Source organism: Macaca mulatta, chromosome 11 (assembly GCF_049350105.2).
Source record: "Macaca mulatta isolate MMU2019108-1 chromosome 11, T2T-MMU8v2.0, whole genome shotgun sequence".
NCBI lineage: Eukaryota > Metazoa > Chordata > Mammalia > Primates > Cercopithecidae > Macaca > Macaca mulatta.
The window spans coordinates 25205451-25349629 of record NC_133416.1 but is presented as its reverse complement, the minus strand read 5'-3'; positions in this window follow the sequence as shown (position 1 = coordinate 25349629).

Here is a 144179-nt window from a genome sequence, read left to right as displayed (position 1 = left end):
TTCTTCAGCTCCCATGACTCAGAAGGTGCCCTTACCCCAGAGGATCAAAGTATGGCCTACTGGCCAAATAAGAATGTCAATAGAAGAATATGAGTGAATCAGCACAACAATGTTTATTCCCACATTTTACCTTAAATCAATATATGATTTTAATTCTTTTTATGAGCTCATAACTAAAAGGAGAAAAACACCTTTAAAGCACATGTCCTCTAACAATGATAAATCCTACATTAAATGCAAAGGCAACAAACATATCCTACAGGGATTTGGTGTAACTTGGCATGGACTTTGGTGTTTATTCAACGTAAGACTGTAGCTACATGACTTTGGTTGTGTTACAGTCTCCCAAAGCTTAAGTAGAAAATCTAATACCTCCTAGTGTTTTTAAAGAATTATTCAATAAGTAGTAATTACAGGTATAGGTATAGATTTAAATTCTATTTTAAAAAGGAATACATTGGAGATGCTCTCAACACAAGGCTTCATGTCTGTCTTGTTGCTCCATTGAGTTAATTCTCCATATAAACAAACAGCAAGGTGATTCTTGCCTAAGATTTCATTTTGTCTATTAATGTTTGGAAGAGCATTTTTGTTATGCACCACTTCAAAGACATAAAATATCAAATACAGGATATTACAACAGGTACATATCTTCCCGATAATGACTCACTTCAAGTCAGTCATTTGCTGTTTGGGATAACTGCCTACATAGGGTCATTTTTGAACCTTAATCAAAAAACTTCTCCCACGTAATTTTACTAGGATGACTAAAGATTCCAGAATTATAACCATTCATCAACTACACAAAAGATTTCTTAAGCAACTAAAATGTTCTAGGGAATGCAGATTTGATAATAAATGACATGGTTTGTTCCTGCCTTCAAGGACTATACAATCTAGCGATAGAGACAGACATATAAATTGCTATGCATTGTACAAGGCAGAATAAACATGGTTTATTATAGAAGAATAAGCTAAATGCTATTGAGTCACAGACAGTAGAGGGATGAATGATAAAAGAAAGTTCAGGAAAGGTTTCACAGAAGAGGCAAAATGTGGACTTCAATAGTGAGTAGAACTTTAAAAGTCAAAGAAAGGGATTTCTACAATGAGCAAAGATCTGGGGCATCAGTCACAGACAGCAATTTGGTATGGTGACAACAAAACCTGAATGGATAGATGCCAGGGTCAATGAGGCAGGTCATTAAGTTAATAAGAAAGGGTGCTGGGCCCCATGCTAAGGAGCCAAGAATCGAAGGAGTAAATGTAATCAAAAGTTTTAGAGAGGAGTCATAGAGACAAATCTACATTTTGCAAAAGAAAACCCTTCAGCACAGAGCTGGATCGGAGAGGAAAGAGCCTGGAAGAATAGGGAATGTTAGGAGTGAATACCTAGAAAAAGAGACAAGCCAGTGAAGCTAGGAAATATGGTATGCATTGGGAGGTAGAAATTAAGAACTCTTAGCAATTTGTTTGGCTGTGGGCTGGAGAAGCTGAGGTGTGGAGTGACAGGGATTCCAGCCTGAATGTGGCCATTACCCAGGGAAACCGCAAAGGAAGAGCAGGTTTGGGAAAAGGGAAATCACCAAGGTTGGCTTTAGACATTGAGGACAAAAGGATAGAAGAAAAAGAAAGAGGAAGAAAAGGAAAGAGGAGGAGGACAGAAAGAAAAGGAAAATAGCAAAACAAAGATAAATTAGACAGAGAAGGAGATTCATGTCCCAAAACAGAGTCAGTGTTTCAAAAAGCCAAATTCTTTGATATCACAAAGAGAGGAAAACCAGGTGATTTAATTTATCAATTGTATTTAAATGGTCAATTATAGGATTTATCACTATCTTTCTTGCAGTTTTATTCATCCATCACTAAACTACTTAAATTTCAGATTACTCATTCAAAACCATAATGTAATGGGTCAACTATAAATGCATTCATTCATTTATTTATCTAACAAATATTAATTGAGTGTCTACTATACACCAGGCACTGTTGTAGTAAATCAAAAATCCTTGCTTTCACAGATTCTATCATTCTATCAAATGGGATTTTTGAATCCTTTGAAAAGCAAGTTGCTGGAAAATAAGAGTTGTCAAATTAAGGCCTTATTTCTCATTTTCACATGAAAGGAAATTAGAAGCACTCATTAATATTTACAATGTAAGTTCAGGGACATGAGATTTTATGGCTGCAGGAACCTTCAGTCCTTTTAAGGAATGTTGTCTTTTGTCAGTCATGGCTCTGTGCCTCGCCTTCACAGTCTCTGTACTCACTCACGAAAATGAGATCATTTAGATTAAAATGAGTGGTTTGCAACTGGCTGCTCATTAGGATTAGGGCGAGTCTGAAACAAACAGGCACCGGACCCCACCCCAGACCAATTAAAGCAGAAATCTTTGGGGGTGGGGAGTTGTCATTTTAAACCTCTCCCAGGTGATTCTAATGGTCATTGCCACGGTTGAGAACCACCAGTTGGACGAGGAATTCTTAGTTTCACAGAAAGGAAAAGAGAGACCCACACCCCTACCTACCACACTCTATAATTCCACTGCTCTACATGACTAATTTTCAGCCTGTTAGGTTTGGACACACTCTTTCTTTGAAGGTGCACTTCATTTTACATTAGTGAGCTGTTCATTCCTAGAAGGCAATGTGGGTAACACAAGCTAAAGTGGGGAGCTGGCAATTCTCCAGGAATTTCGGATAATTGTACAGCCAAACTGGTATAAATCAGAATAAAAGTGCATCACACATCTACTGACAATATATACATATTTTGTTAACCCTTTAAAGAAGAGGAAATACAGATTTTTAATCCTTAAATATTTGAAGAAGCCATTTACATAAATATTTGTTTGGCAGGAGAACATCTTCAAATAAATATTATTGATGACCTAGGGCAAGTATAATATTTCCTAAATGTCTACATATGCAGTTGACTATTGCATTTTCTTAATAATTTATTTGCTTTTACTTCAGTTAATACTGGATGGATCTTTCCAGAAAGAACTGCCCTCTTTAAGTTTTTAACTGAAACCCCATTCAGAAGCCAAAGGTCATATTACCTCACCACTAAAAACTATTTTTTTTTTTTTTTTTTTTGAGACGGAGTCTTGCTCTGTCGCCCAGGCTGGAGTGCAGTGGCCGGATCTCAGCTCACTGCAAGCTCCGCCTCCCGGGTTTTACGCCATTCTCCTGCCTCAGCCTCCCGAGTAGCTGGGACTACAGGCGCCCGCCACCTCGCCCAGCTAGTTTTTTGTATTTTTTAGTAGAGACAGGGTTTCACCGTGTTAGCCAGGATGGTCTCGATCTCCTGACCTCGTGATCCGCCCGTCTCGGCCTCCCAAAGTGCTGGGATTACAGGCGTGAGCCACCACGCCCGGCCCTAAAAACTATTTTTTAGGGAAGATATAATAGACAAAGTGACCACGGCCTTAATAAATGTGGAATTCTGTAGAATCCAAAGTAAAACTAAGTTTCCCTGATCACAACGCCAAGTTGATTATGTTACTTTGCAATTCATATAAAACGTCTTCTTTTATTCTTCTTTCAAATTGCCCTCACCGTCATAGGGCCCTAAGAACTCAGTGCCTCAAATGGTTTGATTAAAATTGATTGTTAAAAGTTGAGATCAGAGATTCCTCTTCATGCATTCACTCCCGGCTTCAGTGGCTTCTTGGCTTTACAGGAGGCTCATTAATAGACCAGCTTGCCCAGTTTGTCATCTATTTCATTATGCAAAATATATACTTTTCAATTACTTTTCCTGTGTGGAAATCTCTTAACTCTAACCTGATATAATGATTTCTTTGGGTTTCTTCTCAACCTTTGAATGGCACAGCTTTCCTAAAATCTCAACTGGGGGTAGAATACTTGGAAACCCTGATGAGAATTAATTTTAATGTAATGATCTTTATGTGCCCATTAAAATAGGAGTGAAATAGCTTGCAAAGCTGACCACTGGGCAAACCTAGTATTGACCTCAAAGGAAGAAAAAAAATGTTTAAAGCTTTCTGATCATTTTGTTTAATCTATTTAACATGGAATGTAAAGAAACTATTCCTAAAATAAAGCTTTGGTTTGCATCACTAATTTTATTTCAGTTCTGTGAATAAAGTGGAAAAAGTTAGAATGGGGATCTTCTTATCTTCTGATGGTCTTATCTAAAGTTAAATATTTTACAACAGTAGCAATCACACACACACACACACACACACACACACACGGAGCCAGAACAGTTACTATAACAGGTATTTGGTGGAAAACTTTGCACTCACATTCAAAATATAGTTCTTTTATTTACCATATTTTCCTTTTCCTATACAAGAATCTAGATGCCCCAAAAGTTGCCCAAACATAGGTCTTTCTGGCTGTCTTCTAGGTAGACCCTGATGCGCTTACATGCCCACAATGCTTCTTACCAGGCCCCCATAATACATGGGTATATCAACCTGGATATCTTGGTTCACCTGACTCAAAAATATTTTACTTCTCAAGAACTTAGTGCATGATACACTTTTTTTTTTTTTTTTTTTTTTTTTTGAGACAGTGTCTCGCCCTGTCGCCAGGCTGGAGTGCAGTGGCCCAATCTCAGCTCACTGCAACCTCTGCCACCCGGGTTCAAGCAATTCTTCTGCCCCAGCCTCCCGAGTAGCTGGGACTACAGTCACACGCCACCACGTTCAGCTAATTTTTGTACTTTTAGTAGAGATGGGGTTTCACCATGTTGGCTAGGATGGTCTTGATCTCTTGATTTCATGATCCACCCACCTCAGCCTCCCACATAATACATATTTTAAAAAGTACTAATACCTACCAAAATTATCTAGGTATTAAGAGGAGGCATGGAAAATGAGTCTTAAGATATTCTTTGATTGCCATGATTCTTCAAAACATGCAGGCAGTGCTGGCCCAAATGATACCTTTGTGAGATTTAAAGAAAACTGCAGCTTCCTCAAGACTGTTTACTGCTATCTGCCTCAAAATTGTTGCCAATCAATACATAAAACCTATCATACTATAAATGTGAATAATGTCCCCCTAGAGGTAATACACAACTTGCACAACTGTACATAGCTGCCCTGGAGATGGAATTCTAAAAAGAAAAAACTGCTTCTAATTTTGCTTCTCTGGGGGTTTATCCTAATTCAGTCAGGTACCAGAAAGGAGCAACTTTCATTACACAAATTGATTATATACATATAGCGTGTGTGTGTATATATGTATACATATTCATCAGGAAGAAATCATACTTCTGAATTTTTTGATTTGGCACTTATAAAAAGGACTAGGGTAAATTTAAGGTGGTTCTTTTCAAGCCAGTAATAACCCAGAAAAATCCACCCTTATACTCCACATTGTCTGAACTGAAACTTGTTTGACAGCAGAATTGACCAAACCATGGAGGGTTTGAAGGGCAGAAAATAAATGTGCAGGGGAAGGAAAATTAAGCTTGGAAGACTCCAGGAGCAAAAAATCTGAAAATCTCAAGCTTGGCAAGTATGATCAAGGGATTGCAATGGGAAGGCCAGGCAGGCTATGAGTATCACAGTAAATGCAGAAAGGATCATCTCAGAGACTTCTGGAATTAGGCAGAAGGCAGAGAGGCAGAAGGTAAAGAGCTTTGACACTATACATACATCATTCAAATCCTGTATCTGCCTCTTCCTCCCTGAGTTACTTAGAGAAAATAACTTAATTTCTCTGATTTCAGATTCTCTTCTAAAAAAATAGAAATAAAAGTAACCTTCAGGATACTCAAACTAGGCAAGCAGCAAGTTCCCTTTACCTTTCTGCTTTGCTATGTGAAGTATAACAAGTAATTAAACAGATCTCATGTGTGTGTTTATATATCTGATATTCATAATTTAGAAAGAAAGTGACATTATTTAAAATAAGTGCTTGTCACTAAACCAACTTCATACTTCTGGTGCCTATTCTTGCTTCTTATAAAAAATTCACTTGACACTAGCTATTTTTTAAGTACATGGATTACAGTATTTGACAAAAGGTAAGGATATCCACAATAGAAATATTTCCCAGTAATTTATTAATTATATTTAAAACTGAATTACATCCATTTAGTGCTTTTCCTGTCACAGCAGACCAGTGTGCACCGACAAATTTACTGACATAAAGTCACTGTGATCTTACATAAAGAAACAAGGATGTCAAAAATATCCTACAGTTGCAAATGATAAAATAGGCAATGTCTGGAAATGAGAATGCTATTACCAAAAGTGCCTCATCAGTTACCAGAGGAAGCTGGCAGTATGCAGAATGCAATGACTTCACTGTGATTGACTATGACACATAAAAGCTGTCAGAATCAGCACCCACCCAGGAATTAACCCTTTACTTTCCCAGCAAATTACTGATGGCACCTCTAAGCAGAATGAAGCTTTGCCTTACATCGATTTGGCTGGATAATCCAGAAGATCTTAGCTGGGACAAGTCTGGAGGAAGAGTAGAAACTAAGTGTTTTATCAAACCCATTTCACATTGTCCCAGGGTAATTGGCACAGAAAATGTGCAAAATGGTTTGCCAAATCTGGCTGAGATCGACAGACTTTACCCAAATGACAGACAGACTCCTATTACTCTGAGCTAAACAATAATGTTCCTAAATGTACAGATGTTTACAAGGATATAAGTAAAAATGTGCTAAAAAATTTTCAAACCCCAGTACATTAGAGACATTTTGCTGGGATTTGTATAGGATTTAAAGAAACATATTTAGTGCCCTGCCTTCAGAAAGAAATTTTATATGAGCAAACCAACACTTAAATGTATAATCAAAGAAAGAGAATCATCAGTCAGTTTAGGGTAAGCTATGCTGCCTACACTCTTCAGCTGATCTTTTATAAAAGGTCCTAAAGAAAGTGCTTTCCATACCAGCTAGAGAGAGAAGAGGGTGCATCCGTCAGCTCTCGCTTTACAATACAATAAATCCAAGTGTCTTAAAACAACGAGCATTCATTACTTCTCATAAGTCTATGTGTTGACCAGTTGCCTGGATCATTTATCTTATTTTTGTCTTTGCTTATAAGTCTGAATTTGAGGCAGGATATTTCTCTGAACTCTTTGAGTGACTCCTGACAGGGGTGCCTCATTTACCCAGCCGCCGTTTTCAACTCCTGCAGGGAGGGAGAGTGTGAGCAAATGAGGCTGGAACTCGAGTGCGTGAATACCGGAACCAGCTGGCTGTTTCCGGGCTGGCAGGAGCGAACACTCCGCTCACTCAAACCCGCTAGGCTCCACCCCTCGTGGGAGGGAGCGTGCAGGTGAGCGGGTGCAGCAGCTGGGGCCAGTGCTTTTGGGCACAGGCAGGAGCAAACTCTGTGTGGGCCCAGTGGCAGCATCTGGGGGGTGTCCACAACCCCTGAAACCCCAGAGGGTGTGTTACAGTGCCTTTTTAGTGTAACGTATTTTAAGTGTTAACAGCTCAGTGGGCCCTTTTGTGTCCTCATTTGTAGCTCCCGAGCTCTTGTCTGGCGTCTAGGAAAACTGAGGTCACACGAAAAATTGAAGGATGGTAAATGTGGGAGATTTTCTTGCCGATGAAAGTGGCTCTCAGGGGGAAAGGGAGCTGAAAAAGGGATGGAGCGGGAAGGTAATCTTCCCCTGAAGTCTGGTCATCTCCAGCCAGATTATTCTTCTCCAAAGTTATGCCACCAAGCTGTCCCTCCAAAGTCAAGTCACTTCTCTTCAACGTCCAGCTGCTTCTCTCTGCTGGCTTAGTCTGGGGTCTTTATAGGCACAGGATGGGGGCAGAGTGGGCCATGGGTGGTTTAGAAAAAGGCAACATTTGAGCCGGTAAACAGGGATGTAAGTTCTTACTTTGGGCTGTGGTCTCAGGCTTTTTGGCTTGAGGGCGGGGCTTTGCCAGGGACCCACCCCTGTGTGCCTAGAATTTCTCTGCCTCCTGACACAAGTGAGCTAAGGACTGATTGGTCTAGGCTAGCTCAGCGAATTGGCTGCAATGGCTCAATTCTGTCTCAGGTGGCCTTTCCTCACTCAGCAGGCTATCCCACAGAGAAGGGGTACCATACAGAAAGATGTGTGCAAGGCCTCTTGAAACTTGGGCTTGATACTGGCATAAGGATACATCCACTGCATTCTATTACTAAAGCAAGTCACAAGGTCAGTCCAGATTTAAAGGGTGAGGAAGAGGCTCTGCCTCTTGATGGCAGCAGCTGCAAAGTCACACTGTAAAATATGTGGAAACAGGGAAGGGGGAAGAACTGGAGTTCTTTTCACAATCTATCACAGTCTGCTCTCTGGCCACAGTTATTCGTATTCTTCCCATATGTTAAATCTACTTACTCCCTCGTATCAATGAAACACCTGCTCACTGAATTGTCTATTAACTTACACCAAGATCACTTTTTAAGCTTACATTCCAAGAAGCATAATAACATCTGGCACCACAAATAAGTTGGTTTAGGAAGAACTCTGCATGCATATGGAGCTAACTATTCATAGCCCCTAAGTTTGATCTGTCAGTGAATAATATTTGCCAAGGAAAAAATAAAGGAGGAAAAAGCAACACAACCATGGCCAGCAGTCATAGTCCTGTTATTTTTTTTAATATAAGTTTTGGAAGATGATAGAGGATATATATATATACACATTCCCAGTCCATCCAGCCCATGGTATAATCAAGAAGCTTCCAGGTAACCTGTTGGGAGTGGCTAGGGAACTAAACTATAAATGATCTCTGCCGATCTGTCCTTTCATGTCACTGAAACACTTGGCAAATAATAAAACTATTTTACAATAGTAATTTAACACAAATTGAAAGATTGTGTTTCAATCAGAGAAGTGTAAATGTGGCCAGCTTAAGCAAGTTTAATTTTCTGCCCTAGCATTTGACCACCCAGAGACATGTAATGAAAAGCAATTGAACTTGCTTCTGTAAAACTATTTACTCCCTTCAGTTGCAGGGTTTATGGACCCATTGTTCAATAGTTCTCTCTTGGATTTCAACACATGCTTGAGTGGTTGCTAAGTAAAAATATAAAGAATGCCAAAAAGTATACTAGATATTTGGACAGATTAGGTGATAAAGTACCATAATTATGTAATCAACAATTAAAAGGCCAACTTGAACATCTAAAAGGCCAGGAGCCCAAGCTTTTGTTTGTGCTTATCATTCCAGTATATGCTTGGAAAAATGTACACCAACAAATGTTGGCAGCCAATTTAAATCTTTCAAACAGTGCCACCACTGTATTTTTCCTGTCTAGAATGCACTAAAATGTAATGCATTCTAATGCAATTTAATAAAATATATATCATAGAGGAGAGCTACTACTAATTCCAGGTTTATATGCAAATTTATGGCTGGTGAAAATGAACTTTCAGAAACATTACTGAGAAGGTAGTGAGAGGTGCTACTACATAAGACATAATTTGTTGCACTCAAATTTTAGCTATATTAATTCCAAGTCCTAGGAAGTCTCTGGGAAGTAGAAGCAACAATCAACAAAACTTTTGTCACACAATATAACAGCTGTGGAAGATTGGCATAGTAATGATCCTTAATGAATGATACCTCTTTCATCTAGACCCTTGTATCATTCCCTCCCACACTGATTCTGAGCTTGGCCATGGGTCTTGCTTTGGCCAATGGAACATTAGCCAAATGACATAACCAAAGACTTGAAAAGTGCCTGTGCACTAGGGCTTGTTCCCTGGTAATGCAGGCATCACGTGAAAATGCCTGAGTTAGCCTGCGAAACACGCTCGGATGAGAAAACAGGCAGCAACAATTGCTAGGCATGTAGTGAGGCCATTTAGACCATCCAGCTCCAGTTGAGCCATCAGATGACTGTAGTCACATGAGTGACCCCAGCCAGAGTTGCAAAAGAACTGCCCAGCTGTACTCAGCCAATGTGATTAACGTATAGAATTGTGAGCAAATATAATAGTTGTTGTTTATGTGACTATATTTGGTGTGTTTTGTAACACAGGAGAGAGCTGATACAGCAGCAAAGTCTCACGTCCTCCCTCTGTTCTCTTGAGGTCTGATCATGCCTTTGCTCATATCCTGCCAGTTTCTTCAGCTTCCTAGACTGGCCCGTCCATCCTGTCATGTCTGTCCTTAGTCTCTAAGCTGGTATCAATTCAATTCAATCCAATTCAACAAGACTTTATTGAGCACCCATTCTTTCTTCAGCCTTCTAATAAATTACTAAAAATAATATCAGTTTCACATTCACTAAATGAGCTTCTATTCTGGGATAGCCTCTTTGTGCAAATATGTGTTGGATAAAACAAGTATTACAGAGTTAGGTTATTTGAAAAACAGTTGATTTTTACAAGAGTTTTAGCGTGTCAAGGGAGCTTAATATGAAAGTGAGTGTTGGAGAACAGGATACGCAGTGAGTGCATGAATGCGTAACTGTGGGTGGTGGGACTGAGAGAAGGATGGTTGGAAGGAAAATGAAGAATCTGCCAGAGAGCCATGGGAATCAATCAATAGCAACAAATGACATGCCTTTGCTTTATGTGTCCAGAAGTCCTCCTTCCTGACCTCTCTTCTTTATACCTCCTTTTTCTTCAAAGCACACTCTAAATATCATGCAGCTTTGGCATAAATGGAAAAGTTTGTAAAATTTATTATTTTTTTAAATGCTCACAGGAAAAAGCACAGTAGTCCACTGGCATCTCCCCTACCATAGTGTTTATATCATCATTAGCCACAAAATCTGGTTGAAAGTGCAACAAAAATAAAGTGGTGGGTGAGGATGAGACACATGGCTGGACATGCTTTCAACAGCAGGCATCTGGCCAGCCATGTCAACAAATGTGGTCCACATGGCACAGAGTAGTGTGGTAAGAATGGGCCATGTAGTAAAGAGAGGAGAAAGAGCCAGTCCCTTCCCAATGTACAGGCTGCCCCCAAACACACACCCTTCTATTTAGTCAGCACCACCACATTACTCAATTCCAGGCAGACTCATCTGGAACTTTGCCATGTGACAGCTCTATTCTGCCTTAGGAATGAAAATTTAAACATGTTTCTTATATTTTATGCCTATTTATTTGCTTGACTGGCCATGTTGAGGTAGAACCTAACTTACATTGGGTCTTGGACGGCAGCACAATAATTCAGGATGAAGGAGGGCATTGCCATTTTGGAGATGGGGCAACAGAAACATGCCACCAAATTTTATTGGGCTTCTATATATCTAAGCAAGGAGAGCCACAATAACCAAAATCAATGCCGGACATGGTTAGATTGTCTCAGCACAGCAAATGAAGGACATTTTGTTTAGAAATTCTCAAGTGAAATGAAAAAAAAAGTTACAATTTAAAACACAGTATCTTAATCACTTTTTTTTTTTTTTTTTTTTAGACAGGGTATCCCTTTGTTGCCCAGGCTGGAGCACACTGGTGGGCTCACTGCAGCCTCAACCTCCCAGGCTCAAGTGGTCCTCCCACCTCAGCCTGTTGAGTAGCTTTTGGTAGAAAAGTATGAAAATATTCCCAAGTAGTTCTTCCTTTATGCAAGAATAAACAAGAAGTAATCTTATTCAAGAAAATTTATTGAATTGAATGATAAATCTAAATCTATAATGAACTCTACACTATGCTTTGTCTAAAAGAAAACTAAACCCACATGTGTTTATGAACTGAAATTATGTCAAAAATCACTTTAATTTAAAAATGGTTTACCTTCTCTAATTTTATTTTTTATTTGCTATTCTTTCCTTCACTTTTCTCTTTAGCTCCTTTGTTACAGTTAAGATTTTCTAGTAACACTTTGCTTACATTTTGCCCGTTATAGTTAGGCAAACAATTTCTGAAGTAATTTCTTATTTAATAAACACGGACCTTTAGGACCTGTTAGATATTCAATGCATTGTTCAAAGGAGGAAACTAAGATTTGGTCCATTTCATTGATTTGGCCAGACCCATGGGGAAAACGGTGGGCATGGTGGGCCCCTATCCAGGCTAGATTCCTGCTCTTCCTTCTGCACCATGCCTCTGCCCTGGAAAATCACCAGGTTTTTCCCCAGCCTGGTTATAGGGCTGCTTCATGTAACAGAAGCAGACAATGTTTGCCCACAGGTATTGTCTTCAGAGGATATCTTTTTATTTGCTGAAGTTCTATTTTTGTTGTTTCTACTTATTTGTATTTACTGTAATCTGTTTCTCCAATTATAAATAAGTTGTATTTGAAATGCTCAGGTATGGGGACCTTTGTAAGAGAAAGACTTTTGTGGCTTATGTCAAATTTGACATGTAAACCATTGTGGACTATCTTTTCACTTTAGTATTTTATGATTTTCCTGGAAATTGAATAAATCAGCAATTCCAGTGTCTAAAAGAAAATGTGAAGAGAATGTGCTTTTTATCATTATAACTGTACCCAAAATTCCCAGAATGGAAACTTGAAAAATACCTTAAAACATAATTTGGGATTACATATTTGAATTACTTTTTTAAAATGTCCTATTTTAAAAGAAAGTAACATATTTAAAAGAAAAAATTCCTATAAAGTTCTCTTTATATTTAAAAACACATTTTTTCCATAAAACTAGTGGCTTTATAGGTCATCACATTATTAAATAAAAATAGTTGGGCAATAGTAAAAGTCTAAATTATCAAGGAATTTGGATTAAAAGATCAAAACAACCTTTCTACACTTAAAAATTATTTTCCTTTAAGAACATTTTTGCTTACCTATTCATAATATGGAATTAAAGTATATATTTCTTATCTAACATACAATTATATGTGTTAGAATGATTAAGTATGTTATATCTAATATAACTATTAAGTATTCTCCTTGTACTCTTTGTTATCCTTTAGAGATTTTAAATCCATAGTAATATTTAAATCAAAAAATCAAGCTAAAGATATTAGGATTTGCTTGTCAAATTTTTCCTTGAGAGTATACTACTTAAAACCTACACATTTTTCAAGACTCTAAATGGTAACACGAAGATATTTTCATATACAAACTTGAATTGGATTATATCATTTAAGCCCTATTTAATACTAATATGTGACATTCTCATAGTACTTTATCACTTACAAAGTAGTAACTTTTTTAAAAAGCTTGTTTTTAATTTCAAATCAAAACAAATATTTAATTCCAAATTATTATTTTTTCTTCTTAGTGAAAAAACCTACACAGAAACATTTGAACTGTTTTCAGCAGAGGTGACAGCTAAATGAAGACAGCGGAGAAAATAAATGAAAATGAAAACAGAGATCATAGAAGAAAGAAAGAATACTTTTAAAAGATGGAGAAATAAGGAAAGAGGTTTAATGTAAATGTGATACAGTCATGTTGATTTAACTCATACATAAGTGCACCAGGCAAAAAAAAAAAAAAAAATGGCAACATAAATGTGCTGGGTAAACTTTAAGGATCCAGAAAGGAGCCATTTATTGCTCTGTAACCTCAGCGGCAAGCTAAAATTATTTCCTAAATAACAGATTTCCAGTCTTGCTGAATTATTGTGTAACTGAGGGGCAATAACTTTCACGTAATCTCTCCCCTGGCTACCTGTAAAATGAACAACATGAACTAGATCCAGGTAATCTTAGATGCCATTTTCAGAAAATTCAATCTTGGAAACTTTTCTATGGAAAACCGAGTCACCCAACAATTCAGGTTTTGGGAGTTTTAATTAACAAAGTGGTTAACATCTAAAGAACAAGAGAAAATAGTATGTTAATTTTGAAGTTTAAATAGCATATGTTATTTTCTTTTTCAGGCCCCATTATCAAGAAGAAGTAAGTTAAGTTTGGCCAGATATTTTTGAGAACTTCAATTGCTAGAAAAGTTTAACTCAGATGTCACATAAAAGTTTCTCTTGTGAGCCGGGCGCGGTGGCTCACGCCTGTAATCCCAGCACTTTGGGAGGCCGAGGCGGGCGGATCACAAGGTCAGGAGATCGAGACCACGGTGAAACCCCGTCTCTACTAAAAATACAAAAAAATTAGCCGGGCGCGGTTGTGGGCGCCTGTAGTCCCAGCTACTCGGGAGGCTGAGGCAGGAGAATGGCGTGAACCCGGGAGGCGGAGCTTGCAGTGAGCCGAGATCGCGCCACTGCACTCCAGCCTGGGCGACAGAGCGAGACTCCGTCTCAAAAAAAAAAAAAAAAAAAAAGTTTCTCTTGTGATACTGAGATTTCCAAATAATGCTTACATTTTCTAACAAAGTCATAAGTCAATTTTAAAATTTGCTTGTCTCTTAACTGGAACAAGGAGTGGAAAATGACAAATTCATATTGCTTCTTATATGCATTCATTCATACATGTACTTAATAGGTATTTTACCTAACTCAGATAGGTAGATTTGGCCAATGGAGCTTTTTTCTTTTAGTATTTATCCAGTTTCAAATTTAATACAACCTACCATTATGATTTCACCAGTTGATGATAATTTTGTCAAGCATTACAATTCTTACATGAGAATTCTTATGAAAAAAACTAGATATAGATTTAAATAAGTTCAGGTTATGCTTATTGATGTATAGGGCTTGAAAAATCTAATCAATATTTTTTCTCTGTAAAGATTTCAACTTGTTTTACAGATCCATATTGATGCATTGTAGTTTTTAAATAATGTTTCACAAAGCTGCAGAAAATGAAAAAAGATTGTTTTGATCCTATATCTTGTAAATATGAGATTAAAAAATTAGAGTTCTTCAACCTGGTAACAATTTTGTAATTTAGGTGACTAAGTTGAGCCATCCTTTAAAGAACTGGGTAAGTGTTAAAATTTTCAACCCTTAAGTCTAGTTCTAGTTCAAGAAGGTAAATTGGGCACACACTGTGGTCAACTATATTCCCTGAGAATATATTGTCATATAACCTAGACTTTAAAAAAAAAAAAAAAAAAATGAAACAATGGAGAAACACTATACCCAAGACTGTTCTATCTTCAAATCTGTGGAGAAGGTGGATGCTGAGCTGTTGAAATAATAGACAGACTTCTATTATAATAGTTCAGAATTGCAAAAATTCTATGGAGGGAAGGAGTTATAAACGAGGTGAAACATTGAGAATTAATTGAAGGCATCTTTATTGCATCAAGCAGTTGGCATTTACTCCCAGGCCGAAAAACAAAAAAGGTTATCGGCGGGTGGGGAGGGCAGGGTGGGAAAGGGCTCCTGTAAATAAGTGGCAGAAAATGCCAGTAGAAAGCTGAGGAGTCAAGTGAAGATATTGGTTCTTGGAGCAGCTGTAGTTCTAGAATTTGGAGAGTTCTTAACTTGTCAATAAGAGTTTTTACCCACTCATTCTAAAGTGAAGTTTTCTAAAGGACACGACTCACCCTATTCCACTTTACTTCACATAGAATCACCAGTTACTAGAGGGACTTAATGGGAAAACTGTCTTACATATAGAACAGTAGAGGAAACTCACACCATTCTATATATAGTATTTCCTCTTAAAATATAAGTGGGCAAAACAAGATATTTGAGAAGAATCAGTAGCATGGAAGAAAAAGACTAAGATGAACAGAGCTAATTCAGGGAATGGAAGAAAACATATAACACCTAGCAAATATTCAAGGAGACCAAAGAGATGTTACATCCATGAAACAAGAATGGTTTGCAATAAAAAAGTCTTCATCAGAGACCAAGGCAGAACTCTCAGAAATGAAAACTAACTGGAGAAATTTAAAATTTTAATTAGAAAATTAATACAGTTAAGAAAATATTACAGAATGTAGAACAAAGAAACAAACAGAAAACAAATTAGTGAAAAATATTACACACACATACACACATACCTCTCTCTATATATATTTAGTTCAGTACTTGCAATATAGGCATCCTAGAGATAAATAGTGGGCAAAGTAGAAGTAAAAATGATCAAGGAACTAATAAAGGAGATTTTCCCAGACTAAATGCAGTCATAAGTCTGCAGTTGGAGTTTGCTTAAGTGTCCAGCACATTAAATTATAAAAGGCTCACCACCTAAACAGATTTTTGAGACATTTGAACATCCAAATGAAAAAACAGAAAATCCTAAAAGCTTTCAGAGACAATAAATAACTACAAAGGAAGAAAAATATGATAAGCAATAGACTTTCAGCAGCAACATGGAGGCTAGAAGGCAATGAAGCGATGCCTTTAAAATTCCAAAGGAAAATTATTTCCAACCTAGAATTCCATACCCAACTAAAGTACCAACCAAGTATGAGGGGAAGTTATAGACATATACATATATGCATGGGCTTACAAAATTTAAACCCTTTCATTTTTCTCAGAAAGTTAGCTGAACATATACTTCTGTATATTAAAGAGGTAAGCTATAGATTCATCCCAGAATAGTAGACAAATCCTGAGGAATGGCAATACAGCATGTCGTAGAGAGAAACCCTGCCAAAGGAGAGTAGGAGGAGAAAGGATAAGCTTCATAAAATGAAAAGAGTAGCTCTCAGATAAAAATAATTAATAAGAGCATACATAAGCCTCAGGATTCAAAGTAAATTACGTAGAAACGGTAAGTCAAAACTTTATGAAATGTCAGAACATTTTTATCAGAAAGTCTCAGACTAAATATAATGCAAACAAAAATGTGGTTAATGCAGGGGTCCCAGGCCCCCTGCCCGCACAGTGGTGGGCAAGCATTACTGACTGATCCCCACCTCCTGTAAATCAGCAGTGGCATTACATTCTTATAGGAGAAGGAACCCTGTTGTGGACTGTGCATGTGAGGGATCTAGGTTGCATGCTTCTTGTGAGAATCTAATGCCTGACGATCTGAGATGGAATAGTTTCATCCCCAAATCACCCTCCTCCACCACCCCACCGCCACCCTCATCTGTGGAAAAATTATCTTTCGTGAAACTGGTCCCTGATGCCAAAAGGTTGGAGATGGCTGGTCTAATTGATTACAAGAAAAGAAAATTCACTTGATCTTCATGCTAGCAATAGTCTCCTTCTACTGGCTTGGGACATTGGACCTGACCTGGCCCAAGAGGGAATAACATTTACAAACTCACAGATAATATATATAAAAAGATATTATATTAATATATGAATATATATTAATATAGAAATATATATTTATATATAATTATTTTATGCATGTATATGTTTAACTATTCATTTTTAAATTTTTAGGTGAACATAGAAAAGCTTGGAATAAGAATTCTCAGCTGTGATTGCAGGATAAACTGTAAACATTACCAACCCCAAGAATATAAAAGCAAAAGTGCAGCTGACAGAATATGGGATGTGGCAGATCGGGGCAAAATTACTCCCATCATTAAGTTTGCAGAGTGAGGAAATATTGTCAAAATTTAGTGAAACAAGAAATAGAAGTTTAAGTGTATTTTTAAAGTTATAAATATAACAAACTAAAGAATATAAGTATATAATGATATATAATGAAAATCTAATTAACAAATATTGAGAACAGGATTGAGAGAGGTCAACATGCAGTGAGCGACATATGCACCTTTCACAGAAGGTGTTCAATAATGTGGCATAAGGTTGTTGAATCTAGAAATTTTAAAAAGTAAAAAAAAAAATTATCTAGAGATATGAAGATAGTCAATAGGGAACTTAAAAATGAAAATGGTTGACTTTTTCTCTGTGCAAGCAGCCTGGGGAAAGCTGTGACTATTGCTCTGAATTGTATGTCCTCCGACAAATACTATGTGTTATTTGTCAAATGAACATTTGTTACTTTGATACAACTATTCCTTTCAAAAATAAATGAATAATTTTAAATCATCAAGATCTTGCTTGGACATGAAAAAGAACAGTCTAGACAACATAATTCTGTACTGGTTTATCTACTGGAGAAAATGATCATAGTTGCCATTTCCTGAGCACCTATTTTATATGAGGCAGGATGCTGAGTACTTTCTATACTGAAGATCACAACAAGGTAGAAATTATAATGCTTATCTCAAAGATGTGGAAACTGAGCTTCAGGGAATTTAAATAACTGGTCTGAAGTAATAAAGCAGTTGAGTAGTAGATCCAAACCTATTCCAAAGTCTAAAAATATTTAAAAACCAAATGATAGAGGTCACATTAAATGGTCCCTCAAAGCGTATTTCAAGTCTGACATTCTCTGATTCCAAAGCAAAATAAGATAACATTCTACTCAATTTTTCACGTTAGCCTAAAAATCAATACAGAAACCCAATATAATGTGGGTAACTAGACAGTTTCATTTTCAGGGGTTGCGTGTAAGGGCCAAAGGGTTTATTATCTAGCACAAGTGCCGGAATGTTCACTTGCAGGCCCTTCGTACATCTGGTGTGCCTGCGTCACACTTACACATACTTTATTTGATTAATGTTTTCTTGAGCCTACAACATTTCTGCATGCAAAAATATTACACTGTTATAGGAAAACAGTAAATCAAACAAAAAGGGGTCCCTTTATCAAAGCCTAGTTTATGTTTATTTTAAGAGTGTTCAAAAATCCACTCCATGCGGTTACGTTTTACGGCTCATGAAAACAAGCTCCAAATGTACAGATATTTCATAACATTCCTATCAGCATATAAGAGCTTCTTTCACAGCTGGCACAGAGTGTCCTTTCTTCTGTCTCTTCTAAATCGGTAGGAAGCTCCTTAGATCTCCTTTTGCGAACATTTTCTCTCCTGGCAGTGGGGAATCACAAAGGGGACGCTATTGATCTGGCGCTGAAGGGAAAATTTCCACACGATGAGATAGCTAACATAAGTACAAGTTCAGGCAGGAAACCAATGATTTTATTAATTATTGCTGGTCATGTCATTATAAAAAATACTCAGGCTAGAAGGAAAAATACAGAATGCTAGTATGAGTGTGTGTGTGTGTATGAGAGAGAGGAGAGAGAGGAGAAAGAAGGGACGGGAGATGGGAATGAATGCCATCCTGTAGACACCCCACCAGCACTCACCAGAGGAAATCAAGTTGCCGCCAGTTTGGCTGGGGTTCAGCGCCATCTGCATAGTATTTAAAAGTGAGAGCCAAACTCTGAGCTATTTTATTGGAGTTAGTAAGGAAGCTCTCCAATCTATATCTGAAACTCAACCGTTCCAGCTTCTGAGCATCACTAAAAAGAGCTTATGGAGGTCAAGGAACTTAAAAACAGCACGAGGAGCCGCTTTGCAGTCCATATAAAACTAGGAATCAGGAGCCTGGGCATTTGCAGAGACCACTTGGTCTCTAATGAATGGTGGGAAAATCCTGAGATGGCTCTTGGGAAGAAGATTGTGAGATAGAGGACAATAATAATACAGTATTAATAGGTAAACTAGACACAGAGTACTTACTCTGGGCCAGGCAGGGTTTTGAGGGTTTTAGATTCATTAATTCATTCAATATCCACGGTAGCTTCATGGAGTATTATTATTATTGTCTGTATTTTGCTGAAGAATATTCCAGGATGAGTTCCTACATTATGAATTCTCTTCCTAATGTGATTTTTAATGTTTGTTCCCTCAGAATCCAAGACTGTACTTGTTTTTTGTTTCCAAGTGACTCAGAAGTATGCAAATGTGATTCTCAGTTTCTTTCAATATCCATGAAGCCTTTAAGAAAAACACAGATTTGAATGGATTAATAAGATTTATTGACAGATATAGTTAATAGTGATAACAGCTATTTATTGAATGCTTTCTAGTGCCAGACTCTCCTTTTCATGTAATAAATTAAATTAATCCTTATAACAAACCTATAAGGCAAATGCTGTTATGACACCCATCTATCAATGAGGAAACTAAGTCACCAAGTATCAGGTAGTGTACCCAAGAACATAAAGCTAGTAAGAGGAGGAATTAACCCAAGGCCACAGACTCTAGAGTCTATTCTATTGTTCTCATATCTATTGTTACCACCCCAAAACTTAGTGGCTAAATCCAATACTTTATGATTATTTCTTTCTCAGTTCTGCAGAATAACTTGGCTCAATGAGTGGTCTCACTGGGATCTCTCAAGAAATTATAATCACATGGCAGCAAGGGCTGGAATCAAATGAAGACAAAACTGGACTGGATGTCTAAAATGCCTTTTCACTTACAAGCCTGAACCTTATCAACGATGGCTGGAACTGTTGGGAGTCAGCTAGCCTCTGCCTCTCTCCCCATGTGGCCTCTCAGTGTAGGTAGCTTGGACTTCCTCACAGTGTCGTGGTCTCAGGTCTGTCAGATATCTCATATAGCCTGTGGTTTTGCCCAAGTGAGCAATCCAAAAGACCCAAGACACTGTAGCAAAGTTTCTGTTCACTTAGCTTTGGAGGGATGCAGCATCACTTCCACTGCATTCTATTAGTTGAAAACAAGTCACAGAATCAGCCCAGATTCAAGAAGAGGGGATTTCACAACAACAGTGTAGACACTTGGAAGCATGATTCACTAGGGGATTATGTTTGGAGACCAGTACCATAGCTCTTAGCTACATTTATTTGCTGCTTATTCTGCAAACTGGAGAGCTGGAGTTTTGGTTTTAGTTTGAATGAGGCAAAACAATGCTACTGAAAATAAGTATGTAGGAAATCCTTTCCAAAATAATAATCTTTTTCTACTAGAAAAATCTGCAGAGGTGGCATTGAGTCGGCCTCAAGATGATAACAGCAAGAGGAATTACAAAAATGTCTGGAAAGACTCTAAGCCTCATTAGGTAAGATAAAAATTAGCATTTTTTCTAACTCCTTCATTCTTTGGAGCAAAGTTTAAAGTCTCCCTAGAATGCAGGCATTTTCCTATTGAGTTCTTGTCCTGGCTCTGCTGCTAATTAGCCTTGACCAAGTCACTTAACTTCCCAGCAACAGTTTTCTCTTCCTTTAAAAGCCAATTATAAATATTTTCCATCATGGAATTGATGGGAGGATCAAATGAGATTACGTACATAAAAGTGATTTGAAAACTGAAAAGCAAAGAACTTCTTACTATTGGATCTTGCTATTGGCAGACTATTAGTTTGAAGGATGTATCCTCTCTTAGGCAGTAAGCTCTGGGATATCAGGGACTCTCTTGTGCAATGTTCTCATTGCCTAGAACAGAGAAGAGCCCATAGTTAAGGGGAGCATATTCTTTAACATCCAAGTAGGAATACTTTTAAGGGTGAAGAGGACATTTTTAATAATTGTGCTACACAAGAGAAGGTATAAAACAGATGTATGGAATCCTATCCTAGTAGACACTCAATAAACATTTGTTGAATATAAATATTATTTGTATTATTTATTTTTATTTTTGTACTTCCTCATTGTAAATTTCTTGTCATTCTCTCTTATCTCATCCTTCCTTCACTCTCATCCAAGTTAATCTTTATTTCCAAAGCCAAAAGTCAAAGTTGATCCCATATCTAATAGCAAGGTGGCTCTTTCATTAATAGATTTTCACTACTCTGAATGTCAACCTACCTCCCAGAAATTAGAGTGACATTTTATTAATGCCGTATGTAATTTTTTAGTACCTATGACATAGCAAGCTCTGTCATAGCTGGTCAGGGGGAAGCAATGGCTAAGACAAGAAAGATCCCTGCCTTCAGAGAACTTACGTTCATGTGTAGGAAGACAGATGATATACATATAAAGATAATGATCTCAGATTCTCCGTGTTGTAAAAGGTAATAAAACAGGAAGATTTGGTAGTCAGTGATGCAGGTTTTAGAAAAGGCAATCTAGAGAAAGGAGGCGTTTCAGCTGACATCTGAATGAGCGAAAGATCTAGACATTTGAAGAGCAGAGGAAAGTGCTCAAAACAGAGAAAGCAGAAAATACACAGGCCCAAGGCGGGATGAGCTGGACAGTGCACTGAGGAAAGGAGAGCTCATGTGGCCAGAACCTAGGAAACCAAGGCAAGAGGTACAATTGTGATTGGAGAACACTGGCTTTGAATTCACATAGACCTCTGTTAGACCTTCTTATTCCTATGGTATTACCAATTATACCCTCCAAGCCTACTTTTTAGAATTAATGTGAGGATTAAACAAAAGAAATGTATTTGAAGGCTCCTACACAGTGTAGATGTCATACAAATGAAGAATGCCAAAGAGTTTCAAAATTATCTTAAGTTTCTCAAATGAATACTCCTGAAATAATTCATGAAGGGCTGTATTTGTAACCCACTAATCCAAGGACTAGGTGTAAAAATTAAAACTAATATCATCTGTAAGGAATTGGAGGTTATATATTTTTTTCCTGATGGTCGTTGAGAACTTATGTATGTGGTCGATCTGAATACAGATTAGCAGAATACAAATTTGAATAACCTGGCAATCATTTGTGGGAAACTCCTCTTGCACCCTTCTCTTGTGCCCTTTTCCTGTTTCCCAATCTCCTCGTCTCAGTGTTCCTTACACATACTATTAATTTTCCCACTAATATAACCGGGGCTCAGGCATTAGGTTCCCCATCTTCTTTTTAACCCTCACCACAGCCTACTCCCTTTCATAGAATAAAATACTGCCGTTTCTAAAGAAACCTCAAGCTAGTCAGTCCATACTGAAAGGGTTTAAGCTTTCTAGTTAGAACTTGGCCTTTTTGTGCTTGTCCTGCACTGAACCTGTTGTGCAGATGCCATTCCAGCCGCTCTCCACTGAAATGGACAGTGTATGAAGTTCTTTGTGCAACTCTGCAGGTGCATTAATTATAGACTACCTGGATGCATCTAGAACATTTGGCAGTAGCAAGACTGCGGTTAATGTTCTGTTAAACAATGTTTCCAATGGTGTATATTGTGGAGAATTACAAGAGACAGTCAGATAATGGCTTACTATAATCCAGGAGCCATCTGATCACCTCAACTGCATCCCTACTCAATTTTGTTGCAAAATAAATCTTTTTCTTTGATAATGAGTCTTCAAAATTGGTAATAGGTATCTGCCTTGGAATAAGGTATGAGAGAGTAATATTTACTGCCACAAAAATAATTTCTAGTCAGGGAAATTCATTAGCATTACTGAAATGTTGGCTCTTGTATGAATGTGCCCTAGCTCTTCTCTGAAGCCAGGAATCCCAAAGGCATTTTCTTACTTTGATTTGAAATGTGGAAAAACTCAGCACTGCCAAAGATTGCATTTTTTAAAAAAGGTGAATCTGAGTGGATTTTCCACCAAATGCATAAGAAACCAAAGCAATTTGAGTGACCTGTATTGAAAATTTAAAAGCACTCATGTGGAATAGTCAGCGTGTAGATCTCTCATTTGAAAAAGAATAAAGGTAATTAAATCATCCTTTTTTAGTTAGTCCAAAGAATACCCACTAAGATGAAACCAGTTTGCCAGCTCATTAGGTAAAGTACATAAAGGCAGCCAAAATCATCTTAGCTCCCCGGAAGCTCAGAGAGCTTCAGGGAGTGGACCAACCAATACAGAAAGATTGGTCAGGTATGTGTCCTCTTACCCAGGGAGAACAGCATCTCCACTAGAGGAATGGCCTGTTTCCCTAGTCTTTCAACTAGATAAGAAAATGTTTTTGAGAGCAATTCTTTGACTCAGGGAGGAAGGTGCAGGTGACAGCAGGGAGGGACTGGAGTTTTTTTATTAGAAGGAAAAGAAACTTAAGAAATCACGCTGTTGAAACTCACTATTTTCAGAGAAAGAAAGTTTTCAGTTACTCATGTTCAATCATCTTGTAATAACACTGAAGGAATATCAAGGAAGTATTCCTAAAAGAAAGTTATTTAAGGCTAAGTTTGGGCAACTCCTTCAGTTACATTGGGCCATTAGTACCTAATGATAGAAGCTGTCTTGAATATGAAAAGGGATAAAGCAGAAAAAACAAGAAAGGAATGCTGGGAAACAACCAGACGTAAGTCAATACTTCAATTTCATACTTGCACTAGTTCCTCTGCTTTTCTTTGTTTCCTCTTGTTCTTCCATGTTTACCTCTTCCAAAAAAAATACAGCCCAAATCTCACCAGAAAAAAAGCTAACTTTCATGTCTCTCAGTAATTTTATTTAAAATACCATCACCATAGACTAGGAAAAGCTATTTAAATGAAACAGCATAACAGTATTCCATTTGCCTCTGGAATCATGAAATCAAATATAAGAAAACTATTTTTTTTCAAGTTAAAACCTTGAAGTTTCCATGGAAAACGAAGATCATATTCCCTAATCATTAACAACTATGTTGTATCCCAGCCTCAGTCTCAAATTTATTGAGTCCCATGTGTACAGTATGGGATATCTCCACTGTGATCCCTTCAAAACCAGCATTTATACTGAACCTATAATCTCCTCTTCAGATTTTTTGCATGGCATACACAGATTCCCAGATTCTCATACTCCTACCTCCGGGATCATTGTGGAGCTACTGCTACTCTCCTTCACAAATAATTCAATCCCATATACTTCACTAAATATGTACTGAACTCTATTAAGTGCCTGAGAAATAAAGCTAAATAAAAGAACAATCCTACCTTCCAGAGACTCAGAGTGTGGTGTGAAAGAAAGACACATATGCAAGTGACTACAACACAAGTTGGACTAGGATCAGCTCTAGCGTAGACATGCAGAATGAAATGACTGAGGAGTAGAGTTTCAACAGGCAGAATGTGAGGGAAAGCATTCGAAGCAACTGTGACAACACGAGTACAAGCACAGCGTGAGAGACTAGTGAGTATATTCAAGGAAACGAAAGCGCTCGGTACATGGCGTGCCTGGTAGAATTTGGTGAGAGAAGAGGCTGGAGAGCTAATCCACGCCCTCTGTCCATCAGAGCACAGATCACACCAAATGTGATCCTTCCTTACCCTGCATTCTTTTAACAAATCTGTTCCTATTCATGTTGCCAGGAGGAGATTTTTCAGTCCGTTCATCTCTTCATGTTTGATCTGCCTGATTACATTATAAATCCTTAAGGAAAGAAATCATGTCTCTTTCCATGCACTCCAAACAAAAGCAAGTATCGTGCACAAAAAGCATGCTTCACTTCTTGGAGATTCTAGTGGAGATACTTGGCGTATTGCTCCAGAGCCCAGGGTTTTTAAAGCAATTTTCTTCACATGTGAAGACTTCAGTAGAGAAGAAAACATCCTTAGGAAGTATCATGAGTTACCAACATGGGGGCAAGGGAGAGGAATCTAATTTTTGCTATTTAGAAGCAGGCCTGGAAGTGTACAATATTCATGATTCCCTGATTATTACAAGATGGGAAAAATCATGGAATGCTAAAAAAAAAAAAAAGAAAAAAGAAAAAAGAAACCTCCTACTGTCTAAACAACCATCTCAAGCTAGATACAATAGATTATGAAAATCAAACTTCAAGATCTACTAAAATCATCAGTCTGAGACATCTTATTCTCTTTTTATCTCCTCCCTATAACAATATTTCACAGTTCAAGTTTTGTCATCACTTGTCCTTTTTACAATCTTTTTCACAATTTTAAAGAATGTAACATGCGTTCTGTAGAAGAAAAAAAAAGACAGGATTGCACCAGATTTACTCTGACCTTTTTAAGGTTCCAAATTTAGTTAGTTAGCCATTTCTATCCTCCTAGCTTTTCAGAAGCTCATGTGTTAGAACTAAAAATGGCAAATCTCTCCAAATTACCAGCATTTAAAAGGTTAAACAGTTTATTTTTATCCCACTAGCAGAGCATGAAAGCTCCAGTGTGTTCAGACTTGCTATGACAAAGATCACAGCAAGAATCCAGAAATTATCTGTTTTTAACCCTTTCCATTTACAATCCTCAGATCTCACTCTGGGGATTTTCTTCCCAAATTTTGCAAGCTGTTAGACGGTGGCTCTCAGAATCAGTCAGCTAAAGTCCTGTGGTGCAAGGCTACTACCTTTCTTCCTCAGAGTAGATCATCTTGGTCCGTAGGAGTCCAGAGTGCAGAATTCAAAGACTCCTAAGTATGGAACTCTCACTGCAGCATATGGACTCCACCCTCTGGGCTACTTCAAGGAACATCTGATTTTTCTATGTAGGGCAGTTTTCCCTCAAATGAACATTCTGATTTAGGTAGATAGATTGCTTTTTTCGTGGCCAGAAATAAATATTTTCAACGATATTGAGTGAAGCAAGAACCAGACTCACATACCTTTTGTGTAAGGAGACACAATTTCATAGAAAAAAACAGGAACTTTGGAAGTAAATACCATTTACAAAATATATATTTTGCTTCTCGCTCTCTCAAACTCTCTCTCTCTCTCTCTCTCTCTCTCTGATTCTCACAATTGCTTTTTAAAATTCACCATTTTAGGGCACACAGGCAAAAAGCGAGAACCCCAACAGTAATAGCAGAGGCTTTGTCTTGATACCTATCAATTACACTTGTGTAAGACTTCTTTTTAAAGATAAATGGGGGTCACCAAGAGGGAAGGCTTGGCAAAGGAAGGGAAATTAATCTACAGGTGCTCCTCGACTTTGCATGGGCCTGCAATCCCGATACAGTTCTTAACAGCCTTGTTTCTTGATTCCCTTCCACCTGAGTACTTTCAATTTTCTACCAAAATAGCCATGGCTTGTCTTTTCCTACCCATTTCGAAACCTGCTTTCAGAGCACATAAATGGGTGGCATAATTTTCAAGCATGAGAAAAGTGAACTACCCACTCTCACAAAACAAAGCCTGCTGGGCTGTTAAAAAATGAAAGAATTAAAACAGAGTTTTTTGTTTCTGATACGAGAATGCTTGGTCTGGCCTTCGGAGGCATGGCTTAGGCTTTTGTGACCTATGCTCTGAAAGCCAGACTAGAAAGCAGAGTCAGGATGTGTAGTTAAAATACAGGTATTAGATAAAGAAATTCACGACTTATGCAAAACTGATTCTCTCTGGGGTCCTAAAAACTACGCCTCTATTCTCAGAAAACGAAAATGTAAGTGATAATAATGTGTTACATTCCTTGAATATATCAGCCGTACAAAACCACTGCTAGCCTAGGTTTTAAAAAATGTATTTGCTCTCTTCAAGGAATCTTTCTGCATAATATAAAAGTTCTCTTTTTTGCCACCTTTTTGAACACAGGGATGATGAAAACGCAGAGAAGTCAAATCTTATGTAGAGTTAAGTTCTAAATTCAGGATGTAAGGTGAAAATTACATAGTTGAAATTACCCTTGAAAATCCCTCAAATTATCCATAAAGTAGAGTATACATATTTTTGTATGTACAACATTATACAGTAATTTTTATTCATGCTAAATTATGGGAACTTCAACACTGGATTAATGGAAGGAATAAAAAGAAAATCTATGCAACTCTCTGGACATTCAAAATATTCTGTAGGAAAAGATACAGCATTGTAAATCTTCTTTTTGCTTGCTTGATTTGCTCTATATCCCCTTAATATTTATCTTCTATAACCCTAATACATGTTAATAGATTTTTTTGTGTGTGCGAGGATTATCCAAGTTAGTAGAGCCAAATCCTACCCCAAAACATATGTATGGAGGCTTGATATCATCGCTTGTGATCAATTATGATTTTATAATCCTAACAATTCTAATAATGCTATAAAATGTATTCAAATTCATTACATTATCTGCCTCTTATTAAGTAATGGGAACAGGTATGAGCATTGTCGATTGTAGATGAAGGGAAGATGACCTGGAGTTTAAGCTTCTTGTTCAAGGGCACACTGCTCATTAAGGGCAGAACAGGGGATTAAAACCAGATTATCTCATTCCTAGTTTAGTGCTTCTGCCAAAGGATCAGAAGAAGGCAATTGACACAGAAACAATGTACCTTCATTTGGGAGACTGTAGGGTATTTAAAAAAAAAAAAAAATCAAGAAGAAGGAAGAAAAAGCAAAGCCTGTTGTGGTCACCCTCTTTAAGATCCATCTTTTGGAGGAGAAAAGGATTTATGAATTAACAAAGACAAAATAAAAAATATGGGTGATTTATGAGGATTCTAGGAAAAAAAGAGGAGATAAAATCCCAGTAATCTGGCAATGTTTGGAATGTCAGTTATTTAGAAAGACTTACACTGACACCAACCACAGCTGAAATACTTTTTGCACATACCCTTAAAAGCTTTGCAAAATATATCAAGGGAAAAGAAGAAAAAAGAAGGAGAATAAAGAAAAGAAGGAGAATAAAGAAAAGAAGGAATAGAAGAAAAACACAGAGATATATCCTCAGGGATAATTTCTGCTGAACCTAGAACCCACTGAGAGCCTACACCCTTCTCTCAACTACTCTCATCTCTCAACTACTCCTTACCCCAACACTCACATGCAAACACACAATAATCACCCACATTTATGTTTACGAAGTGTGGAGAAAAGGGAATTCCACTTTTACGGTATTGAATAAAAATTGACATGATTACATAAGCACCCAAAGGGTTGGTGTTCTATAGGAAGGTTCTGTTTTAAAGCTGGATGAGAGAAAGGACTGCTCTTTGGTATTGAGGAAATCCATTCTGATTTTATCCAGTTTCCATTTTGCTTTAATCTAATGAGAAAATAGTCCATGCTGGTAGTAACCAAAGGAGTTATTTTTTTCCAGATTAGGATTACCTTGCCCATTTTCTTGAATTAGATGCAGACATTCTCATTTCAGTTTCCATAACGAAATAAAAAAATTAGTTGTGCCCAAATTCTTCTTGGAATAATGGTACAAAATAATCTGTTTTGCTAAAAAATAAGAAAATTATTTTATCATCCAAATAAACAAATGCATTATAATTAGTATGAATGTGGACTTGAGGGGATCCAGTGCATCACACAAGGAAATGTTACCCACTCATATTTGTAAGGAGGTGAAGAATGTAAGGAGTGCTACAATTCTGTTAGTAAGAAACTCGAAGGAAAGAAAACATGGATGAGAATGCTGAAAACAGAGGAGGAGAGAAGAATCAGCAAGAGGGAATTCCAAAAGAAAGTGGCCAGTGAAAATTTTACTATGGTGGAGCTACTGAAGAACATTTTAAGAATGAAATTTTCTAACATTGTTATCATTTAAATTGCTTATTTGATTTAAAGCTTCCCACTCTCTCTCCCCATTCCAATATGTGTATGCATGACCCTGTGTGTGTATATGTGTGTGTGTGCATATTACATTGTAGTTAAAGTATATTATCTTTACAAATGTTTTGTATAAAAGAGATTTTGGTGAAATCAATGAGTTGAGTTTCTCATTTTTGTTTTCTAAGAGTAGGATAAAGCAAACAGAGAAGCAGAGGCCACAGTTTGCACTCATTCCTCCATTTAATCAGAAAATAGTAACTGCATACTTGCTATTCTAGGCAAGGAGGATGGAGACAGAAGTTTCCTTTCCTCATAGGGCTTCAATTTGAGAAAGTAAGAGAGCTAACAATAAATCAAAACATAAAATAATGCCAGGAAATACTAAGAAAGATTAAAAAAAAAAGTTAAAGCAACTAGATAAAAAATGGTATGTTACAAGGAACAATAAGTATTTCCACTGACTTCTCATCTGCAAAAGGTAAATTCAGAGGCAACGGAACAACACCTCTAAAGTGCTAACAAAGAGTAATTGTCATTTCAGAATTTTATATCACAAAACTATCTTTCAAAAATAGGGTGAAATATAAACTTTTTCAGATTTAGAAAAAGCTGAGCAAATTCACTGCTGGGAGATGTACATTAAAGGAAGTTCTTCAAACCAAAGGAAAATGAGACCAGATATAAAGCAAAATCTTAGAAAAGAATGAAGAGCAACAACAATGGTAATTAAGTGTGTAAATGAAAGACTTCATTTTCTTCTTGAAATTTTCTTAAACGACCATTGAATTTTTATAACAAAACTATGGTGATGAAGTGCAGTGGCATCTTGTGTAGAGGAGCAGTGATACAAATGTTTTCTAGCTTGATCTACATAGGATTATAGAGTGTTTACATAAGTTAAAAATTCATCAAATTTATGCAAGTTATACCTCATTTACTGCATGTAATTCTTCCTCAGTAAAGTATTATTAGAATAAAAGACCATAAGGACACAGAAAGATTTAAAGTTCAGTGATAGAAAAAGATATAACAGGAATATATAATAAAAGAAAGCAGTGTGGCTGTGTTAATATTAGTCTAAATGGTCTCTAACGAAAAATTATTATAGCTAAAAAAGATGTGTTATATAATAATAAAATATTTAATGCACCAAGAAGATTTTAAAATGTAACCTCACAATATAAAGCAAGAATGAACACAACTATGAAATAAAAACAGAAAAATCTACCTCCAACATAAGGTACTTCAACATATCTTTCTCAGGAATTGACAGATCAACAGAAGGAATTTTAGTAAGTTGTATAAAATGTAAACAATAGGCCGGGCGCAGTGGCTCACGCCTGTAATCCCAGCACTTTGGGAGACCAAGGTGGGAGGATCACCTGAGGTGGGGAGTTCAAGACCAGCCTGATCAACATGGAGACACCCCGACTCTACTAAAAATACAAATTAGCCAGGCATGACTGTGCATGCCTGTAATCACAGCTACTCGGGAGGCTGAGGCAGGAGAATAGCTTGAACCCGGGAGGCGGAGTTTGCAGTGAGCCTGAGCCGAGGTCACGCCATTGTACTCCAGCCTGGGCAACGAGAGCAAAACTCCATCTCAAAACAAACAAACAAAAAAATGTAAACAATACAATTAATAAGTTTGATCTAAAGGGCATATGTAGACTATTCAACACAATTAGAAATTGTATTAGTCCATTTGTATACTGTTTAAAAGAACTTCTCGATACTGGGTAATTCCTAACAGCAAGAGGTTTAATTGACTCACAGTTCAGCATGGCTGGGGAGGCCTCAAGAAACTTACCATCATGGCAGAAGACAAAGAGAAACCAAGGCACCTTCTCCACAAGGTGGCAGGAAGGAGAAGTGCCAAGTGAACAGGGAAGAGCCCCTTACAAAACCATCAGATCTTGTGAGAACTCACTCAGTATCCCATGAACTGCATGAGGAAAACCACCCCCATGATTCAATTACCTTCACCTGGTCTCTGTCATGACATGTGGGGATTATGGGGATTACAATCCAAGATGAGATTTGGGTGGGGTCACAAAGCCTAGCCATAGCAGAGAAGCTCTTTTTTTTTTTTTCCAGGTACAAAGGGTACATATACAACAACTGACTATGTGTCAGGCCATAATTATAACAAGCCTCAACCAATTCCACTGATTGCAACACAATTAACATTTAAAAGTCAGTCATCAAAACCCTAGTAGTTAAGAAATCTTAAAAAACGCATTTCTAAAGTACTCATGCATCAATAATAATAATGGAAATAAGAGAATCAAATTTGAGACTTTTGCCATCAATTAGACCAGAGAATGGTGTGGTTGTTAAAAAAGAAAGTGGAATTCATTTTTGTCTTAAGACGGGAGATATGGTGTGTTTGTGTAATGATGAGGAAGCATCCTCAGAACGCAGGGAGAAATGATGATGCTGGTAGGGTAATGGGAAAGGCAGAGTCCTTAGTCCTTAAGTATTGTTAGTATAAAAATCCATAAGGACACAGGAGGACTTCGCTTTAGGGCAAAGTGAAATGGAATAGAATTCTGCCTGCAGGTGGAGAGGTTTCCCTTAACGTCCATCCATTCAAACGTGAAGAAAGGCAGGGGCTTTGGGAACACAGGTGGGTAGATGGGGACATTTAGCAGGGAACAGATTAGAAGTGATCCTCTGATTTTTTTTTTTTTTTTTTTTTTTTTTTTTTTTTTTTTTGAGAAAGAGTCTCACTCTGTCACCCAGACTGGAGTGCAACGGTGTGATCTGGGCTCACTGCAAGCTCTGCCTCCCAGGTTCAAGTGATTCTCCTTCTTCAGCCTCCCGAGTAGCTGGGATTATAGGCGTGCACCACCACGTCTGGCTAATTTTTGTATTTTTAGTAGAGACGGGGTTTCACCATATTGGTCAGGCTGGTCTTGAACTCCTGACCTTGTGATTCGTGTGCCTCGGCCTCCCAAAGTGCTGGGATTACAGGCATGAGCCACCATGCCCGGCCAGTCCTCTGATTATTTAAAAATATTTTCTCAGTAAAATAAGCAGCAAGGCAATCAGTTGTAGTGAACAGTAGAGAAGGGATGTTAGAGACTTCAGGGGAAAGGACAATGTGTGTGGTCTTTGTCTTGGAGAGTGGGATAAGAAATTGGCCAGGGAAATACAGTGAGGCAACTATAAGAGCCCTCTTGATTTTATTACTCATAAATTTAAAGGGAATCCAGTCAGCTAGCCAGTCTGTTTCTTTCCCTAGCTGTGATAAACTGTTCCGCGGCATTGTGAAGTGTGCAGTGACCTGGACATATGCCCAAAGGATGGGATTTTGTCAAGAGAGGAAGGAGGAGAAATAAACCATCAAGAGAGAGGACAGAAGAGATCACAAAGATGAACAGAGTCTAAACTGGGTAAAAGGAATGTAAGACACAAGGAATGAAATCAGTCGTGTAACAGCAATTGGGTCAAATGTGATATGAATGTATAAGTCCACCAGTGCATTTCAGAAGTCTTCGGAGATTTTTTTAATCTCTTGAGGTCATGGAAATAGGGATTCTAGTTTATTTTCACCATATTTCAAGAAGCAAGGGTGTCACCTGGCATCTAAAATGGAAGGTTTTAAGCCACATTATGTATTTTATCAAATTTGATTTTCAGAACCTGAATAAATTAGAGTTAAAATCCCTAGTGGGCAAGAACTATTGTTTATCTTGATCACCGCCATATTTTTGGCTTTTAGTCAAGTTCCTGGCCCACAGTACGTGCTTCATAAGTATGTGTTCAATATATTAATTAATCCCAAATTTACAGATTAAGAGATGGAAGTCAGAATGGTTACAGAACTTTTCCAAGGTCCAAGAGACAAAAATAAATGAAGCCACTCTAGGACTCAGTCTTATGACTCTTCTTAGACCAGCTCCCTTTCCACTTGCTGGTGCTACTCTCGGATTATACAAGACTGAGAGAAAGGTGAAGAACTGTCCTAAAGAAACCAGCTTACCCTCCTACGTTATCCCTTTGTACTCCTTGTACTGTCTAGCTAAAGTACGAGGCATCTGAGGGACTGGGGTAGACTTGAGGGGGGAAACACAGCAGATGATCTGATACAGATGCATATAGAGTGGTGGCTTTCAAAACTTTTAAACTGTGATCCACTGATTGTATATACATATTATATCACAACCCAGCACAAGTATTTGCATACACACACACACTGAAAAAAAGTTTCCTGAAGTAATACTTACCTTGACTTCTGATTACTAACCCTTACTTATAAGAGATAAACTCTGATATTTTCTGTCCTATTCTATTATTTCTATATTATTCCATTCTTTTAAAAATGGTAGTAGCAACCAACATATGATTTCACAACCTTAGCAGGCAGTAATCTAACATTTGAAAAATACTATATAGAATGATTTATGTAAGTCCATGCCATTCTTTCCTCCTGCTTTCCAAGTTGAAGGAGTGGTCTCAACAGTTTTTTACAGACTACAGGATAGCTCATAGTCATCATCATGATGCAGTCATTCTACATTTGTAAAATATTTTGTCATCTTCTGAATGCTGATTCCCACTTTCTTTTCTATACAACACCCCTAGACCTGTGATTTAGGCAGAGAGATGCATTATCCATATTTTATAGCTTAGGAAAATAAAGTTCAAGATGCTAAGTAACTTGACCACAATCACACAGTCAATTAGCAGCAGACCTATAACTGGTAACTGAGTGTTCTGCCCCCAAACCAGTATCTCTTTTAACTGTGTCTCTATCACCAAAACCCAAATTGTTACACAAGGAGCACTGAATTCTACCAGATTTCTGGATAAAGTAAAATGTGGGTAAAACAAACTCAAAAAGGAATTTGGCTGAAAGTCAAAGGAGTCGGGAGAGGCCTGCTCTAAGGCATCTGGGAGGCCAAGTAAATGCAATGCCCTATAGACAAAGGGATATCTTAATGCATATGTATACGAATACATGCAAGGTAGCTAGTTTATTACCAAGATCACTTAAACCTGTAAGTGCTTATTTTTACTTGTTGCCTGATTTATGTGGGACTGGCATTCAGACTTAAAATAAATCTCTTTGTACTAAATATAAAGTTAATCGATGTTTTCAACAATAAAACATGAAAAAGAAAGGAGCTATTCAAAAAACGTCTTGCCATTCTATTTTTTTTAAAAATCATGTCTTCATTTTCCTTGGCATCCTGAGAAATATTCCCTCAGGAAATTAAAAATCGTCCACCATTGTATACTTATCTTTCTACCCTGTTACAATTACAGAAGCGTTGAGATTCAAAAGACAAAGGCTTAACTGTTTTCAGAGACAAATTTATTACCTGTAAGAATATAGACCATTTCTTGTATTCATATACACCTTTCAGATCCTAGGTAAAATAGATGGTGATAACAAAATAAGCCCCAACTTAGACTGAAGAATCACAGAATATGAACAAGCACTGGTTCCAGATAAAGAACAAAAGGAAGCACATGTGTTTTCCTCACAACATTGTCTGATGTTGCTAGAAAGCTCACACACAACAGGAATACATTTTGGGAGCTCTTTGCATTGCCAGCCTTGGTGAAGCAACTTCTTTTTAAGATTTATCAAAGCATAAAGTGAGGCCGCTTCTACAAAGGATAAACTACTGTGGAAATGCAGTAATACCGATCAAAAGGTTGTCTCAAGGAAGGTTTTAAGAATGCTCATTGGAAGCCAATAGATGGGTCAGAACTTGGAAACTACATTGAAAGAATCTTGAATTTGCAATTCTAGGAAACGCTTTCAAGGTGACATAAGGACAGCCCTTTGGAATTGATTTTAGAAAATGGAAAGCAGGTTTGGTGCCTCCATATGGGAAACCAAAGATTTAATTGGAAAACAACTTAACATTGTCTGCTACGTTATAGTGGTTCTTTTGTTATGTAGTGTTTTTATTATTTTTAACTACTCTCTTTGTATAATCTTGTCCTGTGTTTACTCTACAGTTTCCTTTTGTTTTCTTGTCAACACACTGACTACAGACAAGAAGACTATTATTTTAGCTTACTCAGTGGCTCTTACATTGTTCATTGAGAAGATCACATCACATCTTAACACAGATGTTGGCAACATGTCTTGCCTGAAAAATGCGAACTGATTTTATTTTTTCATTACAGCGTTCAGCTCATTTATTTTGTAAGTGGACTCAAACGTCCTTTAAAAAATCTGAAAGTTTTGAAATATAAGATAATGTGAGTATGCCGGTTTTAAATGTCCTTTATTAAAGTTAGGAAAGAGACATAAATATCCACGATACTATTAAGATATACAAGCCATTTTCTAAGATTAGGAAATACTCTACATAAACTCCCCCTTCCCTTTCTTCCTTACTTCCTCCCCTTCCCCTTCCCCTTCCCCTTCCTTCCTTCCTTTCTTTCTTTCTCTCTTTCTTTATTTTTTTTTTGACAGAGTCTCGCTCTGCCACCCAGGCTGGAGTGCAATGGCAGGATCTCAGCCCACTGCAACCTCTGCCTCCCAAGTTCAAGCAATATTCCTGTCTCAGCCTCCCGAGTAGCTGGGACTACAGGTGCATGCCACCACGCACGGTTAATTTTTGTATTTTTAGTAGAGACAGGGTTTCACCATATTGGTCAGGCTGGTCTGGAATTCCCGATTTCAGGTGATTCACCTGCCTTGACCTCCCAAAGTGCTGGGATTACACGCATAAGCCACCTCGTCAGCCAGCCTTTTTCTTTTTGAGACAGGGTCTTACTTTCTCATCAAGGCTGTACAGTGGTACAATCTTGTCTCACTACAGCCTTGACCTCTCAGGCTGAAGCGATCCTCCCACCTCGGCCTCCCAAGTAGGTGGGACCACAGGCGTGTGCCACATCTACCTAATTTTTGTATTTTTTGTACAGAAAATTTTTTGTACACCTTATTGCTTAAGCTGATCTCAAACTCCTGGGCTCAGGTGATCCACCCATCTTCATCTCCCAAAATGCTGGGCTTACAGGTGTGAGCCACCTCACCCTGCCTGCATCCCACTTTCAATTACTAAGCCTCCACAGTGAAAAACTGTTATACCATGTGGAAACCTCAAAGAGTTTTTATTTCTAGTCCATGTGCTTCAGGGCAGGCTCCCTGTCTGTTTCAGAAGTGACCGCAGTACTGCCCTGTGAATCCTGATTGGTTCAAAGTTGGGCATGTGACACAGCGAGACCAATCTGAGGGATTTTTGCTCTGCAGAACTTTTGCGGGGATGGTTAGGAAAAGGGCATTCTTTCTTTTTTATCTGCGATAAAAGTGGTTCTAGACCTTACAGGTACCATCTCTACCAATGCATGAAGAGAGTCTGCCGGAGAAGGAAGCCAACTTGGAAAAAAACAAAGCCAGAGTTGGAAAGAGCAGTGCCCTAATGATAGCATTTCACCTTGTATTAATGGATCCAGCTATGCTGGAAGCTGGATGTGGACTTTAAGTTCCTCGCTTTTTTTTTTCTTTCATTGTTTTTGAGACAGAGTCTCACTCTGTGGCCCAGGCTGGAGTGCAGTGGCACAATCTCGGCTCACTGCAACCTCCACCTCCCAAGTTCAAGCGATTCTCCTGCCTCAGCCCTTTTATATGCTCTGGATTCCTGTCACTTGCAAACAAAATGTCTCTGGCAAATGTTATAGATAGCCAAAAAGGTTAAGCGTTGCCTTTCATTCTATGCCACCTTCACAGAAAGTGACTGAAAACAATAATGTGTGGGGTTATTTTTGTTTGTTTGTTTTTTTCTCCCACTGGCCCTTTGGGCTTCCTTTTCCCTACTCTGGGTCTCCTCTTGGCCCCATACCAACTGCACTTCTACAGTTCTCTGTGCACCAGTCTCCTCTTATCCTAATCAGAACCTGCTCACAAAGGGAGCTCTGATAGAAATCATTTCTATTTTAGTGTAAATATATTCACTAACAACCCTCTTAGGAGTATTTGCATGTTAAGACTGATCTCCAATTATAGAGCAAAAGTCATATTAGGGCATTGCATGTGATCGTATTTTATTTCTGTGACACAAATACCTAAGCCCCAGGCCTATAAATCTCAGGTCACATTTTGCTCTGTTATCTTCTTCATCTTCAAGAACCTAGTATCAAGTCATAATGTTTAAAAGTTCATTTGCATTATCTTTTAAAGTTGCCTTTTTATCTCATTCAACTTCTAACATTTAAGCCCTAGAGAATTTATTCTTATAGTTAATCTCCCCACCTTGCCTCCTTCTTATTTATCCTATTATCAAAATAATAATTCTCAATCATTCTCACAGTGTCATATTAATGGAAGAGGTGGCCCATCGGGAGTGGCCACTGCCAAGATGCTGGCTGCAGTGAGGAGGCATGGCCAGGGCTGTGTGCTCTACAGAGCAGGCAGGAGCCCCTGCCCTCTGGGGCACAGCTGCAGCCACTCAAGCCATGGCTGTGGACCCAGACATCTCTGCATTCTCAGGGACCCAGGAAGGATCCCCCTGCCCCTGCAGGTTTGGAAGTGCCTGCTCCTGCTGCCAGGCCTCTCTCCACTCCCAGCACCCACTCCAATCTTAGTGCAAAGTTGAGGCCGAGCCCAGGTGCTATAGCAATCCAGCCAGGTGTGTGCACGCTCAGGGCAGCACTGACACACTAGCTCCCTGACACCTTGGCTGTCTCCAGACTTTAGGTACCAATAAGCACTGGAAGGAGGCCCAGGGGGTGCTGAGGGCAGCTTAATGCTGACCTGCAGGCACCCCTTGGCATGAACAACCTGGACACCATGAACAGTGGCAGGAGGCAGACAGGCTCCAGAACAGAAAGAGACAGGTCCCTGGTGAAGACCCACCTTCAAGCTGGGGGAAGGCCTGAAACCTGGGGGCTAGGCTGCCAGTCCCATGGATCAGAGTAAGAACTTATGGTCCTTTTTCCAGGTCCATCCATGGCCTCCTATGGACCAAACAGCACCCACTTCCTCCCCTCTGAAGCCCATAAAAACCCCAGACTCAAACAGCCTTGAGCACTGGATGGGACGACCAGCTGTGGAAAGGAGCTACTCACTCTAGGGTCTCCTTTCTGCTAAGAGCCGAACACTCAATGGGGAGACCTGCCTGCAGAGAGGAGCTAAGCACTCCAGGGTCTCCTCTCTGCTGAGAGCTGAACACTTGTTGGGACACCTTGCCTGCAGAGAGGAGCTACCCACTGTGGGTCTCCTCTGAGCTGCTCTGTTGTTTGATAAAGCTCCTCTTCAACTTGCTCACCCTCAACAGGTCCACATACCTTATTCTTCCTGGACACAGGACAAGAACTCAGGACCTGCCAAGTGGTGGGGCTAAAGGAGCTATAACACAAACAGGGCTGAAACACACCCCTTGCTTGCCATGTTGCGGGTGACAAGAAGGAGAGAAGAGAGAAGGAGGGAAGAGCTCCCTCAGGGAGCCCAGACCTAGGAAATTCCTGATACAGGGCTGTGACACTGTCTTTGGGGCTCTGCAGTTCCTGGTGTCCCCAAGCTTCTGGCCACCACTGTATTCTCCAGTGCCAGCTGTGGAAGCTGCCTGCTTACAGTACACCTGATCCAGCCACAGTCTTTCAGGGAGCAGACACCTATGCTGGCTCCTAGATGCCCAAGCAAAACTTGGGCAAAGGTGCCACTGGCCACAGAGATTTCCATCCAAAGAAGCAATACTCCAAGAGTCCCGTGACAGTATTAACAGTGATCTCATCTTCCCAGTTACTCAGGCCTAGAAACTAGGATGAAGCACCTATTCTTTTGTCATTCTTTGCATTTAGCTGGGTACCAAGTCCTGTCCAGTCTACATACATAAGGTCATCTCTAAGTATGTTCACTGGAGGGGCTGACAGATGAGAAGATAGTTTAACAAAAAGAAATGCAAGTAATCCTTAGCCACATAAAATCATACTCAGTTTCATTAATAATAAAAATGCACATTAAAATTGCACCATGAAGACCTACTAGAATGGCTATATTCACATACACACACACAACAGAAAATCACAAGTGTTGACAAAGATGTGGAGAAATTGAAATTGCTGTTGGGAATGTAAAATGGTACAGCAGCTGCGGAAAACCATTTGGCAGTTCCTCAAAAAGTTAAACATAGAATTACCATATGGCCCAGCAATTCTACTCCTTTTGGGTATGATATATACCCATAAGAATTGAAAACACGAACTAGACATTTGTACGCCTATGTTCATAACTGCATTATTTACAATAGCCAAAAGGTGGAAACAACCCAAGTATTCATGAACAGATGAATGAATAAACAACATGTGGCACAGAGAATACATACAATGGATTATTATTCAGTGATGAAAGGAAAGAATGTCTGATACAACATGGATGGACCTGAAAAACATTAAGCTAAGTGAAATAAGCCAGTCACAAAAGGGCAAATACTGATTGCACTTATACAAAATATCTAGAATAGGCAAATTCATAGAGCCAGAAAATAAAGTGGAGATTAACAGGTGTAGGGGAGGGAAGATTTATAAATTATTGTTTAATAGTTACAGAGTCTCTATTTGCAGTGATAGAAAAGATCTGGAAGCTGATAGTGGTGATAGTGGTTACACAACACTGTGAATGTACTTAATGACACTGAACTGTACACTTAAAAATAGTTAAAATGCATATTTTGTGTTATATATATTTTATCACACAATGTTTTGAATTATGCTATGATACTTCTCTGCTGTTAAACTGATGAAGGTCTAATAATTTGACACCACAGTTTTGTGTTGAAGCCACATAGAAATTGGTAGTACACACAATGCCAGTAGGGATGTAAAAAGGCTACAACTCTTATATACCAGAATGTTTAAATATCTAGCAAAAATGTCAGATGCCCAAGGTGGCTCATGTCAGCACTATTTATAACAGCAAAAGACTGGAAACAAGCTGAATGGCCATGAATAGGGAATGTAGTTGACTCTTGGGTTCCTAAACTTTCTTGATTCACAGAATTCTTAATGAGTCAGTAATTTTTTTTTCTTTTTAATGGCACACTTTGACCAAAAGAAATACTTAACAGTTTTGTTTATTAAGTAGCTGGACCCAAACAACTTAACTATTTCTCTCTTAACATCTTAGTAGCTATTTGAAAAAAATACACATAAGTTGAAATAAAAGACAATATTTCTACTTCATTGTTAAATAACCAGAATTACTTAGCTAGACAGTGTGTATGCCATTTGTATACAACACAGTTTCTTAAACCTTGAACTCAGATTAAATCCCACCTGATTTTTATGGCACATTGATTTTCATGTGGTATTTGCTTTCTATCATAGTAACAACCAAAAACCCAGCTTTGCAAAGATAAGACACCATCAGAAGGAAGAGAGCACAAACTACTGTTGAAACAGTGATTTACCTAAAGCCAGTTTTTTGTGCAGTTCCTGACAAACACTAAAAATTACTGTGTTTCTGTAAATAATTTGAAATACCCCACACTGCCCCTGAGAATTTACTGTGGTACGCTGGGGATCAATAAAACGTACATCCACCCAAAGGAGTCACATATGCCTTTCACAGGTGTGAGGGTATCTTTATGTTCTCCTATAAGATAGTATTCGGTATATGTTGCTAAATCAGGTGAGAAGAAAAAGTATATAAAGCATGTTAGCAAAAGGAAGTAAAGTGATGAATATAAATGCATCTTTCTTATATCTAAGAAATAGAAGGAGAAGCCATAAAACTGTTTCTAATATTTACCTATAGACACAGGAAGGCAACAGAGTGGAGAGATCTGAAATACAAATTAGACTTTTCTAAATATACCTTGTTTTGCACATTTGACTTAGGAAGCTTACACATGTTTTACATAATTATAAAACAATTTTTGGAAGCAGTCTCTAAAAATAGAAAGCTAAATGAAGCAAATGATCTTAACTGCCTATTGATTTTGTGACATAACTGCCTATTGATTTTGTGACATTATCACACAGTAACTATTTCATGTGATTTTAAAATACAAAAATTAAAAACTAGTGGGAAGCTCCTCAAGATAATAAGAACTGCAAAAACATATTAAGCTGTTGTCAGTAATCACATTATTTATGACAGTGTTGGTATTATTATCCTGAGACTATTTTGTGTATATTATGGGTTTAAATAACTATCTTGATGTCATTAAGAACTGGGATTCTTAATATGAAAGAAGGTGGATACAGATTTAAGCTATAGGAGAATAAACAAAAAGTCTCTAGCCCTACAGTTGTCTTGGAAGAACCAATATGAACTCATTATGTATTTTGTCCTAAAATATACATACAATTCTTTACCTCCGTAGCATCATCCAGCATCAGTCTTGCCCTACAGAGATAAGCAAATGTAACACCTTGACTAGTTCTTTCTTTTCCAATTTGATGAAAACAGTGTTCTCTGGGCCCTCTTGGGAAACAGTTAACTGGTATGTTCTCTATATTTTATATAATAAATCCATTCTATTATCCCCACTTCTATTAGTCTTTTACCTCTTTCTCAATTCTCAGACAAGCTAGTTTCAGCACCTCAATCTCATTTACTGTAAGCAAGTTTTGTTCCAAACTTCAAGGAACCATCCCAGCAGTGTAATAGGATTCATTCCAGGCATACTAGTCAGAACACTAAGTCCTGAGTCACAGAAGGGTGTTCATATATCAGCGCACTCTCCATTATCCAGCTTTACATTCTGTCCCTCTACTACAACACTGTGAAGTCTATTCCAAGACACTTTACCTTGGTTTCTGCAAGGATATTTTAGCCAGGTCCTGCAGGTTTTTCAGTGACTAAGCCCTTTCCTTCCATAACAGGGACAATACTTTTCAATAAGGCCAAGCCGAGACCTTACCTTAGTTATTGGTTCAGATTAATATTGGAATGTAAAGGCAGACCCTAGGAGGATGAGTGCTTTTTTCTAAGGCTACTGCCTTAGATGAGGACTTTGCATGGTCTCCAGGCAAAAAGAAGCATCTATCTTCTAGAAATTAGGAGTGGGTGAGTGGGTCAACAGAATTGTTCCAAAGGGTAAGGAAAATCTGAGAGTTGGAGGTTTTTCAGGCACTTCCACCCAAATATCCCTCTTCCTTCTTAAAGTCTCATCTCTTCCCTAAGGGAGCAAACTTTACTATAAAAGACTGTTGGGGCTGTAAATATAACCTTCCTTCTAACTTCGTTAATCTCACAATAAGGTGCTGGCTTAATTTTCAGCACTGTCTGCCCTCTTACTTCAGAATATGAGACTCTCTTTTAATGCCACCCTAGAAGCCTTCTGACTTTCACAATGTACCCTATGTTGATAGTTGGCTAATCAGAACCAGTCATTTTCTTTCTTTGACACATTTGTGACACTTAACAGCAACCAACCAAATTTATATTTTTTTATAATTGCAATTGCCCTCATATTTGTCAACTAACAGAAAATTTGTATAAGCAGTGCATTTCCTTCCATCTATTCTCAAGACAATTAACCAAAGGTAATTGTGATGTCACAGAATATCAAGCACTATCATTACCTATTTTCATCAGAAATGTGAATTACCACCATGTGGTCAACAGTTGTCCAATTCTAGAATCCCACTGTCATTATCAACTGTCTTAGTCTTCTCCAGAAGCAAATATTCATGAAAGGATATAAGTGCAAGCATTTTACTTTTTAAGTGATCCTAAGAAATATCAGTAAAGTGGAGATATAAGGTATGAAAGAGAAGGAAACCAGTAAAATGTGCATTATCAAGCAATTTACAATTGTGGGCAACTGTAGCTTAATCCCACTGGGAGTCACTGAGAAACGGTGCAGAATTATGCCTCAGAGTATTCTCACCTGAGGACCAAGGGTTCTGTCATTCATTACTTATGGGCTGCATAAACAGAAGTGAAGCACATTTATTCCCCAGAATTTTTACCCTGCCCACAAAAGCTCCTGTGACCAGAGATAGACCCAAGTCAAAGAAGTAAAGAGGGTGGCAGTTGGAAACCACCAATCATGAACTGAATCTGTAAGGGAATAAGAATACGAGTGGGGCATTTCTAAGTCTATTTCTTTTTCTCACCTACAAAGCATCCATGACCACTCTCTATTCCTTAAGACAGAGAGTTCTTCTCCACACTAGCAGATTTTCTCAGGCTGTCTTCTCTCTAAATAAGGTTCTCCTAATCCTTCCCCATGCCTGATTGGATCTGTAGAAATCCTGCTTTGGTTTCAAGGTCTCATTAACCTACCAAGTCTTTCCTTATCATTTCAGTTACAATTAGTTCACCTGTTCTCCACCTTCCCATAGCTGTTGCTATAGAACTTTGTTTATATCTCTATCTCATAACTTTGTACATTTTGTACAGTAATAGAATTACTTGAAAAATATCTATGTTGCCCACTAGATTTTAGCTATTCAAAAGCAAGGTCTAAATTATACTGTCATTTCAAAACTTCATAAAACCAAAATAATACTTAAAAGAGTTTTATTTAATAAGCAGCAATTAAATTTTTCCATTCATTCATTCAACAAGTATTTATTTAGTGTCTTCTATGTATCAGTCCTAATGCTAACTACCTGAGATATAATGAAAATCCAGAAAGACATGGAAGCCACTCTCTCCCCTACCAAGAAACTTCAGTTTTTCTCCTATTACGCACTATAGTAAGTCCCGAAATTTTGGGCCTTTTATGATGTGTATTACCTCTTTTATTATACTACTTTTGAACCACTTTACTCTCTCCCATGTAATTATGATAATTGGTAATATGTATTTTACATACACTTCTCTTACCTCCATCCACCTAAACTCTTGAGCTAAGTAATTGCAATAAATTGTATCTTTCTTTGACATGGTGCTTATGTTTTTTATTGAGAGCATCTTAAACACTGGCTTTCTATGTTTTGAGCTACGGAAAAAAATGATTACCAATGGTGAAGTTTTGATATTAAAAATTTCAGTCCCTCATTATCTTTCTTTGGTGTTCTATACATCTACACAAAAACATTTAAACTTTTCTTTGAAATACAGGCAGAAAAAAAAACCGCAATGGGTAAAACCTTTCTTCCTTCAATTCAGATAAATTTTTGTTCAGATATTGCTCTCATTTCCTTAGGTTAAATAATAGGTCATGGGGGTGGGGTTAAAATGTTATTAGAGAAATAAAAAGCTAAGTGTTCTCAGGAAAAGAACAATTTTGACATTTAATCAAATGGAAAGCAAAGTACTTTACTTATAAGGAGCAATGGTAAAATTAAAACAAAATGTAAAGTGAAGGGCAATAAAAAATTTAAAAAGAAGAAATTATTATTTTATTTTAGAAACTTAAAACATATAGCTTACCAGAAGTTATTAATGATTTTTAAAGCCCTTTCTAATATAATTTATAATAGTATTTAATTAATTATCAAGTTCTAAATTGTATTGGTCACTAAGGCAGCCTCTATATCATACACATATTAAAACTTTGTTAAATATTCTTAAGATTCTATTGTAATGCCTGATATGGAATTGCAGTACTTAAATGATTCTGGCCTGCAGCTCATAATCCCAGGTTGTGCATTCATTAAATCTGAAAAGAGGCAGGGAATGACTGATTTTGGATAGGAACCATCTAGAAGAATTAGCAGGTTGGCCCAGGAGTTCTATTGGGTGCCTTTAAAGAGTGATACCACACCTTTTCCTAGGTAAGAAGTGAGTGTTTCAGCATACAGTGCCTACAAACCAACATGCACTCTCTTGGTTAAAAAAGACAACAGCCTTTAATCACCTAAGCTTTCCAAATGGAAATTATCCAACTGTCTTATCCACCAATGCCATATTATTTATTTCTTATTCTTGGGCTTCTATATAACATAAGTGCTATGCCATATTTAGTATTTCAGGTTGGAAATGTGAAGTGATGCATAGACACTGTACTTAGTCTGTGAGATGATTACAGAATACTGTGACTTGTAAAGGGTTCTCAGAAATAAGTAAGTCCATGAGTTAACTTCAGGCCTTAAAGATAAAAGAATGACAGCCAATGAAATTGTCTGCAATTTCTGAGGACGTGGCTTTCTGGTGAGATAATACAGGATTCTGAAGCTTCTCTTACTCACAATGAAGTACACTTGAAACTGGCTTTAAAGATTCATTTTGTAGGCTTAAAAATCTACCTTTAGGAAAAGTGGGACTGGCAGGTCACCTAGTATAGAAAAAGAAAGAAATGAAAAAAATACATATTCACTCTTCCTGTGAGAATTCCTCGCCTTACAAGTAATACGAAGAGACAGTTTGCTTTCCTTTTCTTCCTAAAATGACCATAAAGTGGTAGTGACCTCAGGAGTCTGTGTGTGGCCCATCTGATGTGGTTTGGGCCTAAGGAAAAGCTAAAGGCTAAATGTATTTTAAGTGGGCTAAAACCAAGATAAACACATCCCTGAGGTCATTATTTCCATTAGTTGACAGTGCATATACAATATTAAAAGCATTGTAAAAACATTATACATTTTTCCAATGTTTTACTTTTGAAGGTCGTTTATCCACACCCAGTTTCTAAACACCGACTCAAAGTAAAAGTAACTTTCATTTCACTGGGGAAGCAATGTTTAAACAAACAAGCAAACAAACAAGTTTAAAAACTATGGTTTACACAATAGAATAGCAGGCTAATCATAGTGCACATTACATCTATCAAACTTGCAGAGGAGTTTTTAACAGTTTTTAGCAGACTGTATAGTTATTGATCTCTATAAAACTTATCCCACTTATTTCTAAAATCAATTTGATGAGGCAGGCTCAGTGCTCAATATAAAAAAATAACTGTAGGATGGGCACGGTGGCTCATGCCTGTAATCCCAGCACTTTGGGAGGCCAAGGCAAGCTGATCAGCTGAGGTCAGGAGTTTGAGACCAGACTGGTCAACATGGCGAAACCCCGTCTCTACTAAAAATACAAAAAAAAAAAAAAATAGACAGGCTTGGTGGCGCGTGCCTGTAATCCCAGCTATCTGGGAGGCTGAGTCACAAGAATTGGTTAAAACCAGGAAGCAGAGGTTGCAGTGAGCCGAGATTGTACCGCTGCACTCCAGCCTGAGTCACAGAGCAAGACTCCATCTCAAAAAACACAAAACAAAACAAAATGAAAAACTGTAGGGTTTCTCATTTTTATTTCATTCACGTCTCAAATTAGTTTGAGTTAAAAAGAATTTTACATTATGATTTTAGTGTGGTCCTTTAAAAATCAACAGATATTGGCCAGCCATGTGTAAATACAGTTGTGGAAGCTGATTGTATAAGTCTAAAAGCTGTAATCCCATTATACACATCAGATTTATTTGATAACTCTAAGTCAACAATAAAGATAGGTCAAACATAACTATTTATCCCTTTGTGAGGATTTCCTGTATCAGAGAGTATATTTTCATATCACTCAATATCTCTGTGCCACATGTAGTTGTAAAGATTTAAATGGTTCACGTGACTCTGAAATGAAGCCTAATAACCTTATCAATCACCTTTTCTTTTTGAGCAACTACAGATCTGTTTAAACTTGTCTATTAGGCATTTGCTGTTTGTGTTTTCTAAGAAATTTAAGAGGAGTGTATTGATTGTGATGACATTTATTGTATTTCTATTACACTTAAGCTAGTTGTATTTGTGACTAAGCATGCCATTTTTCAGAAGATGAAGGGCAACTTTTCTTCAAGTTACTTATGTGTACATCAGAATGGCTAAAAAAATAAAGACCAGAATACCAAATATTGGCAAAGATAAAGAACAATTGATCTATTCATATACTGCTAGTAGGAATGTAAAATATTACAACCACTATGATAAACTATTCAACAGTTTTCACCAAAGGTAAACATATGCCACAGTGTGACACGGCAGTTTTGCTCCTAGGTTTATTCCTAACAAAAATGAGTGCATGTTTAGAAAAGGACATTTACAGAGAAGTTTATAGTGGCTCTGTACTTAAAATCCACAAACTAGAAGCAACTCAATGTCCCTCAGTAGTAGAATGGATATACCCAAGAACCAGGTGGGTGACATGTCTATCTGTGATCCCAGTAACAGACCCACTGACCTCAGTTCCAACTGTAAACCCTGAAGCAGCCCTTTGACCTTGCCCCAGCCTTGGTCTACCTCATTCCAGGAGCAGTTCCACCTGCCCAAGAATCCAGCAAGAGACATGCTCTCCATGCCCCTGGTAACAGGCCGACTGACCTTGGACCTGAGTGTGGACCTGAAACAGCCCAGTGACCTAGCTCCAGCTCCACTCTACAGCAGTCCTAGAGGCAATCCTGCCTATCCAGAAAACTGCCCAAAGACCTGGTGGAAACCCACCCAGGGACCCATGGGAAACCACACAGATTTATACCTCGCCATCTGCAAACCTGATTGCAGACCCAGCAGCAACCCTATGACCCAGCTCCAGCCCTGCTTGATCACAATCTCAGAGTCAGGCTCATCCACCTGGTAACCTGTTGAGAATCATGCCCAACTATGACCCCAATAATAGGCCTACCACAGACCCTACTGTGGACCTGGCAGCAGCCACATGGCCCAGCTTCAGTCCTGCTCAACTGTGATCCCAGAGGCAGTACCATTTGTCAAGGAACCTGGCAGGAGAAGGACCTTCCCTGTTTAAACCAGCCTGTAAACATGGGAAGAGGAATTTTTTTCACCTTCATATGCACAGACACCAATACAAGGCTACATGGATCATAAAGCATCAGACAAACATCACATCACCAAAGGAAACTAATAAAGGTCTAAGTATCTGTTTGTTCTCACATTGCTGTAAAAAATACCTGAGACTGGGTAATTTATAAAGAAAATAGGTTTAATTGGCTCGTGGTTCTATAGGCTGTACAGGAAGCACGGCGGCTTCTGCTTCTGGAGGCCTCAGGAAATGTATAATCATGGCAGAAGACAAAAAGGGAGTGAGGCATCTCACGTGGCCAGAGCAGGAGGAAGGAGTAGGGAGGTGACACACACTTTTAAACAACCAGATCTTATGAGAACTCACTATCACCATGACAACACCAAGAGGGATGGTGTTAAACCATGAGAAAACATGATCCAATCACCTCCCACCAGGCCCCACCTCCAACCTTGGGGATTATAATTCAACATGAGATACGGGTGGGGAAACAGATCCAAACCAAATCTCTCTAACAGCCTACCCTAAAGAAATTGAGATTCATAAACTGCTTAATAGTTTAAAATAATCATCTTAAAGAGCTCAACGAGCTTATAAGACAACACAGACAAGTTAACACATCATGGAAACAATACATGAACAAAATTAGAAGTTTAATAAAGAAATAGAAACCATAAAAAGAACTAAATGGAAATTCTGGAGCCGAAGAATACAATGACTAAACTGAAAAACTCAATAGAGCTTCAACAACAAATCAATCATGTAGAAGAAAGAATCGGTGAATTCAAAGGTAGGCCATTTGAAATTAACCAAAGCAACAGAAGAAAAAAGAGTAAAAGAGTGAACTCATGGGACTTATGGGATGTAAGCAACCAAACCAATATACAAATTATAGGAGTTCCAGAAGGAGACAATAGGAGAGAGAAAGGGCATAAAGCCTATTTACAGAAATAATGGTCAAAACTTTCTAACTCAAAAAAGAAAAATAGATATCTTGATTCAAAGCCCTGAAATAGACTGTGCTCAAAGAGGTCTACAAGGAGACAGATTCTAATTAAACTGTCAAAGGTCAAAACCAAAGTATATTTTGAAAGCCAAAAAGAAAAGCAACTTGTCACAAGGAAGCCACTATAGACTATAAGCAGATTTTTTTTTTAGCAGAAACCTTGCAGGCAAGGAGAGAGTAGGATGATGTATTCAAAGTACTGGGAGAAATCTTTCAACCAAGAATACTTTACCTGTAAAATAACCTTTAAGAATGAAAGAAAAATAAAGACTTTCCCAGACAAAAAAAAAAAAAAAAAATTGAGAAAGTCATCACTGCCAGAACTATGTTACAAGAAGTGCTAAAGGGAGCCTTCAAATAGAAATAAAAAGATGTTAAACAACAACATGAAAGCATACAAAAGTATAAATCTCACCCTAAAGGTAAATGTAAAAATAGAATATTGTAATACTGTAATGTTGACAAGTAAATCACTTTAAACACTAGTATAAAAATTCAAAGACAAAAGCAGTAAGATTAATTCCAACCACAGAAACTTTTTTTTTTTTTTTTTTTTTTTGAGACGGAGTCTCGCTCTGTCGCCCAGGCTGGAGTGCAGTGGCCGGATCTCAGCTCACTGCAAGCTCCGCCTCCCGGGTTCACGCCATTCTCCTGCCTCAGCCTCCCGAGTAGCTGGGACTACAGGCGCCCGCCACCGCGCCCGGCTAGTTTTTTGTATTTTTTAGTAGAGACGGGGTTTCACCGCGTTAGCCAGGATGGTCTCCATCTCCTGACCTCGTGATCCGCCCGTCTCGGCCTCCCAAAGTGCTGGGATTACAGGCTTGAGCCACCGCGCCCGGCCCAGAAACTTATTAAAGAAAACAAAATGTTGAAAGTAAAATCTGATATCAATTACATAACAGAGGTGAACAGTAAAGTGCAGAGTATTCGTATGCAGTTAACGTCAAGTTGTTATCAGCTTAAAACAGCATGCTTTGGGAAGCCAACACAGGCAGATCACCTGAGGTCGGGAGTTTGAGACCAGCCTGATGAACATGAAGAAACCCCGTCTCTCCTAAAAATACAAAATTAGCTGGGCTTGGTGGCACATTCCTGTAATCTCACCTACTCAGGAGGCTGAGGCAGGAGAATTGCTTGAACCCGAGAGGTGAAGGCTGCAGTGAGCCAAGGTCCTGCCATTGCACTCCAGCCTGGGCAACAAGAGTGAAACTCCATCTCAAAAAACAAAAACAAAAACAAAACAGCATGCTATTACAGTTGTCTGTTCTTTGACAAGGGTGCAAAGAACACACAACGGGACCAAAATAGGTTCTTAAATAAGTGGTATTGGGAAAACTGGATATCCACATGCAGAAGACTACAATTAGAACTTTATCTAACACCATATTAAAAAAGTAACTTAAAATAGAAAATAGTATGGAGGTTCCTCCAAAAATTAAAGACAGACTTATCATATGATCCAGCAATCCCACTACTGAGTATATATCCAAGGGCAGTTAAATCAGTGTCTGGAAGAGGTATCTCCGCTCCCATGTTCATTTAAGCATTTTTCAAAATAGCCAAGATAAGGAAACAAACAAAATGTGATCTACAGATCACTAAATAAATAAAATATGATATAAAGATAGAGAAAGATACACACCATGAAATATTATTCAACCCTTAAAAAAGAAGGAAATCAGTTACCCAGGAGGCTGAGGCAGGAGAGTCGCTTGAACCTGGGAGGTGGAGGTTGCAGTGAGCCGAGATTGCGCTGCTGCACTCCAGCCTGGCTACAGAGCGAGACTCCATCTCAAAACAAAAAACAACAACAAAAAAAGGAAATCCTGTGATTTGCAACAACATAGAAGAACCTGGATGACATTATGCTAACTGAATAAGCCAGACACAGAAAGATAAGTACTACATTATATCACTCATATGATGTCTCAATCCATTTTCTCTTACTATAACAGAATACCACAGACTGGGTAGTTTGTAAAGAAAATAAATCTATTTCTTACAGTTCTGGAGGCTGGAAAGTCCGAGGTTGAGGGCCACATCTGTGAGGGCCTTCTTACTGCCTTATAACATGGCAGACGGCAAGAGTATGCCAACTCAGGTCTCTCTTGCTCTTTTTATAAAGCCACTAGGTTCCATTATGGGTGCCTTAACCTGATGGCCTTTTCTAATTCTAATTACATGCCAAAGGCTCCATCTTCAAATGTCATCAACAGATGAATCTGGGAATTAAGTCTACAACACATGAAATTTGGGGTACACATTCAAACCATAGTATTCTACCCCAGCTTCCAAAGTGTATGTTTTTATCACATGCAAAATACACGTATTTCACCCTAATAGTCCTAAAGCCTTAACTTGCTCCAGCACCAACTCAAAAGTCCAAAGTCCAGAAAAATCAGATATAGATGAGACTTATGACACAATTTATCTTATGGCAAATTTTCTATATCTGTGATCCTGTGAAATCAAAGTAAGTTATCCACTTGCAAGCTAGTTCCAAAATACGATGGTGAGTCAGGCTTAGAACAGACATTCCTATTCCAAAAGAGATAAATAGGAAAGAAGAAAGGAGTAACAGGCCTCAAGTAAGTTCAAAACCCAGCAGAACAGAAATTAAATCTTAAGACTCCAGAATAATCTTTCACTCCATGTGCTACCACCTGGAGGGGTTGGGGCCCCAAGGCATCAGACAGCCCTACTCCCAAGGCTTTTCTGGGTTTAGCTTATGTGGCTGCCCTCAAAGGTTAGAGTTGCACACTGGTGCCTAAACCTTTCCCAGGAGGGCATTGCATACAGAAGGCTGTAGAGTTCTGAGGTCCCAAGGCAGCTCCACCTGTGACCCCACATTTCTGCCTGGCATTGGCCTGGTGGAGGCTATCAGCAGTGACTCTGCCTCTGTAACAAGTCTCTGCCTAGGCTCCCAGGCTTTTTAATATTCACTCTGAAATCTAGGTGGAAGTCACCGTGGTTCCATAGCTCTTGCCTTCTGCTCCTCTGCAGAATTAGCACCATATGGTCCCGTCTGAGGCTTACTGCTTGTGCCCTCTGGAGCAGCAGCATGAACCACATCTGGGCCTGCTTGAACTATGATGTGGTGTCACCACAATGTGCAGCTTGTATCTTCTGGAGCAACAGGTCAAGCTGCACCTGGGGCCATGTAAGCCACAGCTAGAGAAACCAAGGAGCACTGCATCAGGATCCGGTACAGAGTCCTGAGTCAGCCCTGAGCAGCAAGCTTATACAGGGTGCCCAGGCCCACCCTGCGAAACCATTCTGCTCTAATAGGCCTATGATAGGAAGAGCTGCTTTAAATACATCTGAAATGCTTTCAAGATCTTTCTCTTGTCCTGATGAATAGCCTCTAACTCCTTTCTATTAGTTCTACTCTCTTTAACAAACAGTTGCTTTGCCACACTCAAACATTTTTTCATCCTTATGTGGCCAGGCTGTAAATTTTCCAAATTCTTACCTTCTGCTTCTCTTTTATTTATAAATTCTGCATTTCAGCCATCCCTTTGCTGCTGAACCTCACTGTAGGAGGCCAAAAGTAACCATCCAGTGTCTTGAATGCTTTGCTGCTTAGAAACTTCTTCCACCAGATACCCTAGCTCATTCTCAAGCCTTTCACAAAACCCTTGGGCATAGACACAATGCAGCCAAGTTCTTTGTTACTTTATAACAAAGATGGTCTTTCTTCCAGGTTCCAATACTTTGATTTTTATTTCCACCCAAGACCTCATCAGAGTAGCCCTTACTGTCCACATTTCTATCAGCATTCTGGTCATAACTGCTTACATAATCACTAAAAAAGTCTAGACTTTCCTTAGTGTTCTCTTCTTCTTTTAAGCCCTCATCACAATCACCCTAATGCTCCTTTCACAACAATACAGGCGTTTTCTAGCCTGCTCCTCCAAATTCTTCCAGCTTCTACCTATCACCCATTTCCAAAGCTGTGTCCACATTTTCAAGTATGTGTTATTAACAACAGCCCCACTTCTTGATACCAATTTTCTTTCTTAGTCCATTTTCTGCTACTATAACAGAATACCACAAACTGGGTAATGTTTAAAGAAAAAAATATTTCTTACAGTTTGGGAGGCTGACAAGTCCAAAGTTGAGGGGCTGTATCTGGTGAAGGCCTTCTTACTGCATCATAACATGGCAGAAGGCAACACATGGCAAGAGAGCAAAAGCATGCCAGCTCAGGTCTCTCCTCCTTACAAAACCACCAGTACCATAACAGGGGCCCAATGTTGACTACATTATCTAAGCCTAATTACCTTCCAAAGGCCCCACCTCCAAATACTATCAAATACGAATTTGAGGATTAAGTTTCTAACATATGATATTTGGAGGACACATTCAAACCAAAGCATATGGGGAATCTAACAGAGTTGAACTTATAGAAGGATAAGTAGAATGGTGATTTCCAAGGCATTGGAGTGTTTAGAGAAAATGAAAAAATACTGATCAAAAGGTCCAAAGTTTCAGTTATGCAAGATGAGTAAGTTCTGGAGATCACCATGTACATCATGGTCACTACAGTAAATCACTACTGTATTTGCAGAGTCATGGATACCCCACCCAGGTTACTTAAGGGTATAAGTCTGCTGCTTGGACCCTGAAGACTGGATGGTGAGCCAAGGCCCTGGTGCCCAGCTGAGGAGCAGGTGTCCCTGAGCACTCAAATATCCTGGAGCACACCTGGGAACATACCAGGAAAAACAGTCTCATTGCAAACAGTATGCAAAGAGCCAGAAAAATCAGCTTATATGCAACTTAGAGATGGGTGGTGCGGTAGATCTGCAAAGCTGTCCTGTTGCCACCCAAGGGTGCCCTGCACAAGTCCTAATAAACTCATGTACTCTCCAAGCTGGACTTGTCTGAGTAGTTCTTTGGTCTCTTGGTTCCTTCCCAGTTTGGAAGGATGTTTCTCTATATAGTGCCTGGTTTTTCCTGTAACAGTATTATACACTAGAAATTTGCCAAAAGCATAGGTCATAAATGTTTATAACACACACAAAAAGTTTAAGGTGAGTTTGTGAGATTATAATATGTTAACTAGTTTGATTGTGGTGATCACTTCAAAGTGTATATGAATAGCAAAACATCAAGTTTACACCTTAAATATATATAATTTCTATTTGTAAATTATACACAACCAAGTCGAAAAAACTAAACTGAAGATCTACCTTTTTTTGAACAAATAATATACCAGTCTCCCCTTATCCATCGATTCACATTCCATGGTTTCAGTTACCCTTAGTCAACTGCAGTCTGAAAATATTAAATGGAAATTCCAGAAATAAGCAACTCATAAGTTTTAAGTTGTACACCATTTTGAGTTGTATGATGAACTCTTATGCCCGCTATGTCCTGCCCGGGACGTGATTCATATCTTTGTCAAGCATCTCTACACTGTACACACTACCTGCCATTCCTTAAACATTCCCACATCTCAGAAATCACCATTCAACACTCTTCTATGAGTTCAACTATTTCATTTAGTAGCAGTCTCATTATCAGATTGACTGATGCGATAGCACAGTGTTTGTGTTCAGTTAACCCTTATTTTACTGAATTGTTTTATTTTATTATTGTTGATCTCTTAGAGTGCCTAATTTACAAACTGAACATATATTATAGGTAAGTGTATATAGAAAAAAACACAGAACATATAGGGTTTGATACTACCCACAGTTTCAGGCATTCACTGGGGGTCTGGAATGTATGCCCTGCAGACAAATAAGTTACTGTAGTAGAATGGATAAACAAGTTATAGTGTGTGTGTGTGTGTATATATATATATATATATATATATTTTTTTTTTTTTTTTTTTTTTTTTTTTGAGACGGAGTCTCGCTCTGTCCCCCAGGCTGGAGTGCAGTGGCCGGATCTCAGCTCACTGCAAGCTCCGCCTCCCGGGTTCACGCCATTCTCCTGCCTCAGCCTCCCGAGTAGCTGGGACTATAGGCGCCCGCCACCTCGCCCGGCTAGTTTTTTGTATTTTTAGTAGAGACGGGGTTTCACCATGTTGGCCAGGATGGTCTTGATCTCCTGACCTTGTGATCCGCCCGTCTCGGCCTCCCAAAGTGCTGGGATTACAGGCTTGAGCCACCGCGCCCGGCCCAAGTTATAGTATATTAATCCAATGAAATACCACACAGCAATTCTCCCTACTAATTCTATTAGTTCTGTATTTCTGGAGAACCCTGAGTCATACACCATCTGACTCTAAAACCTGTTAAATTCAACACCCATTTCAGAGATTGTGAAAGTCTAAAGTAACTTGCCTCAGGCAAACCACCAGTACATTTGGACTCAGCCTGTGCTCTTTTCACTAGGCTACGTTTCCTCTCAGCTTCCTCATGGAGCAAACAACATGACCTATGCGTCCCTGTGCTGCCCCCTCAAACACACTGCATACTGCTCTGAACATAACGGAGCAGCAAAGAGCGTGAGAGCTGGTGGGCAATTTCCAAACAGAGTAGAAATCTCTCATTTTGCACATTGTGAATACTGAAGCGAAGCTACACAGCAAGAACCAGCTCCAAAGCACATCTCTCCCGAAACCACGATCTACATTCTTTTTCCTTTCTTCCTCCACCCAATAAATGTTTATTTTGTCCTATTCCAGACCTGAAGAGAAGAGAAACGTGAGGGAAGAACAGGCGGTGGCAGTCAGATGAGAGTGGGTGGCACAGTCCCTGCAACTCTTCAGAGAAAAGAAAGGGGCGCTGGCCCAGGCCCAAGAAGTGTCCCTGGGGGCCGATGTCGGCAGGAATCCCCGCATCTCCACATGCGGAACTGAGAGAAGTGCCTGGCAGATTCAATCATACAGTGACTCAAATGTCACAGCATGACTATAGAGAAAGAATAATAGTGGAAGCATCCCGGCCAATTTTCAACAGAAGGGCTCAGGATAAGGAAGCTTAAGAAAATTGCCGAAGAGAATGATAATGACAATAATAAAAACAAATAGCTACCATTTATTGAGCACTTATGTGTCTGGCGCTGTGCTACACACTTTACATATCAACCTGATGAAGTACAGTTATTATCCCCATTTTATGAGGAGGAAACTGAGGCGTGGCAAGGCTGAGGAAGTTGCCCAAGGGCACACAGCTTGTGAGGTTAAGTCTGGGTACCTTAGCACATCATCACAAGAGCAGGCATTCCGTATTTAAGGCTGTAGCGAGTGCCTGGAGTACGCCATCTCCTTTCCTTCTCATAGAAGCCCTGCTAAGCGTGTATTAGTCTTTTCATTTTATAGGCGAGGTAAATAAAGCTCAGAGAAACTAACTGTTCAAGGTCACACGGTGAATGAGTAGCAGGGCAAGATTCCACCTCCAACTGGTTTTATTTTGAAGCCAATCATAAGCGTGGAAATAACTGCCACAAAAAGTTAACATACCGGGCTACTGGAATAAAATTTTAGTGGAATTTGTCCATTTGATGTATTACTCATAACTAAATCCCAGTGACTCTGATAAGCTGCCTTCAACCCAGGGCCTAAGGTACTGAAACAAGAGAAGCATGAGTTTTATATAGCCATTTTTCCTCTGAATGTCAAACCACCTCTCTCCACAACCCTCACCATCCTAAGTGTCAAAAGCAGACACTTGTGTAATCATCAGCACTCTTAGAGTAAAGGCATTCATTCTCTCCTACAGGATCTTGGTGTAACCCAAAACCACTTTTGGTAAGAAAAAAAAGATATAATAAAATATAGAAGATAGACACAGCAAGAACCAGAAAGAATTTTTCTTTCTGGAAAATTATAGAAATCATCCTAATAAAGATCCAGTTCTATGACCCTAAAGACTTCTGCTCAACTAGTGTTAACATCTTTCATGCATCAACAATTCAACAAAAAGGAAATATTAATAAATATAGCTCTTAAATATCTAAACAAATGCTCCTCCTCAATCATAAAAAGAAAAGGGCAAATTAAAAGCACATAGCAAGATTAACTTTAACCATAAAGTAGTGGCAAAGTTGTGGCGGAAGGGAATCACTCTTACGAATCGATGGTAGGAGTATATAATTTATAAGACTCCGGGGGAGGGCAACTTTGCAGCATTTATCAAAAATAAAATGCAAGTACCATTTGATCCAGCCATCCACTCATAAGAATTTATCCTACAGATTTACTTAAGTACAAAATGACCTGTTTACAAAGTTATTTATTGCAGCACTGGTTTTAATAGCAAAATATGTGAATCAATGTAAATGTCCATCAGTAAGGGACTGTTCACAAATCATGGTTTGGCTGTGCAATGGAACACTGCTCACCATGGAAGGAATGAGAAACTCTTTACATATAGAGATTGTAGAAATCTGACATCTATTATTAAGTAAAATATGCATGGTACAAGACAGCGAATGCTGTATTCTATAATATAATATGTATAAAAAGTTAGGGGGATAATAAAATATGCACTCGTATATGAATAAAATGCATTTGAAACATATACAAGAAAGTGCCAACATGCATTGGCTTTAGGGAGAGGAAGCTGTTATTTGGGGAACAGAGGCGGGAGGGAGATTCATCTAGCCCCTGTACTACATGAATTGTTTTTCCAGCTTTACTGAGGTATAATTGACAAATAAAAATTGTATATATTTAAGGTGTACAACTTGGTGCTTTGATATCCATATACTATACCTTTAAAATTTTTAACCATGTGATTATATCTCCTATTCTAAACATTAATAAGTTAAATTAAATTAAAATAAATTATTTTAAACTTGCTTTCCCTACAGTGGGTAAGGTGCAGAATAAACAAACAGTAGGGAAAGATAAGTTTCTTGATACATTTCTGACTTGTTATAAATATTTAAACTTTTTAATTTTAAAAAATTCAATAAAGATTAAGAAGGCAATTTTTTTCATAATTCCTAAGAGAATTTTTTTGACTATTAAAAGAAAACATAGACTATTGTGCCCTTATATTTTCAAAAAAGCTGAACCAACTATATTCTTTTTCCCTTAAGAATGGATTTCCCTTATTTTCCATTTGGTAAAGATTTAGAAGGGTTATTTTGTTTTTTTCACCCCCCTAGGTAACTGAAAGCCCAGTTCAATACCTCCTTAGCAAAATAGTGATGCTTGGATCACTAGTGAGATGTGGCTGGAGGTTTCAATGCTCCTATCTGTGGCTTTCATCTGTACATGACAGTGTCCTGAAATTTGGTCACCCTGGTTATGTTCTGATCATTCCCCTTCTTAGAAAATACATCACAGAAATTTCTATATTTTCTCTGTCATTTGGGAACATGGCTCTAGAAAGCTTTTTAATTCTTTAAATGTTTCCAAATGTTAATTGAAGAGCACAACAGCTGCACCAAGTCATAAGTAGCATATCTTTAAGACACTCTATCCTTTATGAAGTGACATTTCCAACACTTCCAGGAAAGTATGAATAGATAGAAACTATGCAGCTACTAAATCAATAAACAGATAGGTGTTTTTTGATATGTTATTTTAATGTACACAAAACATAAGAAGCTTCCCATTAGAAATGAACCTGGTAGAACAAAAACTGAGTTAGTGGCCAATAACACTACTATCCTAGCTGAGTTCCCTGGAGGAAGTATGTCCTAGTTCATGAGGGCTGCTATAACAAAATACTGTAAACAGGATGGCTTATAAACAACAAATACTTATTTATCACAGTTTTGAAGGCTGGGAAGTTCAAGATCAAGGGGCCAGCAGATTCAACATCTGGTGAGGGCCTGTTTTCTGTTCATAGATGGCAACTTCTTGCTGCGTCCTCACACAGGGAAAGGAGCAAGGCAGCTCTCTGGGGCCTCTTTTATAAGGGCACCAATCCTACTCATGAGGGCTCTATCCTTATAACCTAATTACCTCCCGAAGACCCCACCTCCTCACACTATCATATTGATGATGAAGTTTCACATATGAATTTTGGGGGGACACATTCAGACCATAGCAAGGTATAAAGTTAAAGAAGTTAAAGAAGCTTCAGCTTCTGTTAATGTATAAATACATGAAACAGAATCAAATCTAGACATGATCATATTTTGGTCCCATACACAGACTAAATATTCTTTCAACTAAATATTAAAGGGTACTAAGTGGGACAGGAGACCAGTACACAAAGTCTATTAGAAAATGGCTCTTGAGCATTGTATCGAAAGGTACTTAGAACTAAGAAGAGTAATGAAAAGATAAAACCACTTCACAGGTGTGATAGAACTGCATCTACAGTTAGCAGTGAAACAGGAACTGTGGTGTCCCCAACACTGGTATTGCAGCCCTACCCAACTATCCAAATGGCTAGTAGGAAATCAGATAAAATGGGTTTTTTTTAACTAAATATGTATTGTGTCACTATAGGATATAGATCTTTTATATTCAAAATGTAGTCCATAGACCAGCAGTACTAGTATCACCTGGTAGGATGTTAGGAATGTGGAATCCTAGTCCACCCTCAGACTACAAAGTTAGAATCTGCATTTTAACAAGATCCCTAGCTTGTGATTCACATACACATTAAAATTTGAGAAGCACTGGTATAGAGTATGAACACAAAAGGCAGACAGATCTACACTGAAATCATAGCTCCAGCACTTAGCTTTGTAAATGAGCAAATTATGGAACCTCCTGAAGCTCCAACTTCCTCATTTTAAAAATGGAAATTATAATAGCTGGCTTATATGTGTTATGACAACTAAATGGGAACACATATAAAAAAACATCAAGCAGAGTACTAGGCACCAAGTAGGTGTTCCTTGAACATTAACTCTCTTCCTCTACACCCCTTCCCATTTTAAAAGAAAAAAATTTTTTTTTACTATACAAAAATTGTAAAGTTTAGAAATTCTTAAATCCCCTACAATATTATTGACAACTGAATTTTGACTTCAATCCACATCTAAGCTAAATGTCTTTGACTGATTCCATTAATACAGCCTGGAGTTTATAATCTTACACAGCCATCATGGGAAATATATATATATATATATATATATATATATATATATGAATTAGCCAAGCACAGTGGCACATGCCTGTAATCCCAGCTACTCAAGAGGCTCAGGCACAAGAATCGCTTGAGCCTGGGAGGTGGAGGTTGCAGTGAGCTGAGATTGCACCATTGCACTCCAGCCTGGGCAACAGAGGGAAACTCTGTCTCAAAAATAAATCAATAAATAAAATAAAAATTAACTAAAAATATATATGGTAACAATAACATAAGTGAATCATTAATTCAGACTACAGGTCCTGTTGACTTATTTTCATATACACAGAACAGTCACGTGTCAAATTTAGAAGCAAGTTTGTATATACATACTTTTTATCTCCCAATCACATAATCAAGTGCAACTGTGGCTCTAACTATATTTATCTTGAGTCACTATAAATAGTAACATTAAAATAATAATAATGGACTAATTGTATTGTATACCTACTCTTATTTCAGGAACTGAGCTAAGCTATTTATGTATTTGCAGGAAAACTGTAAAGAGAAATGTGGAGTCTTAATTAGGGAGGGGGAGTTGGGCTGGCAGGACTGAGGAAAACAAAAAGAGAAAGAAGCTAAGCTGTAAGTCGCCTTTCTTCATGATCCAGAACACACAGCCCTCCTGCGCATATAACTCACAATCTTCCTGCACCCAGCTATTACCAGACCCTCAGCTGATAGAAAAATGCAAGTTAGTTCACTGCAACCTTGGCATTATCAGCAATGCAGAAAGCCCTCTTCAGCAAACAGCACAAGAACCATCCTATGAAATCCCCAGCAAGCATCTGTCTCTTTGCAGTTAGCTCCTCTCTTGCTAACCTTCCTGTTGCTTTCTTGCAAGGTATTTTCCTACTTTTTCCAAAAAATCTGCCTTTCTAAGTAAAGAATGCATGGCAAGAGTTACAAGACAGTAAATGAAGAAAGGAAGATTGATCAGAGAAAGAACTAAAAGTTCTTTTCCAAGAAGAACTGTCTAGAAAATCTTTTTACTGCCTGTGCCACCAGGCCAGATATTTGCTAATCACTTGTGACAAGAAACACTACAATGGGTTGTGACATTTTGAGAGGTACCTTGGTGGGAAAGGTGTAAAGTTGTTGAGGAGATTGAAAACGTCTTTCTTCACAGTAAAAATGACACTAGCATAAGTAACTGGCTATCTTCCCATCTGCCTCTTCCCCTAATCCAGTCCTGTAGGTGCCATCAGAAAGTGACCAGCTTGAGGCTGGGGAGGAAATAAAAACGGGGGAGGAAATAACAAACCTAGAAGAGTGCGGCACTGCTAACCAGGAGCTCAGGAGGGCAAGAGGCTTCTAGGAATACCCACTGTTTGAAACCACATGTCATGCCTGGGCCATTGCCTGTCCAGTCACAACTGAATTTTGAAAGGATCAGGAGCAGCCAGCCGAGCAGCACTGGACATGTAAACAACCGAGTGGGAGCAGTGATCAACAGATTCACCAGGCCCTGAGCTTTCTCCTCCTCAACCAAAGGGCAAGGTGATTACAACTAAGCAAGACAACTCTTAAGAAAGAAAAATGCCAGGGTGTAGGCTCTCAATCCTGAGGAAATTCTGCCCCAACCCAGGAAGGACACAAACTCAGGCTAGGCTTTAGCCAGAAGAAGAGGCGAACACCTCTAAGGAGTATGGGCTCCAGATAAAATTGTGGGACTGTCTTAGCAGAATAACAGCTAAGAAAGACAGGTAACAAAGTAGACAACCCACACAAAAGAAAGCAAAAGGAACGGATCAGGCTGAAGAAGAATTTTAAATCATCTTAATAAATAGTCTTGAGGAGATAAGGAAAGATTTGCAAATCAAAGCTAAAGCTAGAAGACATAAAGAAGATCTAGCTGGACAGACTATGCAGAATATAACAATTAAGATAAAATGAGGCCGGGCATGGTGGCTCACGCATGTAATCCCAGAACTTTGGGAGGCCAAGGTGGGCGGATCACCTGAGGTCAGGAGTTTGAGACCAGCTGGCCAACATGGTGAAACCCTAACTCTACTAAAAATACAAAAATTAGCCAGGCGTGGTGGCACATGCCTGTAATCCCAGCTACTCAGAAGGCTGAGGCAGGAGAATCGCTAGAACCAGGGAGGTGGAGATTGCAGTGAGCTGAGATTGCATCACTGCACTTCAGCCTAGGCAACACAGTGAGAGCCTGTCAAAAAAAAAAAAAAAAAGATAAAATGAACACAAGTTAACATACTCCTGAGAAAAATCACCATAAACCATATATCCACCTAGCAATATGTCGACAAAATGTATAAACCACCCAGGAATCTGAGAAGTAAATATCAAACTTTGTACTCAATGATTTTAAGATGCCCCTTTTAGTAACTAAAAAAGGTGATTCCAAAATAAGCAATTGTGTGGAAGAGCCAAATAACCCATGGTTTTCAGTTTCATTTAGTTTTGTTTTTTTTTGAGATGGAGTCTGGCTCTGTTGCCCAGGCTGGAGAGCAGTGGCAGGATCTCGGCTCACTGCAACCTCCGCCTCCCGGGTTCAAGTGATTCTCCTGCCGCAGCCTCCTGAGTAGCTGGGATTACGGGTGCCTGCCACCATGCCCAGCTAATTTTTGTATTTTTAGTAGAGAGGGGGTTTCACCATATTGGCCAGGCTGGTCTTGAACTCCTGACCTCGTGATCTGCCCGCCTCAGCCTCCCAACATGCTGGGATTACAGGCGTGAGCCACTGCACCCGGCCTAACATTATTAATTTATAATTTATTGATATATATATAAATCTTTATAACCCCAAAGTAATGCCGCTCTTTTAAAACACAAACGAATATTTACAAAATTAAATGTACCAGGTCACAAAGGAAGTCTCAACAAATTGTACAGAATCAGCATCATGGACGATATGTTTTCTGATCATGATGCAATAAAATTTAAAATCAACCCCAATGGCAGATTTTTAAATCTCATACATCCAAAAACAAAATATTATGCTGCTGAACAATCATTACATTTACAAGAAAATTAATTACAAGAAGAATTATAAAATATTTTGAATGAAATAGTAATAAAACATCAAACATTTGGTATGCAATTAAAGTAGTATTTCAAAGAAAAGCTACAGCTTTAAATGCATTTATCAGAAACCAAGAAACCATGAAAACAAATTAGCAAAGCATTAAACTCAAAATAAAACCACAAAAAGAATAATAAGTAAACACAAAGACTCATATAGAAAGGAAATAATAAAGATAAAGACAAAAATCAATGAAATAGATCATTTTTAAAAAATAGTGATGTTCCTTGGCCGGGCGCGGTGGCTCACGCCTGTAATCCCAGCACTTTGGGAGGCCGAGACGGGCGGATCACGAGGTCAGAAGATCGAGACCATCCTGGCTAACACGGTGAAACCCCGTCTCTACTAAAAAATACAAAAAAAACCTAGCCGGGCGAGGTGGCGGGCGCCTGTAGTCCCAGCTACTCGGGAGGCTGAGGCAGGAGAATGGCGTGAACCCAGGAGGCGGAGCTTGCAGTGAGCTGAGATCTGGCCACTGCACTCCAGCCTGGGCACTGTCTCAAAAAAAAAAAAGAAAAGAAAAAAAATAGTGAAGTTCCTCATAAATATATATATACCTACTATGTACTCACGAAAATTAAAAATTAAAAAAGTAAAGTTTAATAAAATCAAAAGCTGATTTTTTGACAGGATTAATAAGATACATTTCTGATAAAACTGCAAAAAAAAAAAAAAGCAAAATGCAGGATGAAAGGGGGAAATAACACAGACACAATAGATTTTTTAAATACGACAACAAAATAATGAATTCAGAAAACTTCGACAAAAGAGAATTTCTGGGAATGTATAAGATGCCAAAAGTGGCACTAGAAATATACTTTTAAACTTCAATTTAAGTTCAAAGGAGGTTACCTTAGACAAAGCTAAAAAAAAGTGACAGATTAAGAGAAGATATTTGCAATGTCAAAATCAATGAGGAAATTCTATTTAGAACACCTAAGGAACTTGAGCAAGCAACAAGAAAAATACAAGAAACCCAGTAGAAAAAATAGGCAGAGGAAATGAATTGTTGATAATTCACAGGAGAGAAACCAAACAGTTAATAATACTTGATCTTTCTGGAATTTTTTAAAACCCCACATAAATAACACAGATTAAAACACTGTTTTACTTTTATAACACTTTATACCCTTCAAATTGCTGAAAAAAAAAAAAAGAGAAAGTCAGAAATTGCTAAATGGAGGCAAACTTTTGGGGAAAAAGGAACCTGCATCTGCTGCTGCTGGGACTGTAGATTGGCAAAGTCATCCTGGAAAGGAATTTGGCAATATTTTCTGAAAGTAAGTATGCATATTCTAAGATCTAGAAATCCTATCACTGAATACATACAGCCCGAAGAAAACCCAGGCATAGTTCCCCTAAGTTATATGTACAAGAATGCAGCCTCTTTATGCAAGTGGGTTGTTAGATACCACTCAGATGTCCACCTTCAGCACTGTGTATGAGTAACATGTGGTGGATGAATATCATGAAACTAGAAATGTATACAGTAATATGGGCAGATAATCAACATATATTGCTCACACATGCAAGACATAAAACCAGCTCTATAGTACTAGAGCATTTAAGTACAGTTGACCCTTGAATGATTCGGAGGTTGGAAGTGCTGATCTGGCATAGTTGAAAATCTGCATGTAACTTTTGACTCAACAAAAACTTAACTACCAATAACCTACTGTTGACCAGAAGCCTTATTGGTAACAGACAGTCAATTAGCACATATTTTGTGTGTTACATGTATTACATACAGTATTCTTATAATAAAGTAAGCTACAGAAAATAAAATGCTATTAAGAAAATCATAAGAAAGAGAAAATACATTTAATATTCATTAAGTGGAAGTGGATCATCATAATAGTCTTCTTCCTCATCCTCTTTGGGTTGAGTAGGCTGAGGAAGAGGAGGCACAGGAGGGGTTGGTCTTGTCTCAAGAGTGGCAAAGTTGGGAGAAAATCCGCATATAGGTGGACCTGTAGTTCAAATCTGTGTTGTTCAAGGGTCAACTGTACATTTAAAAGCATTCACAAAATAAATACAATTATTTTTCAGGGTACATACATATCTAAGTGCATATATCGAACCCATTACACTGGATGCCTTAAGTGGGGAGTGATGGAAATGGAGGTGAGCAGCAGTACACTGGAAAACATGCAGGTGTGTAGAGAGAGATGGCAATGGGATACAAACGCAATCAGGTTTCCTGGTCAGCATGAATCCTGCTTGTGCTCTGCATGTAATCCATGGGTTTCAAATGAGGCAAGATAAGCAGACTCTGGCCAGAGACATGAGCAGTTTACAAATCCTGAGAAATTGAACAGTAATACAAAAACCAAAAAGGAAACCCCTTGGGGATGAAGAATGAACACTGGCTACTGTAAACCAGATGAAAAAACTGGTGTGATATAATAAAAAATAAATATTTGGCCTTTGTCCCCAGTTCCTGGCACAGAGCTCTTTAAACCCTTTGAATCTCCTAAGCGATAAGAGTGTCTTTTGTATGCTAACAAGGTGACTCCTGGCTGGGCCCCTGGATAGCTGGATAGCTTCAGGATGGGGAATAGTCACCAGAAAAACCCAGCCATCATTATAGAGTTGGAACTTGCCCCCCTCTCCCCATCTCTGGGGAGGGGAAAGAGGCCAGAGATTTAGTTCAATCACCAATGGCAGTGATTTAATCAATCATGCATAAGTAAGGAGACCTCCAGGAAAACCTTCAAGCAAAAAGTTTGAAGACCTTGCAAGCTGGTGAACACACGGATGTGCTGGGAAGATGGCGCACCTGATGAGAATGTGGAAGCACTGAGCCACACAACCCACCCCACACCTTGCCGTATGCATCACTTCTGTTTGGCTGTTCCTGAGTTACATTCTTTATAATAAACCAGTAAACATACATAAAATGTTTCCCTGAGTCCTGTGAGTTGTTCTAGTAAGTTATTGAATAGCCTACTTGTAGCCACTTGGTTGGAAGTACCAGTGACCAGAGACTTGCAATTGGCATCTAAAGTGGGAAGGGTTGTTTGGGACCGAGGGCTCTGACACTAACTCCAGATAGATGGTGTCAGAATTGAAGTGTTTGATGCCCAATTGGTCCAGAGTATTAGAGATGAGGTGTCAGAACTGGCCAGATCAGTAATGGCTTGGCTAATGGAAGGATTTGCCAATTTCCTGTAATAATCACCAAATAAAAATAGTTCAGTCAATTCAATTCATCTTAAATGTATGATGAAACTCTAGGTTTGAAGAGATAACGTGTGTAGAAGATCTCTACCAGTCCTAAATTTGTCACATAAAGGTGTAGCATACCAAAGTGAAATAATCCTAAAATTCCATCAACCAAAAGAGTCAATATCAGTAAAATATGGGAAGAGATTTATTCTGAGCCAAATATAAATGACCAATGGCCTGGGACACAGCCCCCAGGAGATGCTGAGAACATGTACCCAAGGTGGTTGGGCTACAGCTTGGTTTTGTCTGTTTTAGAGAGATATAAGACATCAATTCATACATGTAAGATGTACACTGGTTCAGTCTAGAAAGGCAAGACAACTGGAAGCAGGGCCTCCAGGTCACAGACGGATTCAAAGATTTTCTGGTTGGCAGTTGGTTGAAAGAGTTTTATCTAAAGACCTGGAATCAATAGAAAGGAATGTCTAGGTTAAGACAAGGGGTTGTGGAGGCCAAGGTTTTATCATGCAGATGAAGCCTCCAAGTGGCAGCAGACTTCAGAGCTCTTATCAGACCTAAAAAGGTGCCAGACTCCGTTAATTCTCTCCTGAACCTGGGAAAAGGCCTGGAAGGAAATGGGATTATCTACAGAATGTAGATTTTCCCCCACAAAAGACAAGTCAGCTTCATCCTTCAAATTGCCACCAGGGCTATATTCATTGATTCAGTTTTGCAGGGCTATCTCAAAATATGTCAAAGAAATATATTTGAGGGTAAAATAGCTCAATTTCTTCCAGTGCCTGCTATCAGTCATGTGACGCTGTAGTAGAGTTAGGCTGGAATTTGGTGTCTCATTGCTATAAAAAGTCTGTTTTGTTGGTCTTAAGATCTCTACTTTAATGTTAAAGCTCTTCAACTGTGCTTGAATTCCAAAGGGAGGAGGCATAACCCTCACTTTTTATGAAGATCTGAACTAGTTTTTTCAGGTTTACTTTGGAATGCCCTTGGGCAAAGGAAGGGCCTATCGGTCACTTAGGAGGCTTTGAATTTTATTTTTGGTTTACAATTCTAATTCCCTTTTTTTGTTGTTGTTTTTTGGCAGCAACAAGAGGCATGAGAGTTACTCATTAACTACAATGTGCTCTCCAAATTAGTTTGCACAGGACAGGATTTTCTTCTGACCAGAAAGTTCACTAACACACTGTTCTATCTGCATACTTTTTAATGGGATACAGAAATAGCAAATATTAGCTGGTCTAATGCTGTTAGAGTGGTTTATTTTTTTTTGTTTTTTTAGTCAAACTCCTTTCATGATAGCAAAATGGCCTCTCCACATCTCAACATGGAAAACCTAGTCTTGGCTAAGATTTGTGCATTTACTTAATGACCAGGTGGGCTGAAGCCTGCTTTTCCAACAATAAACATTTGTGGGCTTCCATTAGAACTACAAAGAGTCTTTATCTACCTAGAAGTTACGTCCTCTTGTAACTCCATGGGAATTCAGTCATGAGGAAAAGAAAATAAATATTTTACACAAGGTATAAAATGCAGGCCACAAACACAGGTGTGAAAAATGCAACTTTCTTTATTATTGTGTCATGATTTAATTTCTAGTTTGGGCTCCCAGTTCTCCAAAGTTCAGTGGGGGTTGTGTCAACATTCTGGGGGTCTGATACAAGGGTTAGGCATTGAGAAGTGGGTAGGTGATTCTTAACGTTCTTGCTCTTGCATGCATCTTCTGAGCCACCGTGGGTCCACCAGGTTGATAGGATGTACTGAGTTATCAGTATATGCAAACCTTTATACTGAACCAAATGGCTCCATCAGGTCCAGATGTGCTCACTGCTAGTTCCACGTTACTCTACAAGACATAGAATCATTCTGCTGGAGCCCAGGGATGTCAGTGCTGCAAACTGTTACGGCATCTAATCTAGGGACTTGTCCTTCTCCCCAGAATGCCAACCTAGCAAACAGGCCACAGGTCTCCTACCTTTAGGACACTGCATAACTCCATTCTGCTCACTTCTCCTCCACCAACCTAAAAGAATGTCCTCTGCTTGAGGGTCAAAGGAGCCTGCTCTCCCTCAAGGTGCTTCCTGTCAACACTTTACCTATGCCCAGACCTCCACTATTCTGAGAAGGGGAAATCAGCAAGAACCTTTTTACTCTGTTTTACAATCTGTCATAAACGTTCCCTAAGTTGGTACAGAAGATCTCGCTTGAAGGGAGCAGGGAAAGTGTTAGCTAGACAAAAGGGAAGAGGGAAAAAGGTGAATTTCCAGGAGAATAAATATAAGCTTCCCTCTCAAAAATTTTATTCCACAACATTATTACTTCTCTCTAGATAATTCACTATATTTCATGTTCAAAATAGCAACATGCTTAAATAAGCACTTAATAGACAATAATGATCAAAAGGAAGAGCAGGCATGTCACAGAATATTGAATTTAAGTCAGTGATTTGATAAGGATTAGGCATGGAATCCTTTACATTCCAAACCACATCACTGGCAGTTAATTTACATTTTGAAATGTATACCTGCGAGTACTAGATTCAGCTGTCAATATCTAAAATAAGGTTGCTGCCTTTGAAACTCCGCAGATGAAGGAATTATACTAAAACTTCTACCTAATGTATTATCAGTGGGACAGAAATATGAAGAAGCCTGGTACTTAGCCCAGTTCCAAGCTGACAAAAGTGTACAGACTGAAGATAGAGAGTGCTGGTTAGGACTCACTCCTGTGCAACCAGCAGAACTCTACCTCAGATTGGCTGAAACCCTAGGAACATTTATTTTTCATGTGACTGAAGCATGTAAGGCCAGCACAGTCTTCAGAGGTGGTTTGATTCTAAAATCATAATGTCAACATAGCTGAGGCCTTGCTTTCTCTGAGGGTCCCTTGCATCGGCCCTCCTCCTTGTGTCAGCTTCATCCTTCAAATTGCCACCAGGGCTATATTCATTTATTCAACAAATATATGTTAAATATCTTTGCCATGGTCTGAATATGTCCCCCTCACCCCAACATTCACATGTTGAAATCTAATCCTCAGTGTGATGGTATTATGAGGCAGGGCCCTTCAGAGGTGTTCAAGTCAGGAGACTGGAGCCCTCAGGGAATGGGATGAGTGCCATATAAAAAGGATTTGAGAGGAAAAGTCCATTTCTTCTATTTCTTCCACCATGTGAGATTATACAGTTTGTCCACTCCAGGTAACCAGCAACAAGGAACTAAGGAACCACCGTGAAATAGAGAGCAACCCTCATCAGACACCAACCCTGCTGGCATCTTGATCTTGAGCTTCTCAGCTTCCAAAATGGTGAGAAACAAAATTTTGTTCTTAAAGAATTACTCAGTCTCGGCATTTTGTTATAATGGCATGAAAGGACTAGGACGCTCTCTAATATGTCAGGCATTGTTCTGTTTTGGGAATGCAGAAGTGAACTAGTGAGATAAAGCATACATTCTAGTAGGAATGACATGCCATATATACAGAGGAAACAAATAGATATAAAATATGGCATTAGTTCAGTAAGCACTCTGAAAAAAATAAAACAGAGCAAAAGAGAGTAACAGAAATGCTGCTTTATCCAAGATGATCAAGGAGCCCTCTCTGAGGAAGAAACATGACATCTGAGTCCTAATTATAGTGTGGGGGCTGGCCATGATAATACTTACAGGAAAAGAGCTCCCAGGCAGTAGGAACAGCAACTGCAAGGACTCTAGGGAAGGAGTGTTTGTTGCGTGCTGGAGGAAGAGTGAGAGGGCCAGTACAGTTGAAGTCCTCTGAGCAAGAGGGATACCAGTGTGAGATGAAGAAAGAGCGGAAGCTAAGAAACAATGGTAGGGATTTGGGAGACCATGCGACAAAGATGCGATATTAGTTTAAGGCTCCCAGGAAGTCACCGGAGGATGTGAGCAGGGGTTATCTGACATGTTTTAAAAGGACCATTACACTGTGGGCAGAATAATCCGTAGGGGTGAAAGGGCAGAAGTGGGGAGTAAAAACAGCAGGTGTGGTGGTTGGATAGAGTCCCCCAAAAATGTATGTTCAAGTCCTAACCCCTGGCACCTGTGAATGTGACTTTATTTGGAAAAAAAATTCTTTACAAATATAATTAAGAATCTCAAAATGAGATTATCCTGGACTTAAGGTGGGCCCTAAATCCAATGACAGGTGTCTTCTGAGAGAAAGGCAGGGAGTGATTTGGCACATAGGAACAGTGAGAAACAAGTCATATGAAGACAGAGGCAAAGACTGGAGTTATGCTGCCACAAGCCAAGAAACATCTGGGCCATTCAAAGCTGCAAGAGGCAAGGAAGAATTCTCCCCTCACACTTTGGGAGAGAGCATGGTCCTGCTGACACCTTGATTTCTAATTTCTGGCCTTCAGAACTATGAAAGAATACATTTCTGTTGTTTTAAGCCACCAAATTTGTGACAACTTGCATAGCATCCCTAGGAAACCAGTACAAGAGCTATCACAGGATCCGGACAAGAAATGCTAGTGGCACAGAAAAGGATGCGAGTAGTGCAGATGATGAGATATGGTTGATGGGGTTTACAATTTGAGGGTGAAGCTGAAAAAGAACAGTTTCCTAGAACTAGTAAGATTTGTTATTCTACTCTTTTTCAGGAGAAGAGAGAGGCTCACTTCCCACCATCATCAAGCGATCTGCCGCTCTTGAAGGCAGCCCACAAATCTCAGGAAAAATGGACCCCATCTCTCAGTCTGGGGTAGATTCAAGTCGTTCCCAGACAAAATATCCCGCTAATACGCTACAGAAATGGGCACTTCAAGTGCGAAGTTACTGTCCTCCTCAGCCCTCATGATAGCCAGGAGAACCTAGGTCAGCTGCAGTTCCCAGGATTAGTCACTTTTAGCCCCAAACCTTATTCCCCCATCCTTGCCCTATAGTGCCATCAGATATTCTCATTTCAAATGTGTGCCGTGATGCCAAAAAGAAAATGGGACTGTGATTATCTGTTTCACAGCTATGCAAATGGTCTCTCTCTCTCAACATGAACAAAGAAACGTGCTTCTGCTCCTACTGGTAGCACCTTGTAACCCAAAGAAGCCAGCCAAAGATAAGTGGCCCTGAAGAATGACACAGAAATAGAACTGAAGGCCTGCTCATACCATTGGTCTTCAGGTCACACTTTTCTCTGGACTTTGAGCTACATAAGCTAACAAATTGCCCTATTTAAAACTGGTTTGAATTATGGTTTCAGTTCCTTGAACCTCAAAGTATCCTGACAATCTAGTACCTGGTCTCAGAACCATAGAAGCACATGGGATACATTCACTCTAACAGGCTTAGTCTCATCAGGGGCCACTTCTGGAACTGGAAAGAGGTCAGTCTCAATCAAATCACATGGCTAAAATGTCCAGCTACAATGTGAATTAATTTGCAGAACTTTTAAATGATACATTACTTTATCAATTTTTTCAGTTAGTGGAGAAAATCACAAGAGTTGAAAGAAGTGCTTACTATGGCATGTCCACAAAAATACTGGGAGCAAGAGAGCTAACACAATTTTATTATCCAAATTCTTATCATCTAAGGAATGGATTTAGGTGATCGTTTTAGGTATGTGAGCACCAGATCCAACAAAATATAATACACAGACTGAGTGCCTTCATTTTTATAGATATAACAGTTGTTTCTCTGGCTATTAACCTGAGAGAGGACAATCAAGTTGGTAGAGGAACTGTTTCATGGCAAAACAAACCAACCAACAAATACAGAGCTACCAGCAGCATACTTGATATAATCCAATGTGACCTCCATCCTCAAGTCACTTATTCCTGTTCAGAAACAGAATGAAGTTTAGGGGCTTATGACTCAAAAGCACCATAGACACTGTTCTTCTCTGGGAAGGAAGATCTAGCAGAAGCCACAAACTGGCCATTCACAGACAAATTCAGCCCACAGACATGACTTGTTTCATATGCACACTGTATATTATCGCCATTATTATTGAGCCTACACTAAAAAACAGATTTCATATAAAAATCTGGATTTCTGGTTTCTCTTTAAAAACTGAAAGCTCATTTGTAATTGAGTCCATATTCCCATATGGTAACAATGGCTAGAGTGAGCATACAAGCTCAATTTTGCTATACTCCCCACCAATCCCTGTTCTCTCTCAATAATCCTCATCTACATTTTCTTTTTAACCCATGTAGGCATTTGTGTTTGTGACCCTGGTCTTGAGGCTGCTGGGAGGTTGCAGCTACTGCTTATGTCTCTGTGATTTTGAAAGACATTTGCTTATACTGCCAGAGCTTCTACCACATTTGGTCAATGTTGCCACTATCACGGTTACCCCAATCTTCGTTTCTTTCCTCTTACCTCAGATGGATTGACTCTTTGCAAAATAAGAATTCTTACTGATACATTGAAGAAAATAGGTTCCGTGAGCTTCCATGAGGATAAGCATTGGAGCAGAAGCTGCACCAAAATGTCACTCTAGGGCTGTGATATGGAGAAATCCATCCCAGCCTCAATGGGAAACATGTGCCTAGTCACACTGGTTCTGCCCAAGACCTAGTGCGAGTGATATGGTTTCCTTCCCTAGATCAAAACAGATCCTAGAATGGAAATTAGCACCGTTGACAAGGGGGAGCAGAGAAAGAATCCAGAAAGATGAAACAAAAATATGCAATACATTGAAGGACTAAAGTAGGTCCTTCCCAATTTTCCGTAGCAGTTTTCCTTCCTTAACAAATAGACAGGTTTCATCTTTGTAAGGGAACCATCCTTAGGCTGGAAAATTTGATTTCTCCTCTTCCTGGGGGCTCAAGCTACAGTTTTCACATTTATTCTTTTATTAATCTTGACATGAAATTCTGTAAGAAGTCGAAGCCAGTTAATTACCCCTTTGCAAAATGAGAATTTAGGGACACAGCAGTCAATTGACTCACCCATGATCTCATGTTGTAGCAAGAGAGGCCATGCTGGAAGTGAGTTCTGCAGAATTCGATTCCATTGCTCTTTCCACTGAAGCTTGCCGTGTTCACTCACTCCACCTCCCTCTTTAAATGGAACTTCAGAACTGCTATTGTGGCTTTGTATTTAAGTAGTGACATTCAAGGGAAAAGAACATGAAATTCTACGATTTTTATTGATATGCAATAATTGTATTTATGTGTGAGGTATATGTAATATTTTGATATATGCATATAATGTGTAATAATCAAATCAGGGTAATTGGGATATTCATCACCTCAAACATGTATCATTTTTATGTTTTAGGAACATTCTAAATCTTCTCTCTTAGCTATTTTGAAATATACAATACATTATTTTTTAAGGAAAGAGTGATAAAATCTTGGCTTCTTCCTAAGTGTTCCTGATGCTGTAATAAAACACTAAAGTATATGGATGTGCCATCCTTAATATATGAAAATAATGCTCCTAAAACATTTTATGGGAACAAGTGCTTTAAGTTACATTTTTATTGGTACTATCAAATTTGTCTTGACTTAGCCACTTTATTCCACCTTATTCAGAGGCAATGGCATGCCAGAGTCTAAAAGAAATTTCAGGTGCAAAGCCACAATACTAGCTCCATTAACATAATGATTGAATGGACTAAATTGATTAGTTACCAATACAGCATTGAGTAAATTTTTTAGCACAGATGAGTTAGAATAGGGAGCAAAAAATTATATATTTATTTAAGTCTAGGGAGTAAAAGAATAAGAAAAGAAAAACAGTTACCCACACCAACATTTGTTCAGAACTGTGATGCAATTACTACCTGACTACTAGAATGATGGCTGCATGGACCACAGAAAGAAGAAAGGCCACTGATAGAGGACTGAATCAAGGTCTTAGATTTCAATTATATCTTAGTAATACCATCATGTATACTGAGTGGAGGGCATTGGCTAGAAATCACTACTAAGCTAAAGATTAATTCTAATTCAAAAAATTTTCCACAGAATTAACAAACTATCCAATTTTAGCTATGATTTCTAAGACAGTTTCCTTCTGTGACACCACATTCAAAGATCCATAAAGCAGTCTTTTTTGGATTTATTTCACATTCCTCTAGCAGATCCCACAGTGTTCAAAGGAGCCACAGCCAGAATTGGCACAGTGGTTTGCAGTATTTTCCTTGTATCTGAGGGGAAACAGGTTGTAAAGGACTAATCAAATGCTGTCCTCGCAAGAGCAGGGGATGGAAATGCAGGGAAGGAAGGCACTTCCTGCCAGTCTTCACTCCCCCTCCACTGGCCCTCATGCACCTGCAGTGACCCCCAAACCCCAGAGGCTGAAATCAACATGGAGAGAATCCAATTAATATTTGTGAGTAGACAAAGTAAAATCTTAATAAAATATAAGAGCAATCTGGATTCGTGCTTTTTAGTGGGGAAAAAATCATTAGGATAATTGACTAATATATGACAAGCTGCAGCTGGTTTGCCTCCTGCTGGGTCCTGGGTTTGCCTCGTGCAGAGAAAACCCCAAGAACTCGTTCAAATATGTCACTCATCCCTCTTGTGACAGCTTTCACTAAATAGTTGGGGTAGAGAGGCTCTGAATGGGGCTTTTATTTTTTCCCTCAAGTCATTCTGCATTTGCAAGATCGAGTTGTTTTCAAATAAGTGGATTTCAACTTTTTAGTAAAAGTCATAGAGAGCTGTTGCCTGGGAGGAATGAAACTTCCCTGGAATTAGCCTAGTGACTGAAAAGGTGCTAGCCAGTCCTTTTCACACCTGTTTAGATACATGGTGCTCTTCAGGGAGCAGAAAGGCTAGGGGTGAGAAGACAAGCTCAGGGTGCCCCCATAACCACAGCTGAAATTTGGTGGGTGCCTGATAGAAAAACAAAGACTAAGATGCGATTGAAAGGCATGGAATTGACTATACTCATTAACGGAATGAAGAAAAGACCATAGAGAAGAAAAACACTAGGGAATTGGAGACCATATTAGTCTGTTTTCACACTGCTATAAAGATACTACCCGAGACTGGGTAATTTATAAACAAAAGAAGTTTAATTGACTCACAGTTCCACACGGCTGGGGAGGCCTCAGAAAACTTACAATCATGGCAGAAGGCAAAAAGGAGGCAAGGCATGTCTTCACAAGGTGGCAGGAGGGAGAGGAGAGCACAGTGGGGAACTGCCAAACATTTTCAAAAACCATCAGATCTCGTGAGAACTCACTCACTATAATGAGAACAGCATGGGGGAAACTACCACCACAATCCAATCACCTCCCACCAAGTCCCTCCCTTCACTCTTGGGGATTACAACTCGGATTACAATTCAAGATGAGATTCGGGTGAGGACACAGACCCAAACCATATCAGACACCCTGTGCAACTTCAGCTAAAATACCAAAGATTGCCCATGCTCCATTGAGACATGAAATTTAGAAGATTAAATGCATTTATGGAGGAAGAGCAAGAAAAAAAATCCCATTGTGCGTGACTTGTAGTGAGGGACTGAAGTGTGAGAAGCCTAAAGAGTTTCCATCCAGTGTGCCTTCATGTGCTGAACTGGAAGAGCTAGGAGTGTCCCACAACAGTGAAAACTTCTTTAAAATGTCCTCTCCATCACAGACTGATACTCTATTTTTCCTGCCACCCAGGCTGGTGTAGAGTGGCTCACTGCAACCTCCACCTCTCAGGTGCAAGCAATTCTCCTGTCCTGTCTCAGTCTCCTGAGTAGCTGGGATTACAGGTGTGTGCCACCTCACCTGGCTAATTTTTTGTATTTTTAGTAGAGACGGGATTTCACCATGTTAGCCAGCCTGGTCTCAAACTCCTGACCTCAGGTGATCCGCCGGCCTCAGTCTCCCAAAGTGCTGAGATTACAGGTGTGAGACACCATGCCTAGACACACAGTGTGATACTTTTATAAAATAAATTGAAAATGAATTATTAGGAAAATAACTGCACATTTAGATGCTGTGGCAATTCCAGATTGCTATAAGATTATGATATTCTTACTCTTGATTTCTTTACTGTCTCATCTCAGAGCAGTAACATATAGTTGAAAGGTGGGCGCTGGTTTGTGGACCAGACTTTGACCAATACTGGCTTGCTCCACAGAGACTCTGATAACAAAGGACTACACATTCACTTCATCTTTCAACTTGGCAGATGGAAGCTTCCATGGCATGACCCCTTTAAAGCAAGAAATTTGGAGTCCCAGCTTCTCCAGAAAAGCCTGAGCACTGAAAATAGAGGTAAAGTTTTAATTATGGGGAGAGCGGTGGTACAGAAAATAAGACAGTTAGAAATTTGTTAAAATAGAAAGGATACCGTGAAAAATAATCAAATGACCAAAGATTCCCAGAGAGGTGCTAGGGAGGGCAGGCAAGACACATAAATCATAGGTGAGTAGAGCAAAGAGTACCCATAAGAGCAATTTCAGGGGCAGGAGGCAGATGGCCATCGAAATTGCCTAGGTGGTGGTTCTGCCTAGATTCTGCCCCTAAGACATAGTCTGAGCCTCCATGATTCAGAGCAGGCCAGTGTTGCTCAAGGCTCAGCGGAAATGAGGAAGCCAGCCTCAATGCCTGCCTGGAGGCTGAAAAGGGGGCTCTGTGCATCACATCTGTGCATGAAGGTACCCATCATTGTGCTGTATCTCCTGATATCTTGAGTCACATCTTGTCTCTTAATTTTACTTATGTGTTTTGGAAGCTTCACAGTTTTTCCGTTTATTAAATCTTCTTTCAGCTTCTTCCCAGAAGCTCCTCTTTAAAAACACATAAACTGTTCAATGTGAAAATTTGCTGTTGTTGATTTATAATTCATTCTGAAAGAGCAGCTTTTAAAAAGACAGAGGGAATTAAGCTGAGAGTTAGGCTTGAGATGTACGTGCTTCCCTCGGCTTTTGAATTAGATGTGTTTAATGGGAACATGGACACTAGGGCTGAGCGTAGTGGAAAAATCTATTGGCCCTGCTGATACTAAACATTCCAGCTGAGAATGGAATTCATTTTGGAATACATAAAGCGAATGAACCTGGACAGGCTTTGAAGCACTGTTGAAAAGATTTGGCCTCTCCCTACCTTCATCAGTCCACCAGGCAGCTCTTCTGTTGAAACACTGCTCTCTCAAAGAGAAGCTCAAATCCCAGAGCCCTTCATTGTAGTCACTGGTGGAAAGTAATTTTGAAGTTTTCATTATAGTCCCTATTGAGGACCAATATTCCCCCCAAACATTGATAGTTGGGGCTTTCCACCTGCTTAGCAGATGATGCTCCTGCCGCTCCATTAGCCCCAGGTGAAGAATGGATACCTATAAGGACTCCCAGAACTCAAAAACTGAGAGAGGGAAGGAGGCGGCGTTGCTCCTTCAGCCCAATTGTTTTAAGTGGTATTAACAAAACTACCAAAGCAAATAAAGAGAAAGTTTTTGCAGAATTCTGTTGGGAGAGTGGAAGTTGGGCTGGAGACAAGAAGGTGAAAGGAATGTTTAGAAAATAACTTTAGAGAGTCTGTTTCAGCAATTGCCCTTTGATTAGAGTAAAAACACTTCCAACTGCTATGCATGAAGCAGCTTCTGACAAGTTTATTTAAAAGAGGTTCAAAATGATGTTAGAAGACAAAATCAGTATCTAGAAGAAAAAGAACAGCTTCTATAATAGGGTCATGCTTTCATATCTTTAGTTGAGAACAAATGCCCCAAAGGATGGCACTCCTGGTTCATGCAGTCTAGTATTTTGTGTTTGATAGTGACCCCCAGGGATGTACCTGGAAGAGCTTGGATGTGCTGTTTAGGGTCACGCTACAAGGGCAGAGCAATCCCAGCTTCTCCAGGGAGCCTCAGTCATCAAGAAAAGCATGCACAACCTATCAGAGTTCATGTGTGTCTCTGCCCATTACCATCTCTTGGTGTTTCACACAGTGAAGACTGGTTGCTGCTCTGGGTAATAATTCCGGTTCTTACCTGCTTATTTTTTAATGTTTTGAGATTTAATAAACAACTCGATTTTTTATCTTGCACGTCCATTTCCAGATTTATAAATTTAAAACATGTCTCCTTCAAGTCTTCAACTTCCCAGGGGGGAAAAGCAGTCTTTTTAATTCTTCCACACATTACATGTCTTCTCATTTTAGTTGTCTTTCTATGGAACTTTACCGGCTACAGTACTCAGAAATTAAATAGACACTTTAACATCATAACCATACCTCTATATTAGCTGTATAGTCTTAGGCAGTTCTAATTTTAGAGACAGAGTTGAAAACTTTCTCACACTGCGTTGGATCTTCATTTCCTATAAGCAACTTAATTTTTCTCCTGAGCACATTACTCTCTGGTGTAGTAAAAGAAAACACACACACACATGCACATGCACACACATACACCCACAGTGCCTTCTACTATGCAGCTTCACATACAGTACCTCTTTTAATTCTGAAAACATTATATGGGGCCTATACCACATTTTGTTTATACATTCATCAGTTGTTAGACATTTAGGTTGCTCCAAATTTGGGGATATTATACAAAATGCTGCTATGAACAGCATACAAGCTTTTATGTAGATGTATGTTTTTATTTCTCTTATGTAGATAGCTAGAAGTAGGATTGCTAGATCATATGGTAAATTTATGTTTAACATTTTGAGGTATTTTAACTCTTTATCAAAGTGGGTGAACCATTTTACATGCCCACCAGCAATGTATAAGGATTTCAATTTCTCTTAACCACTTGTCAACATTTGTTATTGCCTGTCTTTTATTATAGCCATTCCAGTAAGTGTGAGGTGATACCTCATGATTTTAATTTGCATTTCCCTAATGATTAATGATGTTGAATATCTTTTTATGAGCTTATCAGACACTGGTATATCTTTGAAGAAAAGTCTATTCAAATCCTTTGCCCATTTTAATATTAGTTTACTTGTCTTTTTATTATTTTCATTATGTTTAATTACCAAATCATAATTGTATTACATTTATAGCATACAATGTGATGTTTTGATATATGTATACAATCTGAAGTAAGTAAATCAAGCTAATCAACACAGCTAGCACCTTGCTTGACATTTTCTGTGGTGATACATTGGAAATTTACAATACATGGTTATTGACTATAGTCACACTGCTGTGCAATAGAGCTCAAAACTTATTATTCCTGTCTAGCTGAAACTTTGTACCCTTTGTCCAGTAACTTCCCATCCCCTTGTTCTCCCAAACCCCAACCTCTGGTAACAACCATTTTCTCTCTACTTCTATAACTTTTGTAGATTGCACATATAAGTGAGATCAAGAGGTATTGGTCTTTCTGTGCCTGTTACTTCACTTGACATAATGTGTTCTAGATTCATCTGTGTTGTCCCAAATGACAGAATTTCATTCTTCTTGGAGGCTGAATATTTTATTGTGTATATATACCACATTTTCTTTATCCATTCATCTGTTGATTGAAACTTAGGTTAATTCCATATCTTGCCTGTTGTTAATAATGCTACAGTGAACATGGAAGGGCAGATATCTCTTCAAAATACTGATTTCAATATTTTTCAATGTATCTCCTCAAGTGGGATTGTTGGGTTATATGGCTGTTTTATTTTTAGTCTTTTGAGGAACCTCTATACCATTTTCCACAACAGCTGAACTAATTAATATTCTTACCAATAGTGTATCAGTGTTCCCTTTTCTCCACATCCTCCCCAACACCTGTTAACTTTCACCTTTGTGGTAAGAGCCATTCTAATAGATGTGAGATATCTCATTGTGGTTTTAATTTGTATTTCCTTAATGATTAGTAATTATGAGCATTTTTTCATGAACCTGTTTGTCCATCTGAATGTCTTTTGAGAAGTGTCTGTTCAAGTCATTTACTTAACATTTAATCAGGTTATTTGTTTTCTTGCTATCGAGTTATTTGAGTTCCTTATATATTTAGATATTAACCCCTTACCAGGTGTATAGTTTACAAATATGTTTTTCCCACTCTGTGGTTGTCTCTTCACCTTGGTAATTGTTTCTTTTGCTGTGCAGAAGTTTTTCAGTTTGATACAATCCCATTTGTCTATTTTCACTTTTGTTGCCTGAGCTTTCAGGGTCATATTCAAAAATCCTTGCCCAGACCAATAGCATGGAATTTTTCCCCTGTTTTCTAATAGTGGTTTACAATTTCAGGTCTTACATTTAAGTCTTTAATCCATTTTGAGTTATTTTGTACATGGTATAATATAGGGTCCAATTTGATTTTTCTGTATATGGATAACCACTTTTGCCAGCAGCATTTATGTGAGATTGTAATTGCCCCATTGTGTGTTCTTGGAACCTTTGTCAAAAACCAATTGACTGTAAATATGAGGGTTTATTTCTGGGCTTTCTGTCTTGTTTAAGTGGTTGATTTGTCTGTTTTTACACCAGGACCATGCTGTTTTCATTATAATTGCTTTATAATATATTTTGAAGTCAGGTAGTATGATGTTGCCAGCTTTATTCTTTTTGCTCAAGATTGTTTTGGCTATTTGATGTCTTTGTGGTTACATACGCATTGAAGGTTTTCTTTTTTTTTTTTTCCTGTTTGTGTAAAATGTGAAAAATTTCCAGCGTCATTGTGAAAAAATAACATAGTGAAAAATGACATTGGAAATTGCATTGAACCTGTAGATTGCTTTGGGTAGCATGGAAATTTTAACAATATTAATTCTTCCCATGCATGAACACAAGATACCATTTCATTTATTTGTATTTTCATCAAATTTTTTAGTGTTTTATAATTCTCAGTATATCTTTCACCTCCTCAGTTAAATTTACACCTAATTATTTTATTTTTGTTGTTGCTATTAAAAAATGGGATTGTTTTCTTAATTTTCTTTTCAAATAGTTTGTTATTAAGTACATAGTAATGCTACTTTTTTATGTTGATATTGTATCCTGAAACTTTACTGAATTTGCTTATCAATTCTAGTAGTTTTTGAGATTAGGATTTTCTATATAAAAGATCACATCATCATCAAATAACTTTTCTTCTTTCTTGCCCATTAGGATGCCTTTTCTTTCTGTTGCCTAATTGCTCTGGCTAGGACTTCCAGAACTATGTTGAAGAGGTGGTAAGAATGGGCATGGGCATCTTTGTTCCTTATCTTAGAGGAACAGCTTTCAACTTTTCACTGTTGAATATGATGTTAGCTACAGGTTTGTTATATATGGCTTTATTTTGTTAAAGTACATTATCTCTATATCTATTATCTTGAAAAATTTAATCACGAAAGTGAGGTGGATGTTGTCAAATGCCTTTTCTGCATCTGTTGAGGTGATCATTTTTTTCTTCATTTTATTAACATGGTGAATCACATTTATTGATTTGCATATGTTGAACCATCCTTGCATCCTCGGAATAAATCCCACTTGATTACAGTTAATCATTTTTTAAGGTGTCGTTGAATTAAATTTGCTAGTATTTGGTAAGGATTTTTGCATCTGTCTTCACCAATTATACTGACCTATAATTTTCCTTTCTTGTAGTGCCCTTTTCCAGTTTTGATATCAGAGTAATGCTGGCCTCAGAAGATATGTTTAGAAAATGCCAAAGCCAAGTATGTATCCATAATAATTAAAATTTTCAAAAAATTAAAGAAAATCAAAATAAAATGAGTTTGAAAGTATTCCTTCTTCTTCAGTTTTCTGGAAAAATTTGAGAACTATTGGTATTAGTTTTCCAAATGTTTGGTAGAATTCAGCTGTGAAGTTGAATTCTTTGATGGGAGACTATTACTGATTCAGTCTCTGTATTCATTATTAATCTGCTTAGGTGTTTTATTTCTTCATGATTCAGTTTTGGTGGGTTGTACATGTGTAGAAATATATCCATTTATTCTAGACTATCCATTTTTGGTGTCTAAATGTTTATAATAGTTTCCTATAAACCTTTGTATTTCTGTGGTATCAGTTGTAATATCTCCTCTTTCATTCTAATGTTATTTGAGTATTCTTTTTTCCTAGTTAGTTTAGCTAAGGGTTTGTCTATTTTATCTTTTATCTAAATGAACGCTTAGTTGTATTGTTTTCTATTGCTTTTCTAGACTCTATTTCATTTATTTCTGCTGTGATCTTTGTTATTTCCTTCTTCCTACTAATTTTGGGCTAAATTTGGTATTCTTATTCTTTTTCTGGTTCCTTGAAGTATAATACTAGATTGTTTATTTGAGATTTTTCTTCTTTTTTGATATTGGCATTTATTGCTATAAATTTCCTTCTTAGGAATGCTTATTCTGCATCCCATAAGTTTCAGTATGCTGTGCTTTCATTTTTGTTTGTCTTGAGGTATTATTTATTTCATTTTTTTATTTCTTCTTTGACTCATTGATTATGTATAAGCATGTTATTTAATCTCCACATATTTGTAAATTTTCCGAGATTTCTCCTGTTAATTGATTTCTAGTTTCATGACATGTGATCAGAAAATATACACGACATAATTTCAGTCCTTTTAAATTTGTTAAGACTTGATTTGTGGCCTAACATAATCTAGGCTGAAGAATGTTCTATCTGCACTTGAGAAGAAAATGTATTCTGTTGCTGTTGAATTGAATGTTCTATATATATCTGTTAGGTTCATTTGATCTAAAGTATAATTCAAGTCCAGTGTTTCTTATTGACTTTTTGAAGATGATCTGTTCATTGTTACAAATGGAGTATTGAGGTGCCCAACTATTACTGTACTGCAGTCTGTCTCTCCTTTCAGAGTATTTAATAATTTATATACTTACATCCTCCAATGTAGGGGTATATATTTATTTACAATTGTTGTTTCTTCTTGATGATTGATCCCTTTATCATTACATAATGGCCTTCTTTATCTCTTTTTATAGTTTTTTTTTTTTTTACTTAAAATCTATTTTATCTGATATAAGTATAGCTATCACTGCTCTCTTTTGGTTTTCAGTTTCATGGAATATCTTTTTTTATCCCTTCACTTTTAGTCTATGTGTATCCTTACTAGTGAAGTGAGTCTCCTGTAGGCAGCATATGGATGAAGCTTCTGGGTTTTTTTTTTTTTTTCCTTTTTTTTTTTTCAAATCCATTCAGCCACTCTATGTCTTTTGATTGGAGAATTGAATCCATTTAGATTCAAGGTAATTATTGATAGGTAAGAACTTGCTACTGCCATTGTGTAATTTGTTCTCTGGTTGTTTTGTAGATTCTTTGTTTTTTCTTCCTCTCACTGTCTTGTGGTCTGATGGTTTCTGTGGTGATCTGCTTTAAATCTTTTTTGTATTTTATGCATCTACCACAGGTTTTTGCTTTGTAGTTAACATGAGGCTTACATAAAACATCTTAAGGTTGGGTGCGGTGGCTCATGCCTGTAATCCCAGCACTTTGGGAGGCCGAGGTGAGTGGATCACAAGATCAGGAGATTGAGACCATCCTGGCTACACGGTGAAACCCTGTCTCTACTAAAAACACAAAAAATTAGCCGGGCGTGGTGGCATCCGCCTGTAATCCCAGCTACTCGGGAGGCTGAGGCAGGAGAATCACTTGAACCCAGGAGGCAGAGGTTGCAGCAAGCCGAGATCACGCCACCGCACTCCAGCCTGGGTGACAGAGCGAGACTCCGTCTCAAAACAAAAACAAAAACAAAAACTTTAAATTTCAAATAGGCTGTTTTAAGCTGTTAACAACTTAACTTTAATTGCAAACAGAACTCTACACTTTCACTCCTTCTCCCCACCCTTTATGCTTTACTGTCAAAATTTACTTTTTTAAATTTGTATTTCTTAACAATTTATTTTTGTTTTACTTATAATTGACATATAATAACTATAATATATGTGTAGTACAGTGTGCTGTTTCAATACATGCATATATTGTATGATGATTATATCAGAGTAATTAGCATATCTATCACTTTGAACATTTATAATTTCTTTGTGGTGGTGGTGTCCAAAATCCTCTCTCTTAGCTATCTTGAAATACGCAATACATTACTATTATCTATAGTTGCCCTATTGTGCAACAGAACACCATAACTTACTCTTTCTGTCAAACTATAACTTCACATTTGTTGACCAACCTCTTTCCATTCTTCCCCGCTCCCTACCCTCACCAGCCTCTGGTAATCACTATACTACTCTTTACCTCTATGAGATCAACTTTCCTAAATTCTATGTATGAATGAGAAGTGGCACTATTTATCTTTTTTGCCTGGCTTATTTCACTTAATATAATGTCATCCAGGTTCATTCGTGTAACTGCAAATTACAGGATTTCATTCTGTTTTATGGCTGAACAGTATTCCAATGTACAGTTGCCCCTTAAACTACATTTGAACTGTGCAGAGACAGTTATACAAGGATCTTATTTTGCCTCTGCCACCCTGAAATCACAGCAAGACCAACCCCTCTTCTTATTTCTCCCCCCAGCCTATTCAAGATAAAGATGATGAGGATGAAGACCTTTCACTTAGTGAATATATTTTCTCTCTCTTATGAATTTCTTAATAACATTTTATTTTCTCTAGCTTGATTCATTCTAAGAATACAGTATATAACACATATAACATATAAAATATGTGTCAGTTGGCTGTGTAAGGCTTCTAGTCAAGAGTAGGCTATTAGTAGTTAAGTTTTGGAGGAGTCAAAAGCTATATACAAATTTTTCTACTGCATAAGGAGTCAGTACCCCTGACTCCCCTCATGTTGTTCAATGGTCAATTGCATATATATAAAATATATTCTAGCCCAGTCTAATGTAATGAAGCATTTCCTCTATGTTTTCTTCCAGTAGTTTCATAGTTTTGGGTCTTACATTTAAGTCTTTAATCAATTTAGAGTTGATTTTTTGTATATTGTGACAGATACGGGTCTAGTTTCATTTTTCCGCATGTGAATATTCAGTTTTCCTAGCATCATAGTTAACAATTTATTATAACTACAGTTGTTTTTAATAGTTTTATCTTTTTAACCCTACTAGTAAAAATAAAATTGTTATATATACCATGCTTACAGTTTTAAACTATTCTGAATATGACTATGTATTACATATGCCATTTAGTTTTTTATTTTCATTTGTTTTTCATTATTAGTTATCAGCTGCTCATTTCAACTTAAAAAACTTCCTTAGCAATTCTTTTTGTATGGGCCTAATGGTGATGAATTGTCTTAGCTTTTGATTATCTGGGTGAGATTTTATTTGTCCCTCATTTTTGAATGACAGCTTTGCCAGGCAAAGTATTCTTTGTTGCTAGGTTTCTTTCCTTCAGCACTTTCAATCTATCATCCCACTCTCTCCTGGCCTCCAGTGTTTCTGCTGAGAAATCCTCTGATATTGGGACTTCTTTAAATGTGACTGTGTTTCTTATCTATTGTTGCTTTCAATATTCTTTCTTTGTCTTTGGCTTTTGATAATTTGATCATGACGTATCTTCTTGAATTTCTCTTTGAGTTGAATTTGATTGGAGAGCTCTGAACTTTCTGTACCTGGATGTTGTCATCTTCTTTTTCTGGTATTTTTTCTCTCTGTGTTGTTTCGGTGACTCTTAATTATGCATAGATTAGTTCTCTTGATGTTGTCTCATAATTCCCATGAGACCTTTTCTTTTTTTACTCTTTTTCTTCTTTTGACCCCTCTGACTAAATAATTTTAAATATCCCATCTTCTAGTTCACTGATTCTTTCTTCTGCTTGATCAGGTCTGCTCTTCAATCTATTGATTTTTCAGTTCAGTATTTGTATTCTTTGCCTCTAAAATTTCTATTTAGGTTTTTAATTGTTTTTATTTCTTTGTCAAACTTCTCTTTTTGTTAATGAATTGTTTTGCAATTTTTATTTAATTTTCTATCTGCATTTTTCTATAGTTCCCAAACTTCTTTAAGAGGATTATTTTAAATACTTTGTCAGTCATTTCATAGATCTCCTTTTCTTTAGAGTCTGTTATTAGACGTTTATTAGTTTCTTTTGGTAGTGCTATATTGTCCTAATTTTTTATTATTTTGTCCTTGTGTTGTTGCCTGCATATTTGAGGAAACAGACACCTACCTCTTCTAGCCTTTGGTGGCAGTAGACATTCACTATTTAGTCTAGCCTGTGATTCTAATTGAGCCAGTTGGTGGCAAACCCAGACAGATAGACTTTGCTGTTGTGTTCTCTAATTGGGATGAGCTGTTAACTATGTTCTGGGTCAAGTGGAAATGCAGGCTGTGCTCCACAGTCTGGTGAAATCACAGGCTGAACTCTTGCAATGAGGCAGAGCTACTATCTAGGATCTGATCACCCCTGATCAGGCTACGTTGTAGGTTGTCTTCCCTGGGCAGCCAATACTGTCATTTGAGATCTGTTGTTTGGTAGGGCCATGTGCTGGACTCCAAGGCAGAGCAAGGTCTCTGGGATTGCTACTCAACCACTCAGGGTGGGTAGGGCAGAGGCTATGCTCCACAGATACATGGAGGGCTTGCTTCCTTTTCTAGGTAACCTTAAGCAGATCATCAAGGATTGATATTTTAGCCACTTGGCCACTGAGCTTGGGCAGGGCCAGGTGCTTCCTCCATGGCTAATCACCACTCTCCCCCTGTTTTCCAGGCTAGGGAACGGTTGAGGTGCTCACTAGGGCTTGGCTGGGTTGAAGTTTGGCAACTAAGACCAAGGAATACCAGAGGCTCCTTGTGCACATAATCACTGACTTGCCCCTATCTTATGGCCTGGGGAAGTTTCAAAGAGAGCCCTAGGGCTGGGTGTAGTAGCAGTCAAGGCTTCCAGCCTGGGAGAACCATCAGCCGTGCTTCCTGCAACACAATACTGTTGGCTAGCCTCTCTGAGGGTATGCCTCCAACTGGCTGGAATGCTGAGCAACTGCCAATATCCTTGCATTAGTTTCTGTGAGCACCATCCCTGTAATTTGATTCTAACTGACCCCAGGTGGTCTGGTGCTGCCTGTACCCCCAATGCTTCCTATGTGTGTGGGGGGTAGACAAGAGAGTGGCTCCTGAGAAGGGTCCCAGACAGGTAGGGAAGCTGAATGTTCACCTTCAACTCTCTTCTTCTGTAAAAACAGTGAGTCCCAGCAATCTGCTGCGCTGGATTGAGGGAGGGGCAGTATGGTCAAAGTGAAATTAAAGTTGCTCCCCTTACCCTTTATGTGCTGCTGTTCTCAGTTCTGTGGTCCATGGCAGTATCGCAGCCTTACTCCTGAGTTCTAAGATATTCACTAGAGTATTCTTGTCTGTGGACAGTTTCTAGCTGGATTCTGTTGGGGGAAGTGGAACTGGAGAATTCCTATTCCACCACCTTGCTGAATCAGCCCCTGACTTCTTATTGTTTAGCTATAATAATTCCTTTTTTTTGTTTTTAAGATGGAGTTTCGCTCTTGTTGCCCAGGCTGAGTGCAATGGCATGGTCTCGGCTCACTGCAACCTCTGCCTCCCGGGTTCAAGTGATTCTCCTGTCTCAGCCTCCCATGTAGCTGGAATTACAGGCGCCCAACTTCACGCCTGGCTAATTTTTGTTTTTTCAGTAGAGACGGGGTTTCACCATGTTGGCCAGGCTGGTCTCGAATGTCTGACCTCAGGTGATCCGCCCACATTGGCCTCCCAAAGCGCTGGAATTACGGATGTGAGTCACCACACCTAGCCAATAATTCTTTATATATTCTGGATATAAATCTCTTATCAGATACACAATATGCTAATATTTTCTTTCATTACATTGATCATCTTTTCACTTTCTTGATGGTATTCCTTGAAGCAAAAGTGTTTTAAATTTTGATGAGGTCCAAATTATCATTCTTCCCTTTTGTCACCTGTGCTTTTGGTATCTCATCAAAGAAATTATTACCTAACCCAAGATTATGAAGATGTACTCCTGTATGTTTGTCTAAGGCTTTATCATTTTAGCTCTTACATTTAAGTCTGTGGCCCATTCTGAATTAATGTTTATATTCACTATAAGGTAGGGGTCAAAATTTGTGCTTTCGCACGTAGATATTCTGTTGTCCCAGCACCATTTGTTTAAAAAACTCTTCTTTTTACCCATTAAATTGTATTGGCCTTTACCTATAATATTTTGTAATGGTAAATTTGAAAGACCATAAAAAATGCTGCTTATGAGTGTGGTTTATTTTTAGGATAACCAAAAAATAGAAATTTATTTATATTATAGTATATACGTGCACCTAAAATGTTTTAATAGAGTACATATATACATATATGTATACTATGCAAACTAAGATGATAAAAGAGCCTTAGTTAGAAATGCTATTTCTAGTGGTTGGTGTGGATGGGAGAGCTATTAAGAAATTATCTGAAATACTAAAAGAAAATTTGCTGTCAATGCCAGAAGGCCAGATTACAGAGAAAATGGAAGACCCACATATTGATGGGGAAAGACAAGATCCCCATCTTTGGTGACAGTTTAACAGCTAGAATGGATAGATCAAGACCTATCAGTTAATAATTCAGGCTACATTCAACTGAGGGAATACAAACCTTAAGTATGCCAACACATACAGATCAGTCTTACTGATTATGCTCAATTGTTTCATTCATTCACCTCTGAGCCTAGGAAAACTGTAAAGGTTTGTAATATTAGCTATCAGAATTGGGATTTATCACGTTAAGAACCAGCTAAAACAAGCATAAGTTCCCTCTTTTACACAGCTTCCTTTTCTGGTGTTAATATTCTGAACAAATAGTGCTGGAGAGAGGAATGAGTAATCTTTTAAAGACTTCTTTTGTCCTTGTTCTTTAAGTAGCCTTGGTACAAAACTCTCAGTTAAAAAGGAAAAAATTAAGAAGTTTAATTAGGGTTTTTGAAATCTAAATGCAAAATAATCCTTAGGAGTATTATCTCACCCTTGTCTGCATTAAAATTCATCTGCCACTTGTCAGCCCACTTAAACAACCTTTTAAGATCTTTCTGTCATCTCCATCTGCTTGGCACTTCTAGTTTTACAACTTCTGCAAACACAAAAACTTCACAACTTTGGGATCCCAGTAAAGTTTTTCATTAAGAATAGTCCTACCAATAATGAGACAAACTGATTTAGTACTGGATTGGAAGTGGGGAGGGACTATAAGTGACATTTGGGGGGATAGTTGGGAAAATTATAATATGGCCTATTAACTATAATTTTATTCATCCTAAATATCTTGATTTTGATAATTATGTTGCACTTATGTAGGAAACTCTTTGTTCTTAGATAAATGCTCAAGTACTTAAGAGTGAAATACTACGATGTCTGTAACTTACTTTAAGATGGTTCAGCAAAAATAGATTAAATACACACAAACAGAAACATCAAAAGTGCTGCAAATGTGTAAAGTGTTTCATTTGAAATTGACATTGTTTCACATCTAAAATAGTTGTATATCAGCAATTGTATATGGTTCAACCTAATAGAGAAAGACTATATGAGTGAATCTAAATCTGGGTTTCTGAACTTCAGGATTATTAACATTGTTTTAATTCTGTGTTGTAGGGGGAGGCTGTTCTGTGAATTGTAGGACATTTTTAGCACTCACGGCCTCTGCCGACCAGATGCAAGTAGCACCCTCAATTGTAACTACCAAAAACGTCTCCAGACATTGCTGAATGTCCCCTGGGAGGCAAAATCACACCTAGTTGAGAACCACTGATCTAGAGAAATATATAAGGACATATAAAGGAAGGGTACTTTTCTTTCAACTTTTCTGTAGAGTTAAAATTCTTCCAAAAAGAAAGAGGAAAATAATAATAAATGAAGTCATATATAATATGATTTATATATTAATAGTGAGAGATGAGCAGGAAGAAACTGGTGTGGCAGGAAGTTAGGGTGGATCCTAAGTTGAATTCTTTCAAACAAAAGAATAACCTGCAGGCAGGGCAACTTGCACAGGGGGGCTTGCCTAAGTAAGACATGTCTACAGTTTCACAGATAAGAAAGGCTACACAGGTGACTTACCCAGACATGCTTGAAATGTAAAATTCCATCCCCTGACACATGCGCAGTAAGAAGAATAAAGCAATATGAAGTAACTCAAGCCAAGGGCCAGCATGTGCACTAGGAGGACAGGGTGGAGCTACCAGAAATTTGCACCTTATGCAAATGAGACAATGAGCCCTCATGGGTTTCTTATAAAAGTCTTTGCATTAAACTGTAAAAACAGCAACCCTCTTCTGGACCCCCACTCCATGGTGGAGAGCTTTCTTCTTTCGTTTATTAAACTTTTGCTCCAACCTCACCCTTTGTTTTTATGCTTCTTAATTCTCTTGATCTTGAGACAAAGAACTCAGGTGATACCTCACAATGAGGGACTTCCACATTGTAGTGCATTGGCAGGACTATAACAATAGTATTATAGTTGCTGTTAATTAATAATTTATAAAACTAGATCTGGCACCAAATTTGGATGAATTTTATGGTTTTTTTTTTTTTTTTTTGACAGAGTTTTGCTCTGTCACCCAGGCTGGAGTGCAGTGGCGCGATCTCGGCTCACTGCAAGCTCCGCCTCCCAGGTTCACGCCATTCTCCTGCTTCAGCCTCCCAAGTAGCTGACACTACAGGCGCCCGCCACCATGCCCAGCTAATTTTTTCTATTTTTTTAGTAGAGATGGGGTTTCACCGTTTTAGCCAGGATGGTCTCGATCTCCTGACCTCGAGATCCGCCCACCTCCACCTTCCAAAGTGCTGGGATTACAGGCTTGAGCCACCACGCCCGGCCGAATTTTATGTTTTTTATATTTTTGAAACATCAAAATCCTTGAAATATTTAATTCATATACTCCCCCAGTACTTTCACCTGACTCTGCACCCCCCAAGGAAACCCTTCACTGGGCTTCTATTCATCTGAATTATAGAGAATACAACATAACAGAAAGGGAATGAATATTTCTTGAATACTTGCCATATGGCAGATGTCACTTGATGCCTGTCACTTATTAGAATTATTATAAAAGGTGATTTCACTTGTATACATCTAAGGAAACAAACTTACAGAAACTGAACAACCTGATCATGGTGACATGACCTATAAGAAGTCAAGAATTGGAATATGAGACTGGAACTCAGGCCTCTCTAACTTCAAAGTCCATGTTATTTCATAATTTCAATATTGAAATTATGATTTAATAATACAGGCCTCTGGCCTGTCTCTGATTTAATAATACAAAAATGCCTGTTGTATCCAAACAGGTTAAATTGGATATTGGACATACTCATTTCTTAAATTCTTACTTTAATTCTACTTTATGGTTTGGTCAATTATTTTTTTCCCTCAGTGTCCCTTCATTTCTCTTCGTTCTTTCTTACTACTACCATTCTTCTTGATTTTTTCATGGAAGCCTGCTCTCTATCTCTTTCTCTTCTCACCACCCCCCGCTTTTTCCCTCTTTGCCTTTTTCCTCTACATATCATGTTCTCAAGGTAGTTATAATATTCTGAAACTTCCACCAAAAAACACAAACTAAAAAAAAATAAAATTCTCCTTAAGAGGAATGCTGGTGTTAGTTGCTAAGACTTGTTGACTTTTTGAACATGTTTTCTTTCAATTCTCTTGTAACTTTAAAATTTTTCAAAATAAAAAGGAAAATAATTATGCCTTGCACATAGTAAGCACTTAATAAATGTTAGATGTCTCACTGTTGTTCTTCTTATCTCAGAGTATCCAATTTTCCAACAGGAGTTTCTTCAAACATGAAGAAAAGCAAATATAATACATATTTTGTAATTACACAATTAAATGTTCAATTTGACTGGCTTCTATTTGGCATGGTAATTTTTTAATTTTGGCATATAATTTGGAAATTCATTTATCCTTTAGATTCTATTCCACAAAAAGTAAACTAGGATTCTAAAAATATTTGTCCATTGAAGATCCAAGATCACGTTTTAGAAAATGTCTTTTTTCTCTCTTTCACTATTTTTGAATCACTCATGTTATTCAACCTGCCTCTTCTCTACTCCCCATTTCTTTCCACACACCATGTTATATATATTTACCAAAACATTAAAAATGGTGTCAGTTTTAGGAAAAGACGGCAAAGAGAAAACAAAACAGAAGCTGTTTCCTTACTTGCTTTGGACTTCAAGCAATATGAAGGCCCTCTGGAAAGGATAGACGACTTAGGAGGGAATTATCCAGGGCTCCAAAAGCAATGGCCTAGGGAAAAGAGAGTTCCATTTTTGGGTGGGAGAAACCCCTTCAATCCTGGACATCAAGTTTCTTTTTTAGAAGGTCTGAAATTTGTATAACATTTTCTCATGTTTGTATTAAACTGACCAGAATGATTAAAAGTTCCAAAGGGGCATTTCTTTCTAATGACATATATACACAGATACATTTATCAGACCAGAAAAGACAGAAAAGTATCTTAAAGGAGAAGGTAGTATCACAGCTTAGGCAGGGTAGGAAAGCTGAGGTGGTATAAGGAGAGAAGGAAGAGTGTGCCAAGAGAACTGGGCATGTGAGAGAGACCAGAAAATTGGAGTAGAATGGGGAGGGGGGCATGCAATGGAGTAAATGTACAAAAGCATGATGTAAAAACTTACTTCACTTTTTTGTCTTTGGAAGGAGTACTTTCTTAGATTTCTCTCATTTGGAAAGCTCGACCTTAAATAGACCTCAAATAGACAAAATGTTTTTACTTCATGTTATGGTGTCCCAATGTGTTAGTGACTACTCTTTGCAAATCACACAATTCCAGTCCACAGTGTCCTCCTGGACTCTGATGAATCAAAGCAATGATGAATAGTTGGAATTTCTGCCTGAATAAAGTTTTTATACTTCATAGGTTTTCTGAACATCATCAAGAAAAAAATGAAGAAGAGGAAGAAAAAAGTAGCTGAATGCCAAGAACATCCCCAAAGTAAACAGCAATTCTCTTTAAATAGGGAGAAAACAGTATTTTACTGCTCAAAACTCTAGGTAGCTTCCTTCTTTAGGGAAAGATATTTGAGCTGTAAAATATCTGCTCTGGCAACAAATTCATGAATCACAACAATTACCTGTTTCTTTTGGATATTGGCTTTGCTAATTATCCACCAAAGTTTAGATTAGACAGCTGCTACCTGACCTTGTTTAGTATCCAATATGGAATGCTTTTGGCAGTGAATTGGTTTCTCTTTTCCCATCAGGAAAATGGAAAATGAATCGGAAGACTTTACTAACAATTAGTAAAGTATTAAAAGCAACAACAACAACAAAAACCCTGTAGCTCTAGGTGTTTGAATATTGGATTAACTGTTGAGGGTTTAATCGCTGGGTCAATGGAGAGTGCTGCTGTAAGTGGACGATTAGTAGAAGGTGGATTAAAGATGGAAGAACTTATTAGTAAGAACTAGAAATGCTTGCAGATTAAAAGAATAGCTTGTATGTTTTAGCAAAATCTGTATTTAATTTTGGCATGTATCTGGAAAGGAGACATCTGGAACTTGGGTGATGGTGTTGAAATTACCAGTAGCATCTGTTCATCCTTAGTTTTAACCCTTATATCAAAGGAAAAAATGCATTGTATTCCAGAAATCTGGGTAAAACTGTAGATAAAAATATGACATGATCCACTTAATATGCCAGTGTAAAAGTGTACGCAAGTGTACTATACTTTTCTAATTTTAGTTTTGGGTTCTATTTTTACCCATTAATTAACACAATTAATAAATGCTTACATTTTCTATAAGATTTATTATTTGTGATGTATGAAAGTACCAAATATAAAAGCTAAGTTTTCTACTTGTCTTATACTTAAGTAATTATCAGCTAGGAAAAGTCATCTAACTTGGAAATTTGAGTCAGCAAATGCCCAATAGGCTGTGTAAAAATTAGCTACTTAAATGTCTTGAAAATGCTGAAAATATTTAGCATAATTCAACCGGACAAATCACATAAAAAAGTGAGAGTCGGGGAGGGAGTTTACAAAACAATTGTGAGAGAATAATTACTCTAGGTGTGTGTCAGTTATGAAACTTCACTTATTAGTAGGAAAATGTTGATTTCCCCTAACCTTTAGCAGAAAAAAAAAGTCTTATTCATGAATGCCCAAACAACCAGTTAATTTACTTCTTAGAAGTAAATTCTTGCATGAAAAAAAAGAAACACACTCTTTGTTGCAAAAGCTCTGCCACCATAATGACAACTGAACAAAAGCAAAGTAGAGGCTGCAACAGTAATGGTGTTCCAGCAACTACATACAAACTAGCAAAATGACAAAAACACCAAATCAAGATTTTCTAAGTGGCCCTTTCCTTCTCCCTCCCTCCCTCTCTTCCTAACTTCTTTACTTCTTTCGTTCCTTTCTTCTTCACTTAAGTACATTCATTCTTCTTTCTATGTTTTGACATTTTAAAAGTTAATTTCATAGTTTATTTAAATCTCAGAAAACAATTTTCAACCAACTATAGAATTTGAATGCTTTAGTGTTTAAATACTCCCTCCTTATCATTTCATAATTGAAGAAACTGAGGGCCAGAGAGGGTCTCACTCCACTAGCTTGTTGCAAAGCAATGCTGACTTACGTTATAATTAACTGCCGAACTGTTTTATTTTATTTCTAAAAACTTTTTATTTATACATATATACACTTTAAACTTTTATTTTATGTCTCCCAGCAAGTTTACACTTTTTCTAACAAAATCAACAATATAAGGATAATTTAAGTGAAGACATTATCTGTCCTCTCCACACCACTCTATTCTCCATTCCACCCATGTCGGGTTTCCAACGGATTACAAATCCAATAGATTTGCATGGACTCCTTGCAAAACTTTCTTGTCATTTATAACCATCTACCTATCTATAGATAGATATGTATAATAGATAGATGATAGATAGATAGATAGATAGATAGATAGATAGATAGATAGGTAATAGGTAGATACACACACATACAGCATAATTAGACATCTACAGGGTATTTGTTTACATTTTCTGTGTTTACTCCAGTACTGAATCATAATATCATAATATATACACTTTACACTCTTTTCTCTGTTGTTTGTCTTTTTCACTTGACAGCTCTACAAATATATGTGTTTCATACATCCTAAAAATTTATGCATATACATAAATATGTAAATAGGTAAAATCATACATATTGGGGAGTTTTCAAAGCAGTATGTTTTTGTTCAATAATTCTTTCTTTCACTTTTTCTTTTTGTTGTTTGCCTCTCACTACCCACTCCTGCTCTACTCTGAGATCATCTATTTTAATATAACCACACACATATATACATCTATTTTGTGGATTTCTGCTTCTTATATCTCACACACACACACACACACACACACACACTTAGTTTGCCAGAAAATCAGTTCTCTTGATTCCCCACTGTTAAAGTATAATTCTCAAAAAATTAAAAGCAGGGCTCTCATACAAATTTAGCATGAGCACAAATCAAATATTTATTTAATTCATTAATGAGGGAACCAGCAAGATAGTAAAGCTGCATCAAACATAGAATTTAAGAAATAAATGTTTATACAGTTAGTTAGGAAAGGGATGTTAAAATGAACTTGCCAAGTTGGACATAGTACCAGTTAGTATCCTGCCAGGCAATACAACCATAACCTTTGAGATCTTCTCTACCTGGCAGAAATCATTTGCTTCTAATGGACCAAAAGCTACAAGTTAACAATTAACTTCACAGTGTCTGTGTTCTAATCAATAGTAAATAGTAAGTAAAACAAACATACATCTCCTTGCCTGGGCCTATTAGGCAATGCTCCAGTGATACTGAAAGGACATGCAATCGTGTTTTTGCCTTGTTTCCTGGTTTTTAATAATTTTTCTTAAATACAGGCTAACATCAGTAGACTATCGAATTGTGCCAAGCTTGAGTCACACTCTAAACAAATTTAGAGACTCATCAGAATGACCCCTTTATGTTACTTTTCCTCCATAGTTATGATGACACCCTAGACTTGTGTTTTGGGCCATTTAATTCTGTATAAATTATTGCTGGTTTCCTTTAAGACCATGGGCTCTTCTGTCATCCTTAGTGGACATGAAAAGTAATTGCTCTAAATCTTTCATATAAAAAGACTTCATATAACTGATGAATTTTTTATTACTGCAAATAAATTTAATAGTTGTAATAATCAAAAAGCATGAGTGTTAATTAGCATTTCTCACTAACCAGCATAAAAGAATTTTGTAATATGAGGTTTACATTTCAAAGTTGCACTATCTTACTTCATTTTTGTAGTAAGAAATGAATGTTCAGACTCTTTTAACATAAATCTAGTGGCTATGCCCATTGTCTTTCTTTGTTGCGCTAGAATGATAAAATCAACTATTTCTTCTTACTTCCCTGTTTGTAAGGTAAATTGTAGGTTGAATGGTAATTTTTAGACTGATAATAATTTGGCCTTTGTGTTCAATGGACATTAACAGTCTATTGTGAAAAATCAGAAGAGATGCCAGTTTAAGGTAAGAGAGGTAGGGAAGAAGGACCTCAGACTGGAAAGGAATTAAAAACCATAGTTCCCTTTGCCCCTGTCTGTGGCTACTCTCAGAGGAAATGGGCAGCCCCCAGAGCAAATAATAGTATAGTTTACCTAAAAAGGTAAGACCCATGCACTAAGTTGTTCTTCAAATAACTAAAACAATCTAGAAAAGAAAAAGAAAAAGTTAGAGAAGTCACACTTCCTAAATCCAGAACTTACTCTAAAGCTACAGTAATCAATTGTGTGATACTGGCATAAGAACCGATATATAGTTAAATGGAAGAGAACTGAAAATCCAAAAGTAAACCCTCATATTTATGGTCAACTGATTTTCAACAAAAGACCAAGACTACTACTCAATGGGGAAAAAAAATAGTCTTTTCAAATAATGCGACTGAGACAATGGGATACCTACATGCAAATTGGATCCTTATCTCCCACGATACCCAAAAATTAACTCCACATAGATTATAAACCTAAAAGTAAGATCTAAAACTATAAAACTCTTAAAGATACACAGGGTTAAATCTTTGTAACATTGAATTGGTCAATGGTCTTTTAGATATAACACCAAAAGTTTTCAAATTAAACCAATTTTCTAAAATTTCTTTCAGGATAGAAGGAGAGGAAATATTAATAGTTCCTAACTCATTCTATGAAGCCAGAATTACTCTAATACCAAAACCAAGACAGTACAGGAAAATAAGACTATAAAACAATATCTGTTATGAACATAGATACAAAAGTCTTCAACAAAACATTGGCAAATCAAATCCAACAATGTATTAAACAAATTAAACACCATGACCAAGTTGTATTTATCAGGTATGCAAAATGTGTTTGACATTCAAAAATTTATTAATGTAATCCATCATATCAACAGGCTAAGAAAAAAGCTCACATGATCTTATAAATAGATACAGAAAAATCATTAGACAAAATCCAATACCCATTTATAATGAAAATTCTCAATAATTTAGAGATCATTAGAAGGAATGCCTCAACTTTTAAAAATCTACAGAAACCTACAACTAACATTATACTTAATAGTAAGAAATTTTCCCGCTAAGATCAGAAGTAAGGCAAGGATGTCCCTGGTTACCACTTTATTTCAACATTTTACTGTAATTCCTAACTAATGCAGCAAAACAAGAAAAAAAAAAAAATAGAAGGCAGACAGATTGGGAAGGAAGAAATAAAACTTTGTTCATAGGTAACTTGATTACTATGTTGAAAATTTGAAAGAATTGACCCCCCACTCCCAAAAAAATCCCTGCTGGAACTAATAAGTAATTATAGCAAGATTGCAAGATACATGAGAATATACAAAAGTCCATTGCTTTCCTAAATACCAGCAATGAACAAGTAAATTTGAAATTAAAAGCACAATACTGTTTATGCTAGCACTTCCAAAAATGTAATATTTAGGTATAAATCTAACAAAATATCTACAATATCTATGTAAAGAAGACTACAAAATTCTGATTAATGAAATTGAAGAACTAAATGAGAGATGTTCTATGTTCATGGATAAGAGGATTCAATATTGTCAAGATGTAACTTCTTTCCAACTTGATCTACAGATTCAATACAATCCTGATCAAAATCCCAGAAAGTTATTTTGTAGATATCAACGAATTGATTCTAAAGTTTATATGGAGAATCAGAGAACTCAGAATAGCCAACACAATACTAGAGAAGTACAAAGTCAGAGAATCAACACTATCTGAGTTCAAGACTTACTCTAAAGCTGGAGTAGTCAAGACAGTGTGGTATTAATAAGTAAAGGAACAGACAAATAAATCAATGGAACAGAATAGAGAATACAGAAAGAGGCCTGCATAAATAAGGCCAACTGATCTTTGACAAAGGAGAAAAGGCAATGAAATGGAAAAAAAAACAAAACAAAACGATCTTTTCAACAAGTGATGCTGTAACAAGTGGACATCCACATGCAAAGAAGTGGATCTAGGCAGACCTTACACCCTTCACAAAAATAAACTCAAGATGAATTATAGACTTAAATATAAAATTCAAAGCTATAAAACTCCTAGAAAGAAACACAGGAGAAAACCTAGATGCCCTTGGGTATGGTAATGACTTTTTAGAAACACCACCAAAAGGCATAATCTATAAAAGAATTAATTGACCAGCTGGACTTCATGGAAATTAAATTTTCAGCTCTATGAAAGAAAATGTCTAGAGAACAAGAAGACAAACCACACACTGGGAGAAAATATTTGCAAAAGATACTTCTGACAAAGGACTGTGAACCAGAATAGATGAGGAACCCTTAAAACTCAACAATAAGAAAACAAAAATACCACTTGAAAAATGGGACAAATACCTTAACAGATACCTCAAGGTGGAAAGGATGGAAAGCGTGCTTAAGGGTACAGAGTTTTTAGATAACGTTAATAGTCGCACAACTTTATAAATATACTAAAAAATGTTGAATTGTGTACTTTAAAATGTAAATTTATGATATGTGAATTACACTTCAGTAAAGCCACTATTTTAAAAGATCCATTAGACAAAAAGTTATGGAACCTGGATTCTAACTAATCGAGTGCTATCATATTTTTATAACACGACTTCAGACAAGTTTTTACACTTTCTGGCCTTAGTCTCCTCATCTGTACAATAAAAAGCCCTTTCATTTCGGAAATGTATGGTTCTATACCTCTAGGAGTTTCTTCATGAAATAGTCCTTTGCTGATCTGAAAGTGACCACTCCCTGCTTTGAACTCTAATACCATTAAGTGGCTTACATGACTATTATTTGTGCTTCACCTTATCTCCTCTCCTAGAAATGTGAGCCAGTTGAGGAAAGACATGAAATTGTCTTGTACATGTTGGGGATTCAGTGAGTTTTTACATGACTAGATACATGAAACTATTTATATTTAGTACACATTGTAGGGAATTAAGCAGAGAAATGAACAATTTTTAAAAATTTTCATTCCACCAATATAAATTTCCCTAAATTTGACAAAGATTTGATGTTAACTTTTGGCATAATAAAATTGTAAACTTTGTAGAGTTTGAAACACCATATTAACTCTCGTTATACAGATGAGCTTCTATGCTATTCGAAAATAAATTGTGTATTATGCCATGGCAGCTTCACTGATGTTGCTATTAAACATGATGAAAATAATCCAAAATGAAAAGAAATAACATATTTGAACCAGTGTTACTTAATTGTAAATAATCAAGTTTTTAGTATTCTAGTAGGTGTCCTGAACTACATTGTTTTTAAGCAATAAAATCTTCCAAAAAGAGACCTCAGTAAAATACACTATTATTAAATCTGCATTGAGAGTTTAGGCTACTGTTTTCCTGCAATTATTGAGTTTGCAAATTCTTAAAAAATAGAAAATTATACAGGCCTTGTTGCCATATATATAACTTTCCATAGTGTGTGTTTGACAAGCTGAAATTTTTAGACAAAGAAGAAAGTTGTGTATAAATGTAATCAACTGCTTTCTCTTTTTTCTTTAAATATAAAAGACAATTATCTGAAAACTAATCTTCAGTTTTGAGTTCCTTCCTCCACTGATGAACTACATAATTTAAACAAAAACATTTATCTCTCATTAATAACAATACAAAGGGAAAAATTACGAAAAATTAGTCCTAACCTGCCATTATTCAACTATAACCTCGTAATCCTACTACATTCCCTTTTATTGTGTATAATTACCAGTTCAGAACAACTGAATCCATTCCTAAACGTACAGTTTAGAAAAATTACTTGTAACTGATAAGAACAAATTAAGGCAGCATCAAAATACTTAAGAACCTAGGCAAAATTAAATTCTGGGTAAATAACTGGTAACATCTGAGAACATTTTTCATTCTATACTACATTTTGCACAGAATGTACTTGAAAATCATGTTTTACATTATTAGAGATGCATTCAGTTAAGTACCTACATATCTCAAGTGTATTGAGGTAAAGTTTCTATATAGAATTATTATTCTTCATTTTGGACATGATGCCTTCTATCTTGTGTTATTATAATTTTCAATTTAATGAATATTCATTCACAGTAACTATTCTTCTGGTGTGGATAATAACACACACACAAAAATAAGATGTATTGAGTGTTTAATATAGCACTAAGCACTATACTAAATTCTTTATAGACTTACCTCAATCAACCTCAAGAGCAATTCTACCTCAAGAAGTGGTAGTTTACTCCTTTACATGAGAATATTGGCCAGGCATCATGGCTCATGCCTGTAATCCCAGCACTTTGAGAGGCTGAGATTGGCAGATCACTTGAGGCCAACCTGGCCAACATGGCAAAACCCCGTCTCTACTAAAAATATAAAAATTAGCCAGGCACAGTGGTGTGCGCCTGTAATCCCAGCTACTTGGAAGGCTGAGGCACAAGAATCACTTGAACCCGGGAGGCGGAGGTTGCAGTGAGCTGAGATGGCGCCACTGCACTCCAGCCTGGGCAACAGAGGGAGACTCTATCTCAAAAAAAAAAAAAAAAAAAAAAAAAAGAGAAAAATTGAGACTTAATGACATGAAGTAATTTGCCTAAAATCACACAGTTAGTAAGTGGTTCATTTCCATAACAGACAGTTTGTAGGTATATAGATTTTCAAAAACATCCAGATATCCTCAAAGAACTTGCCATGTAGGGAAACTGTCAGAGAAGGGACCAGGTAGCAAACATGAACTATAAATTAAGATTCACAGTTGACTACGGAACTAATCAACGTAAAGGTTGCAATTTAAAATATTAGTGTTACAGTGTGGGCTGTAACATGAGGGTGTTCTCCAGAGAAACAAAATGGATAGAATGCATATATACATATTTGTTTATAGAGAGATTTATTTTCAGGAATTGGCCTGTGCTACTATGGAGACCCAGGGAAGAGCTGATTTAGTACAAGTCTGGAAGCCATCTCCTGGCAGAATTCCTTCTTGCACAGAAGATGTTAGTCTTGTAGTCTTGATTCTGTTAGAGACCTTTAACTGATTGGATGAGGCCCACCCACATTATGAGGGGCAATCTGCTTTACTCAAAGGTCACTGCTTTAAATATTAATCTTATCCAAAAACATCCTCAGAGAAACTTCCAGAATAAGGTCTGATCAAATATCTGGGAATAGTGGTCCAGCCAAGTTGACACATAAAATTAACCATAAGGGGGTGCTTTAAAAATATACAAAAACTCATATCCTAAACATCCTGCCCTGTGATGGTAAGTCCTAGAGATTTGTCTTCCCCAACAGAGAACTGAGGACAACATTATATTTAGTTTTTTATTCACAGGGTCTATCACAATGGGGCAGGGTTGGCAGGGGAATACAGAAAGTTTTCAGGACCTCTTGTCGAATGGAATTAAATAGGCTTGGCTTGAATTGAATTTAATTGAATCTAGTTTCTGGTGTTCTAAAATCTCTAAAAAAAAAAGTATGTCCAGAATAATTTAATGCCATAGATAAGTCCAGAGGTTTAGGAACTCATAACTCTGTGGACTTCCTTGGTTGCTCAATTTGTGGCAAAAGTTATGTATTAATTATACATTGCTACATAACAAATTATTACAAATTTAACAGCTTATTATCTCACAATTTCTGCAAATCAGGATTCTAAGTAGCAGTGTAGCTGGGTGCTCTGCTTCAGTGTCTTTCACAAGGCTACCATGAGTCAGGGCTGGAATTTCAACTGAGGATTGACTGGAGAAGAATCTTCCTCTAAGTTCATGTAGCTTTGAGCAGATTCAGTTCCTTGCAGGCTGTTGGACTGACAGCCTCAGCTCCTTCCTAGCTATTGGGCAGGGCTGCCTTTAGCTCCTTACCAGGTATGTCTCTTCCTATGGTGGTTTTCTTTATGAAAGCCAGCAAGAGGAAGTCAATATGGAAGGGTTACCAGCAATATACATGTTACAATCTTATAGAATCATGGAAATGACATCCCATCACCTTTGCCATATTCTGTTTGTTAGTAGCAAGTCACAGGTCCCACTGATAGCAACAGGAAACAGCCAAATGCCTGGGCAGATAGGGGCGGGTACCTGGTGAAACCTTATCTCCAAGCCAAAGACACTTTAAAGCCTGAAAGTCAAACTACAAGTTAAATCCTCGGACTGGATTGAGAACTTGTCCTCCTGTTTGGCGTACTTTTCTCTAATTGATCCCCACCCTTCACCTATTTTACACATATCTACCCTTTCCTAATAGGTTTTCTGCACCATGGTGCCCACCTTTGCATACTCACAAACCAATATTTGGTTTGTAACCTTTTCTACATACTCACAAACCAATCAGCATACACTCCCCATCCTGTACCTATAAAGACCCCAGACTCAGTTGGTGGAGTAGGGGAAACAGCCTGACTTGGGGGAGAGACAACCTGACTTCAGGGAAGATGACTTGCCTCTCCCATCCCCTCTCCAGTTCCCCTCTCTGCTGAGAACCATTTTCATCACTCAGTACAATTCTCTGCCTTCACCATCCTTCAATCGTCCACATGACCTCATGCTTCTTGGATGCTGGACAAGAACTTGGGGCTCATCAAATGTAGGTACCCAGAAAAGGCTGTCACACTGGCCCATTGCCCTCGCCAACGGAAGGCAGCCACCCCACATGACAAGGCAAGAGACCAACTGAGCTGCTAACACAGTGCTGTCCATTGGAGTGCAGGCGGCAGAACTAAAAGAGCACTATAACACCCCCTCTGGGGCTTCAGGGTCACAGGCAACCTGTGAGGCCTTGGGGTCACAGGCACCCTGGGGGCTGCTGCATTCCCCTCAAGGCAACATGTCTAGTCTGGTCATGGGCCCCACACAGAGCTTACTCCTGTGTCAACGCCTGGAGCAGCCAGCTGGATCCCGTACTCACTTGCTCACTTGCTCCCTCCTGCAAGGGGCTAAGCACTGTGGGCCAAGTAGATGGGGTGCCACTGCACCCCATTCAGTGAATGGGGGTGAGAAAAATACCGCATCACCACTAACATTCAAAGGGAGAGGACTACACAACAGCATGAATACTAGGAGGTGGGAATAACTGGGGCTTTCTTGGAGTCTGTTCACCACAAGTCACTTCTCAGGATTAGACTTTGAGTTGGTTTTTCAGCAATCTCAGGGCTGCCACGAAAGGAGATTATAATTACTTTTTAGGGCAGACATAAAAGCCTTCAGGTCCTTCAAGGGCACCTAAATGAATCATTTCCCAGGGGTTGTCAGTCCAGAGATGAGACCAGATGAGCAGGAGAAAAACAGAGCACCATCCAGCCACCTCATTCCTATGGTCAGGTGGAGTCCTGAGCTTTTCCCTACACCCAAACACCATCTGGCAAAGAAAGATCAGCTTCAATCAAAAATTGAACACTCAATTTTCTAAAGATTTAATTGAAAGAATTTGTGTAAACTAGACAAAAATTATTTAGTATTATTTAGCAAGTTAAAGGTTTGAGTGATCAGTTGGCATGTTTATGTGGCACATATGTGCCACCTATGTGCGTGTGTGTGTCTGCGTTTCACTTACTACTCTGTTCCTCTTACTATGTTGGAAGTTACTCAGGAGGGAGATTAGCTTGGTTACAGGAAATAAAGGCCTAGCACAGTGTGGGTGAACTTTCAACTCCATAAAATTAGAACAGTCTGTAACTCTAAATAATTAATTAGTCACCTATATACCAGTAGACTGCCACTCTACAAAACTCCCAATCCGTTTTTATATGGAAAGGCAGGCAAAAAGGATTATGATTATGTCTCTTAAAGACCAGCACTTAATGTCTGCATTACCTAGGAGTGGGCTGGGGATTTATCTCCCACAGGCACACAGTGCAGGATTAATAAAAATAATAGCTCGCATTTATTGGGTACTTACGATACAGGGAAATAGTCTGTTTTTTCCCCAAATTTTAGTTTGAAATTTCTATAGAATATTACAATATTTATATAGAAATGTAGAAAATTCTATAGAAGATAGAAATTTTTATAGAATATTCTGTATTTCTATAGAATACAGAATATTTCTATAGAATATTTGAAAAATGGCACAATGAACTTACAATGAACTTATATATACTGCTCACATTGATTTCCCAGTTTTTAACATCCTACTGTATTTGTATTGTACATATGTGTGTGTGAGGATACAAAGTATGTACTGGTATTTAAAGTTAATGTATGTATCTTAACATATGTATACTTGGTTGAACTATTTGAAAGTAGGTTTCAGACATTCTGACACTTTTTATGTTTACTGCAATGAGTTGTCCAAGTTTTCAAAGCTGGCCAGTTAAAGTGCTGGGCCTGAAACCCTGACAGTCAAATTTGGAGTCTATGGTCTATTCTGATTCAGTCAGAGGAAGGTGAGAGAAGTGCTGAGAGTGGGCTAGATATGCATAGTCAGCATGAAAGCTGCACCAGAGAGCTAAGAGGTGACGGTTGGGGGAGAGCAGAGGAATTAAAGATCATAGAGAAGGAGGTGGTAACAGAGGAGAATTTTTATGAGGAGAAACGATTATCAAATGAGGAGTGCCACTAAGACAAAAGTCTCCCACTTTTCCTTTTATCTGGGGTGAAAAATATTTATTTTGGACTTGATATTGTAGAGTATAAACCTCTAAAGGGCAGACAGTAGGTTCTGTTTGCTTTGAGTCTAGCACTATATTGCATACAGTCAGATACTTAGACACTTAGTCACTGCTTCTGGTGTTAATGGGCACAGATTTCTGAATCATTGAGTTCTCTAGTCATTAGCATTATACTTAACGTTATATGAACACTATGCCAATCCTCATGAAAACATTTAAATTTATCCCTTCAACTGTCATGAATATAGCCCTTGGGATATGTAATACAGGAACAATTACAGAGGATCCATTTTACAACATGAATATACATTAACCCTTGCTCATCATCACTGAAAAAGCAGTCCCAAAGTGTTATTTAAAAATTATAAGATTCCTTAAACATTATGTACACAAGAGTATATCAAAGAGTTACTCATTATGTTTAAGATCAAGAAACTAACTCCATCACTGTAACCAACACTTGACATAGCTATTGTATGTCTATAATGTGATCAGAGAACTCTAATCATTCTTGAAAAAAAATAAAAAACAATTAGTTGAGGGAAGAAAACAAAAAGCAATCCTATGGGTTTGCCTAATAATTAACTAATAAAAAATAAATACAAATAAATCAGGACTGCACATTCTATTTACCTACTTGCCTCTGAAGGCAAGTTTCAATTTTTTTTTTTTGGTTCTGATTTATTTTTACTTTAAGTTCTGGGATACATGTGCAGAACGTGCAGGTTTATTACATAGGTATATGTGTGCCATGGTGGTTTGCTGCACCTGTCAACTCATCACCTAAGTTTTAAGCCCTGCATGCATTAGCAATTTATTCTGATGCTCTCCCTCCCCTTGCCCCCCTCGCTGATAGGCCCTGATGTGTGTTGTTCGTCTCCCTGTGTCCATGTGTTCTCATTGTTCAGCTCCCATTTGTGAGTGAAAACATGCAGTCTTTGGTTTTCTGTTCCTGTGTTAGTTTGCTGAGGATAATGGCTTCCAGCTTCAACCATGTCCCTGTATGACCACATTCCTTTTTGTGACTGCATAGTATTCTATGTACCACATTTTCTTTATCCAGTCCATCACTGATGGGCATTTGGGTTGGTTCTATATCTTTGCTATTGTGAACAGTGCTGCAATAAACATACGTGTGCATATATCTTTATAACAGAATGATTTATATTCCTTTGGGTATATACCCAGTAATGGGATTGCTGGGTCAAATGGTAATGTCTGCTTCTAGATCCTTGGGGAATCGCCACACTGTCTTCACAATGGCTGAACTAATTTACATTCCTACCAACAATGTAAAAGCATTCCTATTTCTCCACAGTCTGGCCAGCATCTGCTGTTTCTTGACTTCTTAATAATGGTGATTCTGACTGGCATGAGGTGGTATCTCATTGTGGTTTTGGTTTGCATTTCTCCAATGATCAGTGATGAGCTTTTTTTTTTCATATTTGTTGGTTGCATAAAAGTTTCAATTCTTTTATTCATTCAGGTAGTGGCTTGCAAACTTTTCTCCCGAAAACTTATGGTGAAAAATACATTTTGCATATACATAAAAACAAATTTAAAAAACACTTATGTTTTTGTGTATTATATTTGTGTATATGATTTAGAAAGCTCTTCCCCCACCCCATTAATACAGTACTTTTCAATCTGATTAACAGCTTTTTAGTAGGTCACAAAATCAACTGAGTTTAATCAACATTTTAAAAAACAAAAAAGAAAAAATATTCACAGTGCAATACGAGGAATATAGGGTAAGAATTGTTTCATGAAAATTTTGTTTCAGTTTTGCATGTATGTAGATATATGTTTTGGACATTAAGTTATCTGTATATTTCACTGTGGATTTTAGTCAAAAATATTCAACAGGCCGGGCACAGTAGCTCACGCCTGTAATCCCAGCACTTTGGGAGACCAAGGCAGTTGGATAACCTGAGGTCAGGACCTCAAGACCAGTCTGGCCAACATGGTGAAACCCCGCCTCTACTAAAAATACAAAAATTAGCCAGAGGTGGTGGCACACACCTATAATCCCAGGTACTCGGCAGGCTAAGGCAGGAGAATCACTTGAACCTGGGAGGTGGAGGCTGCAGTGAGCTTAGATCGTGCCATTGCACTCCAGCCTGGGCAACAGAGCAAGACTCCATCTCAAAAAAAAAAAAGTTCAACAGTTCACTACTTTATGGCAAGTGCACACTGAAAATCATTGCAGTCTACGGGGGCGCAAATAACTCCTCTTACCTTTAAAAATATTGTATTGTAGTATTCATAATGTTGGAAGTTTTCACTATGTCACATCTCAGTTTCTCACCCTCTAACTCAGAGAAAATGAGTTTGAGAAGTGTGACTCAGCAATGTGAAGCTACACACAGGGCCATCGTGAAGTATGGAAAAAAGAAATTCTGAATCACGATTCTCCACTCATCCTTAGACCATTGGCACAGAAAGGTAGAGACAATATAGCAAATACCACAAAAGCAACACCACTTGTTGCTTACACTGGTAAAGAACTACCTATGGGGGAGGATCCAAAAATGGCGGATAGGAGGCAGGACTAACCTGCCGCTCCCACTCGGAGAGACAAGGCAACATGTGGAGACCCCATCATAAACTTTTACTCCAAGAACTACTGCAGGAATACACCAGGAAAGCCAAGAGAAGCTACAGACCTTTTGAAGGAGGTGGATTGCTGCTGCAGGTTCAGTGGGACAGCCTAAGAACTGTGAGTCCGTTTGCTTTCTCAGTAGGGAGGCTTGTTCTGGGCCCCCCTCACTGACTGCCTGTAAATACATTCAGGGCTGTTGTGGGGGCACGGTCAGAGCGACACCGGCCTTTCAACTGTGCGGAAGCTGGCTGAGGCCTGTGGCTGCCGGCTTTTTCCCACTTTCCTGGCGAACTGTGTGACTGCAGCAGAGGCAGCCATAATCTCCCTGGGAACATAACTCCATTGGCCTGGGAAACACATCCCCATCCCCCACAGCAGCCGCAGCAAGACCCGCCCATGCCGAGTCTGAGCTCAGACACGCCTAACCCTGCCCCTACCTCGGGGTCTTTATCCCACTTGGCAGCTGAAGACAATGGACATGATCTCTTGGGAGCTCCATGGCCTTACCTACCACCTGACCCTAGAGCAAGCTGGTATCCTCCCTCTACTACCGCAGCCCATGCACTCTTGAGACCGCCACCTCCTGGCTGGAGGCCAACCAACCTAAAACCAACGCACTTAACAAAAACACAACGAAGGACCCTCACAGAGTCCGCTTCACTCCCCTGCTATCTCCACCAGAGGACGTGCTGGTATCCATGGCCCAGAGACCTAAAGACTGATCACAAGACTCTGCAGACACTCCCCAGTACCAGCCTAGAATCCAGTAGCTCTGATGAGCGGCTAGATCCAGAAGAGAAATAATAATCACTGCAGTTCAGCTCTCAGGAAGCCCCATCCCTAGGGGAAAGGAGAGAGCACCCAATCAAGAAAGCACCCTGTGAGACAAAAGAATCTGAAAAGCAGCTCTTGAGTCCCAGATCTTCCCTCTGACATAGTCTACCCAAATGCAAAGGAACCAGAAGAACTACCTATGGGGATTGAAATATTAATATATACTAAATATACTAATACTAATTCAAATACTTGTATTTAAATTTAAATTAGTATTTAAACACTAGTATTTAAATTAAATGAGTATTAGTAATAATTAGTATTAGTATTTGAGTATTTGAAATACTAACTAGTAATTACATTTAAATACTAACACTAATTTAAATGCTAAATATACTAATAAGAAAATATTACCTATTTCTATATTTGACTCAAACACCATAACTAAGCAACATTAATTCTGATCTCAAATTAATAAAATTTGAGATCAGAAATGTCTGGTTCTCAGGAACAGGAAAAATATTTCCTTTTTACTTATAAATTTAGCCTACTTTCGCTAGCAACAAGTTTCTATGATGATAGCCATTGTAGACATCTGGAGACAAAGATCTGCAGAAAAATATAACCTGAGAATATGGTCCAAGGGAGGATAGCATGACAATTGGAAAAAATAATGAAAGATAAATAAAATTTTTAAATCCTGGTATTAAAAAGGCATTTTTATATGCCTATTCCCTGAATGTGTCAGTGCTTTGAGATGGAAGTTTGGAACAGTAGGAAGAAGTTTTTAGTGAGGTAAAGTTTTGAATTGACTCCTTAAGAACATTTTGAGATTTTTTTTTTTAGAGTAGGGATTGTTAAAGTAAAAACAAAACGAAAATAGCAATTCACATTGAAATAGTTCACAACAGCTAAACAAGAGAAAAGTAGTGCATCGAATTAAGAGGTCAGATTAGATTACATAATGACTTTGTTCCTTTTCTAATAATAAGGACTTAAAAATAATCCTTGATAATTGACATGGCACATCAGTCAGTTGTTGTCAGTAAGCAAAACATACATGAAAGTAGCTCTTGGGTTTTGTATTCAAAGCTAAGAATGAATTTTGGCACTGAGTAGTACTGCAAGTCAGCTTTCTGAATTTCACTGGCTGAATCATAGAGTACAATATGCATTTGCTCTTGAAAATGCAGTCCCATTAGTATTCCTACCCCAGAACACCTACCTTTGGGCTATAACTGCACAGGAGAAGGGTGCAGAGAAAGAAGGAGGATGGGGAGAGAGAGGGCAAAAGTTTCAAAGAACCAGCCAGTGCCCTGACACAGAACTTTGTACATGGTAAAATAAAAGACCAAATTGAACTGAGGACCTACTAAGAGAGTATAATAAGGAGATCGATTGCCCAAAAATTATTGCCAGCTTTTGTTTTCTGTTTTAAACACAACTATAAAACAAGATATTGAGTTGCCAAGTTTTCTCCCTCAGTATCCACATACAGAAATAATGAAAGAGAATAGGAATTCCAAAAGGTTACCCTCCCATGATTAAAATATATTTTTCCATATTTCTCAATATTTATGCTCCAATTAAGTTTGTATCAAGAAGGAAGGTCCTCCTAGAACCTTCCACTTAATCTCCAATTACCTGTTAGCTATAGATGTTTTACTTGTTAATGATGGTTTAGTATTTAAAGATGATGCTTTCTTGCATTAACTGAAGAGAGCTTAAAAGCATAGCAATAGTATGATAATTTCTCTAAAACCTAGGGGAGGGAAAAGGAGAAAAGCTACTACCAGTCATTATTCTCTCCAAATGTCTTGTCTATTGAAAGCAGTATGATAGAAGAGGTAGAGAAGAAAGGGGAAGGGGAAAGATAGGGCAAAAATTTCAAAGAACCAGCCAGTGTTCTGAGACAGAAGTTTTTTGTTTGTTTGTTTGTTTGTTTGTTTGTTTTGCTTATAGTTAAAAAAAAAATACTTCACTAATGAGCTGACAGGTTATTTTTTAGTTATTTTCTTTTGATCTAAATAACATATTATTTTTCTTCTTAGGATTTAATTGATTAAGCATGAAGATATTAGCAAATGACCTGTTTTAATTAGATAGGTATTAAACAGCTTGATCATTTTTAGAGTGACAAGCTGTAGTGTTCACTCATCCATGAACAAAAATTACATTATAGTGTTCAAACTACTTAAATGGGAGTGGTGAATATTATTTATATATTTTGTGTGGAGGAAAAATATTTAACTACAAAATAATAATCTGCTATTATATAAAGTTTAATCTCTTGTAATGGAATAACTTGTAATAGAATAGGCAAATAATTCTCCACGTCATCCCAGCTGAAGAAGAGATGAAAACATGGCCTAACCCTATCTAATGAGATGACTTCTTCTGGGACTCTGATACTTGACCAAAAACAGAAGAAACCATTGGATATTATTCATTCATCTCAGAAGAGCATCAAGACCAGACTGTTCCTGAGGTTCTTACATCCTAGTACCTTTTAGGAGTTCATCCCCAAAAAAGATGTCAGGCCACCAGGAAGTTACAGCCATTACTAGAGTAAACAGATATAGACTGTCCCTTAGAGAAAAACATGGTTTAGCTGAAGCCACAGAAGTCTGCTGCACTCCTGTATAGGAACATTTGGAAAATGCAGAGAAGGGAACATCCCCATGGGAAACCCTCAGTAAAGAAGAGCCCCAGACTCCCATCCTTCAGTGAGACAATTCTGGGATGCATTCTGTTTGCTTCTCTGAAATGCTAGCTAGATAAAGCCACAAATGCCTACATTAGCAACCACAATATTACATCCTTACATTTGTTATTCCTCCTTCTCTGGCTCACTCTAACCACTCTCTCACTCTTGCTTCCTGGGAGCATCTCCGTAACTAACTATCCTGTCTCAGACTCTTCTTGGAGTGAAAACCAAACTGAAACATCTCTATAGTTTATTTAATTATCACAACAGTCAAGTGAGGTGGTATTATTTTCCACATTGTAGAGGCTGATGGGTTAATTTGTCCATTCAATTAGTGAAATAGAGGGGGCTTGAACTCCAATCTTTCTGAATCTAAAACCCATGTTCTAACCATTATGCAAAACTATCCAAACACTACCAGATGAATGACAGTAAGAGTTGGACTTATTACTATATAAATGATATTTAATGTGTTTTGTTTAGTACTTATTCATGTTCCTTTGGGTGAGGGCACAAAAAAAAATTCGCCAATCATTTCATTTCACTAAATGTGAGGACAAAGCCATGACTAAGAAGCAGATTAATCAGACGCTCAGCTTTTTCTCCTCTTTCAATTAAAATCTGTTTCAAATTGCCTATGAAGACATATCATAGTGTTTTTTGTTTTTTGTTATTGTATATTACAGCAGACAATTGTTGTTTTGTCTTTCCAGCTTCCATTCTACCTTCTTTTAGTGAATACACACAAATTTTCTTTGGAAAACTCTGTTCCATTTTCCATACATGTGCTTTAAGTGGCACGGATCCAAAGCCCGGCCAGTGACAGCTAAGGAGACTCAGTTTCAGAGGTTTGGGGTTTTGTTGTTGTTGTTGTTGTTGTTGTTGTTGTTGTTTTCTTTTTTTGAACCATTAGTAAAAACTGGAACAGCTGAGGGCCACAATGAAGGGCAGATCTGACTGCAAATAAAATTAAGTATAAGGGAAAAGATGATGGAGATGGAGATAAACTTTCTAAATTCTGGAATGAGATAAGCAACTTCATACTTTTTTTTCTAAATTCAGTGTAATTGGACTTTTGTTGCTTGTAACTCTTTTCAATTTTATTCTCCGTGACCAGTCTTCTAAAATCTCAGACTAAATATGATTTTTAAAATCACCTGGGAAAGCCACCTAGGTAAAATTTGGATACTCAGTTCTTGTTCCAGAAGAACTCCTTGTTACTCCTTCCAGTAACAAGGAGTTCACAACCTCTGAAGAAAGATTATCCTTAAGGTGCTTGAGAGTTTTAAAATTCCTACTGAAATCTTTGAGTGTCAAGCCATGAAAGGAACAAACAAAAATAATATATACTAAATCGCTTAATTATAGAGTATATTAATATAGGTTGTTTTATACCATGTTGGCCAGGTGAGCCTTACTGGGGAGATGAGATTTAAAGAAAGACTTTAAAAAGGGCTAGGGAACTAGCCAGGAAGATACCTAGAGAATTGAGTTACTTCATACACAGAGAGTGGCTAGAGCAAATGCCTAAGTTGAGTATGTACCTGGCATGGTCTAGGAATTGCCAGGAGACCACCGTGGCTGGAACTGAATGAACCAGGACGAGAGTAGTAGGAGATGAGATCCAAGAGCCAGAGGATGGGTGTATATTATGCAAATGTAAAAGTCGTGTATTAATTAGCTGTTGCCATATAACAAATGATCCCACACTTTAGCAGCTTTCTTTTAACTTTAGATTCAGGGGTACATGTGTAGGTTTATTACATGGGTGTATTTCACAATGCTGAGGCTTTGGATGTGAATGATCTCATCTCCCAGGTGGTGGGCATAGTACCCAATAGGTAGTTTTTCTGCCCTTGTCCCCCTCCCCCCTCCCCACTCTAGTGGCCCGCGGTGTCCATTGTTGCCATCTTTATGTGCATATGTCCCTAATGTTTAGCTCCCACTTATAGTGAGAACATGCTGTACTTGGTTTTCTCTTCCATCTTCACTTAGGATGATGGCCTCCAGTTGCATTCATATTACTACAATGGACATAATTTTATTCTTTTTTATGGCTTTTAGAAACGTTAAACGTAGTAAACATTTATTATCTCACACAATTCCTATGGTTTCAGAATTTGGAAGGGGCTTCCTGGTGGTTCTAGCTCAGGATCTCCCATGAGGATGCAGCTGTAATATTGACTGTGGGGGGCAGTCATTTGGAGATTTGACTGGGGCTGGAGGATCTCCTTCTAGGACGGTTCATTCACATGGTTCTTGTCAGAGGGCCTCAGTTCCTTGCTATTTGGACAGGTCCATGGGGCTGCTTGAGTATTCTCACAAAATGTACCTGGTTTTCTCTGAAAAACTGATCCAAGAAAAAGAGGCCAATGATATAATGTACTTTGCAATCCAGCCTCAGAAGGCACACGTTATAATTTCTTCAACAACCAGTTTACACAGGTAAGGGCCATTCAGTGTGCAAGGAAATTACAGATCACGTTCCAGGGGTCTGGGATCATTGAAGACCATATTAGAAACTGGCTACCCCAGGTCATAATAGTTAGGAATACGGGTTTTACTATGAGAAAAATGGGGAGTCATTATGAGGTTTTACATAGAACAGTGATGCAATCTTACTTTTATTTTAAAAGAATTACTCTGGCTGCTCTTTTTGTTTTGTTTTGTTTTTGGAGCATAATTTTATTGCTTGTATTTATTTTTAAGCAGTAGAATTTGACTATGTCAAAGAAACTGAAAAGCATGGGAATTATACAGTTCATTGCTTAGAAAGGTGTTGAACCGATACTGTAATTATCCTACACAGACAAAGAAGAAACAATCAGGAGGATAATCCTGCTTTCCAAAGCAGTGGGAAATGGTCATTTCTAACATTTGGGTTGGGTTTTCCATAATGGCTACTCCTACTAAAATTAACTATAACAACTTATTGAGCATTTACTGAGTTTGTAGGTATTAGATTGAAAAGAAAAAAAAAAAAGATCCCTGTCCATACATAAATATATATATATGAAATATATACATACAAAAAAAAGAAAAAAAAGAAATATATACATACATATATATATATATGGCTGGGGTCAGTGGCTCATACCTGTAATCCCAGCACTTTGGGAGGCTGAGGCAAGAGGATCACTTGAAGCCAGGAGTTTGAGACCGGTCTGGGCAACATGGTGAAACCCCGTCTCTACCAAAAATACAAAAAATTAGCCAGCTGTTGTGGTGCATACCTGTAGTCCTAGCTATTTGGGAAGCTGAGGTGGGAGGATTGCTTGAGCCTGGGAGGTTCAGGCTGCAGTAAGCTGAGACTGTGCCACTGAACTCCAGCCTGGGCTACAGAATGAGACTCTGTCTCAAAGAAACACAAAAACAAAACACATAAAATTATACTATATAACATAACTGTGTAACCAATATGCAAAATTAAACAAAGAAATGAAAACACAAGAAAGTGTTAAGTGATATGGTAAGTACAATTGAGGTGAGCTACTGCGTTGAGTTCAAAGTGTTCAATGGTATGGAATGAAGCTCTCAGCAGCCCTCGCTAGACCCAGACTCCTCCTCGCCACAGTCTTCTCTTGGGGCACTGCATCCTGAGTCCACATTTCTCCAGCTACTAGGGTCCTGGATGCTATTTTGGGGGGCTAGAGTTTAGGAAATAGGGCAGTAGCATGAGACATATTAGAAGGTCAACTAATCAAGGTAAATGATGACAGTAATCCGGTGGTAGCAGTAGAAAGAGGTTAGATCATGAATATTTTTGAAGGTTAAGCACAGAATTTCCTTGCACATTTTATAAGGGGTTTGAAAGACTTAAAGGAATCAAAGACAAAGTTTTGATGAAGCAACTGGGAAGATGGAGTTGCCATCAGCTGAGAAAGAGAAAGCAGTTAGTAAAGCACTTAGGTGGGGCAGGAGGAAGGCGAGTCGAGGAGTTCAGTCTTAGAAAACTGACTGTGATGTGTCTGATAGATGTTTGACCACAGTAGTCTAGAATTTTAGAGAGAGGTTTTTTTCCATAGCACTATAAATACATGTATATATAATATTTCAAGCCATGAGGCTGAATAAGATCACCAAGAGAGTGACTGGAACAAGAAGAAAGGAGGTCCAAGGACTGAGCCATGGGGCTCCCCAGCATGAAAAGATGAAGGAGAAGAGAAAGAACCAAAATGGAAACCCAGAAAGAGCTTTCAGCAAAGTAGGAAGAAATCCAAGAAACTGTGGTGCCTGGAATAGGGGTGAAGAAAACAAGAAAGATGGGTGATTCAAATGCCATTGATAGGCTAAGATTAAAGCAGAGATTTGATCATGGTGCATGGTGACCCAGGTGAGCTTCAGGGGAGCAGGTTTGCTGGAGCGATGTGGGCAAAGGCCTGATTGAAGTGGGTTAAAGAGAATACGGAGGGACAAATTGGAGATCTGACTATGGATAATTTTTTCAAGCAGTTTGCTGCAAATAGAAGCAACAAAATGGGGCAGCAAGCTGGTGGGAAAAGATAGATCAAGAGAAAGTTTTTTACTTTGAGAGAAGTAACATCATTTTTGTGTGATGATACAGTGGAGAAGATGGATAATACAATGTAGAAGGGGAGAATTTCTCAAGCAATCCAGTGAGAGAAGATGAGTTCTAGCGCACAGCAGAGGGGTTGACTTGAGATAGGGACATGGATGATCCACCCATTACCATGACCTCCTACTCAGCAAGAGGTCAAAGTGTGCAGGGGCAGGTGCAGCAGATGGATTGAAGTGGTGATGATAATCTCTGTAAATTCTCTTGTGAATGTTCCAATTTTCTTACTGGGATTTGAAAAGAGAAAAGTATTTTAAATCCTTATCAAGGGCGTGGGAGAATGAATTTTTAAAAACATCTAGTATGATTGCCTTGCAGAATTAAGGGCCCACTTCTAATTTAAAGTCTGTGTGGCTGTGAGTTTTTCTCCAGACAGTTTTAGCTTCAGAGTTGCAGACATAGAGTAGGCAGGGAGTTGGATTTAACCAGGATTGTGGATCTGCCAAGCGAGTGAGACAATGAGGCAGGAGCATGGGAATGGAGGGTGTTTTCAAGGGAGTGACAACAATGATTAACCATAAAATTTAATCTGGAAGAATGTGAGGCCAATAAAAAGAAGGTAAAATCAAAAGATCAGATGTCCTATTAGGGTTGAGGGACTGTTGAGGCCCTAATATTAGAGAGAGTAGATGGGCTGAAAAGGTAAGACACAGCGGTCAGAGAGTAGAATGTTTGAAATCTCGGTTATGAAGGGGTTCAGGGTATGACCACGAAAGAGTACCTAATAAGGTGAAAGATTAGATCTTTGGAAGAGCGATAGTTGAGGAACTGAAGGCCAAAGTGTTAGAAAGATCATATACAGGTCCATTGAAATATACCATCATTAAGGCAGGGATATTATTAGAGAGAATGAACTTGAGGCTTCTATCACCAAGAAATCAGAGGAAGTATCCCAGGAATCCATGACTGACAGCAACAATGAGGGGAAGGGTTGACATCATGTGATAACCTAAGATTCGTGGTTGGTTGTTTTTAGGAAGGAGGTAGAGAGAAAGGTTTGAAAGCAGCAATGAGGACACAGGACAACACCCACCCCACCTTCAGGTCTTTGGTATAGAGCTGGGAGGAAAAGCAGCCACCATTAGAGAGGCTGTTGGGAAAATTTGACCTTATGGAGCAGTCGACTTCTCCTTAGAGCAAAAAGGTGAAAGAGGATGAGGCTATCGGGAATTTTGCCTTCAACAGACTCTGAATTCAGAGAGCACAGTGGATGAGTTTTAGGACTTGGGGAGGAGTGAAATAAATAAGGCAGTGGTTTTTCACTGAGACCACAAACATCAACATCACTTGGGAACATGTTAGAAAAAAATTCACATCCTCAGGCCTGACTTCATGCCTACAGAATTAGAAATGAATTCCGGCCCAGCAACCTGTTTTTTTAACAAACGCTTCAGGTGATTCTGATAAACACTAAAGCCTGAGAACCACTGAGCTAGGGACAGATGCTCTTGGGACTTAAAAGACAGGAGAGGAGGGTGACCTGGGATGTTTTGTAGTAGCTGACATAATCATGGAGAGAGGACATATGAGCTTATTCCTGGATTCCAGGCAGATAATTGGGACTAGTCCATGAGTGTTGGGGAAAGGAGGAGAATATGAAATAATAGGTTTCGGGGAGGCTGTCTTCACCCTTGAAGGCCTAAAGGGTCATAGATACAGAATCTCCTCCCCTCTTTTCTTAAAGGGTTTCTATTTGTGCATATTCTCACCATACTGAGCTTACCCTCTACAGTACCTTTCTCTTCCTTCTCTCCATTTTTCTTGATCAATGATTTTTTTGTTGTTGTTATAAGTAACAGAAAGCCATTGTAAGCAGCTTCAATGAATAAAGGAGATGTATACTACGGGCATAAAGACCCTGAGGTAGAAAGCCCAGTGGTACCCGTGTGTGCGTGTGTGTGTGTGTGTGTGTGAGAGAGAGAGAGAGAGAGACTGCATGGCTTCTACTACATACTTTTTTTTTTTTTTGTCTCTCGGCATCCTTATGCTGTGCTTTCCTCTGCTCATGCTTGACTGATAACACTCTCATGAGTTAATGAACATTCCTGTGTCTGAGTTGCAGATTGCCAGGACAGCTTGGGTTAGGTAAGTACCTGATCAGCTATGGCTTGAGATGTTGTATCAAAAAAATGCAGACATGGCTGCCAGGGGCCACTGTGTAAGGAGGGTTAGGAGGGGTCATTTGCCAAAGGAGTGTGGCAGGCTGGGCAGCCACCTCAAAACATGCTTACAACTGACACTTTGGTCTAAATTAAGGAGTTAACATAATTTAGGTGATAAATACCTGGTAACTTTTTTTCAAATGGTAAGTGGGATAGCACTTCGGCTAAGCATGGTTTTTCTAATAGTTTTATACACTGATTTAATAATTTGGGAGAGAAAAGCTCCTTTTTGTAAAATAAAAGGTACCATTTATCTGAAATTGTAACTTACATATGTAATATACTGAAGTATTTTCTCTCATTGACTTAAATAAGCTAGGCCTATCATTCTGGGTATTTACAAGGCTGGTGCACTCATGCACAGGTATATGTTTTACATTGTTATATGTGTGCTTCACCAACTTTATCTGCATGTTATATAACTCCTGCAAGGTACATTAGAGTGTATTTCGTACTTCCAGCATTATCACACAGACACGTTTCCCAAGGAAATCCTCCAAAAATGGATTTTAATTAAGTAAGCCTTTCTTCTTCTCAGGCTCCCAAAATATTTAATTAAATCAAATTTTCTGAATTTCAGAAACACTTTTAATTATTTTACCAATTATTTCTGAGTATATTTTACAAAAATTCCTTTACAAATATTTCTGAGATAAAAGAAAGTCACGGAGGCCCAGTAGAGCTGAAGACAAATGATAAAGTAAACTCAAAACATGGTATGAAAACTAAGCTTAGAAGAGAATCTCTATATGATCAATTGCCTACATCATGTTTAAGATCTTGTCTCTCCCTCTCTCTGTTCTCACTGGGTCTGTCCAAATGCCATACTCCCTTTTTTTTCCCCCCGATTCACTTTTATTACTTGTGATGATATTTTCTCTTTTATGTCTCTGGAAAATATTTGAACAACATTTGTAATGTGAGGCATGCTCATGTTTTTCTGGGTGAAACCTCTGAGACAACAGTCCAATATGTTTATGCAGAACAGATATTGAATGTTCCACAGATTTTTTAAAATACAAATGTACTGCCCTCATTTTTTATCTTAACTTATCCTTTTCATGAGATATTTGAAGAAAATAAAAACAGAAAGAAATAAAAGCTTCAAAACAGCAGTCCAGTCATGTGGTGGATTTTTTTCAAATTGATCATGTGTCATTGCCTTGATGAGGCTAGACAGAGTGAAGTGTGTAGGTGTTTCTGATATTTTTATAATGTTCTGGATTTGGGTAACATTTCTTTATCCTATTTATTGGGAAAATAACTTGGTGTCAGGTTATTTAAGTTATTTTTTGTGATAATATTACTAAATGGGGGTAAAATGCCATGGGAAATTTCTTAATTCATGGTCATTTTCATTTTCAGTATGTTTCTATTTTATTTGTTGTTCTCTCATAGAGGGGCAGTGAGGTGAAGAATTTATTCTGATTTGGGAAGACCTGAATTTTTCTATCATTTATGCAAATGAATGAGGTTGAGGGCAAGCCCTTTGGATCAATCATGCTTTACAAACACAAACTTTGAGAATCTAATGCTAAAACAAAGGCTTGCTTTTGAAAGTTTTAAGTGACTGTATTTCTTGGTAACCCTGTCTTCACACACCTACATGCAAACTAACACAGTGAGTTTCTTTTCAGACTTTGCCTTCATTATAGTTACATCACTTGTATAGACTGTCGAGTCTGGACATGGCAGATCTGATACTATATGAAGTCAAAATCAATTAAGGCTTATTGTGCTGTCAGTTGATATTTTCTTTATGCACGATTTGTTTAAAACCACAATGCCAGGAATGAATGTTGAATTAAATGTGTATATTTTGCATAATCACACTATTTGCCACTAACATAAGCTCTTCATACAGAAAGAATTCATAGGATTAAGTCTCCCATGCGTTGAAGTGTATCTGTAGGAAGAGCGACAAATTTGCAAACAAGAGGAGAGAGAGAGAAAGAATAGGTATCAAATTTTGAGTGTAAATATTTTACAGTAATGCTTTAAATAGGGCAAAGATATTATAAATCCAGGTAGTATCATTATAGCAGAAAAACAAAAACAAAAATGAAAAGCAGAAATAGGCAGAGATAGACAGAAACCCAGTAGATAGAAGTATTTCATTCCCTCAGAGGCTTGAAGAGAGGGGTAAGGGAGAAGTAGACATAAAGAAGTATGAAAGGGAGGATGTGAAAAAGATAGGGAGCCTCCATTTCATTAGGAAATTCCCCATGGCCTTTTACCCCCTTTAGTAATATTATCACAAAAAATAACTTAAATTTCACGAATGGGAGGGTGGGGTTCTTCCCTGCTCTTCTGGATCTTCAGGAAATTGAGAAAAGAAAGGAAACCAGATGGCCCTTTCCCTCACCCTCCACATCCATCACCAAATTCCATCAGATCCATTGGAGAATACTGCTCATGGCTGCCCCCTTTGCCCCACCTTGTGCCCACAATACCAGTCCTCCCTGGCACAGGGTAGCTCTCCACCAACTCATCACCTCCACCCTGGATTACTGCAGGCACCTCCCAGCTAGGCTGTCGGTCCTACCACCCCAGTCTGTTCTGCACCTAGAAGCAACACTCGTTTCCTCACCACCCCAGTCTGTTCTGCACCTAGAAGCAACACTCGTTTCCCAAAAACAACATCTACTCTTGCCATCTCCATCTTTTGTCTTCAAAGTAATATTCACATTCCTTATCCTAGCTTTGAAAACTCTTTCCACTTTTTCCATGCCCACCTCTCCAGCCGCCTTCTTCTATTGGAGTGAGGGGAGGCAGGAGAGTTATATCTTTATCCATAGTTCTGACACTAGCTGCATCTCCTTGATCACACCATACTGTCCTCAAATTTCTGTACTTACCTACTCACTGCTCCTACAGTCCACTATAGTCTCCTTGACTTCCCCTCCACCTTCTACCCCTAGGTGTCACTTAGTTCAGACAACTCCCTGAAGTCCTAGTCCCCAGATGCAATTTAACTTGTCAGAGGAAGGAGAGGATCCATTGAAGAACTTCTTATGGGCAGAATAAAAATGGAAGTATGTTGAAGTCCACCCCCACATGTGGACATTCTCTTTGTCTGGCTCACTCTTTTCCTCTTTTGGATCAATTGCATTTACAGAAGAAGGCATTTGAGTAGACCTCAACCCATGGGGGGATAAGCATCCAGGTGGCTTTCTGCCATTGCCCCCACCAGACATCAGCCAGTTGCCCAGGGTTCAGTCAGCATTTCCTGATGAGCTGCAGCAATTTACCCCATGGAGCGTCTCGGGGACTAAGAGCACAGACCTCCACCCTCAGCCTGACAACCTGTCTCTGTGTTGAAAAACAGTTCAAGGTAGCACTTGAGACCAAACGTGTCATTTTCCTTGTCAAAATGAAAGCTGTAAATTTTAAACCTAATGCTTAATGTATCCAGATATTGAACACAGGGACTTTTATCCTCAGCTTAATGGTCTGTCTAAAAACATCAAAAAAGATTACTTAAAAACTCTGGGCCTCAGAGGTCCTATAAAATTACATGAAGCACCCCCCCACCACCATCATCTCCTCCAAGTTTTAAAAAATGTATTGAAAAACACTTGTGCAATAGATGAACTCCTTTTTTCTTAGCCTTAGATACTAAGACTATGTACTTGATTACTGGGCAGTGGTTAAGAAAAGCAATAGGATAAGATGAAATGTTATTAGATGACAATCTAAAATTTTAATAGCATTCATGCTCCTGGGAAAGGATGGCTAACTTTATTCAGCATATTCTTGAACAGGAAAAACGTAAAAGTGTGACTTTCTGTCTTTAATATAATGCAACAATAAAGAAGAGCAGCATTTAAAAATTTTTTTAAGGCCGGGCGCGGTGGCTCACACCTGTAATCCCAGCACTTTGGGAGGCCGAGGCAGGCGAATCACAAGGTCAGGAGATCGAGACCACGGTGAAACCCTGTCTCTACTAAAAATACAAAAAATGAGCCGGGCGAGGTGGCGGGCGCCTGTAGTCCCAGCTACTCGGGAGGCTGGGGCAGGAGAATGGCGTGAACCCAGGAGGCGGAGCTTGCAGTGAGCCAGGATCGCGCCACTGCACTCCAGCTTGGGCGACAGAGCAAGACTCCGTCTCAAAAAAAAAAAAAAAAAAAAAAAAAAAAAAAAATTTTTAAATATCAGATATCGTAGAGACCTGAGTGGAATAGAAAGATGGAAGAAGGCACATGAAAGAAGTAGAGAGATAGATGCAATTATTTTCTCCAATAAAAGGAAACTCGAGTTAAGAGGTAAAGGGGAATTGCAAGATTTTAGGGATGAGGAAGTTATAACACTGGACCCTAAGAGTCTTGTCAAAAACTCAACCACAAGTACACATTAATCTGAGACCTTAAAAATCCACCCATAGCCAGAGTATCCATGGTCAGTTATATGGCACAGTTTGCTTCCCAGGTCTTACTGCCATCACTGCAAAAATTTTTTGCTGGCACAAACAGAATCTTCATTGCCTCTAGGCTATAAAAAATAGTGGTGTTTAGTTTTGTTGTTTAGTTTTGCTTACAGTCATTATTTTTCTATCCAGAGAAAATTGTGAACCAGGAAGTTTAGAAGATCAAGACTCTTTTCAGCTGTGATATGAAATCTGACTTGATTCTGTACACTGGTGCCTATTCTAGAGAACAGAGTTGCTAATTAGGGGGACACAATGTTCGGGAAAATGACAAGCTTCCAAGTGCCTCCTGAATTCAAAATTTCCAACATCTTTAAAGCACTATAGATTCACAGATGGTAATAGTATCATTTGCTTTACTCGCCTTAAGAGTGCTCTCTGATGTATCTGTTTCTGACATAAAAATAACTCTATTATAGGTCCCACATTTAAGAGTCTTAATTTAATGCCCCAACATTTTGGTGCATGTCTGGCTTACCTGCAGCAGCCTCATTAAGAATGACTCCTGGGCGAACGCAGCATCTAATGGGTTAATGAGGCTGGGCAGCCTCAGCCTGTTAGCAGCTGCTTAAGCAGCAGGCTGGGGAAAGCTCTGTTGATTTTCATTCTTCACTGCTGAGTGATGAAGGGCAACCTATATGCGAGAAATATAGTCAGGCCACAACCTGTACTCACATACAAAAAAAAAAAAAATGCAATTCAATTCATGCCCCAGGTCAACAATTCCTCCATGATCTCTGATATAAGGGGAAGGTCAATGCATTTACAGTATCTATGGGGCTAAAATCAGGAGATTTGGGAGGTTAGCCACTATTTTGATTATCTTCTACTGCGGAAAATCAGGACTCTAGGAGCTGATCTAGAATCCAAATAGGTCTTTGAGCAGTGATGTATATCCCAATTAATGCCATTGACACCTTCAGCGATGATATTTCTTAGCTGATCATTTTGGATCTCTGAACTCATTTTGGGATACAGATTCCCAAATTCTATTTCTAACCAAAGACAGTGCTCTACTGTCTAACAAAAATATATGTTCAGTGAAGAAATTTTAATGTTTCATATTGAATAAATTGAAGTATAAAATAAATGTGATATTTTAATTAAATAAATTGAAATGAGTCCTTCAAATAGTGGTCCTTTGTTCATTCGATACACCTGAAACATCTCCTTTGGTTTGGCTTCACTAAGTAAAAGAATCTCCTGGAGAGCTTGTTAAAACACAGATTCCTGGCCAGGTGCAGTGGCTCACGTCTGTAATCACAGCATTTGGGAGGCCGAGGCAGGAGGATCACTTAAGCCCAGGAGTTCAAAAGCAGCTTGGGCAACACAGAGAGATCCCGTCTCTACAAATAAAAAATTAGCTACGCATGGTGGTGCATGCCTGTGGTCCCTGCTACTTGGGAGCCTGAGGTGGGAGGAGCACTTGAGCCTGGGAAGTTGAGGCTGCAGTGAGCTATGATTGTGCCACTGCACTTCAGCCCGGGTGACAGAGAGAGACCCTGTCTCAAAAAACAAAACACAGATTCCTGAGATCCACCTCCAGAGTTTCTTATTTAGTGGGTTTGGGTGGAGTCTGAGTGCTTACATTTCTAAAGAGCTCCCAGCCCACACCTGCTACAGGTCCACAGACCACACTTTGAGAAGCACTGTTCTAGGCTCCCACTTTTTTTTTTTTTTTTTTTTTTTTGAGACGGAGGGCTCCCACTTTCTTAATGTTCTTCTTGTTCTGTGTCTTTGCTGGGTTTTTCTTTTCCTCATGACATCTAACTTGGCATGCACTAAGGCTCCACACCTCTTCTCCCTTTCCTCCCAAGTTATCTCATTCAGTCCCATGATGCTACGTGATATCGCTAAACTGATAAAACCTGATTTTGTCCCTAAATTCATGATTGTACATTTACAGTCATCCCTCCCTTGTCTACATTACATTCCAAGACCCCCAGTGGATACCTGAAACCAGTGCCAAACCCTACATACACTACATTTTTTCCTATATGTACAATACATATGATAAAGTTTAATTTATAAATTAGGCACAATAAGAGATTAATGACAATAATTAATAAAATAGGACAATTATGACAACATACTGTAAGAGAAGTTATGTGAATATGGTCTCTCTCTCTCTCTCAAAATATCTTATTGTACTGTGCTGTGGATAACTGGAAAGTAAAACCATGGATAAGGGGGGACTACTGTACTTGCCCCTCAATATCTCCTGACCCTTCTTTAAACTCCCAAAACTGATCCTCTCCAGTATTCCCCAACTCAGCAAATGGTACCAGCACTTAGGAAGTTGCTCAGGCAAAATCCTTAGTCATCCTTAACTCCTCCCTTCTTCTCATCCCCCTCCAACCCATCAGCAAGCCTTGTTGGCTCTCCTTCAAAATACAGCCAGAATCTGGCCATGTCTTTCTAGCTACTCTGGCAAAGCCACCATCATCTCTTGCCTGGATTATTGTAATCATTTCCCAGATGAGCTCCTGATTAGTTCCCTTATCTCCCACCTTGCTACCTTTACAGAGCAAACAGCAATTCTTTAAGGTGCAAGTCAGTTCTCCCACTTGTCTCCACTAAGCCCTCTCCAGATAATTCAGAACAAAAAGCTGGAGTTCTTAGGCTATCTCATAAAGGTCTACGTCATCTGACCACGTTCCCTCATATTTTTCCCACCTCATACGGCAGAAGTTTCCCCTCACTCACACGCTCTAGCCACACTCACCTCTCTGTTCTTCTTTTCACACACCAAGCCTATCCCTGCCACAGGGCTTTACACATGCTGTTTCCTCTGCTTGAAATCCTCGTTCCCTGGTTAGCTACAGGGGCGAGCTTAATCCCTTTTTCCAGGTTTCTGCTCAAATGCCTACCAAAGGGGCTTCTCTCTAAATGGGCACACAACGCTAATCTGCATGCTGTTTTAGAGAAAACCCCTCATGGTAGACATCTGAGAACCCCATTCTCTAACCCTCTTGACCAGTTTCACCTTTGTTGCCTCAGCACATCTCACCCCTGATGACTTATTTTCTATGTATTTGTTCATTGTCTGCCTCCCTTCACCAGAATGCATGCTCCAGGGAAGGAAGAATGTTTTCTTCTCTCCATTTCTATATTCCCAGTGCAAGAAATAGTACCCTGTCTGTTGCAGGAGCTTGATATATATTCAGTGACTAAACAAACAAACTGATTGAAAAGTGAACATTTTAGTGCGTCATAAGAATTATTTTTTTCCCTCTCTAGATTTGATCAGTTATTTTATTTAGCCTTAGTCACTTTTAGATGCAACATTTTTACAATATTTATTTCAAGGGAATTATATGGATAATTTGCATCAGTAAAAATTATCCAAAATACTAGTCACACAAGTTTTCAACAAAATTCTAAAAGACTATTTTACTCCCTCCCCATTTCACCACACCCAATTTTTGCTTGAGCCCGTGGTCCCCAGAAGCATTAGCCTGAGAAACAGTCTTTTCGAGTTACCCTCAGCACCGAAAAACTGCTGAGTCTATGGATCAAATTGATTGGCCACAGGTGGTCACAATGTAGGACAAAAAATGAACATTTTTAAACACTGTGGTAACTGCTTAGAGTAATACTGCCTGTTTGAAATGCCACCGCAGCTGATTAATGCAGCTCAAGAATTCTCACTGTTGATAAATACAAGAGATGGTGAAAGTCTGAGAGTTAGGTAAAGGGACCAGTATTAAAACAGCTTTGGAAAAATACACTGCAATACACAGCTCCCATTCATCCGTTGCAGTGAAAAACTGTATCAGCGCTCAAAATGACTCCTCTCACTAACTTTCCACCCCACTCAATTTAATTTAACTGGATTTAGGTTTAAATGCTTTATACTCTGAATTCAACTGTCTTTGAGCTTTTTAAAGAGTAATGACATTGATAGTTGAACCTATGGACCATGTTGCATGTTTTCTCATGTTATTTGTTGGACTGAAGCTTGCAATGAAAAGCAACCATTAAAAAAAAAATGTGTGTGGAGATTAGAGTCCACATTTTGAAATGTCAGTAAATACAGTATTTATATGACAGATCATAATGACTTGTAAAAGGCAGCCATATGTGTATCAAGCTCTCAGTCTTCCTAATGTTTTTTCTTAAAAAGAATATTTTATTTTTAAATCTGAAGAACACGACACTAAATGAAAACTATCTTCCAATTTTTTTGAGGAATTTGGAGTATGATCAGAGGTCCTCAGCCCCTGGACTTATCCTTTTCAAAGAGAAACCGGGCAGACATGTCCAGCTTATGCACTCCTGTCATATCACAACATTTAGAGCAATAGATTTTAAAAAAGGAAATCAAGGGTAGAACATTAGAGTCAGCTCCTCAGTCTTTAATGTACTGTTTCACTACTTAACTGTGCCTAAAGGTAGTTTGCTGGTGTACTTTTACAAATAGCACCATTAACAGAATTTTACATGCTTAGGTCACTTTACTTTGATCCCAGAGAAGTCTTAAAACATTGTACGAATAACACACTGGAGGCTACATCCCTGAAAGCCACTTCTGGGGAGGAGAGGTGGTCCCTGACATAGCAACAGAACACGCGGGACAGTTTCAAACAAAGAACAAAGGCAAACGAGGGTCCTTCTGAAAACCGCCAAGGATGTTAAGTGTTTTCAGAGAGTGAAATCAAATACAACAGCATAAGGCCAGTGGAGAATTTTTCTAGGAGATAGAACCTCTGCTTAAAGTGATTAAGTACTTACTGGTCATCATAGACCTCCAAATTTCACGTTCCCACATATATAAAGTGAATCTCCAAATGCACTGAAATTATATCTCAGGCATAAGCTTTCTTTTGTTCTCATGCCAGTTTGTAAGAGATCTTTACATGAACAAAAGCTTCTGTCTTTACAATAACCATCTTTCTTTAGAAAAGGCATGCAATATACTTTTGGGATGCCAAATCGCACAATAGAGAAAACCAAATAATTCCAGTGAGGTTTGATGAGCCCTCAGCAAATCCTACAACAATTCTAGTCACCTGTCAATCAGGAAGTAGCTCATAAAGAATTGCGTGGCATTGCTACGGTCTATTACCTGTGATATTCCTTTTGGTTCACTTGAGATTTTTAAAAAAATGTATAATGAATGCATTCTATAATTGTTTGAATTGCTGCTGTGCATCTGTCATAAATGGTTTATGGATAACCATCAATTGGTTCTGCTCATCAGTCTAACAAGTTCAATGTACTACTCAGAGCAAAGGATGACTATTTATTTAACAGCTCTTGGCAGGAAAATTTGTTGCATGCCACAACTTTACAAAGAACATTAAAATCAATGACAATTTATAAACCAAAGGCTGGGAATTATGCTTTGGATTCCCATAATTCATCAGAATAAAGCTGTCAGATACCTTTTATTATAAATTAATAGCATGTTGTCTAAGAGCACCACGGCACAGATGTTTTGTCAGTTCAGTACTGACATCTAGTGGACAATGAAAACTATTTCCCCATCTTTTCCCAGCTTGATTTTCCTTCTTTCCCAAAAGATGTATGTTGTTGCTTCTTTAGTCAGATTTTTATCGTGCAAGAAAATATATTTGAGTTGAAGTTTTGCGTATTTGTATTCGAGCTAAAAAATGTGTCACAAGTTTGAACTTTTACTAATAAACATTGGCAACATGTACTTAATGTAATTCAAAAACTACTCAACTTGCCACACCTTTTTTTAAAAAAAATCTTCTTTTATATTTTAAATATATTAGTACTTGTTATACTTGTGGACTTAATTATTCCCAGTTCTTTACTACTAAATCAACTATACTATATTAAAGTAACAAACTTTTAACTCTAATATTCTCATAAAGAAATAGAAATATAGTTCTAAGATAAGCATTTACTTAGCCTGCATTCGATTAAAATCTAGGATCAATTTACTTTTCGTGAACTTTTATCTTCAATTTGATGCAATTTATGAATAACCAATGTAGTGCAAAAAATGACTTACTTAAATGCATCATTTGTGGATCTTGCTTACTTGCTTGCAAGTAATGCACGAATCTGAGGCTTTCCAAGCTTTCCAGAATATCACCTGATCTGAACTCATGCTGGATAGGATTTTCCAGGGAGGTAAGGAGGCTAAGATGTGCTTTCTCTTCAGAGTCTTTTGGTATTTAGAGTACCTGAAAGTGAAGCAAGGAGAAATGAAACTAGAGTTTATGATGTACCTGCTTTTGTATCACAGGGCACTTTACATGACAGATTAATAGAGTACGGGTCAGGGATGAAAATTAGTGTTCCAATTTTATACGCCTTAAAAGGAACATGAATACATGCTCTAGTGCTGACATCAAGCTGAAATTTCTAGGAGACAGAATGATATCTCTTTACAACTTGAATGTTACTAGAAGACAACAGGTAAAACTCAAGTGAAATCATAATCTGCACTATTCGACTTTACCAAACTATAACATGGTGAGAATGGTATTTGAAACCACCTTGTAAATTTTGTGAAATTTTATATAATCTATTTTAGGCTACTTTGAAAGCAGTGCATTACAATTATTTCAGAAGACCTATGCGATTATTATGAAGGTGAATAAATAGAAAAGAACATAATATCCTCCCGTGATAAAGAGAAATCAGCTCCTTATAGTTCTTTATATCAAAGTGGGTAGTGAACCGGCTCAAAGCATAAACCCACAGTTTTTTATACAATAATAGAAAAAGAAGTATTTCCAAGTTTTCATGGTTTTTCATGTAAGAAACTCTACAATCCTAGTCCCTACCTCCAAATTATTATTGGAACATCTTTCTAAATAAGCTTTTCCAAGTCATTAAAATAAAGACAATGCATGAATAAGGACAACTGAATAGCATTTTATCAACTAACATGCCTTCTCAATGGATAGTTTTTTACATCACTAAAAGACAAATTAGGTTGCCTTCTTCTATCATAAATAACTAACCAGTTCTTTTAATAAAAGAACTATTATCATACTCACATTAGTCTTTGGCCAACATTTCTTTATTTTTAAAATATTTTTAACTCTCTAGTTATTCCAAATCCTATTCTCATCTCAGCTACTGACCTACTCAAACTATCTCTCAGGAACATTTGAAAGATCCTCGTTGATGGAGAAATCCCTAAATGCTTAAGTACACCTGCCACAGTCATACGTGGAGGCTAGAACATGAAAGCACTGTACCATGTATCAAATGCAGGTTGAGAAGCTTAGGGTGGGTTTTTTAAGTGAAGAAGAAAATAGGTTAAGTTGAATTTAAGAAGAAAGGAAGAAGGAAAGAGAAGAAAGAGAGGAAGGAAGGAAGGAAGGAAGGAAGGAAGGAAGGAAGGAAGGAAGGAAGGAAGGAAGGAAGGGAGGGAGGGAGGGAGGGAGGGAGGGAGGGAGGGAGGGAGGGAGGGAGGGAGGGAGGGAAGGGAAGGGAAGGGAAGGGAAGGAAGGAAAGGAAGGAAGGAAGTAAGAAAGAAAGAAAGAAAGAAAGAAAGAAAGAAAGAAAGAAAGAAAGAAAGAAAGAAAGAGAAAGAGAGAGAGAAGAGAGGAAGGAAGGAAGGAAAGAAGGAAGGAAAAGAAAGAGAAAGGAAGAGAGAGAGAGAGAAAGAAAGACAGAAAGAAAGAACCACTTATTTGGAAAGCATAACAATTAAAAGGGACCCATAGGTCTTGAACGAAAGATCATGAGCAGGAGATTCAAAGCTGAACCATAATCCCAGAACGAGTCACTTACTGTCCTTTTGTATACCCCCTGCTGTTCAGGCAAGACAGGACCAAAAACATAGCAGAACCGTAGACCCATATGGGCGCTTCCTCCTGATCAACACAGGGTAAAGGTCTTAGTTATAACAAGTTTTGTTAAAGCCTTCTCCCCATTCCTATTATTTTAGGTTGTGATTGAAGTAGATAGCATCATCATGCATTAAATCTGGAAGGGACCTCAAAGAACACTAGTCTAATCTCAATCACAGACCAAAAAAACAAAAGGAGCCTCAGAAAGGTTAGGGGTGTTGGAGGCCAGTAACATGATAACTGAGTTCCATGATGCTATGGGGTACGGGACTACCAGGGTTGAGACCAGAGGAAGTCATCAAGCTCAGAAGGATTCAGGCCAAAGGGATAAGTTAAGGCTAGGAAAAAAGACTGGAAGATAGCCACAGGAACAGGGAAGGCCTGTCCCAGAACTATGTGGTCGGGCAGAGGTGAGATTCCTGAATAAGGAAAGCATCCAGGAGCAACGACTCATCCAGGCACCAAATTCCAGACCAGACTTTATTTCAGAATTCAAGTAGCATGGGAGAAGTCAAGGTAGGCAGCACCAAAATAAGGACAGCAGAGCAAGGCAGATGGATAAGAACCCAGAGATCCACAAAAGGAAAAAATACAGTCAAGCTCACAATCAAAGCAAGACTTAGCCCCACTTTCTGCTACCTGAAAAGGACTTCAGAAAACGAAGGTAACTCTGACCCAGGCTGAGAGATTTTATAAAGTTCTATGGAAATAAGATTCAATCCCAGCCCAGCTGAACTGGCAGGTGTGGGTGGTAATTGGAGCACCTGGACAAGGTGATGAGTACAGTATATAGGCACTAAGTGACCGGAGTGTCAGGAAGGCAGATGCTAACAGAACCCAGTTTAGTCTAATATACTATAAGTATCGGAAACCTCAAATTAATAAGGCGTGCAACTTATACATATGTACAAGTTTGTGTTTGCACACACATGCAAAGACTACAACTTGATAATCTGGGAATATTTCATGTTCAGTTCTTCCTATGTCTTCTCCATTCAACTTTCAGTCATTTTATTGTTTCTTAATAATTGTCTTTCCATCGCCATTCCCAAGTGCACTTTAAAATTATTTTCCTTGGTACAATCACATCTTCTATTTATTTTTCAACTTTGTTTATAAAAATGTCTAATTTAAGATGTCATTTGCTAAAGAGCCAGGGTACATATTTATTTAATAAATGTTTATACTTTTTTGAGTTTGTCTTAGTACTCTGTGTCCATCCAGGGGCTCCAGAAAAGCACGTGTGGTGCATTCAAATCAGTCTGTGATCCAGCTGAGAATTTTGAATCTAAAGATTTGAAATTTTACCTGACCACATCAGATACCATCTTTTTACTGAATATTAAAAAATAGAGTAAACTTATAATTAAATGGGTTTAAATGATGAAAAACAAAATTAAACTTGTAGGGATTTTTAACTGAATGATTTCAGGTTAACTAGTGATTAGCAGCAGAAAGGAAACTGGGTGGTTTATTAAAAAATGTATTTAATCAATGATTTATAGTTAATTAACTTCATTTAAATCTCTACTTCAATCTGTCACACAGATTTCTATCTTTGAATTTCTTAATTTACAAAGCCAAACTATTATTTGGAGAAATGCGTGGAGGTGGTGAGCCAATTGAAAACTCCAACAGCTTTCTATGTATTCTTTTTGATATTTTATCAGTGAAGTTTTAATAGTTACATATTAACCACATGTTGATGTTATGTGATAGTCCCAAGCAGAGATATCAATTACTGTAACTGATGAAATAACTAAATATCAACAGTAAAAGGACCTCCAAGATGGCAAAAAAGAACATCACAGAGGGGGGAAAATGAGTTGCTGGCCAATATGTAAACAAGAATTTGATTCTGTTTATTTCTTCCTTCCTTCAGATATGTTGAAGATTTCTTTGTGTCTTGTACCTCTCATGGTCCAATTTAATATCTTCCTGCTTTTTAGAAGGTTTTATGTAATTCATTGGAATATTTCCAGGAGAAGAATGAGAGGAAGACAAGAAAAGTGGGGAGAAAGAAGAGAATGAGAGAGAGAAAGAGACAGAGAGACAGAGACAGAGAGAGAGAAAGAAGAGAAAAAGATGTGGAAAGAGAGAGAAGAAAGAAAGAAAGAAAGAAGGAGAAAGACAGAAAGAAAGAAAGAAAGAAAGAAAGAAAGAAAGAAGAAAGAAAGAAAAAGAAAAAGAAAGAAAGAAAGAAAGAGGGAGTGAGTGAGGGAAGGAAGGAAGGAAGGAAGGAGGGAAGAAAGGAAGGAAGGAAATGATTCACAGGAATGTAAGGCTTAATACATAACAATGCTCTTGGCAAAAGTTTTGCAGTGCTCCACTCCTGGCTTAACTTCTGTTTATTTTTGTAATAATAAATGTTATCAAAGTAGTGATCCTTGAGAAGGAAGATCTATATTTTGCTCCAAGATCAGTATGTCAAAGAGAGAACAATCCCTGAAGTCTTGTGTTTATTTTCATCCCTGGCTTGATCTTTTTTCAGAGACTACAAAGCCAATCAGAATTTCTGAAACTCAGTAACAAAAGGCTTATCATTTTACAAATTGTCGAGGCGTCTCCTGTGGTGCACCACAGCAGAGGTGTTGCTCAGGCACATTTTCATAAACTGTGAAATAAAGGAAAACTATTGGGAAGATGAGAATTTGAGCCCCATATCTGGTTGTCACGTGTTGCATCAACCCAAAGAATCTGCCAATGATAGGAACAGGATGCAGAGAAACTCTAGGCAGACAGGGCAAGTCCCTGGCAAAACCCTACCTTCAAGCTGAAAAGCCTGAAACCTGGTGGCCCAAACTGAGAACTTCCATCCCTGTGTGCCTGCTCTCTCCTGATTGGTTCTTTCTGAATAGTGTCTTCACCAGTCAAATGTTGCCTTTTCTAAAATTACCTGTGGCCTACCCCTGCCCACTATCCTGTACCTATGAAGACCCCAGACTCAGCCAGTAGAGAGGACAAGCATCGGGACGTCAGAGAGAAGTGACTTGACTTCAGGGACAATGACTGGACATCAGAAGGAGGCAACTTGACTTTGGAAGAGAGGCAGAGAGGTGGCTTGACTACAGGGGAGAGCAATCTGCCCATTCCCATCCCCTTTCCAGCTCCCTTCTCTGCTGAAAGCCACTTTCATCACTCAGTAAAGTTCTCCACATTCACCATCCTTCAGTTCATCTGCATGACCTCATTCTTTTTGGACACCAGACAAGAATTCAGGATGCACCAAGTATGGATGCCCAAAAAGGCGGTCACACTGGCCCTTTGCCCTTGCTGGTAGAGGGCAACTGCCCCACACGAGGAGGCAAAGAGCCCACTGACTGAGCTGATAACACTGCTGTCTGTGGATAGTGGAGCTAAGAGAGCATTGTAACACACCCTCTGGAGCCTTGGGGTCACAAGCACCCCCACCTGGACACTGCCACAGGGCCTGCATGGAGTTTGTTCCTGCTGGCACTAAAGCAGTCGGCCAGTTCCTGCACTTGCTCACTCTGGTTCCCACACTCATTCGCTCACACACTCCCTCCCGCGAAGAATTGAGCAGGGTGGGCTGAGTAAACAGGCCACTCCTGTCACAAATCTCACAAAGGGGTCAAGAAAATATCCTGCATTACCAAGTCTCCTTCTGCTTTGAGGACAGAGAGAGCATCTCCCACTTCACTTGGCACTCAGTTATTACTACAGACCCTCACACAAGTAGCAACTCAAAATGAAGAAGCACCTCTTCCATAGACTCTTTCATTGCTTAGGAAGTGTTCTAACCTTTGCCCCTCACTCTATGAAATCTAAATGTGAAAATCTCCAGGCTATCCTTACATCTCGCCTCTAAAATGTACCTACCATCAGCAGTGTGCTGTGTTGATGCCTGTGTTTCTGGGTTAGTTTGTGTGATTTGCATGTACTTAACCTGGAGATGCCTGTCTACTTCAGCACTGTCTGGGGTCATCTCAGAGAGCAGCAACTGGATCTTTATTCAGATATGTCTTTTTTTAAAAAAAAAATCTAGCATGTAAAATTTCCAACCAAGAAAAGTCTGTTCACCAGAAGACATCTTGGAGATCATTTTTTTTAAATCTTTTATTTATTTATTTATTTATTATTATTATTATACTTTAAGTTCTAATTGGAGATCATTTTGTTTTAATTCCTCAATTTACAGATTCATTCATTCATTCATCTAACAAATACTTATTAATCCCAGAATTTCCCAAAGACTTCAATGATTTAGTCAGAGAAATTAAACATGTTGCTCTGTGTAGCACAGAAATTTAAGGGTGAAATTTTCCTAAATTATCATCCTGTTATTTAATTTCAATGTTGAGAAGTCATTATTGGTATTTCCAGGTGAATCAAAGTAAATGTTAGATATGTTCATTTTTAGTTCCCCAATCTCACTCATCAAGAAGCCTCCCTCCATTCTTTCCCCTTTTTTTCTAAGCTCATCAGAGTCCCTATTCCCATTCTTTTTTATTTAGTGACAAAATAAATATGGAATCGATCATATAAACCAAGAGCAGCACACTTTTCCCTAAAGGGCCAGAAATTTTTGGCTTGCAGACAATATAATCTTCATCCCAACTCCTCCACTCTGACATTGAACTCAAAAGCAGCCATAGACAATAGGTTAATTGAGAGACTGTGATTGTGTTCCAATAAGACTTTACTTACAAAACTGGTTGAGGGTCAGACTTGGCCCATGGGTTGTACTTCACTGGCTCTTGATACAGATTATTGCCTGGGAATGATTACCAGCTAACTCACCATCTTTACCAGAAGATAAATTGCCTTACCCCCTATTGTAATTCCCATCCCTTGATAAAATCTCTTAGGACAGTGCTCTTCAATAGAAATTTCTGCTGTGATAGAAATATTCTATACCTCTGCTGTCCAATATAATCACCACTAGCCCACATGGCTACTGGACACTTGAAATGTGGCTAGCATTACTGAAAAATGTTGATAAATTTTAAATTTTATTAAATTTTTATTAAGTGGCCTCATGTGGTTAGTGGCTACCATGCTGAACAGTGCACCCTTAAGGAGTAATAAAGTCCATCAGGCACTATATTAGACAGATCCAAAATACTGGGAGGTTTATTGTCCCCTCAAATCACGATGTATACATAAGTATACCTATGACCAGCCCTGGGAATTTCAAATGCATTCTTTGTTTTACAAAATAATTCTTTTAGATAATTTGCCAGTATAAAAGTCTGATACCATTTATTAATTTTTATTTATAAACAATCTTTTGGGAATCCATCAGTTGGATTAAATATGCAACATTTTTATTTCTTTTTACATAGCATTGCATTAAATTTGAGTTAATAAAAAATTGTACCTACAATTATAAGAGTTGAGGATATATCTTTCAGTGTGCTCACTACCTGTCTGAAAATACAGACACAAAAACAAATCAATGTACTACAATATCATAAGTTCCCTAGTAAAGTATGCATTTCATTAACAGGAACACAAAATAACTAAACTTCCTGTGGATGGCTGAATCCAAGAAGACTAAAAAGAGGAGGAGGTATTTGAGTTGGGTGTTGACCAGGAATAGGGAGGAAAACCATTTCAGGAGAAGGGAACAGCATTAGCAAAGTCACTTAAGTGGGTAATGCCTTCCAGTTTGGGGGAATGATGAGTAATCTGATATGACCAGAACACAGGGAGGCAGGGTAGCAATGTCCAGAGATAAATTCAGAAAAGTAGGTTAGATTCAAATTGAAAAGGTCATTGTACGTGTGGAAAATCTCTTGAAGGCACGAAGGAATCACCATAGGTTTTAGAACTCGGGGAATGGGGGGTGACAGTTAAGATCTTTGTTGTAATTCCGGTTGCTGTGTGGAAAACAGTTTGGAAAGACTGGAGGCAGGAAGAGTGTGCAAATAAAAGCTTTGTATTAATTTTTAATGCTGAAGATAAAAAAGATTAAGAAGATCATACAACACTGGATTAATGACCATGAATGTTACTCCAAAACTTGTTAAAGCATATATCAAGGGTCAAAGCTGTAGGTCATTGGATAAATTTCATCCATATATGTGTTCTGTTTGACTTTCAACTTTCTTTTAATATTTCGATTTGGCTACCAATATTTATATGTAAGATGATTTTACATGAAAATCCAGATTTCTCTTTAGAGTGTATATTTCCTTGGAAAAATCATAAGATTGGATTACACTGGGCCTGCATTCTGTCCTGGCAACAATCAGCTATTGCTGGGTAGCATCCATTGCACTCCAGACAGAGCAGTAACCCTTGCGCTCCTTGGTTCCCATTAGTTCCTATTATTTGACTTCCAGTCAGTTTCACTCATTTGTGGCAACTGACTGGCCCTGAAGGCATTTGAGTTTTTTACCCCAATTCAAGATGGCAGGTCTGAAATTTCATTCAGTTTTATAAATGTCCTCTATAAATAGTATCTTCAACAATGCCCACTATATTTTTATTCTAACAACAACAGGACTTTAAAATGTTGCTTTCTTGAAAATATTCAACATTTTCAACCTTTTGGTTAACTTAGGCATACCCATCCTTCTTGAATAGCTTCATCTCAAAAATTTAGAAGAAAGAAATAATAAAATGAAGAACCAGCAAATCACTATTAGACCTGAGCCTTAAACCTCCAACAGAAGGTTTCTTCTGTTGGAGCTTGTGCAGTCAGCAAGTCTTAGGCCAACTGGTTTTCCCAAGATGATTTGTCCCACATATCTATGTGTGCCATCTTCCCTGTGCTAGCTGGAAAGGCCTCTAACTATTTTAAACATCTGGTCAACTCATCGTTTTGAGATAACACCTCTAGTTGGAAATTAGAGGTTTTTATCTGCTTGTCATCAATAAGGATGTGAATAATTAGCAACATTAGTGTAGGTTAAATTGGAGTTAATTTTAACCTAGAGAAATTGTATTACACCAAGCCCTTGACTGTGTAGATGCTGTAGCTTTGTCAGCCTGCTACATGCCAAATAATATGTTCATATATGACAGTCAATAGCTGGTGACATTTTCTTCTTGGTTTGTAAAACTGTGAGTGTTCCTGTGTGTGTTTTGCACTATCACTATTATACAAAATACTGAGTGAGTGAAATGTGTTGCTTCTATGTTTGTATAAAGCCTCTATGACCTTACACAGAACAATATTAAACCACACTTGCTTTATAGGAAGTATATATTCATCTTAATTTTCATAACGTGGGAAGGAGATGAAGCTGTAAAACCATGAATAATTTTCATTGTGATTATATGACCACAGGGACAAGATGGCAAGGATGGTTTATGAGGAACCATTTTCTCCTGTCTTTTACTAAGTGTTTAGAATGCTCCCACTCTTCTAGTTTTAAGTGGGGGGCGGGGTATAAATTGTCTTATTGTATGGATTCCTTGCCTGGAACCACAAGAGATCACAACACTTAAATGCTAGATCTTACCCTTAGGCCAAATTTTGTGGGAGATGAGTCCCTCCAGCCCCTCAGTTCTATCAATACCTTCACAATGCAGAAACCTCCACAGAGCTGCTGAGTCCAGGAGGCCCAGTGTTGAGAGAGTTGCCTCCACTCTAGGCTCAAAACTGTGATTCCCTGTGGCTCTCTCTGAGCTGCTGAGACTCAGCAGACCTTAGGAGGAAGTTCTTCTTTCTAGTTGGTGGTAAAAATTACCCCTTTGTCAGCTTGACTAGCTAAGCTAGGACAGCCAATCATATGCTAAGGCTAAAATTCTTGCCAAGGCAAGTAGCCAAAGAGGAAAAAAGAAAATGTCAGGACGCTAAAAGGTCAGGGCTGCATCCTTGAGCCATAAGCCTAATCCCACAGGTCTAATTCTACCTAGGAACCTTAGAAGTTTCTAGGGCAACTGTCTCATCTACACTGCCAAAGGCACATGCCTTCCATGTGTGATAAGTTCTTTTTCACTCCAAAGTGGGGAAAAAACAGCTAGGCACAAGGGCTAATGCCTATAGTCCCAGGTACTTAGAAGGGTGGGGCAGAAGGATCACTTGAGCTGAGGAGTTCAAATCTAACTTGGGAAAAATAGTGAGATCCCACCTTGAAAAGAAAGAAGACGAAAGAAGAAGAAGAAAGAAGAAGAGGGAGAGGAAGGGGAAGAGCAAGTAGAAGAAGGAGAAGAGGAAGAAGAAGAAGGTGGCAGTGGCAAAAGGAAGAGGAAGAAGAAGAAGAAAGAGGAGGAGGAAGAGGAGAGGGAGGAGAAGGAAGGAAGGGAGGAAGGAAGGAAGGAAGGAAGGAGATCCTGAAGAAGGAAAGGAAGAGGAAAGAAGGAAGAAGGAAGGAGAAAGAAGATCCTCCCACTGTCCACATAGCTATGCTTAAGAATCTTAGTGTTGCCTAAGCAAATTCACTCTCTCTGTTCACTGGGAGCCTACAGTACACTTTGCTTTGGGGCTATTTTCATGAATCAGGACAATTTCATGTACCATTTTGACTCGAGAGACATTCGAGTATAGGTACCTTACATTAGCCATGTTGAAGTATATCATAAAAAAGTACCTAAACATAGCTCTTGATCCCTGTTCAATATACATCGCTTCCTCTGTCCCCAACACATCTATTTTGGAAGATGTTTTACTTTGTTCATTTCAGTGTTATATGGATTTTAGGAGGGCATACAGTAAAACTCCCTTAGCCAATGTCCACTCAGCAAACTTGCCAAATGAGTGAATATTCTCCATACCCTTTCTAAACCTTCCTGGCTGATGCCCACAGCATCCAAATGCTCAGATCAGCAGTCTTTCCACATGCTTGCCAAAAGTTCACTGCATTTGTCTCCCCACCTGTTATGCCAATTGTACTTATCTTAATTATGTAACTTAATACAACTTTTAAATATGAGCGTGAAGAGAAAGAGGGCTATTTCTATGAAACTAAGTTGAATATTTGGAAAGACTTCATAAAGGCAAGTTGAAAAAAATCAGCTAAATTAAGTGAAATGAGATCATAAAAATTTAGAAGGTTTCCATATTTCTTCATGAAAAATTTTAATTTCTTCCTCCACTTTAAATGCAATGAAACTACATTTTGGAATTATGAGTATCCTTTAGGAAAGAAACACCAAACAGAACTCCAATCAGCAAATCCACATTCAATGAAAAGCCTTGCTTCTGTATCAAAAGATTGATGAACGAATGTACATTTGTGTATTTTAAGATAAAATAAAGAGTTTAAGATACGCATGTTATCACTTTTATGACCTTGGCTATCACTGCCTTTTTCAACTTATCAACCAACCTCAAGTCTCAGCTACACTAGATAAGAGGACTTCTAATATATTATATTCATAATAATTTTATTTTAAATAAAGGTTTTAAAAGTTCTTTATAACTATGTTAGTCTTTCAGAGAATATCAACCCCCTTAGCCATAATCATCCTTGTGAAAGAGTTTCATTATAATAAATATAACATACATCACGAGGAGTGCCAAAAAAGTGTGGAAAACTTGAGAGACTTTCTTGGGTTGTTAGGAACTACGAAAAAATAATCACATGATCGCTCAAAAATTATATTTTCAACATCCTAAACTTTCAAAGGTTAATCTGAGAATTTGAAGTATAGAGCACTCAAGATACAAGTTAATTCTCTTAAACTATCAGGCATTTGGCTTATAGGCATGACTGGCCCTTCCTGAAATGCACTTTACATGCATTTTAATTACCCTAAAATGCTGAGGACTTGGCCTATTTCCCGCCACATTCCTTGTTCCATCTTTGGGATTCACCCTCATCGTATTCTCACCCCACACTTCACAGAGAGACTCAAGAATAAGGTTGTCTCCTTTTATGTTACTCAGTAATTTTTTTTTCTTTATCACATTAACCATTTGTAAGTATACAATTCCGTGTTATTCACAATAGTGTGTAACCATCACCATCTAGTTCCAGAATTGTCATCCCAAACAGAAATTGTCATCCTAAAAATAACTCCCCCTCCTTCCATGTCCCCTAGTTCCTGGTAACCACCATTCCACTTTTTGTCTCTGAGAATGTTCTTATTCTAAATACGTACATAGACTCATACAATATTTGTCCTTTTATGTCTGCCTTATTTCACTTAGCATAATGTTTTCAAGATTCACCCATGTTGTAACATATGCTAGGACATCATCCCTTTTTATGGCTGAATAATATTCCTTTGGACTTATATGCCACATTTTGTTTATCCATTCATCTATTGATGAATACTTGGGTTGTTGTTTTGTCACATTTTAAGAATTGAAAGTTTTATAGTTTGTTGTGTTTGGGGGGCAAAGTCAAATTGTCATCAGAATGTTCATACTAAAAAAAAGAAAAAATCCCAAGTAGGAGTGGCTGAGTCAAAGCAGCCAGAGCCAGAGCCACAGACACAAACCCAATGATGCACAGTGTGTTATGAACTGCGTTGCTCCCCGCCAAGCGTATATGTTGAACTCATAACCCCCAGTATCTCAGAATGTAACTATATTTGAGTATAGCGTTTTTAAAGAGATAATTAAGTTAAACTGAGGTCATTAGGGCGAGGCCTAACCTAATATGACTAGTTTCCTTATAAGAAGAGGAGATTATGGCACAAGGATGGACGGAGGGAAGACCATGTGAGGACATAGTGAGAAGGGGGCCGTTTACAAGGCAAGAGGAGAGACCTCACCTCAGAACAAACCAATCCCACCAACACCTTGAGCTCAGACTTCCAGCCTCCAGAATTATGAGAAAATAAATTTCTATCGTTTAAGCCACCCAGTCTGTGATAAATTGTGGCAGCTCTAGCAAATTAATGCACCATGTCTCCCAAATTTTACCAGTATGACTCTGCACCACCAAGACCTTGAAGGCTATTGGTAGTGAAATATTGTTTCTCCATGAGGCCTTTCCAGGTCCCTTCCAACAGGAAGACTTTCTCTTCCTTCCTTTATTCTGCAGTGCCAGACACACATAAAAAGATCTCTGAGCTCAGCGAGTTTACATTCTAGACAATAGTAAATGAGTGCTGGAGATAGATGAAAAACAATAAGCACAATTGCCAAGTATATTATATTATATGTTAGAAGATGATGAGTGTGATGGGAAAATTAGAAGAGAATGAGGGGGATTGTTAATGTGGAACGCAGAACAATTATAATTTTAAATAGAGAAGCCAGGGTAAGCTTCTTTGAGAAAATGGCAGTGGAGTGAAAACGTCAAAGAGATGAGGAAGTGACCAATGAAGATATTTGGAAGAATGGGAATCCAGGTAGAAAGAGCAGCCAATGGAAAGGCCCTGAAAACAGAGCATGCCATAAAATATTCAAGGAACTGGAGGAAGTTTGGTGGTGTGAACAGCATAAGCCATTGGAGTAGCAAAGAGGCTGGGCATGGTGGCTCCTGACTATAAGCCCAGTACTTTGGGAGGCCTAGGTGGGAGGATTGCTTGAGGCCAGGAGTTCAAGAGTTCCAGCTACTCAGGAGGCTGAGGTGGGAGGATTGTTTGAGTCCCGGAGTTGGAGACTACAGTAGGTTATGATGGTGGCACTGCACTCCATCCTGGATGATAGTGACAGGGAGTAACCTTGTCTCTTAAAAAAGAGAAAAAAGAGGAAAGGAGAAGGAGAAGAAGAAGGAGGAGGGGGAGGAGAAGGAGGAGGGAAGAGGAAGAGGAGAAGAAGAAAGGAAGAGGAGGAGAAAACAAAGAGGAAACAGGACCGTGTAGACCATTTTAAGGACTTTGGCTTTTATTGTGAGTAAAATGGGAAGCTACTGCAAGGTTTTGCACAAGAGTGACATGATCTGATGAAGAGTTTTCAATGGATCACCCTAGATGCTGTGTTCTAAGGTGGGTGGGCAAGAAAATAAATGAGGAGGTCAGCTGAAAGGCTACTACAATAATCTAGGCAAGAGATTTTGGTGGCCAGGCACAGTGACTCATGCCTGTAATCCCAGAATTTGGGAGGCCAAAGCGGGTGGATCACCTGAGGTCAGGAGTTCAAGACCAACCTGGCCAACATGGTGAAACTCCGTCTCTGCTAAAAATACAAAAATTAGCCAGATGTGGTGGTGCATGCCTGTAATCCCAGCTACTCAGGAGGCTGAAGCAAGAGAATCGCTTGAACCCAGGAGGCAGAGATTGCAGTGCGCCAAGATTGTGCCACATTACTCCAGCCTGGGCGACAGAGCAAGACTCAAAAAGAGAGAAATGTTGGTGTTAGGGTGGTGTACAAGGGCAGTAGCAGCACTGGTGAAAAGAGGTGCAATTTCATATATAACTTGAAGGGAGACCCAATAGAATTTAATGATTTGATGTAGAATGTAAGACAATTGAGAGTAGTTAAGGATGACTCCAAGGTTTTGGACTCAGCATATCAAAGGACTGAGGTGGCCATTACTTGTGTTAGGCAAGAGTGCAGGTGGTACAGGTTTAGAGGGTGTGGCGTGGGAGTGGAGGTATTAGGAGTTCAGTTGTACAAGTTAAGATGTCTATTAAACATCAAAGTGGAAATGTTAAATAGGCCATTAGTTATAGTGATCTGGATTTCAGGAGAGGGAATAGAAGAATTAATATGTCAGTATTTAGCGTAAGATAATATTTAAAGTCATGGGACCAAGTAAATGGGTACAGACAGAGAATGAAAAACTTGCAAGGGCTAACCCCTGAGGTACTCCAATTTTAAGACACCATCTTTGCCCTTTCCCCTTGCTTGATCCCATTTATAATTATCTCTAATAAATTGTGCATTTACCACAATCTGTCTTACTTGAATACTCTTCTATACTATACCGTCCCTACTAGATTATAAACTCTCAGAGTTCATAGACATCTAAATATCTTCTTGTGCTTAGAATAGCAACATTACACAGAATAGGTGCCAAAAAAATATTTGCTGAATTTAGCTCTCTTTTATTTCTTTTTCTCTCCCTCTCACAACACACACATACATGCATGTATACACATACACACACACACACACACACACACGAGGCTGCAATAGTCCCTGACTATGCAACTTTGCACAGCTTATTTAACCATTTTATTCTATTTTCTTCTTTTGTTCAACACATGCTATGAAGATTAAATGAGATACTACATATGAATACATGGTAGCTAGTCAGTAAAATATAAGCTTCTTCTCCTATTTCAGCTCCTATTTCAAGCTGACTTTAATTTCATTAATACATATATATTTTTTAAATCTATGGGCAAAAAAGGGAAGACATGAGCAAACAAGCAGTGTTTTCCAAGGTGTGCACTTCTCTTTGAAAAGCTCCTGGTCAAATGTTTTGGAAACACTGAACACCATATTGGCCTCAGTAAAATTCACAGTGCTTGTCAGGATAAAGCTTCCCAGTCATTAGAGAAGAAATTGTTCATCCCAGGATATTCCAAACCATTCAGGCATATAATATCTATTAACATTCTAAGAACATTTTGATCTGAGTAGCCTTAACGAATCCTCTAGGCTTGATGATCCTCCTGTACATAAAGCAAGTTGTTCCTCGGTATGTGTGGAGGATTGGTGTTGGGACGCCCCCTTCCTTCATGGTTACCAAAATCCATGGATGGTCAAGTCCCTAATATAAAATGGCATAATATTTACATATAAGCTACACACATTGTCCCGTACACTTTAAATCATCTCTAGATTACTTACAAAATTGAATACAATGTAAATGCTATGTAAATACATACTATACTGTATTGTTTAGGGAATAATGACAAAAAATAATCTGTACATGTTCAGCACAGACACAAGCATCCTTTTTAAAAATATTTTCTAGCCATATTGGTTAAATCCAGATATGTGGAACCCAAGGATATGGAGAGCCAAGTCTTTTTTTTGTAATTGAGATAGAGTTTCATTCTCGTTGCCCAGGCTGGAGTGCAATGGCGTGACGAAGAGCCAACTCTTATATCTTCCTGTGTCTTCTCCTATTTCTGTTAGGGATGGTGTCAAAGATGCCATGGGGTGGGGATGCCACCAAGTGATGATTCAGAGATGATGCTTCCTAGGTTATCTGGGGTGGTCCTGATTTTACAGTCTGAACCTTGATCTGACTTCGTGTGAGATCATAAGTTTCAAAAACGTGGTCAGTGTAGCACATATATCTCAATCAATACAGCAGGTGCAAAACACACCTAATCTGAAAAGAATTTATGAGTAAATGGTAGCAATCTTTGGAGCTACTGACTGTTGTTTCTGGTTATGATTGTTGCATGCCTACTTAGCTTCCTTTCACTAAGCTTTATTTGTCTTCGGCTAGAAAACAGGACTTCAGAGTCCTATTTAATCCCTTCATAACTTTTACTCTTGGAAAAGATTCTCTAAGAAAGTCTAATATTCATAAGGTTATACAAACACATAAACTTTGGCGTGTTTTATTAAAAAGCACAATATTTCTGTTAGCACAGTATTTTTTTTTTTGAGACAGAGTCTTCGCTCTATTGCCCAGGCTGGAGTGCAGTGGTACAATCTCAGCTCACTGCAAGCTCCGCCTCCCGGGTTCATGCCATTCTCCTGCCTCAGCCTCCTGAGTAGCTGGGACTCCAGGTGCCCGCCACCACGCCCAGCTAATTTTTTGTATTTTTCAGTAGAGACAGGGTTTCACCGTGTTA